This window comes from Synchiropus splendidus, chromosome 19 (assembly GCF_027744825.2).
Source record: "Synchiropus splendidus isolate RoL2022-P1 chromosome 19, RoL_Sspl_1.0, whole genome shotgun sequence".
Classification (NCBI taxonomy): domain Eukaryota; kingdom Metazoa; phylum Chordata; class Actinopteri; order Syngnathiformes; family Callionymidae; genus Synchiropus; species Synchiropus splendidus.
Window position 1 is genome coordinate 10,902,821 of NC_071352.1, and position 135,531 is coordinate 11,038,351.

At 41.4% G+C, this 135,531-nt stretch overlaps 3 protein-coding genes across 3 annotated transcripts; 2 read left to right on the forward strand and 1 right to left on the reverse strand.

Moving 5' to 3' along the window:
- Positions 1 to 31,281: 31,281 nt before the first annotated feature.
- Positions 31,282 to 43,794, reverse strand: usp31 (ubiquitin specific peptidase 31). Its single transcript, XM_053852417.1, has 17 exons — positions 43,518 to 43,794; positions 42,722 to 43,435; positions 41,828 to 41,962; positions 41,434 to 41,525; positions 41,273 to 41,365; positions 41,032 to 41,167; positions 40,146 to 40,293; positions 39,893 to 40,073; positions 39,705 to 39,816; positions 39,294 to 39,388; positions 38,594 to 38,671; positions 37,834 to 37,963; positions 37,342 to 37,461; positions 36,956 to 37,181; positions 36,726 to 36,884; positions 36,141 to 36,293; positions 31,282 to 35,152 (listed from the first exon to the last, which is right to left on the reverse strand). Exons 2-17 carry the CDS (start codon positions 43,241 to 43,243, stop codon positions 33,690 to 33,692), a joined length of 3,843 nt encoding a protein of 1,280 aa, XP_053708392.1. The 5' UTR covers positions 43,244 to 43,435; positions 43,518 to 43,794; the 3' UTR covers positions 31,282 to 33,689.
- A 2,538-nt stretch (positions 43,795 to 46,332) lies between these two features.
- Positions 46,333 to 79,424, forward strand: baiap3 (BAI1 associated protein 3). The gene is made up of 34 exons (XM_053851666.1): positions 46,333 to 46,506; positions 54,759 to 54,901; positions 60,294 to 60,381; positions 62,889 to 62,972; positions 63,117 to 63,224; positions 63,646 to 63,705; positions 64,230 to 64,296; positions 64,787 to 65,000; positions 65,152 to 65,196; positions 65,398 to 65,475; positions 66,291 to 66,396; positions 66,475 to 66,582; positions 66,659 to 66,751; positions 67,058 to 67,161; positions 67,254 to 67,371; positions 67,549 to 67,673; positions 69,450 to 69,540; positions 70,310 to 70,366; positions 70,438 to 70,535; positions 70,616 to 70,667; positions 70,749 to 70,900; positions 71,027 to 71,150; positions 72,095 to 72,235; positions 72,303 to 72,398; positions 72,645 to 72,860; positions 74,246 to 74,314; positions 74,383 to 74,462; positions 76,228 to 76,336; positions 76,503 to 76,574; positions 76,649 to 76,732; positions 76,905 to 77,025; positions 78,713 to 78,836; positions 78,894 to 79,099; positions 79,255 to 79,424. Exons 2-34 carry the CDS (start codon positions 54,768 to 54,770, stop codon positions 79,356 to 79,358), a joined length of 3,528 nt encoding a protein of 1,175 aa, XP_053707641.1. The 5' UTR covers positions 46,333 to 46,506; positions 54,759 to 54,767; the 3' UTR covers positions 79,359 to 79,424.
- Positions 79,425 to 122,184: 42,760 nt separating this feature from the next.
- Positions 122,185 to 131,290, forward strand: gpr146 (G protein-coupled receptor 146). Its single transcript, XM_053852851.1, has 2 exons — positions 122,185 to 122,487; positions 128,088 to 131,290. The coding sequence occupies exon 2, from the start codon at positions 128,124 to 128,126 to the stop codon at positions 129,072 to 129,074; it is 951 nt and encodes a 316-aa protein (XP_053708826.1). The 5' UTR covers positions 122,185 to 122,487; positions 128,088 to 128,123; the 3' UTR covers positions 129,075 to 131,290.
- The last annotated feature ends 4,241 nt before the right edge of the window (positions 131,291 to 135,531 follow it).

Here is a 135,531-nt window from a genome sequence, read left to right on the forward strand (position 1 = left end):
AATAACAGAGCAAATCCCTGTAAAAACAATGAACTAGTGTCCGTAATGGAAACACCATCACGCAAAAAAAAGTCAAACTGAAAACGATCACCAGATACAGATGCAGTTGTCCAAGTATTAGCCACCTGAATTGTCCTATGTAATATAAAAGTGCCTTTATTGTATTTATTTTGCTTTTAAAGCTCACTTCTCAAGTGACTTTGAGTTTTGAAAGAGCCGACGAAGGTGTACAAAACAGGATCAGGGCGAGAAACTTCGACATGACCAGACTGCAGAGCAGCATATTTTGCCATCTGCAGAGAGCCGAACATTGGTCACAAATTAAAAAAAAAGAAAGTCTCAGGTGGAAATACAAGATCTGCTGCGACGAAACAGTGTAATTGCGGCGAGCTCTCGGCCGCATCAATAAGTGCTGTGAAAAGGCTTTTTCCACCTCTCCTCATTTGGGCTGGTCTGTTGAACATTTGCCGCTTGCCTTACCTTCAGAAAGGTCAAGTGTAGAGCGGCACTCCAGGCGCACGTTCACCTAATTAAAGAGCAGCGGTGGTAGATGCCCACCAACTCCTGGGACGGTGCGGCGCTGGTCTTCCTCCGGGGTGCGGAGATGTTGTTTCTCATGCAAATGAGACATGGATTTGCATAACACTGTCCTCATGCAAATCATGAAATAACTCTGAAATCATTGTGTTTCAAATGAAAAAAAATCAGCGGCAGTGACTGCGAACGTGAATAAGGTGCATATTCCCAAGGTTTCTTTTTTTTAGATACACAAAATGCAGTCACAGAAGACACATCATAGCCCCGGACAAGGACACTGTTAAAGGATTTCATGTCTGCTTTTTTTTGTGGGTCGCTGCTTCTATGTCATAAATTTGGAGTCAATATTATCATGAGCCAAAAGTATCCAGTAAAATTTCAAAGATTAAGTTTGTAGACTTCGACTCGCCTTCTCCTCCTGATGACACCTGGCACCACAAACAGGAAAAGTGATCTTGACTATTTCATTTTATTATGTTTTGGATTTTTAACAAAATTTTAAACAAAATTAAAAATGGTGTAAGATAAATATTTAGATATTTAAACCCACTTACCAGATATAAACAGACATGAGTCGGACTGGTCACATTGCCTGTTACCAGTTACGCTTTTTACACTATTTACTTTTCCTCCGACCAAGTGAAATAAAAAAGAAATTTACAAACACAGAAATGCTTAACTAAGTAGATGAATAAATGAATGAATAAATGTGGAACTAAAATAATAAATATATTCATAAATAAATTTTAAAAAATGCAAAAAATAGTAACGCAATAACAATAATAATAATGACATATTCATTTATTTATGATTTTACGCTTACTTCTTATGTTTAAATCGAAAACAGTGAATAAATAAAAAATGATGTGGGGTTGGGGTGATTTTTAATGTTCTGTCGTGTTTATTAAAACAAGGATGGAGCATATGCAGTGCAAATGTACATGAACTCTTATGTGACAGACTCTGAATGTGCGCTTCTGTGCAGTTTGGCTGTGACAAAGTCATAAACCAAGTCACGCTCTGTCCCAGACTCGCCTCATCCCTGTCCCAGCTCCAGCCCACAACAGGACATCAAACCCTGGAGTGAGCGCTCCAGCACCTCCCCTGTGACACTCTACCACGGTCCAGTGTGGAGACAGGAAAGGTTTTACACCTCAACATAAAGAAAAAAACAGTAAATGTAGCTAACGGGACACGTCTGCATACAGAGGCTGCGTTATACACAATAACAAAGCGCGTCGTGGGTCAGCTGATCGGTCCGCGCACGTTATGTTTTTTCTGGCTTATTTCAGGGGCGTTCGAGTTCTGGATTTTCGTTCGAAATCCGAAGCAAAAAAAACAGGCACCACTGTATATGTATATAGAGGGGTCTGTCATTGAAATAAAAATAAAGACTGAATTTGTGTTCAAAGTTCAAGATCCAGTCACACTGACTTATCACTTCAAGATCCCGTTTCATACGTTCTCTTGAGTAGTTACAAGGATTAAAGGATTGACGTCAGCTGCAGCAGTGAGTTGCCGTTGAAACCAAGTCAACTGGATGCCAACAAGAGAAGTACCGAGCTCAGCACAAATGACGCAGCTATTCATGTTTGCCTTCCTTTCTCGAATAAGGACGCTCATAAAGACTGCATTAACAAGCTATTCCCCACATAACAGAAGCATAAAGCTGCTGTGATGACATCAGCGGTGGGAAGCAGGCTGATGAAAGTCTTCACTGACCACTAATGTGCAGGCATTTGGGGACAAATCACAGTCACTCAGATTCCAATAACACAAAGGAAATGGATTTAAAGAGTGAGATTGTCACTGAGGAAGAGATCTGGTCTGAGATGATGGTGAAATTTTGTTTGAAATTCACATTTTTTTGTCACAAATACCTGAAATGTGACAATGTGATGAGTAAGAAAAAGCCCTGAGTTTGGAGGGAAGAGTCAGCAAAGGACCCTTTGTCCCACTCCACCGAGGTACTCAGCAGTTCCGAATGGATTTTGAACGATTCATTCAGCATCTCAGCTCAATGTACTGAACAAGATATGTTGTCAACAAACTTGTGTCATAGAAAGCCTTGCTGCCTCAGAGGAAGCTCCTCCATTGCCAAGCATATGAGGCAGGAAACGAATGACTTGCAGGCTTCCAAGTCCACACACCTTTCACATGCACGCTCCCCCTGCAGAGCTTGAAATGCAGTTCATTGGCATGCGGCGCAATTCTGAACTTGAAGCCAACTTCAGGGAGGTGAGTAGAAAAGCAGAGAGTTGCTCTTCCATGTTTCCTGTGCTACCCAGCATGTTCCCTCTTTGGACGCACATATTTGTCGGAACAGCTCTTCCTCACATGAGCTTTAGTAAAAGGAAGTCCAAACCTACTGCTGACCACCTTGGAGCCATGTTGCAGGTCTCAGCGCATCCTCAGATCCTTCCTTCTAGAAGGTAGTGTACTGTTCTGTTGTGAGTTTTGGAAGATGTGCTGAGTGCAAAAAAATGAGTGAGTGGTAAATGTAGCCATCAGGGGACTCTTGCCGAACAGGGTTTTGGGGTCCGCCCATCAACATCTACCATAACTGTACATCTCATCATTTGACTTGGTTATCCAGGGAGAGGCAGTAGGGTGATAGTGGAAGTAGGGTACACCACGCAGAGTCATTGACTCAGGATGTTTCAGCAAAATGCCATAAAACAAGGATGGAGCATATGAAGTGCAAAAGTACATTAACTCTTGTGTGAGATACATTCGCTGCGCAGCAGTATGTAAAAGATTGTTGCCTCAAGTTATATATATAGAGGTGTCTGTCATGTACAATGTTCAAGATCCAGCCAGATCCCGTTTCATACGTTCTCTTGAGTTGATACAAGGGTTGCAAATATGAAAAGCTGCAGCATTGAGTTTCTGTTTAAACAAACTGGATGCCGACAAGAGAAGCACCAAGCTAAGCACTACCCCTTGGCTGTCCTTGAAACACCTCGAAAGGGAGGTACACACAGAGCATCCTCATGAAATCCCCAAACCACCTCGTCTGGCACCATCCAACTCTACTCCAAGTCTCTCCCGAGTGACGGAACTCCTCATCCGATCACCAAGGGAGACGCCTGCCAACCATCGAAGAAAACTCAGTTCAGCTACTAGTATTCAAGATCTCATTCTTTCCATCATGACCGAAGATCATGACCATGTAGCAACGGCTGGAATTCCGACTCAGGTACGAGTTGCATATTTAAGTGGCATTTCATGAGGCCTCAGCGCTCCAGAGTCACAAAGAAAAGTAAAACACAACAGAAGGATTTTGAACTGAAAATATTCAAATAAAGATGTAAAACACGGGACAAAAGGACAAAAAACTGGAAGCAAAACACTTGTGAAAGTCAAATCAAAGTGTCCACTCCAGACACTTGACCACTCCGGATCCTCCAGATGGGCCCAAGTACCACTCTCCCATAAAACAGAACTCACGTCAGTGTCACACTATTTTGTGCTGCGCGACAATGTCAAGTTTTTCATTTTTCATTCCTGTCTGACTTGTAATTCTTGCCTGCACGTGTTTCATTTTCTGAACATGAGTGAATGTGTGGTCTTCGCTTGCCTGTTTCATTGGACACATTTGCCTCTCTGTTCCTTCACTCTCTCCTGCTTCACCTCCATCTTCCCCTCACTTACCCTAAACTTTTATTGTCGCCTGTTGCACTAGATTCTGAACCAGCCTCCTCCTCGCTACTGCTTCCCACAACTCAGGTAGTTACTGTCTAAATTCTTAAACAACCATCTTCACTTGCTTTTCTATATTTAATGTAATGTAATCCAATTTCATTTCAATAATAGGGATAAAAAAAAGCTACATTTTACCCTTGTTTGTTTTTTAAAATAGCTGAATTTCTTCACATCCCCCTGTCCTTGTTTTAATTTTAATAAATATATTCCTTTTGCTTCTGTCCCATTTATTTATCGTTTCATTTTTATTTTTTTACACATTAATTCGTATTTGTATTCTTGTATATTTATATATTTATTTATTTATTTATCCCCAAAAGAAACTTTCAGTTAAAGTTCAGGCAACTTGTGAGACAGATCACGTTGCAGCCTCCCAGAATGAGGGTTTCTGGTTCAAAACCCAAACCTAGTGAGGTTAATTGAGGGCTCCAAACTATCTGCAGGTTCATGAGCGTGAGAATGGTTGTTAGCTCCAGACTACTGAGGTAAGAGTCAGCAAACGGATAGCTGGAACTCTCTGTTGCGTTCAGTAATTTCCGTGGTGGCAGAGATCACTCGATCTTCAGAGATCAGCCAGTGTGTCCGCCTCTGACACGCCGGGGGAATCGCGAGGTTATCCGGCAGACTGCTCATTCTACTGTGGGAACATCTCCCTCTCTCTGCTGCCCACGGTGTCACTCCGTGTCCAGAGACAAAGCGCCCTTGGCAACGTTTGTGACAGTTTTATCAATGTTGTTCAACATGTGCCGAAGGAGCTGCAGAGACACTTCGCATTCTGTCCGTCGCGCCATCACACTGCCTCAGAGCAAAATGGACTTGGATGGTGGTTTGAGTAGAATAAATCAAGAAACGCAATACATGTATCGTTCAAAACAAACTTTTTCTTTCTTTAAAGGGAGGCGTTGACACATGGGCGTTTCGATGGAGCCACAAACATTGTCTCTCCCATGTAGCATTCAAGGCCGGAAGTGTGGAACGTACATCGCACAGCACCAGGAGACATGAGGACTTTCTAACCGTGCCGTCAAAAAGCCGCCGTGACTGAAACACACAGCCGTTTGAGGGACTTCAAATAGCGACAAATATGGACAGAATGGCTTATCTAACCTCAACCTCCGTCTTGCTTTGTCAGGATGTGTCGCGGAAGACGGAACATGTGCTTCAATTGAAAGCCCAATGCGTCAACATGCAACGCAGAAGGCTGCCTTCGGCGTCAGTATAGGACGCAAAGGTCCACTTTCCACTTTTGTCCACGTTGCATGCACAGTTGAGGCACATGTTCCACCTTCCCAGGCATAGCATGATGTCATAGGCAGCGTGTTGCGCAAACAAAACGCAAACCCTTTGGAACGTCAATGGGAGGAGAAACATTTAGAGGTTAGAGTGTGTTTCGTTTTTCAATATAGAAATAAAGATTCAAACTATCTGTCTGTTGATCTCCACTCTCCCATCACTCCTGAACTCCTCTACCCACAGGAGGACCTCACCTAAAACCAGGACAAGACGCCCCACCCCTCCCAAATACACCAGCTAGCCACTAAACAAAAGAATAAATCCAAAACATGAACTCAGAGCAGAAACAATATGACTCATCATGACACAAGTATGTCAGTCTCAGACATGTCCATCAACCAAACTTCTCCCTTTCAGCTCAATTTTTCTTTCCTGCTGTTTGATCGTCGAACTTGAGACAGTGAAACACACTGGGAGGTTTTGATTCCACAACAGTACTGGGCTTTTTTTTTTCCCCCTCCGTCTTAAAATTATTCAGATGCAGATCTGAGAACAAAATAGGAATGTGAGACTCATTGAATATTTATGTGTCACACGAACAGGCTCGATGGAACAATCAGTAGTCTGCTCAAAGTGTCACCCGCCTCGCGCAAGCTGCTCATTTAAACATTTCACACATCTGATTGCACAAGTGGTGCGACATCCACCGTTTAAGATGAATCTACATGTTTTAGTGTTGTGCACCTTCAGAGGTTAAGGGTGCCGAAAGAAGGATCTGACAACGGACCGGAAAATGCTTGGTGATACTGGACAAATGAATATGAATGTGATATTTTACTGTTTAAAATAGCATCACTGTTAGTGTTAGTTCCTCAGTGGTCGCTCCGCTTGTTTTCTTAGTTACCTGGCCTGTTGAGTCGGCTCCTTATCTGGGAAGAATTTACTCTACTTTAGTGGAAATCGGAAAATTATGGTCGAACAAAAAGTATCTGCAAAACTGAAATGGATGTAGAACGTTTTGTCGGGAGTTGCTTGTTTCAACTGGCAACTACTTGGCTGATCGGTTGGAACGAAAGTCTGCACCACCGTGGCCCTTGGATGACTGGATGGCTCACCCCTGATCTAGATCCATGAGTCTTCATCTGAGGGACTGTGCTGTGTACTCTGTGGTGTGAGTGTGGCCCACTTTTTCCACAACCATATTTAATATACTTAGCGGTAAACAAACCAAAACCTTGTGAAATGACATGAAACCATGTGATCATCGCATAGATATTTATTTGTCATCACAAAGTCCAACCAGCAGCAGAACCAGGTGCAAGTCACATTTATCAAATTTACTAAAGAAAAAAAATAGAAAAAATACATTTGCATATGCAAACTGTAGAGAAAATTGGAAAAACTGAATGAAATTCTGAATAAAAGAAATATAATAAAACCATGTCTAAACATCATAAAATAAAAAAATATATATGTTATTTAAGCTCCACAGAAGACAGAAGTGTAAATGAAAGTATCACCAAACAACAGCTTTTACTGTTGCGGCTTTCTTTATTATTTTTCATTTTTAAGAACTTCTCCATTGTTGTGAACTGTCTCAGATTTGCAGCTGTCAAGTCAATTCAGTGACGCACTACTGCCACCGTATGTGGCTAATGTATTAAACTGAGTGTCTCGCGACCTTCATGGTCCAAAGGTGTAAAACAAAGAAACTTTTAGTGGCCCTCTAAGAGCCCAACGATAGTCCCCAGCCCTATGGTTAAAAATCTCTGGTTTAATGGACCTAATTGTGATCAAAGATATTTTAAATGCAAAAAGGGAAATGTAATTATATGAATAAAATAAACATAGGTCTTGATCTGGAAAAGCATTATTTTGGCGGAATAAATAACTAAATAAAATAATAATAATAATACACTGAAAGATCAAACAAAGCCATCTTTTTGGCTCTTATTAAAAGCAAAATAAAAAAAATGTTTTGTTTTTGTTTCTTTAAATGAGGCGTTTAAATTTTTTTCCCAACAATTGTTGCGATACCTTTTTCAACAATCACTGCAGCCATGTGTGCACAATTACGGCTAGACATTGCTCATGATGACAGTGATAACTGCATCAATAATTGCCTAAAAATAAAAAGCAAATTCCATAAATGTGTTTTGATATTTTTTTCCTCTCTGAAAGCTTTAATCGGTTCAGATAGCAATTGTTAATAAATGACAACGAAAACAAGTATGCAGTCACAAGTATGCAGTCACAAGTATGTGTCGAGCTTGATGATATAGATTCATAACACAAAGTGACAAGTTATTATTCACGCCTGCTGTCCCTGAGTTTCCACCGCGTGGCTTGAACAGCCAGTAGAAAAAGCAAAGCTAAAGCACTTTCACTAGTCCCATCATACTGGATATTATTTCATCACTAAACATATTTGCCCTTATGAGGCTGTATCTCTCCCGGCAGCTAATGGTCATAATAGAGCATAATGAAGCAGCAAAACACTCTGGAATCATATTAGATGAGATTTTAAACTCGTACAATTAACCTCCCCCTGGTTTATAAAGGCGGATGCAAATGGTCCTCAAACTGCTTTTATCGATAAATTTGAAAGAATTCATAACCTTAGATGTCGAGCCTCTCTCACAGTTTCATGCTGAAACCTCACTGAAGCCAATAATAGTGAACCGCTTTGAGCACCTCCGGTCTCCCAGGGGGTCACACACCTATATAAACACTGGAAATACTTTTCATATTTATTTTGACAAAGAACATTTTCCGCTCGGTTGTCCATTAATGCTGGTTAACCTCAGTGTCTGCAGGCTGCGTGTGCGCCTCAGCAATAATATCCTTATTAGCTGTAATGAACGGGTGAAATGGGAGCTGTGAGTTTCATTTACTCAGAAATATATGCACAACACCATGAGCTTTTATAAGTGAGTGGAAAAAGAACACAGCGGAACGATCCGCCCCAGAGGAGGCGGGTACTGTCAGGTAAATAATGGATGGATGCAGGATGTGAAGCCACCAACCACAAACTTCACCTCACTTCAGACTGACTTGCGTCGAAACCCTGAGGAGGAAGTATCCAAGTATTGTTTGGGGAAGTGAAGTTAGCTGCACTTTTGTTTTGATTTTCACTCATGCTTTGCCAAAACCATGGCAGGTCCGATTCCAAGTTTTGTTGGCACATTTAAACCGTCATGTGATCATTAGAAAGCATGCGGATGCTTTATGGATCGAGAAAAATGACCCAATGTGGCTCCCATTTTCAATCCCATGCCCCATTGTCCGCTCACTTATGAGGCTCCGCACCACGGCTTTCAAACAGCAACGTCATGACCACGTCTAAATATCTAATAACACTGAGCTCTAACTGAAGCCTCCCGACAAAACTGATGGTTACAAATTTAAAATCGTGAAAGGACTTTTACCTCGTCCGCTCCCAAGTCACTCACAAATCTTTTGAAACTATCTCACGAAGGAGCACATCAACTCTTCCGATGTTTAAATATTGGTCAGTGTTCATGGGATCCAGCATCATTTCAAAAGGCACTTGGATCTCAATGATATTCATGACGCAGTCTGTGTGTATTGCTAGCTAGCCAGGTAACAATGGTAAGCTAGTATGCTAAATTGTAAATATAAAAGTTTTGATCAGCCCTTGCAAAGCACATCAGTAACCAGAGTTCAAGACATCGCTGTGCAACGGCTTTAAGTTTCTAAAGCAGGGTGTAAAAACATAATGCTAGACTGCGACTTTAGAAAGTTTAAAGCCTCCACAATTGTACAACTGAAGAGGGTGTATATTATTATATTTTTCGTCCGTCGCCCTACACTTTGAACTTGTTGGAGGTTTTCCCATCCACTTATTTCATTGCTGCTACGCTAGCTTTGTGTTCTTGAAAGCTATTTGTCCTTGGCGTTAGACTGCAGCCACTGCAAAATTTAGTTGTTTGACTCCGACTGCAAGGTCAGGTTGAACGGCAAACTTCTGAATAACATTTACTTTCTCACCAAAGGAGGGAGATGATGTATAGCAAGTCCCTAAATCGGAAATCCATCATTGTGCTAAAGCAGAATCTAAAATGTTTGTCTGTGAGACTCCGAGGCGTCTCTGTCCTTGTGTTGACGGAGCATGTTTTTGGGAATAGAGGGAAACACCGTCAATTGAATTGATGTCTTTTCCTGAATGACAATTTGGTCAACCAACAGATAACAAAGAAGTTTTTGACGGTAAATGTATCACTTCAATACGCTCAACACAAAGGAAAAAAAACGTAACAGTCACACGTGTAAGTGGAGAATAGGATTCTAATGGCTGTCATGCACCAGTTCCGCTCAAATTTACAGCCTAAATTTTGTCTTTGCAGAGGTTCTTCTGTCCACTGTGTAAGTTTCAAACTGACATGTTTGCTCTTGGATATTTTGGGAAATGAATAATTGAAGTGGTGGATACAGGACCCCGAGAGCAGGTGGTGCCATAACTTTATTGACAATAACTTTGCAGCCGCAGTGAATAAACAAAAAATATTTCTCAGAATTTAGCTTGTTTTTTAGTTTCAAACCGATCGCTCGACTCTATCGCAGCATAATATTTCACTGCGTTTATGATCAATACAGCCAGAGATAAAACATTAAATCTTTTTTCAAGACACATCAAGGTGGTGTGCGTTTAAGAGCCCATCATTAATATGAAGACATGAATTCTGTATTGTGCTCAAGTTTCCTTTGAACCGACGTGTCCGAGTGAGCCGCCATCAAATCTCATATCCTTCACCGCGCATACGCCGCGGTGCGTTTGATGTCGAAAATAGCCTGCGGAGAGAAATCGCGTCTCTTTTTTTAAAACACTGACGGACTAGCTAATTGCTGACTGCGCGTACTTTGCTCAGCGCGCTAATCGTCGTCGCTCTCCGCGGTCTCGCTCATGATGAAAACATTTTAAGGCGCGAGGAACGTCCAAACGTCGCCGCCATCAGGTCGAGAAAGTTTAGGAGGAATCACGCTCTCTGTGACACCAAAAAAACTTCCCGAATATAATGACTGGCGCACGTGCACCACGTCGGTGGAACTCCTGCGAGCTGCACCGCTGACTGTCAGATGGTGAAAAGATAAAAATACTCCCGAGCCACTATTTCTAGATGGGAGGGAAGATCAGTAGACATCAAGAATAGAAGAAGGGGCCTATCTTATTTGGGTTGTCTGACATCAGATCAGCAATATCTGTGTTAGCTCTGATTTGACAAATGGGACTAGACTTGTGGAGTCAGTGGAGCCTGAAATAGTCTGAGGCTTGTTGTCGGGAAACTTTGTCTATGTGTTTTAAACCCGTAAACAGTCATTTGACCAGTTCAAAATAGATTTCAGGAGAGGGGATTTGACCAAAACATTCCTGGCGTTCATACGGTGATCATGTCTTGTCGAGGAAAGGGGACTTTTTTCTTTGCTTGTTGGTGCATTGTCGGCTCACAGATGTATGATTTAAAGAAGCTACTGAAGCTGGCCCCATGTACTGAATGTAATTCATGTGCTGGTGTGTTCAAGGTCAAGTTGAAAACTTTTTTCCAGAATAAATAACCCAGTGCCGATAATGACCAAAACTTTTACAAGTAATGTATTTCTAGGTTTGTAAAATACTTCTCCCGAAAGACTCCCACAGATTTTTTTTTCCCACGTTTTCCCAAGAAAATACTTCCATAATCTCAATATGGAACAATAACAGTCTTATGAACTTGTTTTTCAGTTCAGTTCTTCAATTTAAATGTTTAGCTTAAGGGTCTGACTGACTCACAACTGTTACCTGGTTTCCCAGTTGAATCTTCTGACTGAACTTCCCTTCTTTGACCTATCATATTGAAGGAGGCCAGAGTAGTATATGACCTTTAACTTCCTCCATTGGCTCATAAAGTGTCAATTTTTCTGGGCCTTCATCACCTCTGACCAATGGATGGGTTTCTGCCCATCTAGCCTACACTCAAACTGAAACATGATGACAACATCAAGTATTTTTAGAGCATGAAAACTGAAACCGCCGGGTAACACCAGTGCTGCCGAGCAAATTTGGATTCACACGTGGATTGTTATGATCTACTTTATTTTGTCGGTAATCCGCCTGTGTTCTCCCCTCTGCCTCCCTGAGCTGGACCTGTTAGTGGCACACACTTGGAACTGAGTCTAAAATCTAGACCACCTGCTCATATCCTCTGCTGTTCCAGTGTGCTGGATCGACTTCACTCCCATAAAAGTCACTTGGCCCATTCTTCTTTTCTTCTTGGTCCTTTTTCCACTTGGTGTGCGCTTCCTTGATGCTTGAGCTTTCAGTTCTGATCTGTTCTCTTCTCTTTCCTGTTTTATCTCCCTTTGTTCCCCTTGTTTTCTCAGCTGTGTCTGCGCGTTCCCACTACAAGGTTATTCTTTTCAGTTCCTTATTTCCTCTCAATTTCCCCTGTGAGTGTGTTTTTGACCACCACATTAAATTCTGTTCTGTTTTACTATAGTATTTCACCTCGACTGAGTGTCCGACCGTCGTGTGTATTTTGTGTTTCTCGACTATAGCACGCCACAAGCAAGCGACAGATGATTCTTTGTTCCTCCTGTGTGTCCTGAATCCTGTTTGCTCTCTGTTTTCAGACTTATACCTCGGTTTTGTTCGTGTTTGCTCCCAGTTTGGTGACGTGAACTAAAAAAAAAGGTTGTTTGTTTTTTTATTTATTAATGAATGAAATTTTGTTTCTTTAGAGCTCCTGTGTTTTGCTGTTGTTTGAATGAATTTGGTATATAACTGAATCAAATGATGGACCCATACATACATTTAAACAACAAACTATTGTTTATTTTGCATCAGTTTGACAATTGCACAATAAATCACGATGATGGCTATATTCAAGTTTTGATATCACCTTAGTGAAACTAAAGCTCTTTTAACGTCTTGAAAATATTTGTATAAGAATTCCAAGTCCATTCAGAGTAGTGGAAACCCTGGAACATTGTGTAGTGAAAAACCTCCCTGAACCAAAGCAAACAGATGCTTTTGTTTGCTTTGGTTCAGGGATTCCTCCATGTTTGTTGTTGTTGTTTTCATCCTAGCTGCCACGTGTCTTGTGCATCAGTGTGATCAGTGGACCAGGAACTCCTGCACTGACAAAGGGTCCATGTTGTCTGGAGAGCAAACAGTGGGATTAATATTTTTAAAATCTGACGGCCAACAGCAGATGACTATGAATCCCTTAACTGTAGTCATCAGGTAAAAAAATAACGGTTGGAACTCTTATGCCCGAAATCTTGGCTTCTCTCACCATAGACGACAACGTTCTGTCGCCGTCAACTGACTTTCTGCTTTAAAATTGACCTGTTTCCAACATTGACATGCAGTGTGGCAAACATCCGGAGAGAGCCGAGAAGCTTTTCAAATAACTGTGAGGATCATCTTCATATTCAGACGCGGGAGAAATCGCAGAGATGCAGGACAAGTTGAAAGATGTTGGCGAAGCTCAGAAATGTAGATGAAAGATGAAAGACAGAGGGGGCGATAGAGGATGACGACGGGAGGAGCGACAGATATAGCTGGTTAGGTGAGGAAGCTAATATGAACCACATAAGCCCACCGATGCAAATACGCGCAATTACTGTATCTGCCGAACTATTTGATATTCTACTCACGTCGCTGAAATCTTCAGCTGCAACCGGCGCCTCTGTTCTAAGCCGGAGAATGAGGGATCAGCTTAATAATCATTGTTGTACCGTCAACAGTTCTGTGCGTCGCCAGAAAACGTGGCCTAAATGTGCCACTTAGTGAGGAGCTGATTCCTAATTCAAACAGCAGTCTCAGCCAGAAAACATTTACAAACACTATTTGTCTCATTAGTCAGCTGGAGAAGGCGGACTATTACAGCACTTGACAGCGTGTACGTCGTGTTCTTCTACATTTTTAAGCATTACAATTTAAAGAAAATTCATGTTGGACATAAGTAACCGTTCAATGACAGTTCAACTTTCTATAGTGTGGTTTAAAACCTGTTATCAAAATGGAATATAAATGGTTTGAAAACCAAATCATTGAAATATATCTGAATACAACAGTGGGAGCGTTACAGCCTCAGTGTATATCAGCGAGAAAGCAGACTTTTTGTTTCTAAGAACTGAAAAAAAATCATCAGAAGTTATCATGGGACACAGTCTTTATATTTGTTCTTGCGTTCTTCTCAGCGTTGTTAATCTATTCAGTGTCACTCATGATTCAAGGCAATAAACAGGATACAATCGAGACATTGTCCTTTGATAGTTAGGTATTTACTTGCACAGAAATTTGTTTACTAGCATCGTACACAGGGTTTTGTCGTTGGAAGTGAACGCTTATGCTTGTATTGAGCTTTTTCAAGACACTTTTTGACATCAAATTCTTCAGTTTGCTGGTGTCATCTTTGAAGCCCAGTAGACGTGATGTGTTGAAGAGGTTTCATGAAACAGTGTTATAATAATTTTGAGAGCCCATTACATTATATTGTAATGGTTGTTCAAAGCCAAAGATTGTTAAGCAGTCAGTGCCATCTAGTGGCCTCTGAAAAGACGAACATTGTTTCATGAAACTTTGTTCACCGATCATTACCCTGCCGTTATTCAAACATCAATCGTTTTAAAAAAAAAAAAGTGTGCTGCCTGCTTTCTGAGCTCTGAAAATGGCAACACTGTTTCATGAAGCTTCATCAGCCCACCGCCAAGTGTCACAGGATTGTCAGTTGAAGAGGAGCTTGAATTCCTTTCAGCGTTTTTGACGATTTTCTTTTTACTTTAAATAAGAGAAATGATATCAACTTAGGACCGAGAACTTCCTCACATGACCATTGCAAAGGCTTTTTTGTCGCGATATATAGCTATGTAGGGATCTGGTGTTGATTGAAATGGCGCTACGAACAAAATGAAATATTGTATAAACTTATATTAACTTGCTTACATGTTTTGAAACATGAAACCCTGTGCTCCTTTTTCAGGCCACTAGATGGCGCTCTCTGCTTTAAAAATCTTTGCACAACCATTTCATTGAAACCTCCCCTCATTTTAAACCCAGGTACCCACCGACAAATTTCTGAAACTGAGGACGCTGTTTCACGAAGCCTCATCAGCCCATCCCTACTACTTTTGTAATAATGACTTTTCTTTCATAATACTCGATCAGTTAATATTATGAAGTGTGTGCAAGAGAAATTTTACATGAGAAATGTTTTCGTCCCAGCTTTCTGGGGGTCACTCTGTCCTGCGGCCGTGAAGCTTATGTTTATGTACCACAACAAAAAGCAGGAATTATTGATGAATCTGAGTGTTGCCTTGTCTGTGATTTATGGAAGCCCATTTCTGCCAGGTAAAAAAAAAAAACACTGGGAGAAAACCAGGCAATTTTTTTTTTTTGCTTGGTGATTTTTATTTTATTTATTTTTTTGCTTGGTGATTTTTTTTTTTCTTTTTTTGCTTGGTGATTTTTTTTTCTTTTTTTGCTTGGTGATTTCTTTTCTCCCACATTGCAAGAATTGACTTCAAGTGGTGGTTAAAAAAAAAAAGAATGCATTTAGGTACTATGGGGAAAAACTTACTCCCTATGAGTAAAACATTAATTACTGTCACTTATGTATATTGTTATTAGTGTCAAATTACTCCAAACATTTGTGTGATTAACGAAATAATGTATGTCGTTTTCACCTGAAATCCAGTGAATTGCAACCAGAAAACACAAACAAGACTATGACAAGAAATGCACATTTTCGTGAACGCATCGCAGATGCACCCAGCGCTGCTGTTGTCAACAGTTACGGTGATACGGACCACTTAAGTTGAACTGAATACCTAAGGTGGATAAAAATGCTTCATGTTAACATGTCTGGGGAATGAAACACCTTGTCTCTACTCCAGGCGACATAGCATCAAGGTTTGCGCCCAAGGAACTCGGCACTTGAAGCCCATTCTCACAATGTGGGAGAAAAAAAATCAGTAAAGCAAAAAAAAAAAAAAAATTCTCCAAGCAAAAAAATAAAAAAAATAAATAAAAATCACCAAGCAAAATAAAAAAATTCACCAAGCAAAAAAAAACATCTTCTGCTTGGTTTTCTCCCAGTGTTTTTTTGTTGTTGTTTTTTTTACCTGGCGGAAATGGGCTTCCAAAGTGAATAACTCTCTATCTTCAAGAAGAAAGGAAAAAAACAGCCCATGGTTTGAGATGACAAGGTCTACTTGAATGAATTAGGCTCCGGCGACAGCAACTCTAAATCATCCCTACAGCCTCTTCAGCTCGGCTTGATGGCAAGCGATTGTCTTTAATTCGCTCCTCTGTGTTAACAGACCGGAGTTCAGGTCCGAACTGACAGCGGAGTAATCTATGAAGTTTCCATTTAGCACAGTCCAGTGCCACCTCCGTCCTCCAAATTAAGATTAATTACTGTGCCGACCAATGTGCTGAAATAGGAAATTATAAGCTCCCTGGAACACGGCTTTATAGATGCTCTGTCTCAGTTAGTGGAGCAGTTTTCAGATTGCTTTCATATATTTCAAGGCAGAGCAAAGCAAGCATGAGATTTACTGCTGTGCGGGCTTCTGAGGGGAGAACAAGAACTTGATTCTTTGATGTTCCAAGATACTTTCTTCAGAAAATGTATGTAATCTTGTGAGGCAACTTTGCTGAAAGTCAAAATCAGGCATTAAAAAAACATTTTTATTATATAAATAAATATAATAAAAAATATTATATATATATATATATATATTTTTTTTTTTTTTTTACAAGAAAATATGGCTAAACATAAGCAACAAAAGTCACTTTATTCACTGCAAATATCAGAAAGCTCAACAATAAGGAGTGAAAACAAAATGGGTGAAAGGTCTGAAGCTAGAAATTAACATGGAATACTGTTGGTTAAATTTAGAAAAATTTCAAATATGTCTGGTCTTTTGTCAAAATTAGTCACAAGGTTGCTGTGGGTTGATCAGAGAATAATATTGATCATCTTTAAACATGTTTCAATTTGCATGGAGATGCATAGATGGACTGAATATGATATGGAGTAATGTGTGTCCCTTATTAAAATATGTTTTTTCCTCACCAAAATAATTCTCAACTTCTCATTTCTTTTTCCAAAAACTATTGGTAACCCTAAATAAAGTATGTGAGATACAGTGAGAGCAGGAGTACTCATGAATTCAACTTGTGTGTTCATTTTTCCATGACCTAATATGGTTTCCTGTTGCTTGTGTCTTTGTATCCTGCCCGACATCTAGTGTATAATCATGGTCAAATATGATCCTGGTCTGTGCATATACCATCATATTCTTTGCCATTGTCCTGCCCTCTATTCATGCAAATCTCTCCTCATTATCAACCAAAATATCTTGCTCTTAAGGTGTCAAATATCGTTCATTTCCGCTGGACTTCAGTATCTTAGAAGTCAGCAAAGGTCACCACGGTGATAAGGGTTACATTTTACGACACTTGGCTGTAATATACATAATTCCTCCTCCACCACACCTGGCACAATGCAGTCTGAATTGTACTGTACTCCCGGCAACCTCCAAACCCAGACTGGTCCATCAGATTGCCAGATGAAAAAGCATGATTCACCACTCCAGAGAAGGTGTCTCCACTGCTCTAGAGTCCAGTGGTGGCTGCTTTACACCACTGCATCCGCCGCTTTGCATTGCACTTGGTGATCGGTCATGGAAACCCATTCCATGAAGCTCTCTGCGAAATGTACTTGGGCTCATCTGAAGGCCACATGAAGTTTGGAGCTCAGCCTCCCTGACCTCTCCCTGTCAGTTGACATGGCCGACCACTTGGTAGCTGCCTTGCTTGTTCCCAAACTCTTCCACGTTCTTATAATAAACCTGACAATGACTGTGGAATATTTAGGAGCGAGGAAATTTCATGGCTGGATTTATTGCATAGGTGGCAACCTATGACAGTTCCATGCTGGAATTCACCGAGCTCCTGGTAGCAACCAGCGAAGAAACCATACAGTAAGTCTGGAAGTCGCAACTACAGTGTGTCTTTAATAATGGTTAGTGTGTCACTTCAATTTTAAGGTCTCCAGCTGGGAACACGACAAGCGGATTCATGCTGTGTTGCACACGGCAGAGTGGCGGCAAAAAAAAGTGGAAAAAGGGAAAGAGCCATTTGGTATGTTGTGTAAGAACAGAGAGCCAATCTGCGCCGCGCCTTGTATCCACGGTGTTCACTTCTCCGGGGCAGTATGTACCGGCAACCTGCCGCTAAACATTTTCTCAAGAACTCTGTCACACATGCCAGAGTCTGATACAATGTTAATGGATTCCGTTGTGAAGAAGAGGAAGCTGAGACACATTTGCCAAAACTCTGTCCTGTTATACACCATGTGAATTATCATTCTCCAAACTGAAGCACCACCATCAATGCCACGGGCACAAAAGACTCCGACAAGTCTTTAAAAGCACATCTAATTCAGCAAACCCTTGATAAACGCTGAGGCTCATACGGTCTATCGGACGATAAGACAACGCTCTATTTGCAGTATAGGCGATAGTAACTTAATATGCGGTGCAACAATTCGCTTCAGATGGACGTGGTGCAGTTCAGACTGTGCCCAAGTGAATGATGGAAGTGTGGAACTGTTATCAAAGTTCAGGGTGCAGCTGTTGGTTTTGATGAAAGAAGTCAGTGGCCCAAAGACGGAAGAGCAAATAAAAATGATCTTCAGCCTGCTGCTGGCATCACACAGCCTCCAAACTTTGACTACTCCTTTGCTCCACGGCCAATAATAATTGATTTACCTTCTGTTTTTTTTTGTTTTTTTTTTACAAAAAAAAAAAAATAAAATGTTTATATATATATATATATATATATATATATATATATAAACTCGGTTCATCAGCTACTATAAAGAAAGTGAACATCAAACTAAAAACAAATTTGTGGAGCAACTTCAGTCTGCAGGAATTGAGAAATTTAAAAAATACATAAGAATATGTGTTGCCTATTCTAAAGTGTAACTCAGCTCTTAAAAACCTGATTCAAAGAAGAGTGATCTAAGATATCTTGCACCAAACATTTCTGATGAATCCAATGAGAATATAATCCAGAGGAGCGAAAATATAGTGATCTTCATCACCTCAAAATGTCGATAGATTGATGTTCAAAGAAGATCAAGGAAGACAGAGAGGAGGATGATACAAGGACACCAGGAAGATTGCGCACTCCCATCTTATCCAGCGCACGGATGTTTCTCAGCCTTGGGCTCTTTTCTGTACTGAGCTGACCCAACTAGCAGAGACGGTTTACAAGCCGGACACAGATGAACTCTCCTCAGAACTCCTGTGGGAGATCCTTTAGAGCCCTTATGTGAAGAAATAAGGCTAGATACTGACCTATGAGATGACAGTGAAGCTTCAGTAGGAGGTGGCTTATGAAACACGATCTTCATGAACGTTATTAAATCGCGAATAGTTATTAGTGGCTGTTATCTTTACCGAGGTAAATTGTACAAACCTTCACACACAAACTACGTGAGGTTTCTTTAAATGTTAGTACTGCTAAAGGTAGTGATGGTTTCTTTAAACAGTGTCTTAATCTGAAGAGGCCTTTCGATGGCACTGTCTGCTGTGTAGTGAAGTGACGGGCAGATGAGGCTTCATGAAACAGTGTCCTCACTTTGAGCTGAGGAGGTGGCGCTCTTGATTTAAAGATGATATGGGGTTTCATTAAAACTGTTGTTCAAAGTCAAAGTTTATACACTGTACAGTGGTACCTCGGTTTTCGAACGCCTTGGACTTCGAACGAATCGGAATTCAATCAAAATTTTCAAGATTTTTTTGCTTCGGATTTAGAACGAAAATCCAGAACTCAAACTCCCGCGGAAAAGCCGGAAAAAACATAAGGTGCGCGGACCGATCAGCTGACCCACGACGCGCTTTGTTATTGTGTATAACGCAGCGTCTGTATGCAGACGTGTCCCGTTAGCTACATTTACTGACTGTTTTTTCTTCATATTGAGGTGTAAAACCTTTCCTGTCTCCGCACTGGACCGTGGGAGAGTGTCACAGGGGAGGTGTTCTTTAGTTCCAGTGAAAGGAACTTTGAATGCTTCAGGATACTGAAACATTTTGGACAATTCCATCCTCCCAACACTGTGGGAACAGTGTGGAGCAGCCCCTTTCTCTTCCAACATCACTGTGCTCCAGTGCACAAAGCAAAGGTCTATAAAGTCATGGCTGACAGAGTCTGGTGAGGATGAACTTGACTGGTCTGCACAGAGTCCTGACCTGAACCTGATAGAACACCTTTGGGATGAATTAGAGACTCAGAGCCAGACCTTCTCCACCAACATCAGTGTGTGGCCTCACCAATACTCTTTTGGAAGAATGGTCCAAATTCCTATAAACACTCTCCTTAACCTTGTGGACCACCTTCCCAGAAGAGTTGCACCTGTAATAGCTGCCGACATCATAGTGAACCCTATGGGTTGGGACTGGGATGACACTTAAGTTCATATGTGAGTCAAGGCAGGTGAGCAAATACTTTTGGTGATGCAGTATACAGTATATATCAGACAGGTGTCTAGGTGGCACTGACGATTTACACACTTTTTCATGAAACCTCATCCACCCAGAACTAGGAAAAACCTTCCAGAACATTTTGAACACAACAGCTACTAAATTCTTCTATAATTCACAAAAGAAAGTGAACATCAAACTAAAAAGAAATTTGTGGAGCAACTTCAGTCTGCAGGAATCGAGAAAATAAATCACTATATGATGAGGCTTCTGTAGATACGCTGCTTGGGACGTTGATGAAGGCATTGCAAGGAAATTTTATTTACTTGGCTTTCTGATTTATAAGTTGGAAGAAAAAAAAAAGTTTCTAAAAGTCTGGCACCACAAGCCGCCGTCATAAATCTCAACGTTTTCCCGAGGTCATCCCTGAATGACACTGTTGAAAGTTGGTGAAATTACCAGATATGAGTATCAATCACCTGACAGTAAATGATCCAGGGGAGGAAAAATGAAAGCATTCTGCTTCTGTCTAAGACCAGATAAGGCTCTTCAAACCAGCCTCGTCCTTCACCCGAATGTCAGGCTAGACCCGAGACAAAAGCACACCATGATTAAATTCTCGCCTTCAGCCACAGAATCTCTCCACGCTCCGGGACAACGTGAGGTCATCGCATTCATATGCCTGGAGTATCTCTGCAGCTTCATGTTTTTCCTTTTTTTCCCTCCAGTTTCTCCCAAAATACAAAAAAAAAGATGATGTCCAAAGACCAGAAATGGAAGAAAGAGATCTGTTGCTGAAGAATGAAGGAGGGCGACTGTAATCTTTTACAGACTTTCTGGAGGATCAAAAGCAATGAGCTGCTGACTGTTTAATAAACTGCAAGCTTACACAGCAGTATGTTCCTAACTGTGATTCATTACTGTCACTGGATCCTCTATGAAAATTAAAGAGGTGCCTGAGGAGAATGCGAGATTCCAGACACATTAAATCGCCGTAAATTGCCTCTGCGTTGCGTACAAAAGTCTATTTTTGGTTTGAATTTATCGCTGTTCCTTTACACAAACCATTACTACACTATCAAATCTGTTTGTGTTGTACCATCTGAGCAAGGCCCCACTGTCCCTGCATCGGTGACTACAAATGAATTTTTGAGAGTAGGCGCACCAACGCGTTTTTGTCTTAAGTGACTGACGTCCTTTCCAGAGTGTCCCCCAGCACAGCAATGAACGAGGTTTGCATGTGCTGCTGCTCCACCGGCCGAATAATATGAGGAGTCAGGTGCCGAAAAACATGAATTAATGGAGGTGTTGCAGAGCTTCTCTCCTTTCAAAGATAACTGTCGACAATTATTACTTACTTAAACTTGAAAACAATTTCAGAAGTTCCCGTACGTCGGCCAGCTACATTGTAAATGAGAGGATAAACTGCTAAATTCCCTCACTTGGGATTTAAAAAGTTCTTGAATTCGTCTCTTTGTAGATGGAAAAAGTGGCTCTGGTGTCAATATTCTGTTCTGTCACCATTCCACACTACTTTTGAAGATTTTTTTCATTTATTAGAATGGGCTTTGCTACCTCTTCTTTGTGTCTCCGTGTGTTGTAGAAGCAGCGCCCCCTCTACTGCCATCTTCTGTCCAGCTGTCATTATAGTTATAGGTATTTGAAATACAAAATATATTGATAAAATCTTCTTCTTTTTCTTTGGGCGTCCCCCTTCAGGGGTGGCCACAGCAGATCATGTTCCTCCATCTCTCCCTGTCTTCTGCTTCCTCTTCTCTCAAACCTACAAACCTCATGTCCTCCTTCACCACCTCCATCAATCTCCTCTTTGGCCTTCCTCTCCACCTTCTGCCTGGCAGTTCCAACCTCAACATCTTCTTCTTCTCCTCCTCCTTCATCGTCTCCTCCTCCTCCTTCTTCTTCTCCTCCTCCTCCTCCTTCTCATCCTCCTCCCCCTTCTCCTCCTCCTCCTCCTTCTCCTTCTCCTTCTCCTCCTCCTCCTCCTTCTCCTTCTCCTTCTCCTCCTCCTCCTCTTTCTTCTTCTCCTTCTTCTCCTCCTCCTTCTTCTTGGCCACAGCGGATCATCCTCCTCCATCTCACCCTGTCCTCTGCTTCCTCTTCTCTCAAACCTACAAACCTCATGTCCTCCTTCACCACCTCCATCAATCTCCTCTTTGGCCTTCCTCTCCACCTTCTGCCTGGCAGTTCCAACCTCAACATCTTCTTCTTCTCCTTCTCCACCTTCTTCTTCTCCTCCTCCTCCTTCTTCTCCTTCTACTTCTTCTTGGCCTCCTCCATCTCACCCTGTCCTCTGCTTCCTCTTCCCTCAAACCTACAAACCTCATGTCCTCCTTCACCACATCCAATATATTATATTTATCAATAAAATATTATCAAATGTGTGGCAAAAATCCGAAAAATAATAGTAATTTAGGATGGGAGTGAGAGCCTTTTTCACTTTTTACTACCCTCTGTTTAGGTTCAAGCAGAAATAAATGCCAGTAACTGCAGCATTTCTTTGCTTTCCAAGACCAATAAAACATACTGTACATTCATTCTGGCGTCCAGCAAACCGTCAAATGTGACTCAATCATATACAGTGTGATTTTGTTAACAGCTGTTCTGTTTGCGACGTCAGGTACCCAACAATATCCTGTTGAAAGACACCGCCTTTCCCACCAGTTGATAACCTAATGATATAGCCAGATGATACGATATATCTGTAAAATGTCATAAATATCTGAAAAAAATGTCTATAAAATGTCACTCTGCTGTTAAGCAAACAAGCCGTCGTGTTTATATAGATGTTTCAGTGAGCTAATACACTAAGCTCCACAATGTTAGAGAGTTGTCAGAGGAGCAGTGTTGTCCATCACTTCCTCCACATGGTCTTGTCCTCGTTGAGCTCATGGAGATGAGATCAGAAAAGAGTGAGGTCATTCCAGATTGGTCACCTCTTTCTTCACCGAAAGAACAGTGTGTTACTAACCTCAGTGTTCAAGGGAAATCATGCCCTTAGGAGGAACAGTCTGGAATGCCTTTTCATGTCTCAAGCGTTCATGTGGCGTGAGAGGCCGAACTTCAGATGTAGATGTGCGAGTGATGTGTTAATGGTGAGCCCGGTAGGTGGCGCTCTTGGTTTCAAATTGGTGCAAGGTTTCACTGAAATGGTTGTACAAAGCCAAAGATTACGCGGCAGAGAGTGCCATCTAGTGGGGGTTTCCGTTGCGATTCGGCAGCGCCCCAAAATCTTGAATTGTCTCGTGATGTTTATGATTTTCAGAGAGAACATTTCTGGGATGAGGATCAGCAACTGTACAAATAAAAGTAGGGAAACCCATGAGTAGGATCTTCTAGTCATACTTGACTATGAATGTAAGGACACTGCTTCATGAAGCTTCACCAAAACGTTCCACTACTTAGGGTCATAGCGCAGTGGCGCAACTGCTTCCCTGACAGAAGACCACTAAATAAAACCAGGATTTTTTTTGGCTTGGTGTTGTGCTCCATGAGCCTGAATTTCGATTGAAGTCATGTGGATGTTTGATCCAGAATTATAAAAGGTTCTGTTATGTCCATTATGTCATCGATTTCCAGAGCAAACTTTCTGGGATGAGGATCAGGAATGATCTAAGAATGGACAATGAGGTGACATATGCGCAGGTTTATTGAAGATATGTATCACAACCATGGAGAAAAATGCCTGTGGATCGAAGCATATTTAACAGGACATTGCCTGAAATTCTCACCAGAATATCTTGTGTACTAGATCCTTCCTATAATTCCTGAGAATAGAGCAGATATATAATTCATTCTTCTGGGTTCATTGTTATTCTCATCGGTGAAACTGAGTCCAGGGAGTGTGAAAGGATCTCTTCTCGCTGTTAACTAGCACAGCTGAGAGGACCCTTTTTTTTCTCTCTCTTAACTTGTCATGAACGTGACACCAGGCCATTAGGTGACTGGCCGACTTGACTTGGCGGCTGAAATCTAAATTTGTGCCTCAGTGTAATGGGATTGTGTTGTTCTCATTAGGTTTTCAAGGATGTGCTGAAGACTCCTGACAACACACACAAGGACGTTGAAGAACAAGGGAGGCAGTTCGCTTCTGTTTTTGTCCACCGTGATGCAACCAAGATCCACCAGAGATGGTTATGTAACAGTGGACCAATGCGCTCGTCCTCCTCTGAGGACACACTGCTGTACACGGGATGTCTGTCTGTGTAGGCGTTGTGATTGGTTAAGGTTTCATGAAACAGTGTCCTAGTTTTTAAAGGCCACAAGAGGGAACTGTCTGCTGAATAATCTTTGGCTTTGAACAACCTGTCATGGTTTGCTTTTATTTTGGTCTCTGTAACTTCTGTTTTGTGTTTCCCTTCTTCCTGGTTAATGGCACATGGCTGGAGTTAGCGATCTTGTCAGCGTCAAGAGCTTAAAAACACCTGGACTCCAGCAACGTGTCCCATATCGACTCCATTTGTATCCCTGGTAAATTGGCTCTCCTCGCTTGCTCTCGTTCCGACGTCCATTTATACGTTCGTTGACTTATCTTTCTAAAACCCTGGTGCTCTGAGTTTTGTATTTTGCCTCTTGACTATGCCTTTTGACGATGTCCATGTTGCTTCCAGGTTTCTCTTTGTTGTTGTTTTTTTCTTGCTCGTGCGTTCTTTTTGACGGCCACTATACAAGTAACATCCGACTTACGACCGGGATCGGTTCTGACTGACCTGGACATAAGTGGAATGCCATTCAAAATAGCTGACGCGAGGGTTATAGGTACTACTATAGTGGTAGATGGCTGTGTGAGAGTGAGATGCTGGGATACTGTGCTGCCGTAACCGTCGTACGCATTGTTGAGCAGCTATGTGCTGCGGTGCCAGACATTGAATAAAAAAAATATATATAAGCATCTGCTGGCCGTGGTCGTGAGTACAGGTGGAGGTCAGGTCGTAAGTCAAATGTTACTTGTAGTAAGTTAGTGTTTTACTATTCATTGTGTTTGTTTCCTCTATGTACAGACTCTGCTTGCATTCGTTCTCCCGGTTCAGTGACGTCTTTTGTTGGACTTTATTCCTTTGCGGACTCATCCTGGTTCGGTGACGTTTTGTTTATTTCTCCTGGTTTGGCGACGCCTTTGGTTGTACGTTTGTATTATTGGAATTAAATTATTGTATTCGACCGACTATCTTCCTCCTGTGACTCTTCCGTTACTGCACTTGGGTCACGCTCCACGTCTCGAACACAACACAGCCATTTTTACACCAACAGTGCCACCAACTGGACTCTAAACGTAGTTTCATGAAGCCTCAAAAAGCTTACTTGCTAGTCGTGATGAAGCCTCATGAAGCGCTGTTCTCATTTTCAGATCCCACTGGCTCTAAAATCCTTGCCTTTCACCTCACATAATTTTCACCCGAGACTGCCACCTACTGACCACAGAAAATGATTTTATAGATTTAATTTATTCATAATTAGTGCACCACAGTTAAACCATATGGTTTATTCTCATATAGTACTTCTCCACCTTGAACTCTCAAGTAGATGCAGACACCAAGTAGTTTTCAAAAACATACTTTACCTCCTTTGTTCTCATCTGTTCATGTTTTTCACATGAGCCTTCCAAATCATAATAGATACATTAGCGCTGATATTCATCTCAGTGTAAATCACTATCACATCCCTCTCACAATGTCATCTCCATCAAGAGGAAGCAGAAATAAAAGCGCATGATTAAGTATAGCGTTTCCACATTTGACAGTTAATAAAAAAAAAAAAAAAAAAATTCTGAGAGAAGCATTGGAGCGTTCCCCGAAGCCCGGGGACGTGTAAGTGCAGCGCAAGAAAATTCCCCCTTAAATAAATAATGCCGGGACAGCTTATTGGGGCATCTGGTTTGATATTATAAGCCTCGCTCATGAAAGCATGTAGAGTGATGAAGAGGATTCATGAGACTATGGATCCTTTTTCCTTCTGCACACAATAATAAAACCCAGAGAGTCGAGTGAAGTTTTGAACGATGTGAAAAAACGTAAAGACAGTCTTGCGTCGCCTGCGACAGCTGACTTTCTTTGCTTGTTTGACCATTGTTTTTTATCAAACCTGAACTTGTTATCAAATATTCCACTAGATTTCTCAATTCAATTCAGTTTCATGTTTTGGCTGTACAAAATTGTCGATTTTTAACTATAGTGGAGGCATATTATAAGCGCAAATATAGTTGCACACTGGCGTCTCTGGGTCCATCGGATCCTTCAGAGACGTCTCTCCCTCAGCATTGATGATAAGAAAAATCTGGGCTCTGACTGGTTACAGCGATTTGTTTCCAGAGATCCGATGTATCTACTTTAGCAGGGTTTCTTCTTATTGAAACTGTGGCGAAGACCCCACTAAAAAAATGCAACGGAATGGAAGGGAACATAGCCTGTCAAGAAGCAGCTGTGCTCACATCTCTTCATACTTTCACATGTCCGGCCGCAACTTTGGTTCCACGAGCAGCGGACTTCAGTCACTATGATGTTTCTTTCTGGATTTTTCTCTGAAGTAAATGTGTTATCTGTTTGTTTCGATCTTTCCACTTCATTTAAATATGTTCGGTCACGTGAAATTCCATCTTTAAAAAGAGAATTTTTTGTCTGAAGCGGTGGCAACTCTCATTTAAGCCGCTAGCTTATATATATATCGCAAATCCTGGTCAGAGATCAATGTCTGAAAATCTCTTGAAACATACCAAAGTTGCGATCGTGTCGGCCCGAATATGTAGCAACCCCACCCCCATATCTTGTTGCAACAATTTGTTGCATATAATCGCACCTCTACAGTACTTTGACTTTGTGTAAAATAGGTTTGCCATTCGATGGGAGAGTACTGTAACAAGTCGCAGAAGAAGAACTATTCAAGGAGAGCCTTGCTATTTTACTCGACTTTCCTCAAGCTGGATTCGTACCAAGGACCGTCTTGCAAAGTTGCTCACCTTTTATTCAACTTCCGTCACTAAGATTTGATCGGGAGCTGCTTAGGTAGCTTTTAGGGAGGGCTGGCCCTGCTTCTGCGTTACTTCAGTCACCAAGAAAAATCTATACATCTCAACGTAAACTTGGATCATTTACATAGCGAGTGTGTTCAGCATCATAGCGGTGCCGCCTCTGTGTGCACATCTATATTAAAATCAACTCAACGTTTGGTTGGCTCTGATCAAGATCAGGAAGAGCCAGGATTCTTCCAATCTGGGCGTATTTGCTTTGTCTGAAAGCAGCAGATAAAGATAGAGGGAGGAAATGACAGCAGCGAACAATAAGAATTCAATAAGGACAAACCAGAAAACGGTTCTGGTTTGTCCCTCAGCCTTAACTGGAGCCGATGGCGCCAGTAGTTCGAAGTGCAAGGCACAAACGCTGGGATGAAAGAGGGACTGCAGCCAGGAGGACCACACATACACACGCCGCACCGCCCGACACACCACCTTCTCCTCGCTCTATTGGTGCCTTGGATCACTGGGAAAAGATCTCCAGTATCAATCTCCGAGCTGTCAGACACAGCGACCCACCGGACCCCCGACAGAAATCAAACACTGCCTCCTCTCCGTGGAGAAAATCTGCTGCTGTCTTGTCCTGTTTGAAACATTAGCCCGTGAGCTTTGATTGAGTGGTCTTGAGGAGTGGTGCAAAGAAGCAGGACTTTCAAGGAGATAAAATGAAATATCGGGGTACTGCGTAAAAGCTTGAGGTGAGTCACTTAAAAAAAGTGAGTTTTTGTACCCTGAGGGTGAAATAAAAAATCAGAAATAGGCATCAGATTAAAATGAAAAAGAAAAAAAAATCCAGTGATGATAATAATTACTGTATATAACCTATACAATATCGTATATTACATAATAATAATAATGATGATCATATAGTATTAAAATAAATACCTACATTCACAAAGCTTCAAGGTCAGCACAGGGCGCTTTCAGTCTAGAAAGGTTCCGACATTGAAAACGAAACATTTAAAAAACTTAAAATAGTTCCTCAAAGCCAGACTTTATGGTACAGAGAACACTTTCTTATGAAGCTTCTTCAACACATCGCTGAAGAGTCTTGAGAACTGATTTGGGGTGCGAGGAGGCGGGGCTCCCTAAGAAGGTTGCAGGTCCATCACAGCTACTTCAGATAGAAATTAAGGGTGGGATTCGATTAAAAAAATAATTTTAAAAGAATTTGTGATGAATAAATCTCAATTCATCGCAGTTTAATGGTATACGAATATTTGCCACAAGAAGCCACATTTTTCAATTTGAATGAATTTGGTATATATCTGAATCAAATGATGGATCCATTCATACATTTAAACAACAAAATATTGTTTATTTTGCATCAGTTTGACAATAGCACAATAAATCACGATGGTGGCTCTATTCAAGTTTTTATATCACCTTATTTAAACTAAAGCTCTTTTAATGTCTTGAAAATATTTGTATAAGAATTTCTATTTTATAAGAATTTCAAGTCCATTCAGAGTAGTAGAAACCCTGGAACATTGTGTAGTGAAAAACCTCCCCGAACCAAAGCAAACAGACGCTTTAGTTTGCTTTTGTTCAGCGATTCCTCCATGTTTGTTGTTGTTGTTATCATCCTAGCTGTGACATGTCTCACTGTGATCAGTGGACCAGGAACCTGAGCACTCACAAAGGTTCTGCGTTGTCAGGAGAGCAAACTGTTAAGTTAAATTAAATCAAATTAAAACAATTAAATGCCAAAATATTTTCAAAGCACCCACCCACCACTAATAGACATGTATCGGGATTTTCAGGGACAAGAGATGGCGCCATCACCATGAGTTTTGGTGTGATAGAATAAGGATGTTTCATGACAGTGTCCTACTTTTCAGAGCTCAGTAGGTGGCGCTCTTGGTGTAAAAATGAGTGGTATCATTGACCTAGTTTCATTCACCTGTTTCATGAAACCTCATCAGCACATTTTACTATTCAAGCGACACATTCATGACGCTTCATGAATCATTTTCATTTTAACTTTGAGAAATAGGAAACAATCTGGAGAATTGTTTTTCTTTTCATTTTTGAGAACAAAGGGACAGATAATAAAAAAAAAACATCCCGTCATCCACGATCGACTCATTCCGTCACCTTGTTTACCCATGTGATAAGCAATTTATTTGAGTGCTAACCATCCTATTATCTGTTTTTACTTACAGGCAGGTTCATGTTAGTGACCTTTAGCTGGGCTGCCACTTGCATATTATTCTGAGGGTCTCACCACACCGCTCGCTGCGCTCCGTCTCTGTCTTCCCCCGGAGCTCATCCTGAATCCCAACCTCCTTTTCCTGCCTCGGAAAAATCGATGCTCATCGATTTTCCTGCGCTCTCAGGGGTGGAGTCAAAAGAGGGGGACAAAGGAGATAAAGCCACTAGTGAATTGCAAAAGTAACTCCACTGCGCCGTGGCGGACGAGTGTCTTTGTGTGTGAGCGGTTTGATTCCCAGTTGGAGCTCTGGGGCTTCACCAGACAAGTTGGGAAAGCTAAAGGAAACGCATAGTTACTGCTAATGGCAACAACTCTTCCGCACTACATCCACAATACAAAGAAAAAAACAGCATCCACAGAAAGCCTTCAATATTTAATGTGTAAAGTGTGTTGCTGCTTTTTTTTTTGCAATGTGCTGCAATATGATGAGAGCTACTGCAACCACCTCTTCCCACTTCATTTCTTTTATGTCTCTGGTAGTTTTTTACTTACGGTCGGACGACAACTGTTTCAAAGGCAGCCAGAGATACTTTTTTAAAATACTGACTGTTGTTTTGTTTATGTATTTCTTTATCTAACAAGTCTGTCATTGCAGTTTAAGGTAGTTTCTCTTTTGTTATAGTTTATTTCTAAACTGATCTAAAAAAAAATTTATTTAATTTAAAAAAATAAAGCATATTAATATTTTTTTTTTGCTTAATGATTTCTTAATAGGTCCATGAACAATTTTACTAAGCAGACGCAAGGCAGAGCATCATCACTGACACTTCAATCAAATAAAATTCACATTTTGAGAAAAAACATGTGTAATCCCTAAACTAAAAATGTCTTAATTTCTTAAAATAAAATGAACATGGAATTCACTTCGTCCAAATAAAATTCGAAGTGCGTCAGTGTCTTCATATTTGTTAGAGTAAAGCTCCCTCAAGTGGAGGAGAGTAGAACTGCGAACAGCTTTTCGAGTATTTCAAAATGTTTAATGACATTTTGCTTGGATGAGCCAACACAGTATATACACATTTGTCATGGAGATTTAAAAAAAAAAGTGCATACATGGCTTAAAAAAAAGGAGAAATAAATTAACATTTAAGACTGAAACAGGTGAATGTACTCACTTGGAAAAGGAGGATGTCAGACAATAAAAATAGAAAATGGATCTGAGGAAGACGAAAGTGATGAAAGTTGTCAATATACATTTAAAAAAAAAACAGAAATATATTACAAAAAAGCTATAACCGACGACGACATGCTACACATATATGCGCTGTAGTGTTCCGGAAGATCACTTGAATTTCATTTCAAAACAACATTCGTTTTGAATCAAACTGAAAAGAAAAGAACCAAACTTTGCGTGTAGTGTAAATACTTATATAAAAATAATAACAATAAATAAAAGTTCAGAGAGTGGTGTTTTGTTCGCGGTCAAATTCAGCATGTTGTTTGAACCAAACACGGCAAACGTTCAGTGACTTGGCTTAACAGTCATGTCACAACTCCACACTCTCTTATGACCTAAAAACTTTTTACGTTTTTCAGCTCCAGAGATCTGATCCAGTCTTGGAAAAAAAAAAATCTGTCGCTGATGAACAACATTTAAGCAAAGCGACTACAAAACCAGTTAACCGAGCAGTTTACAATCTTTACCGAGATATAAAACGAAATGCATCATTTAAGTTTATTGCATTCTGTTGCAGATGTCGACAGCCTTGGCCCAGTGGAAAGGATTCAAAGCCAACGGTTGGCTCGTGAATTCCAAGGGGGAATTCTTCCCCTTTGGCCAAGGCTGCACGCGAGTTGCCTTGAGAACATTTCACATACATGACGTCACAGCTGGTGTACAGTAAACGTGTAAATTAAGACCCAGTCTACCCACATGGTAGAAGCACCAGAAAACATCAGTGGAAATGAAGACAGTTTCAAAAGTAACAATACTGGCGTTAGATCTGTGAGTTTCTAAACATTATATATATATATATATATATATATATATATATATATATATATATATATATATATATATATATATATATATATATATATATATATATATATATATATATATATCTCAGCATCGCTCCAATATATAGGCTGTGGAATATTCCGGAACATGCTCTGCATCAGAAACTATACAGCAGCAGACTCTTGCATAGATGAGAAAAAACACATGCCTAAGCGGTTTCATGCAATACTGCATTCCTGTAACATTTTTTTTTTTTTTTAAACCTGTACATTTGCAGGGGGGGAAAAAAAAAAAAAAAAAAGAGTTTTCTCATACTTTACATTTATTATGACATCGTGCTTCTGTTTAGTACATGAACTTGGACCTTTCATTGCTACACAGTCATTGACTTAACATTTGCTGATCTACATAAGCAGGAAAAATACACACCAGAACTTTCAAATCGCCAATAAGAAGGAGCTTCATTGCAACGTTGAGAGCAGTAGTGCTGAATGAGATCCCTGAGTTTGGTGGGATGACACAGTTTACAGGTTTGGGAGACAGTGTCATGACACTCAGGTGTGTTTGCATTTATTTTTTTTTAATTCATTCATGAGAAAACCGTCCCTAAGATCTGTCCAGGTCGTCGCAATGTTTATATATATCAAACAAAATAATGAGAAACTATACAATACAGACTTAATAACATGCAATTGTTTGGTAAATGTGTTCCATTTGTGTGAGCTGGAAGGAATGCATCGTCATGTGTCGCTTTATGTGTGGAACTTAAGTCACAAGAATTCAAAACCAGTGTATTTTTCCTGCGAATGAGACCAGCGACAGAACCACTAATGTTTTAGGAGAAAATATGAATCAAAAATGCCATGTATTTTCTGTAAATAACATTTGTCTTTTATGTATTAACCTCACAGTCCTTCGATTGCAGCATTTAGCAACAATATTCGGTGTGTGTTTACAGTATATATATATATATATATATATATATATATATATATATGTAGTAATGTAGTTTGACTGGAAGGTGATGGCTCATAACTGACTTAAAAGAAGATTTAAAAACTCGAAATGAGGTACCAGTTTGTGCCGTAAAGTGAGATCAAAAAACAGCACCATGTTCGGATCACAAGGTCTTTTCAGAAACAGCTATATATCTATTCATCCAAGATGCTACTATGTGGTGTGTGTGTGTGTATATATTTATATATGTATATTTCTTTGTCCTAAGGGGAGCCAGCTATTTTATCTAAACTGTACAAAGTGCGAACAACAACATTCCTACTCAGCGATGCTACAGTAGTCGACTACCATGTTGCCAAAGGCCATTATTTGTTTGATTGAAAGGCGCTTTTAAGATCATTTTCTCCTCACATGATCGTTCAATAAACTTTCTGAAAAGACTCATCATACATTTATATTTGATTAATAAAGGTTTTCAATATGAAGGGAAGAAAATACTCTGATAAATCTGCAGTATAAAATAAAGATCAGGAATCTCTGCTGACATGCAATGAATCTCAAAGCATCTCTCTATTGTTCATTACAAAGTAATTAAAAAAATCAGCAAATGAATGTTAGAAAGTGCCTCACACATCTTCAAAGGATGACTTATTACATGGGGGTTTAAATTACTTTTTGTATTCAGTTAAAAACACTGTTTACATGAATTTTAAGAGACTTGATATGAAAGCGTGAAGCACAATTCTTAGCAAGGAATGAATTCATGACTCTACTGGGAGGAATTGAAACTTGAAAAATATGAAGCTGAGCCACCAACAGTAGGATATGTATTTTTCAAATTCATTTTCTGAAACTACACAACAGATGGCTACTTTTCCTCTCATAGACTTTGCACCAATTATTTACTCAGTTGAATACGAGGTTAGAAATCCAGGCAGTTTTGTGTCCTCAGATTTATGAGGACGTGTTGATGCAGTAGTTAAATCCTCCAGATGCCTTATCCCCCGTCTAAATAAACGTGTGAGGTTGCGTATTCAAAGTCATCTGAACAAACTGTGCTTCTTTTTGTATGAAAGTCGTGTTGATGGTAGCCTTAGACAAGCACCCCACTTATTCTGGGTCAGATTGCACATGTAGAAGAGATGGCAAAAGGCTGTAACAGGTACGAGTAGAATCTGATAACTGAGAAACATTACTCTGAAGATATGTAATGAGTGTTTGCATTTACATTTTAAGTATTGACCTCAAAAATCCTCCTCCCTCAACCAACAGTCAGATATTATTATCTAAAGCAAAAATGCCTTTTGCAACGTATTGCATTAAAGTAAACATGAGTTTTAAAAAATACAAAATCATAACAATATAACAGACACCCTGTGATTTATGCTGTTGTATCCGGTAACTTTCGTCTTTTACTGACCCCTGGAGGTCATTCAGGGATAGCACTGGCAGTTCATTTCCAGCGCAGCATCAGCCCCCCAACCAGCACAAATAAAGACGTTGCTCACCAAAAATTAGGCACAAAGAAAATAGCTGCATTTTCCAGACCCCAGAAACGCTCACTGAGGCCTGTGTGTTGTACGTGCAGGAGATTGCATGCTCGAAGACAGTTTCCGGGAGGACGACATCCTCTCGAGAGGCTTCATCCCATTTGGGGGAGACTTGAGACTCACTTCGGAAGTGGAAGACTTGGACTTGCCGACATGTAACAGAGAGCGACTGAGCGAGATGGATGCTTTGGAAGACTCCTTTCCCACAGGCTTGGTGTCCCCCCCATGAGTCTCAGCGGTGACGTGTGGTGACGCTGTATCGTCTGCGTTATCCCCGCTCAAGTCTTTGGCTTGTCCGTTTTGTTTGCATGTCCTCTCGGAAGCTTTTTTGAAAAGCAAAGTGCTCTTGCCTAAATCAGCCGACCGGCGGCTCTCTCTCTGCCGCAGTGCGCTTTTGAAGAAGGACAGGCCTTTCTCCTCTGACTTGCTGCAGCGCTGCAAGTCTCTGGTGGAGACGCTGGGCGACCGCAGGCTTGTGACGGAAGAGCTGCTGCTTGAACTTCTGATCGACTTCCTCTCCAGCCGGTTGGTTTCTCCCAGCTTGGGAATGGAAGAGCGGGATATGGAATTTGCTCTGAGATTGTTGACCAGAGGGCTAGTGTGCATAGAATCTCTGCTGCAGCTCCTTTCTACAAGACGCTTCCGACTGTTCAGGTTTTTCTCTGCAACGTTCGAAGTCTTGTTCGGAGTTGCGCATGGCGACGCCGTGGACTGAGGTGTCGTACGGACACTCGGCTTGCGTTGTGGGGTTCCCTCGGAAGCTTTCTCTTTTGTCTTGGAAGGCGTCCCGCAGGGAGTTGAAGAGCTCTTTTTAGCACTGACACTCTTCTCTTTAGTGTTGCTCACCTTTTTGCCTTTCACTGGAGTGCTGGGCTCAGGGGGCTTGTGGGTCGCACACAAACGTTTCTTGGATGTTTTCTCGGGTTCAGCTTTCAATGGCTTCGGTGAGTTTGTGTTTTCCGCTTTCGATCCGAATCCTCCGATGCTGCTTTTCCGTTTCTGCTCTTTGGAAGGAGTGACTTGTGTTGGAAGACTGTTTTGGTCCACAGCTGATATCTGGTTGTTGTTTTCGGTCGGCTCACTCTTGGGGTTCTTCTTGTCCACAGGAGTGGGGGCTCTGCAGTACGTCATATCCACAAAGCGTTTATTGTTATCCATTTCATTATAGTTGCTGTCCAACATGGACACAGGGGTTCTGCTGCCAAAGTAGCGCTCATGGCGACTGTAGCTGCCAAAGCAGGAGGTGGAGACTTTGTCGTCGCAGGCCTCGCCGATCCGCTCCAGAGGAGGGGAACACCGCGAGTCCAGGGAGAATCGAGACGGCGAGTTCGATCGCATCTGAAGTTTCGCCGAAAGAGACCAAGACGGTTTGACCCCGCTGTCGCTCAAGGCTAGAGGGCTGGCAATGGAAGACCTGGAGGATAAACTCTGGCGCTGGATGCTTCTCACGAAAGGACGTACAGAAAATCCACCTTGGAAAACGAAACAAATTGGATGAAAAATGCAAAATATTTAATAAAACATTGCCGGAAAAAGGTCTTAATAAGAAGCTGGTTAACGTGATAGAGAAAAATGGAGAAAATGAAAATGTTTTTTGAATAATAATTAAAATGAATAAATAAATAAAACTTTTAAGAATTATTGTAATTAAATGAAAACGTATAAATCTACCTGAATGTGGAGGGAAATGTTTTTCATCCGACTCCAAAAATAAAATGTGTTAAAAAAATAAACACATAAACACACAAAAATATTTTCAAAGTTCAGTTCGGATCATGCTTAAAAAAAGGATATTTTTCCAAGGGTGTCACCTCAATCCTGGCCTAATTTCAGGTGCTTGATACCAGGATGGCCTACGCCTCACAGAGGTCTACTGCCTCAATGCCCCCTCTATGTTTCATTGTTTCTCCACCAAATAAAGTTTCGTAGTATCAGAGCAATATTTGAAGCCATTTTACTCTCACGCTGTACCCTTAAAAATCAACCACAAATAAAAAGAGGGAAAAAAGCTGCACTCATTTAATAGGAAATAACATATACTCACTAAATAACTATATTTATGTGGCTTCATTCTCTGGAATGTTGCTGATGCAGCAGTAAGCAAGAACAGCTTTAGCGCTGGCACAAGTACTGACCACAAACACCAGCCCAGGCCACATTTCTTTCCTGTCTCCAAATGCTGCAGGGGAGACACAGTGACTCACTATCTCACGTCAAGTGACAGAAAGGTTTAAACTTAAATCCATACATAAAACTCCTGATATAATTGGAACCAAAAAAGGACAGATTGTAATATGGTATAAAAGGTTGCTGTGAAATGCAGGTTTGTGCATGTACGGAGGAACACACCACCACATATGAGATCTCAAGCATTCATGCTAAACTCCGTAGGAGTTACTAAGTTAAAATTCTAAACTAAGTTAGAATTTAGATCTAGAAACAGCAAACAAAGAAACTCACCATCGTCTTCATTCCTCTCTGCAGAAAACTCCACAGACTCAGCCAGTGAAGCCAATGAGGTTCGCCTGGACGAGGCCCCGGAGGCGAGGCTGGCAGGCCGACTCCCTGGCAGCCGATTGATCCAGTGGTCACATAAGGAGGAACTTGTCGATCCTTTAATGCGGACAAGCCAATAGTTAGAACAAAACTAGAAAGCTTGTCTCTTCATAAACATGGCAAAACTGTCAAATTCAATGCATATTTTGGTGAGGTTGTTGTTTAAAGTCAAAGATGATCCAGAAAACAATGGACAATGTCACCTAGTGGCCTCTGAAAATCTGTACAGTTTCATGAAACCTTGTCAGCCAACCACTAGTATTCAAGTACTGTCCTCACTTGGACCCTGACCGAATGAATTCCAAGTCCATTGAATACATCAAAAAAAGAAAATCTTAATCCTAATTTGCAGTAAAATAAAAATAAATACACACAACTAATCTGAGATTGAACAGTACAAGAGATGGGTACAAACTGTATTTACAATTTTGAGAAGGTCCTAAGCTGAAGTCAGAAAAAATACCATCTGATAGAGCAAACAAGACAAACCTGCAACGGAGCTGTTAGCTGACCAGGAGGGAATTGCCGTCCTTCGCTGGTAGAAGAGAATATAGGCTGTTTGCTGACACACATCATCGTCGGCTACGGCCGTAACCTCGCTGTCGTCGAAGCAGTACCACTGACCATCAACGGAGTTCTTGCAGTACGCTGCAAACACAGATAAAAGTAGACAATAAATAAAAACACAAATGCACTCACTAACTCGCTGGCGTACTTACCAGTGTAGTGGCCTCCGTGCATGTTGCCATGGTGGTTGCACACAGCGTACAGGTCGTACAGGTAATCATCGGGGTTCCTTCCTAAGCCATAGGGTCGCCGCCACGGTGACCAATGGGAAGGCAAACTCCAGCTGCTCTGGCTTCTCTTGACCACATGAGGCGCCATATCCATGCCCATCAGAGGGAACCGCACCATGTTCTGCATTTTCACCCGCCGGTCTCCTTCCTGAATAAATAAATATTCTAGTGTCAAAACGGTGCACATATTGAATAATCGTACACAAATATTTATTTAACAAATATATATTAGGAGATATATGAAAAAATAACTTATTATTAGTGTATTGCTATTTATAATGGAAGAGCTTGTTGGAACATTTACACACCTGTCTGAACCTCTTCAGGTGCAGAATGAGAACATCAGGCAGAGTCCAGAGGCTGAGCTTAATGCGGCCTTGTTGCAGCTGCTTGCAGTGAGGACAGCGCCAAGCGTCATCAGGAGCGAGCTGAACGGCACAAAGACCAGGCATTGGAGATGAAGGACACGGGGCTACCACAATCCTGAGAAAACATTCTTCACACACTCTCTCTCTCTCTCCTTGCTGCTGTTCTTCTCCACAGTAGCGGCGAGTTACTCTGACCACAATGAGTATCTTAGTCCAGGCTGCGCACTCCAAACTTAGCATTAGCATACGTAAAAACCACAAGCAGCAGAAGGCTTGGAACTCAAGAAGAACGATAATAAATCTTCAGGGAGGAGACTGATGTGAGGCTGCACTTAAAAGCCAACATACGCCAAAGCAAATACCAGATTTTTTATTTGGTTTTTTTTATGTCAAGGACCAGGCAGTCACAGCAAAAGTGTCTTCACTAGTTACCTGCTCCTCCTTGGTGTACAGCTGAAAGCACTGAGCGAGTGTGCAGGCTTGTGGGTGGTGATGTTGTTCTCGGTGAAGATAGACGCTTTCCGCATCAGGAATGTATTCCTCCTCAGTGTGTCCAAACAGACTAAAGAATGCACAAGTTAAGAGTTACACTTATCAGTTTTAAATCACCTTCAAAACTAAATGAAAATGTCTATTTTCAAAGCCCAACATTCCAAATGTTTTTTTCATTTGTTATGCTGTCTCCTTATGAATAAATGTAATAATAGTATGAATAAATATAATAATAGAATAAACTTAAGCCACTTCTGAGGTTTCTTCAGCTCTACACAGTAAAATTAAGTGGCAAGTTTGGAGTCATGAACGTCATCCTGTCCCTCTGATTCACTTAACACAAACATGAGTATTTCTTCAAAGCTGGATTGAAAACAATTCTTGGAACCTTTGCACGCCCTAGAAATGTCGAAGAAACACAGATTCATGGAACCAACCATTCACGTGTCTCTCATCAACATTGTCAAAGTAAATACCTCAGGAATAATGTTAAAGGATTGCCGCACAGAAGGCATAACACTTAAACAAATATCTGGCAGCGGGTGCCAAGGCAAGGGCGTTACGAGACTAATTTCCATTTTGTAATGTTGTCTCAACTTGTCATACCCTTTATACAATCTAACGGCATTTTTTGTTTGCATAGGAGAATTTAAATCGAAAAACTGCAAAACCATAAACAGAAAATAAGAATGAGACTCACTAGTCCTTGGTCTCCTTGTCCCACTCCACAACAATCTTCACATGTGGGGGTCCTCCCTGTCCACAAGACTTGTATGCTCTGTAATGAACGACAACATGAGGCAGGAGAATTTAGGATGCTTCACTTAACTCATGCAGATATGCGGTTTCATCTTCATGCCTGTTAACACCCAAAATAATTTCAGAGCAGGAATCTCAAGTAGGTGCTTAGAGAAAAACTGTTGACAATAAAATACATCACGTGATGATTGACGCACCAGCGAGGACTCAAAGACAGATTAAGCGCTTCACCATATTCTCGTGTGATGCCTTTGTAGGAGTATGAAGTCAGATAAAAGCAAACCCACGGCTCAATGACAAATTGCCCGACTGACAAAAACTAAATTGACTTCACAGTTGCAACACAGATGTTACTTGTTTGACTAGTTTAAGAGATGAGGTCATGTAGGTAAGAAGTCAAACATGCTGAACTGGCATGCTAACAGTCCCATCGTGTTGAAACACGTCAAAAAAAATAAATAAATCAGGGAGAGGAAAACTGCAGGGGGTTGGACAGAAACAACAACCGGTGAGATCGAGGTAACACCATCAGCCTTAAACAATGACTAATACTACAGGAAATTACATATTGCTTATTCATGCATGAACAATGTGTCACTTTCTTGTAGTAGTAGTATAGACTTCCTTAAATGTGGACTGACCTTTCCACAGTCGGGTGACACAGAGGTCGTTCATCTTGAGGGAGGAGGTAGGTGATACCGACAACGCCGACCACGCGGAGACTGAATGGTCCCACCTATGAATAACACAGTCACAGATACAGTAGCTCGAAAAACTTTTCGGGCCGTTCATGTCAATACATTTTGATAAACTTCTACGTTTTCTTTTTATATATATAGATTTTTTTTTAAATCATGTATTCTGATTTTTTTCTTTTCATAACCCTACTCCTAGTCCTCCACAGGTCCTATATTTTTGGAAAACTACTGCATATTTAATATATAAATATGTTTCCCTATAATACAATAATAAAGTTTTTAAAGCAATTTGTTCCCAAAAATATTTTATTTAAATGAAATTCACCTCACATTTTCAACATGTTTTTCTCTTACCTGAATGTAAACACCGGGTCTCAAAAGGTGTCGCATCTTCTCCAGAATCTCTTTCTGTAGGGCATCCCAGGTCACAATGCGATCCATGTACAGCACAAAAGGCAGGCCGAACCTGAAATACCAACATTAGGGTTTCATTTTGTACAGCAATAATTATATTTGATGATCATTAAACTACTCTGCAGCACCTCTTTCCTTGATGTCCCGTACAGGCTCTGTTACAAATCAGGAGAATCATTTTCTCTGGTCCTTGGTTTTTATTAGGGGAACCCGTGACAGGTGTCATGGCACCCTGCATGAAAGATGGCGTCCTGTTGATTTCCGTTGAATATTTGAAGTTGTTGTGATTCAGGTTTGCCAGCAGACTTCCTGTGAAAGGTACAAAGACGAGTATTTTTACCTGCTGTGGATCTTAAATCGAATGAATGAAGTATGAGTCACCTCTCTTTGTGCGTATGTTCTCTAGTTTAAAGGTCTCTGGCGTCTCAAAGGCAAATATGGAATCGCTCTCCTGGATGATGTCAAGATCATCGTCATCGTCGCAAAAGGATCGATGAAAACCATCATAGTACATCTCGGTCAAGACGAACTGAAACAGACAGACAGGCATTATTAATTACAGACCCAACAAAGCCACTATTAAATTCAAATATTCTGTTTAAGTTCTGGTTAAATTTGAATAATCTCTCCACTGAAAGTGTTTTTTATATTTTCCATTCCAAAGTAAAGGTTGAGACACCGTGGGGAATTATGCAAACACTCTTCCTCTGCATGATGAAATGTTAAGCAATCGAAGCAGAGTGATATGTTGTTATTACCAACACCCTCCCCAACAAACTGCATTATCAATGCAGAAATGTGTCAATTATGATCATTATTTTAGCATAAAACATTCACAATTAAGTTCTTTCTATTCATTTCATGCAGCAAGCCGAATGTTTCAGTGAAACATCGGGGTGCTTTTAATTGAGAAAACGCTTCGCACTGAAGCAGAAACAATTTCTGCACACAGAACAAATAACTCCTATTTTTATTGATGACACTCCAGGTTTCAGTTCAAACAGCAGGGCTGTGCCCTTTCAATTGTTTGTCATTGTGCGATCACAGCCATTCATGCTGCTGAAAGGATGGGACATCCTGCAGTGTGGACAAAACAGTCAAAACAAGATGGACTTGTCTTTTATATTCTGCCCATTTTAAGCATAAACACAACATGGCAGCAGTAATACTAATATGTGATCCTTATGTAACAAATGACGTTTTGCGGAACAGCAAACGTCCCATTGTGTATGACATGACCCAGAGCAGTATGAGACAAGAATAGCACCTGGTCCATTGGTATCTTGGTCTCACGTGACACAGCATCTCGGAGCCGGTACACAGTGCTGTTGAGAGGCACAGCAACGCCGATCCTCATACAGTGCGAGTACTTCCCTTGGTAGACTACCGTAACATAAAGAGGCCTGACAAAACAAACGCATTTCTTAATGACTATAAACATCAACTGCAGTCTGCTTTGTTGTTTATCCACAAGAAGAAGAGTTAAACTTAGTCAGAGAAATACCCACCGTGTGTGTGGCAAAGGGATGGGTAAGGAAATGCAGAGGAAAGGGTCAAACGTATTGCTCTGTTTTTGGCAATGAGGGCAGGTGAGAGAAGACCTGTTGGTTAAGACAAACATATTTGAGCAAATCAGAATTATAACACCTTATAGTTCAAACAAGCCTACCTGTACTGAGCTTGAAACAATTCTTGCACAAAGGAACCAGCAGAGAGAGGAGACGGTCCTTCCACACTTTGATCCTCCTCTTCAATGGGTGGCTAAAAACAGATGAATAATATAACTTCCACACATAACCCCATCCTAACTGATGTATAGAATTCATAACTCGGAATGGTTCTCCCACCTCAAGTCACCGTATGACCCCATTCGGCCATTCACACACAATCACTCAAGACAATGACAGCAATGGGTTGAATCCATCCACAGAGGTTAAGTATCTTGTTCAAGGACACTTTGTGCTAGTCACGTTTTGTGCAGCTTCATCAGCTTCGAATGACCATCAGGCAGCTGTATTCAGTAACAATACTAAACGCACACACAAGAAATCCTTAAAACCCACCTTTATAGCAGGCCTGCTGGTGGGGTTGACAGTGTTTAGGTCCTCATGCACACGGTCCAACAGCCAGAGCAGAAACTCTTGAGCATCGTGTTGAGCGTTTCCTTTAAATTGAGTCGCGCTCTTGGACACCGCATTCTTTCAAGGAAACAAATTAATTCCGATGAGTAAATTCATAAAATTCCAAAAGAACTCACATAGCCCAAAGTAAAATCAAGCAAATCAAATAAGCAAAGTGTTTTTGTTTGTTTTTGGTGTTGACGAAAATAGGAAAAATAAAATAGATACAGAGTTGATTGATATTTGTCCATGTACTTTGGCAAAGAGAACTGTAGCAAACAACATTCTGCCATAGAAGCATGCTACAATCCCAAACAAAATGTATTTTATATTTTGTTTGAGTCCACTCTTTCAGTAGAAGAGCTCGCTATGTATATTTATCAAGGGGATCGGTGATTAATCAGAATGTGAGGTCAGTTTCCATCTTAAAAGTTAACAAGTACAAAGTACAAAGTACAAAAATTGTACTCTTTTACTTTGTCGTAAAATACAAACATTCAACTGGTTCAAACAAATGATCTGCTATCTGCATTTTCCAGATTAACTGATGACCTTTATAATAGAAAAAAAATGGTGACAGCATTGTGTGATCTCGTGTTCAGAGAACTTCAATTAATATTGAATTTAATGCTGAGATCTACTTAAGTGTGGCAAGTTCAATGACTTGGCAGACTGGGTTTTTGGTGGGACTTGAGTTTAACACTTGATTTGTTTTCGTTTGACATATGTAGTTAAAAAGAACAATGATTCTGCAATGTTTATATCACAATAAATGCAACCAAACCAAACAATAATTAAAAGTGAATCACACAGCAGATACATGATGAACAAGCCTACCTTGAAGTCCCTGCTGTGTTGGGGGGTATATTCAAACGTCCACAGGGCCCTCACAAGCCCTGAAAGTTGTTCTGTGACTTCCCCTTTGGCCATGGGACCTTTCCTCTGCAGATGAACTCCATTGGTCTTTGGCTTTTCCCCATTCTGTTCTTCATCTTTATAATGCTCCAAAACCAAATACTCTGCGAAAAGTTCAGTGTTGCTGAGGCACTGAAGGATCGCATTCATAAAGCAGGTGTTCCCATGGTTTTTGAGCCCCGACACTCCAGGCACTCTGTCCCCGCATAGGAAACCCCCAAGGTCCCCATCGTCCATAGCCAGGTCCTTTCCAGACTTATACGTTGAGAAGCCTCCATCGTCTTTATCGTCTTCAACTTGAACCTCTGATCCGAAATGTGACAGAGCTGTCAAAGTCCGCAGGATTTTACCCATAAAGCTGCCCACAGATCGAACCGAGCCTCGACGAAACAGCTTCTTGCTGAAGCTGGATTTTTTGTCCTTGGTTGCGGCTTTGCACGACATGGTTCCCCCCTGTCCCAAACTCAGACAGACGTCAAGTCCATAACGATCGGTGCCTTGTTGTGCTCCACCATAGGTGCGGCAGCCTCAACTAGTAATTACATCTTCACTCGAGCGGCGTTCACCGAAGGGCAAACACGGCACTGACGGTACTATTCACTCATCGACAAACGTCAACATGTCGGTCGCCGTCTGCTGTGAAAACGTAAAACACAATGAGGACCTCACCAAATGCACGTAGTAGTTCATGTTAGCAACTTGCTCAATAGTTGGTTACCTTTTCTTTGCTGTCCCGCAGCGATGAATCAACATCGGCTGCTTTAGCTGCTGCTAGCGCTAGCTACAATAACAACAACCACAAAAACGGTCCCGGTCCGGTTCTGTCGCAATGTCCAACCCCAGCAGACGTATGAGGCATGCCATGACTTTGGATGTGTCGTATTTAAAGTAGCGAGCACCAACGCAATTCAGTCAATTGTATATTTTTTTGTCATTATAAGAGGCACGTCGAGGCTAAGATATCACATTTAGCAGTCTACTTCTTCTTCCTCTTGATCGTGTTGGCAGCAAATGATAACAGCACTAGAGACAGCAGTGACACCCACTGGCTAGAAAAAGTATCGCACTACAGGGTTCTGAATGGGAATGTCAAGCTCCTGTTACTGGTCTGGGATTCGCCTCCAAAACAGTTGTCCCCTCAACACTGGTTTTGTTAGCAATTTATCTGACACCATAATAGGTGACTTGGAATTATAACATAATTTAACTGGACAATATATTGAGATTAGGTTCTGGAGTGAAATTAATGTGGATATTTCATGCATGCAGTTTATTAATTATTGTGCATATCTTTACTCTCAACCGTCTTTTAAATATATTATAATTGTGACAATAAAGTATCTAATGTAATAATGTATAGATTTGATTAGATCTTCAGTATTTATATAATCTATCTAAGAGCAGTCATTGGTGATGTAAGAATGGATGGTACACATACACGACTAAAATACAAATTATTTTGTTATTACATTATAACTTATGTCAACCTTGAAAAAAAAAGCTTTAAAAAAATTAAAGCACATTAAATCAAGAATTGAGTGTGCAGTTATGAAGCTGAAGGTTTGTTGTGGCATAAAAGTGAAGGAAGTGTTTTTTTGTTTTTTGTTTTATGTTTGTTTTGATCATGATGTGATGTGATGTGATTTCATACTGGTACGTTTTTGTTTTGTTCCGGGGAGTACGTGATCACAAAACAAGTGCATTCTCTCCTTCCACTGCTAGATGGCTCTGCATACATTTTAAAGCGATTTTATTTCTTAACCTGACCAATAAAGAATAATAAAACGGATAGCAAAATAGCAATGAGGTGTCAGGAGATAATTCAGCTCAATTGGAAAATAAATATCCATTCAAGACTGAACGAAATTTAGAATCCGATGGCGATGATAATGAAACATTTCTCATATCTTATAATAAATTGACTTGTTCTCCAGCAGACACCGAAGCAGTAGGAGGCAAACAGGGAGCGTCTGTGATAATGTGTCCATGGAAACAAGGCACGAGGTCACATGTATCTTTTCTCCATGCAATGGGGCTAAAAAAAAATCCTATTGAAAAGTAGAATATTTAAGAATGGGTTATTGACGTCTTCCATTGAACATTATAGTTTTAAAAAGTGTAATTATACTTTAATGACGTACTTTTTTAAAAGTTTACAGTAGAAACAAATTGCATTTCAATTCTTTCTTTTTTTTTTTTTTTTTTTTTTTTTTTTTGAAGTTCCAGTTACCATGCTTTTATTCCACAACACAACCCTCTAATATTCAATTTCAACAATGCAAACCTGCCAATCATTTCCACAAAACGCTTCATATCTGCCTCTATTGCACAAAGCCGTGCGTGAAAAATGTCTTTTTGTGCTTCGTGAGAGTCACCTCTTCCCTGCCACCGTATAATTAGTGCTCCTGCGCCTATTTAAAGCCATTGTGCGCACGCTCTTCCTTTCCATATGTGAGAATTGGCATGTGAGAAAGTCCCTGATGTCTCTAATACACGCTCATGAGCGGCGCTTCATCTACTCAGACCTATTTTCATATGATGGTCATAATCAAAACAGAATGCCAAATAACCCTACATGTTCTCAACATTTTATTATACTCTATGAACACATCTTTGTGACGTTCCACCATAAAAATAATAAAGTTATGATCTTCTTCATCTTGTATTTGGATCATTTCTTCCACTGAAAAATGGATATTAAGTTCAGTCCATGCAGAGAGACGCACTCTAAAAGTAACCACTTGGTTCCAGGAAAAGGACCATGTCCATATCGCTTTGCATATACGAGTGTGTGTGTCATAATTGGACTGGAGGGAGGCAAATTAAAAGTGCATTTAATGAGGAAGAGCGCTGGATCCCGTTCTCCTGGCAGGAAATTTCTCGGCGACATCCCTCAGCAACAGTCAAATGATGCGTTCAGGAGCATCCGGTAATTGTGGGATTTTCTCGCCATCCTTCCAAGTTTGCGGTTAAACAGGCGGTTAGTTTGCGTTATAAATTGCGCAGGACGATTGAAAATTCCTCATTTATTGACCGAATATTTCCTTTGTGTGATCGAATGAGTAAGAAGTAGCCTCTCAAAGAACCAGTGTTGGTTGACTGAAAAAATAAATTATACAAACCTAATTTGGCATTTTATGTAATATTGATTGATGAAATACAAGAACATATTTGTGTATTTGGTGTAGCATTCATTTTGTTAGTCAAACTGATTTACTTTCAGCCGGCTCTACACTTATACAAGTGGGAAAAAGCATATTAAGGGCGAAAAATTACTCTTGATGCAAGCGATGCAGGTTTTAATTTAGACATAATTTCTGGCCGTCTGCTAAAATAAACGCATGTTGAAAAGATTAGGAAAAAGCACGCAAATAAATAATTTAAAATGAATAACAAATACGTTTAGGTACCGAATCAAGCGCTTCAACAGATCACTGGTTTGTCCTACAATAATTGCGGCCAGTGAAGTAACCGCCTCGCTTCCTTTGACCATATTTAGAAGCTGCATCAGAAAAAAACGTAAGCTCGTGAAGCATTTGGGAGAGTAAAATGAGATTTTGGCTTTCGTCTTTCAAAAGTAAAACCACCCAAACGACGTCTTCTGTCAAGTTCAGCGTTCGCCACTCCGCTCTGAGCTTCGTCTGTCGCGAACTCTTGACACACGCAGCTGCAAAACCTCGAACACTGGAAACTGTCAGCGGATACAGGTGAGCTTGATTTATGATGCCTTTTATTTAAGTTCAGTTTCCTGTTTTAACATAAGTGATGCGTTTTGCTGCTCCTAAAGTCGTGTGTTGGGAAACTGCTGTTGGTGGCACCTGTTGAATCAAATGGTTTTTGATCAGATTGCATTACACAGATGTAACTTTTGTTTTATTTACGTACATATATGATAATACTCTGCCCTTAAAATGCAAATACATCAGCTATAAAATGGCGTCTTCTTGCACCTATTTATCGAAAGGCTGGTGAAAGTATTTTTTTTTTCTGTTTGTATAATAGGAGCTGGATATTTTGAATGCTTGAAGAGGGGATAAACACAAATGTCAAGTCAATCCTTGGCACTTGACAGCAGCTCAAAATATATACTAGTAACTAACGGTACATTTGATCAGATCCTCCATCAGTAGCTCAACTTTTTCTTCTGTATGAAGCAGGTGTTATTATCTATAAGTACATCATCCGAGTTCTGCCAGTTAATTCCTCCACTTTTCTTGAAAGGTCCCAGCTCCACTTGACACATATAACCCAGAGTCCATTAGTCATTATTAAATCATTAACGCTTCATATTATACAGCAGATCCAAGTACATTACTCCTGTGACTGACTCTAAAATCGGGAGGTCAGACAGCGTGTGTTCACTGCTTAAATTACAATGTTTTTTTTTTCTATTTTTCCTTCATAATATATGTGATCTGTTGTTCTGTTTATTACATATGAGCAGATTCAGGGCATCGCTTAAAAAAAAAGAAAAAGACAGCCTGTATTCTGTGTTTTTGTGTGATTTACATGGTGAAAAGCCCAGTTTGTGTTGCCGTTGTACTTTTAGCACCAAGTGTTGTGAGTGCTGTGTCTCGGCTGAGACACAGACGCCCTTTACAAAAGCTCACAACAGTCAATTCTTGGCATTTTTTTCCCCCCAAGCAATCAATTTCCAAGTCAAACGGCTTGTCATGTGCCTTGACTACAACACTCGATGAGCTTTTGGGAATAGAATTTTCAGACCGCAGCCTGGTGTGTTATAGATTATGTGTTATCTTCAGGTGCATACCATTCTTTTCAGAAGTGCAGAGATGTATGACCGCAGCTAACAATTACTTCAGAGAATCAATTGCCTCATTTAGAAGTAAATAATGTGGTGGAAAATATTATAGCAACTTGTGACTTTTGGACACCTACGTTTTTGGTCGTGACCAAATGGCAAAATTAATGAAAAGGTTTGCTGGGTGACTGGAATATGAAATGAAGTTATCGGCAAGAGACTTTAAGTAAAACGACTGTTGAGGTGGAGGAAGTGTCCGATACGTGTCAATAGCGGGGTATTCTGGGCTGCTGGGGAGAGTCCACTGGAGAGGAGGGGACGAGATGTCAGTTAACAATCCACTTTGTGAAGAAGACAATAGAGTAGTCACAACTGTGATACATTTGAATCTAAAATCAAGTTATAACTTCAGCTCCTACTCTCGTACTACATCCACCCACCAACTCAACTGTGGTGGATTGAGCTTTTCCTCTAAAATGTCGAGTGCCTCTTGAAGATACTTAACACTAACAGTGTCTTGGAAGCCATGACAGGATCCTTGGAAGCTTCTTTGAATCGGTGGATGGGTAGTTGGAGCGGAAAACATTTTCTCTGGCTATCGATTAACCTCGTAACTGTGTGATGACTCACACTGCTTTCCAATGTGACGTCTGGCTTAAATATAAGAGGCGTCAAAAGGGAGTAACATGAAGGGATATTTTTTGTGTATTTTTATGTTCATTTAGAAGAAAAAGTGTGGTTATGGTGACTGCAGCTGAAGAGGAAAGGCTACACATTCCATAGTTCTAGTCTTTCCATTAGGGAAATCACTACTTGAGATTGGACTCAAAATAAGTCATGTTGTGGTGATACCTTTTAACAATCATAATATTAATGTGCAAATTTAATTTAAGGGTTTACATTTTTCAAATCCTGATTAAATGAAGCGTTTAGCTATAGGTGGTCTATAGGACGTCTACATAAAGGTCACCTGCTGGTTACTTCACAGTTAGATGTGACGTTCTTTTCTCAGTTTAGACTCCAGTCATCGATGCTGTAGCAAGTGCTGGACTGTGTTTCAGTGTCTGTCATCATGAGATAAAGCAAGAATTTTCTTGTTTTCTAATTTTTTGAGTTGATCCAAAGGCTCATTAATATTTTGTGCATCCAGAAGTTAAATTTATTTGTATGTTTTTTCGATTACCCTACAGTCACAACTTAAACCTCTGGTGCTTAGCAATATTTTACATTTTTAATGATTAATTTTTGTCTTAATTCTACCCTAAATTCCGGAAAATAGAGTGCACTGGAATATTAGCTGCACCCACTACATTTAAGAAAGAACATAGATATTGTTCATTCATAATCCACACAGGTCTAAAGGCAGCGGGTGCAGTGGTGCTGTCTGCACCGTAGAGAGGTCAGTGCATGAGGATCACTTCTAAACTAGTTTTGAAAACGGAGTTCAGAATCAAGACTGACTCATGAAACAAACTCAGCAATGATCCGAACTTGAATCATGAATTCCTCAAATCTTTCATTGAGCTGGTTGCTCATTTGCTGCTTCTCGTCTCCGGTCCTCCCGGAGCTCAGCTCTGTTGGTGGAGCTGCAGACATGCGGCGATAACAGCGCATTTTGCGTGATTGAAGGTAGATAAAGTCCCTGTGATTTCATTGGTTCGTTGTTACGAGGCTCAATATTTTGGCAGCATGACAGTCTTTAGCTTGTAAAAATCCATATATTAGCCGCATCATTGTATAAGCAGCAGGAATCAGACTGCGAGACAAAAAGTTGCGGCTTACAGTACAGAAATTACAGTCTGTCAAATGATTCAGAAAACTTCCTTTTTTATCTTCAGCTTCCATTTTCTTCCTTTTGTTCCATTAATGCACCCCCAGCCTCCTGAGACTTGAGGTAGGGGGCGCCATGCATAAGTTACAAACAAGTAAATAAAACAATGTTTGGGATGGCATTATATTGCAAAGACATCTCTGATGACTTATTATATTTGTAATTACAGAACAGTGATGTGCTTCCTGCCAAATACACGACTGTTGCTGCTCTAATCAGGTGAAACGTCATGGCTGACAGTTTAGTATGTGCTTCTCTGTGAGGTTTTGTGGCCGTCGTTGCCAGCGCTTGTGGTGAGTCAGAGCATCAGCCCGGATGAGTTTAATTTAACGGCTTGTCATCCAGGAAAACAGAATGAAAGTGCTACTAACGCTGACATTTTGCCTTTAAAGCGCTTCAGATTTCCATCACCATGATCAATGTGGCTTCCTAAATCAATATTTTGCTTGATTAAAACTAATAATCCCCACTTTGTTTTATCCCAGAACACCACCAAGTTAAATTTTCCTTGTCGCACCATCAGCGTTCATGGAAGATTTTGCTGAAAATCGCCCCTTTTGAAAATCGACCTCTTTGGCAGAGGTAACAATTTACCATCTGTCTTGCAGTAACGCGTGTCAAAATGCTTTTTTATCTTTGCTTTGGTCTGACACAAATATTTACTTAAACTGTTCCGGCTGCATAAGCTGTGACAGGTTTGTGAGAATATGGTGTTGGATGTTCAATCTAGACTCGAGATTCAAACTTCTTCTGTGCTGTGAAACAGACATTAGTTGGCTTCCCTTCCACTGAGTGCTGTTTTATGTTGAGGTAGACGCACCATACCATCAAAGGCTTTTTCAGCTCCTCAAGGATTCCATTTACCTGTATTTACCCGCTCCTTTTTTTTCTGGCTGTTACCATAGAGACACTCCTTCTCGATCAGCATGGGCCTTTGGCTGCCGGGCTCATTGGCTCTCACAGGAGAGAGACACTGATGAGCAAGAGTTTTCTCTGGCACGACTGCAGCACCAATGTTGAGGAAAGGCATTTACTTGGCTTTGATAGTGATTCCCTGGCAGCCGGTGCCCTGCCAGCAGCACCACTGTGACCCATTTTGTTTCTTCGGGTTGATTGCTGAGACACGGTGCTGAGACATCAAGTTGGGAGAGATCCACTAGAGTAATTGAATTGAGTTCACCTGGGAAAAAAGCTGTCAACACAGTCCACATATAAGTGGGTACGTGTGTTGTGGAGGTGATGTGAGTCGACGAAGATTGAAGGGAATAAGAGTCAAATGATATTTTTACAGCTGTATGCCTTCATGTAGAGAGTGTGGCACTGTGGGATACTATATACCCAGTGGAGCAATGTGCGTAAAACAATTTGTCATCACTCAAGGCTGACGTTCATGACACTATCATGTGCATGACTGCAGGATTCCAACAGTTCACTGTAAACCGTGACATCTGTCTTTCCCCCATTGCATTTCTAATGATATTCTGGAGATAGTGATAGGTAAAGGAGGTATCATGAAATACTATTGTAGGGTTGATGAAACGGCGTCCTTATTTTTGGAGGCCACTTTTGGATTAGAAATGAAGTGAGGTTTCATTGAATTAGTTCAATGTTCATTTTAGTTCACTGGTCATGAAACCTCATCTACTCTGGTTGGGGGAAATATTGGCCATTTTAATTTTTTTTTCTTTGTTTTTTTGTTTCTTTATTTGATACAAATTGTGTTGTGAGTTTTGTATTGTGTATTCTCACTAATATATAGTGTATTGTGAGTTTATTTATATATATATATATATATATATATATATATATATATATATATATATATATATATATATATATATATAATCATTTCTTTATTTTTCCTTCCAGTCATGTTCAGTTTTCAGTATTATAGGCTCCATTTTGCCAAGATATTCAAATATATATTATATTTTTCCTCAGTCATCTTGAGTTTGTTTTTGTAACTTACTATTATAGGTTCTATTTTGGTAAGATATTTCATGGGCTTACAATTTTGGAGTTTCAAATCTTGACTTAATATCATACTGATCTTTTTTAAATTGCCTTTTTTTAAAACATGCTACCTATTCCTTTGACTTAACACGTTGAGGACTGGATTAGTACCATTAGCTCATGAGGCTATTTTAAGGGACAAAACTCAAGGTTTTTTGCATTAGAATTGTCACTGAAAATGATAAAATTATCCTTGTGGATGCAGGGAAATCAGGGCGTTACAAATTCAAATACATATTGGAGCCTTTCTAAACGTCTCGCACAACCGCCTCACATTAAAGCAGCTATAGTATTTGACTGATTATGAAAGACATCACATTGAGAAAATCTCATTGTGTCAAAGTGACTGTCGACACCTCGCTATTATTCCTTCATGACTGTGACACTTGACAGCAGAGAATCAACAGCTGTCAGATGCAGCTGGAACTAAAGAGCGAGACTCAAGACTGATGGTTAGATTCTGACATTCATAACATTCGAAGCTATCCATTTTTCAGTGGGCTGTTGTGGTGGGCTGTGTTGGTAAAAGCTGAACTTCAGGGAAAACTGAAGGCAAAGTCAGGATTATTACCACCGCCAAGAAGCGTTTGCGTTTTCAATGGTGTTGCTTTGTCTGTGTTCAAAGTAATTTGAAAAGTTATGGGCTGAAATAGGATGAAGTACGAATGATTTGATTTTGGGAGTGATCATCTTTTTCAGCCATCAATTCAGGCATTCAGTGTACATGATCTACACACCAGTTCAAGTTCGATTCCCAGTCAGGGAATTCAGTTTTAGTTAGTTAGTTCTAGTTCTTAAGATTTTGTTTTAGTCTTCGTTTTTTTTTTTGTTTTGTTTTTTATAGCCAGGTTGTTGTCTGTTTTGGATTGTAAAAACTGAAAAAAAAGAAACACAAGGAAACTAGCAATGGAAAATCCATTAATTGAAGTCACTTCTGTATTATTATTATTATTATTATTTTTTCTGTACAGAAGCTTTTTCTTGTTCAATGCCAAATAATGCAAACAGGCATATAACCAGTCATTGGAAAATTAATTCTTGTCAACAAACAAAGTTGATACTTCAAAAGTGGATTGTCTGCTGGGCAGACTGAACTTTGAGGATAAAGTTGTGATGACTGTGTTATGGTTCAAGACCCGCGACGGGACCCAAATGCAGTGGTGAAAGAGTCATAGGAGGCTGGAGCGGGTTAAATCCAACGATTTAATGAGTAATACGCAACTATATAACAAAAAGCGTCACCGAACCGGGAGAAAAAAACAGAAAATAAATAGAAAGTTTATCGAAACCGGGAAGAGTCCACAACAGAATGAGTCCGAACGAAAAGCATCATCGAACCGGGAGAAAGAACGCAAGTAGAGTCTGTAACCGTATGAGAACACACACAATGAGTAATAAAACCTAGTAAACTATCAAGGTCATCACAAGTCAGAGATAACAGAAAGAAAACCAAGAAGCCAGGCAGAGCAGGGAGAACAAAGCAAATCTAAATACAAAAACTCAGCGCACCAGGGTTTAGAAAGGTGAACAGAAGATAAGATAGAATGTAGCATGAACGGAGCAAATTACCAGTAGGAGCAAAGGAGTCGATCTGCACACGTTGCTGGAGTCCAAGTGTTTTTAAGCATGGAAGATTAGGGGTTGAGTGGCTCCAGACAAACAGGAAGGAAGGACAGAGAAAACAAAACGGGAATCAAGGGAACAAAATCAAAAAGCCAAATCATGACAGACTGCAGTAATAAGCTTTTTGGAAAGCTTACATGCTCAAACCAATTGTGAACTAGACTCAATTTTTCTAGATTTGGAATGGGTTTCGGTGGAAGTCATTATGTACTCATTAGATAATAATATACTAGGTCTCTCTGTCAAAGAGTCGTTCCTGTAACCTTTTATGTAATTGCTATTAAAGTTTGTTCGCATATCCGTCCATAATCTTTTCTGTTATTATAGCGCAGTCTTTTGAAGGTCTGACATTATTAGCAATCTTTTTATCACTATAATGGCAGTAGATAGAACGTTGTTTTGTGTGCTTGTGTGATCTTTTGTGTCACCACTGTTGCTACAGTGGACAGCATAGAAAGCGCTGCTGTGTATAATGCTCTTCTTGTTCTTTTGTTGTTTAAACTTTGTAATGTAATATGTTCTTTCTGGCACATCAGCCAAGTAGAAGGAGGTGGAAACGGGGTGAATTGTGTGATGGCCGCCAGACTGACAGGCGGTGAGTGCAGTAATGAAATTTGTTGATGAGGTGTGCGACAGTTGAGACAGCTGTCTTCCGAGGTCACCCGTGTCCATGACAACATGGATCCCCCTTGACTCTAATTTTTGCAGCCTGAAAATGCTCAATCACCTGAATGTGTTCCTGTTTATGTTGAATATTGGACTGTCCTGTGTCTTCCTGATTTACTTGTGCGGTTCATATAGACTCAACACATAGAACCAAAACCAAAGAAAAACTTTCACAGTGTGACTTAAAAATGTTAACATTTCAGCAAAATTTTGAATTTACAGGATTTGTCACTGTCTGATGTGGAGAGAGCTACAGTGCTAGCTCCTTTTTTTTTGTCCCAAGTGTGTTGTATGAGTGAGTTACTGCCACCTGCTTCCCTATATAGCTTATTACTATCAATGATATTTTAAATGCTAAGTTGTGAAATTATCATGTAATGCAATAATACTGGCGGCGTAGTGGGTATGTTTTTCCTTAGTATATATATTTTTTAAAGTTGTGAGGGGGATTGTAGGTCCCCGAGCCAGACAAGTTGACCACTGATGTATCCAACAGCAGATAAATTACAGCTACCTTCCACCTTCTTCTGCCGCTTATCCGGGATCGGGTCGCAGAGGCAGCATTCGGAGCAGGGAAACCCAAACTTCCCGGTCCGCACAAACCTCCTCCAGCTCTTCCCGGGGGATCCCGAGGCGTTCCCAGGCCAGACCGGAGACATAATCTCTCCAGCGAGTCCTGGGTCTTCCCCGGGGTCTCTTCCCGGTAGGACATGCCCGGAACACCTCCCCAGATGCCCGAGCCACCTCAACTGCATCCTCTGGATGTGGAGGAGCAGCAGCTCCACCCCGAGCTCCTCCCGGATGACCGAACTCCTCACCCTATCTCTAAGGGTGTGCCCAGCCACCCTGCGGAGGAAACTCATCTCAGCTGCTTGTGTCCGCGATCTCATCCTTTCGGTCATGACCCAAAGCTCGTGACCATAGCATACAGCTACAGTAATAACAAATAAAAATAAGCTCTTCTTCCACCCTCTGATTTGGTGAACATGTTGCGGGTGTCACTAAGAACAAACAAAGATGAGTTCTTCGCTGTCATGCTTCAGCTTCTGTCCTGTTTGTTTCAGTGAGAAACCATGACAACACTTCTGGACTTGAAGAGTAGCGTGCTGCGGCAGGTTCAGAGAAGTCAGTCACTGAGGAGCAGGAGGGAGCCCACACCCAACCCTGGCAGCCCCCTCACGCATTGTCCGGAACCCCTGCCTCGCAGGTGAGACACCGATGCTTAAACTGAAACTGAATCCCACAAGGACTCCAATACAAGTCAATACTCATCTCTGTTTCAGAAAAATTACTGTTACATGATGCAGTCAGCAGCTACGTAATATGCCGGCATACTCATGGCATATGTTTAATTTCCAAGTAATAATACATTTTAAAGGTGTTATTTCTATTTTGCAAAGACTTGGATGGAGAACTGCACTCCATTTGATGCACCATTGGGGGTGGCAAGAAAGTGGGAATCGTTAACACCTCAATTTCCCTAGAAGTGTGATTCATCGCTCAATTGGATGTGAAGCAGAGGTCAACTGCTCTCAGAGCTATGAACCAACTGAGAAAAACTGTGTGGCTCTCTCTGAGCTCTGTTTTTTTTTCATCTGAAATAATAAGTGCCACAGCTCCTAACTGCTGTTCTTCACTGTTTGAGCAAGTCGGAGCGTAGCGTGGATGAAGTGACTTGGTTGGAAGGTAAGAGATATAGCTGTGCCTTCATGGAAGCTCTCCTCCATCTACCCAGCCATCATCTTTCATCTGTAAAAGGTCGAGTGAAGAGTGAGTGCTGACATGGCCAGTCTCTTGTTAGGATAATCGCCTCTAGAAAATTGAGTGGGTCCTGACTGGATGTGAACAGCGCTATCATGGAGTTAAGCCTGTTCGGAGCTGGTATATATGTGTGATGCCAGCTGTCCAAGGCCAACTTTGACAGTGACTAAAGAAACAAGTGATTTTTATTTCATATTAAAAATTGACATTAAATAATGAATACAATTCATACCATTCTTCTGTCAGAATTGAGTTGCCAGGAAGTCCTTGTGGATTCTTGCGCCTACAATTACAATGGAAAACGCTATCTCATGACGTGGCACTTGCAAATGTTACTCAGAACATAGTTGAACCGTTTGGAAATGGAAAACCCCTTGTCCCCCACCAGTTTTGTGTGTACCATGTGTTAGAAGTAGAGGATAATGCTTATGTTCCCGACTGAGGTTTTTCTTCAGAAGAGCTGTTTTTCAGTCCAAACTCTTGCATGTCACCTTTTCCTCATTTCCTGAGCTCCTGCTCCGTGATGCCACAGTCTTCACGCAGAGCTCTCAAAACCGAGAGCTCATCATTAGAAGTGCCTTCATTATCTATTCAGGCTACCACTGACCTGCCTGCTCTCTCATTTTAATTAACAATTTGAGAATGACACAGGTCAGATTTGGGCCACCGCATCCTCAGTCATCATCAGGACATTTTTGGAGACAAACCAGTACTGAAAGATCACAGTTGTTCACCTCCCTGCTCTGCTTAAGAATTCAGCTCTGTCAAGTATTCGCACTGTCACTTCCCTTTACACCAGCTGTTAACTGTCTCCTGGTCTGGACACCACTGCTGCAGGGACAGAACACGCTTTTTCATATGGCCTTTTATTGTTTGGAGGTTTCACTTTCATTTTTTTAAAGCTTTGCTTCTCGGGGACTTGACTGTTGAGCTCATTGTTATTAACATATTTCCCTCACTCTCATTTTAAATCAATTAATACTGGGGAAAATGCCTGAGGGACCTCTGCTAGCCTAATGATGAGGCTTGGGAGGCCAGTCTGCAGTGCAAAAATACCACTGCTTTCGCCAGTAGTCACCATTTTATTCATATTTGAATACATTTATTTTCATGTGTCTGTTTTTCTTTGGTGAGAGTTTGGTGAAGATTTATGATTTGGACAATCAGCAGGCCATTGTTATGTTCCTCTTTTGTATCTGTATTTTTTTGTGTGTGTTCAGGTTAACCTGAAGCAAGTGGAGCTATATCACTGGGAGAAAAAAAAAACAGAACAGCTTGTGGATGTTCATGTTTTTCAATTTAATTCTTGACGCAGCTTTCTCCAGTCCAACCTTACCTCGACATTTATTAAAATGCAGTGGAGGCCTCAATTAAAAATTGACTCCACAAGAGGGATTTAGTTTTGGTGAGCACAAAAAGTCATTGTTAAACTGCAGGTCAGTTGTCTATTTTAAAAACAGCTATTTGAAACTTTTCCCACACCGAGGATCTGCTGATAAAATTCCCCCAACTAAAAGCAATTAATGGATTGGCCTGAAAGTGGTTTTCACTTTGAAAAAGAGCACATCAATTTTCCTTTAGTCTGTTCAGTGTGATCACTGTTAAATACAGCCTCTGACAGTCAGCATGCTGATGTTAAAGCTGACTGAACTTTATGAGGTATGAAAATAGGATTAATCACAATGAAATAATTCTAGACATTTTTAGGCAAATCAAATCTCTAGATTTTACACATGCTCTGTCCACGTTTCCAAGACCACTTGAGGAGGAGTAGTTGAGAAATGCTCCTGCTATAATTGTAGCTATGAGTGTTTAATGTAATTGGGTGAGGTGGCAGTGCCATGTTGTTGACAAAGAAAATGTGTAACTTCAGGAACTCAATGTTGCAACCAGCAATTTTGCTATTATTGAATTCCACTGCAGGCTTTTCACTGTGTACTACCTGAAGTCTCAACTAGGTGTAATGAATAAACCATCAAGTCCAGCCAGCCCTCATGTATAGATGCAAATCTACTGACCTTTGCGGTGAGAAGAAAATCTGGATTATGCAGTCTCACTTTTTTGACAGGTCTTTCATATTCATCATACCCACAAGACTTTTCTTTGGCGGTGTTTCTCCTGCTTAATCAGCTGTGTCATTTGAGCACAACACACTGTTGTGTACTGAACAGGATCAATGTCGTAGAGATGTGTTGTGAGAAGAGCTGCAGGCTGGTGTGACGTACTGACAACCGTGAGCAATCTGATTAAAGCAACGTCTTATTTTATGAGAGCTCATCAGACGTCAGGTTTTCTTCCACGCTCCGGGTGACCATGATACCTTCATGGTTATTTATGGCGCCTCACGCCGTCGTCACGCACACGTGGGAGGTAACAGTCGTATTTATGTTACTTAGTGTGGTTCAATGTTGCCAAAGGAAATACAAAACAAGCGTTTGAATAAATTGAAAAATAAAGTGGTGATGATGTCGCAAAAATAGAACCAGTTCCCTAGCAACGTCAAATGTTGCGTATATGTGTGTGTTAAAAATAGGGAAGAGGATATTAGCGCCAGTGTGATATCATAAGTGATATCAGGACTTATTATCCAGGGAAATTATCTCATGCCGTAGCAAAAACAAAGTTTTCATTGAACGTCAAATCAGATGTGAATTTCTTATTTTGACGCAAATCAGACCAGTGCAAGCAGAATTAAGCGGTCCAAAATGATGAATGAATTTGACATGTATTCTTCGTTCATTAGACATTATTTTCCATCTTATCTGTCTGTGTTAAACCTGCTGATCCAGATCTAAAAGACATTTTGAGTTCAGTATTTAAATGAATTTGAATTGGTGTTCTACAACTGGTACTTCCGAACTGCATATGGTGTTTGTCGTGGTTGTCCAGTGACCAATGCGCTTTACACTCGGTCGCCCAGTCATGCACTCAGTCATACACTGTCGGTAGCTGGTTGCACCATCTTAAGCAACAAGTACACCCAGGGGTCAAGTGTCAGGCACACAATGACACATATATCAAACAAGCTGCCTCTCAGTCTGACCATCTGCGATCATCTGAGCTGCAGTATGTTGCCTTCAAGATAGCACATTGGCTACCAGTACCGCCTACAAGATAACAGGTCACCCCAACATCAGTGTGTCACACTCATGGTGCCTTTCTTCAATGATCAGGTGTTGGCTTAATATGGAGCAACGGCATTTACACTACTTGGAGCACTATGCAACTGATGTTATCTTGGATCTCAAAAAGATTTATTTAGTTTCCCCTATTGCAGCTGGTGGGAGACACATATGTCCAAGACAAGACAAGTCAAAGAGGGCTGTAGTGACAAGCTATCAGGAAGTAGGGTGATCAACAGCTTAATAACATTTATCCTGTAACATGAAAAATAGAAACGCTAATAGATAATATATAAATTAATAATAAATAATAAATGCATTAATAATCTAAAGTAATATTAAATATAATAAAAACAAAAGGAAGTCAAATGATGTTTTCACTGTCAAGTAAATAACTAAGTAAATGTATATTTTCACAGCTTCTGAGAACCTGGGTTCATATTTTGATGTTTTTCAAACCGCAGTGGTGGAGTTGACTGTAATTTCTTCAACGTTTCACGTTGGCAGACTGAAGGCCACTGCTTTGGCTAATAACAAAAAAACCCAACATTAACATGCACACCACTGGCCAGACTAACTTCAATAAGGTGAGTGTTGAACGGGGGCAAGTCAAGGGAATTCAACCTGTACACTTGGGTGCTGAAATCTCCTCGCTGCCCCCACTGTAGTATCTAGTAGTTTTGCTTCCGGACACGACATTTGACTGTCACTACCTCTCACTATTTTTGACAACCTTTGGAGGGTTTTCTTTGCTTTTCTTTTATTGTGTCAGAAACCACAGTTTGTGTTTCTTTTAATGTTTATGAAATATCCATATAGTGGACTTTAAATATTTATACTCAGTATTGACACTCAGTGAAGTATCGCAACATTTTAGTGTGTCAGTATTTTATCAAAGCCTTATTTTTATCTGAGATATAGGATATATTTTTTGGAAGTACATGCTCATTCTAAAGTTAAGCATGGAGTGATATCGCGAGTCTGGCTCTCTCAGCATGGCTGCCATTAGTCTTCATCAATACCTCGGGGGTTTGCCATCTGCTCCCCCACCACGAAGAAAGTCAGTGGGTGCTAGGATAGGCTGCCACACGCCTGCTGTGATGCGATGACGCTAATAAAGGAGCGTGACTCTGTCTCTGTGGACGACTCTTCTGCATAATATGACAGCAACGGTGGAGAGGCGAGAAGGAGACGATGGCTGGAGGGCGGGGGAGGCTGATCCCGACAGCTCTGCCTGGCCCTGTGATCTCCATCCAGTCTGCAAGGAGATTGGGGGAATGAAGAGGGATGTGAAGGGAGGGTGAGGTGGCGGTGGGATTCCCAAGGTGTTAAACTCACTCCCCCCTCCCCTGTTGTGAATCAATCACCATGACAACTGGGGCTAGTGGAAGTTCAGGGTTTCACTCGCACCTGGAGGAAGCCGAAAACATAGTTTTTCATTTGTGCTCACAGCCAGCTTCATCACGCTAGATTAACAGAGAGACATTAATGAAGCCCCAAGACTGATTCATCTTCAATAAAACATTCACAAGGAAAGATTTCATTATCTCTGCTGGCAGACCAGCGCCGAGTAAAAACAGGAGGCAATGTGAGTTCCCGATTCTGGAACAGAACACTGGTGATTTGATATATTTGAACTTTTCTGACCATTTCTTGCGAGCACACAGTCCAAGTTTTTAATTAGAAGTCGCCAAACGGCTCCGTCTCTCTTGGCAGGATCTCAGAGGAGAGCATGGAGTTCTTCGATCGTATGAACACCATTCTGCAGAAGCAGGAGAACATGCTGCGGGCCGCCCAGGCTGAGGTAACCTCCACCCAAACTTTCACCTTGCCGTCTGTTCCCCTCTGCCGTAACAAGTAGTCCTCGACGCTGTCAGTCATCTCCTCGACGTGACGTCTTTGGACAGAAGGGCCGGCAGGAGTAGGGTGCTCAGCTGTCAGCGGTTCTGTTCATCTGCCCCGCTGTCGCTGAAAAAGCACCACTGATGCTGATGAACATCTCTTCAGTGTTTTCTGTCTCACTCCTCCACTAATTGTTTTCATCATCATCAAAGCATCACTCGAGCTGGTCGCGTCATTCCACCACCTCCTCCTTCACCTTCAGCTCACGTTCTTGCTGCACAAAATTATTCTTCAAACCTACACCACATTTTATAATTTGTCTTCTCTCTGCAAGTTGTTCTTGACTGAGGGTTGTGGTGAGAAAGGTCTTGACAGGATGCAGTGCGAGGAACAATGCTTCAAACTCACGTGCGTGACCAAATGTAAATGTGATCTCCCAGCTGAGAAACACCAGAAACTCGCTGTCAAAATCTCTCGGGTTCTGGTTATTTTTACTCCCAGCTGGAAAGAAAACTCCACAATTACCATGCATCATCTGTTAGAGTGGCAGAGACAGTCATGTATAAACATATGTGGAATGTGCTCAAGTATTTTATAGGGATGCAATTTACGTCTTTTTCTAGTTGACTAATCCCCAACTAGCTAAACCTGGGGTCCCTAACATGCGGCCCGCTGGCCATTTACAACCCTTAGTATGCAGTTTTGCGGCCTGCCACTGCATGTCCAATTTAAGGCTGGCAGTGGCCCCCACAGGGCACCACCTTCTTAGTGAATTCCAGTGAATAACATGTAGGCTTTACTTGGAAGCACCTTTATGCAAAGTGCAAAACCATCAACGCTGTCATTATTACCACTGATTATAACAAATTGACCAGATAACATCCGTACAGAGAGATGAATAATCATACAAACAGACAATTTCAGTCCTGCAATGCATGATGGGACACCACAAAACTACAAATGTGGGATGGATTTGTGGTCTTCTGTAAAGGAACCTATTCTATAGATCTTCAAGAGACCCACATCGACATAAAGTGGAATTACCAAGGAGGATTCTTTTAACTATAACTTTAACTTGTTGTATGTTATGTTTGTTTAATGTTGCCTCTGACTTTCATCTTTAACGTGTCAGTTGTGAAACGTTATGGGTCGCTCTTGTTGACTTGTGCATGTGCAGAAAGGTGATAATGTTAAGACTTGTCCACGGATTTAGTCGACTACATCGACTAGTTGTTGCAGCCCTAGCATTTTTAAGTTAAAGATTCAAGATAAAATTCTGGCGGACGCAACTCAAAATTTTCAAAACGGATTGGAACCTCTGGCCCACTTGATGTGAAACTAGAAAGTGAATTATTCCCACACTATCAAGTAGAGTCATGCCGAGCACTGAAATAAACTTCTAAGGTGATCCAAAGAATGCCATTCACCAGGTAATTGTTTGGTGTTGCTTTTAAATCTTCACAAGCTGAACACTTTTCTATTGTGTCCGCACAAAGATTGAAGCCCTCGTCGCAGCCTGTCCTCCTGTAAGGCTGTAAAATTGCAGCATCAATAGGAAAAAAATGCTTTATTTTGTAAAGAAATTCAGTTTAAGGAATGCTGCATACCTTTCATGAAATCAGTTGTTGATGTGGTGGGTTTTAGGTGGGCATTTGAAGTGCCGCAGCATCGTAGATCTGTTGAGGAATATATTGTCCAGTTAAAAAAGAAAAACAGCGCCTGATAGATGTGTGTTACCTCTCTATATTATTTTCCACTCATAACATGGCACTATGCTTTGTTGAGTTCCTTCCACCTTAAACCAAAATATAGCCCTCCTCCCCCTCCTATATGCTGAAATGACTGCTTTTTTAACCAGCCTGCCCCAAGGAGACTAACTAAGAGACCAAGACGTCATGTCATGGGTCTTCCCCTGGGCCCTCCCCTCAGTTGCCTATGCCCGGAAGACCCACCTCAGGAAGAGTCCAAGAAGACAGCTCAACATTCCCTTCTTGTCTTTACAAAGAAAGTGAAGTTGAAACTCACACACTCAATGGATGCAAAAATTGTAGCTCTGTCAAATCATGGATCCCCCGCAAATTCAACAAATGTCTGCTTCATTTCTTCCCAAACATCTTGGATCTTCATTGCATCAACTAATAAAAAAATAAATAAAATCAAAGGATAAATATTGAATAATTTGGAACATAGACCAAATGGACTCTACGCACATAAACATTTCTTCATTACATTCACTTTTATTTATTGTCCAGTTTTGGTACATTATTGATTACACTTCGCCTTTTGTGTAAGATATGTTCTTTATCTGGGTCATTTATTACACGCTAACAACTGCTTGTGTGCTCAGTGTCACATGTAGTGTCTAATAAGCATTTTCATTATTCCACATTTCGAATATCATAATTATATGAATAGTTTGCAGTTCCATCCGAAGCTATGAAAGAAAAATGGATTGACTTTTCCCCACAGTGTCAAAGAGGAGCTTGCACAGTGCCGCCACCTCAAGAACATGTGGATCAAGCCTTCATCACCGACAGAAGCAGCAGAACCGAGGTGTGCTCTTGATGTTATTTCAGCTGGGATTTCATGTTTGAAGTCACTTTAATATCACAGCTTTCTTGTATGCAGCGCACCAGAAGAAAATGAGTTTTTGTTCTGGGCCACTTTTTTTATGGAGTGCCGTTTGCTTTCTTGCAGCTGGACCTTCTTTATGAGGAGGCTGTTTACACGGTGGTCAACAGAGTGGGAGTTCCTTCCCCAGAACATGTGAATAGTGACGAAGAGCTTTTCAGTTACCTTCTGAAGGTATGTGTCGCCTTTTTAATCCCATGATTTTTTTTTAAGGCGAACAAAGATGTACAAATGTGAGGTCTCTCGCTGTCTCTGGGCGCCGTTAAATATGAGTCCCGTGTGTTCACTGAGCAGATGCTCTGGGCTCAGACCCGATTAAACATCAAAGCCCGGTCACACTGTGCTCCGGCATTCTGCTGTGATATTGCATCCATTCATAGGTGATGTTAAGGATTGTGGCCTCTTTTGTGTCAGCGGCTGCAACTTTTTATTCCAAAGCAAAATGTGCCCACACAGTGAGAGACGACTGCACACAAAGATGATAAATGCATTTCAATAGGCCTTTCTGCCGCTCGTTTTTTTTTTCTTTTCTATCATTGCTGATATTTTAAGCTCCCATAATGGCCTCAAGAATTTATATTTTCTTGCTTTGAAGGTGTTTGATATGGGCGAGGAGGAGCACGAAATCATCCTCCAAAAAGTTCAGGAGTCTAAGGTGAGTGCATCATCCGGGTTTTTTCAGAAGCTTTTTTTAAGGGGCCCTATAATGCTTTTCTATGTTTAATGCCAGACAGAGTTGGGCCCACATGCGGCCCTTTGCTTGTATTCATGCGGTCCTCATGAGGTCACAACAAAACTTAAAAAGGCATTCCTAGGTATTGAATTCCTAGCTATTAAAAGATAGTATAGTGCTTACATGTCTTACATTTACATTTTTTTGATAGTTTGTTACCAATATATATATATATGTATATATATATATATATATTTTTTTTTTTTATATATATATATATGTATACCACTTCCAATATTTATGATTTGTTTTCAATTACAGTTTTGTTTTGACGTAAAACTACTAAAATAGCATGTGACATTACTGAAGAAAAAAATAATACAGCCCTTTTAAGTTAAATAGTTTAAGTTGAGTTACAACTTTGTGATTATATTGGCATGGCATGTTGTGATGTGAATAACATTCAAAGCCTTTTTTTATTATTGGATGAATGTGTGTTTTTATAGCGAGCCAATTTTTCCTTGAGAGTTTCTGTGTTGAAAGCGAAGAGCCTAATGGCCAAGGACGCTAATGGTAAGGCATTTTCAATTCTACATGCTTCATGAATAATAAGACTGATTAGTTAAATATATCTGATCTTTAAAAGCATTTAAGTACCACTCACTTAGATAGTCAAGTATGTGACCTTCAGAAGACATCATTGGTTGTTGTATTGTCATAAAAATGTTTTCTGTAGTTGATAGCTTGCTCTTTGAAATATGATGTCAATGAACAAATTGTAATTCAATCGGCATATGAGGTGGCAAAATGTTAATGTGCTGCCTCGTATGAATGACCTAGGTGGGTTATCTTATGGTCACAAAGCTCAGGAGTTGAGCAGCACTGGATGCAGCGGAGGCGCGTTTGTCCGATTATTTGGGAGCTTTGTATTGATGATGATGATATTCTTCTGCCTTAGTATGAATCTGTATCGCATCTTGATTTCTTGTTTTCTTAACTTTTATTTCCTGAAAATAGATAGTATTAGTGAGTTAAGATTTTTTTTCTCTGTGGGGCCAAACAGGTTACAGCGACCCCTACTGCATGCTGGGTATCCTGGTGGGCCAGAGCCCTCGGGATTTGGAGGAAAAGAAAGAGAGAAAGTTTAGCTTCAGGAAGAGGAAGGACAAACTGGAGAAGCGCTCCAGCACTAAAGAGGCTTTACCTGCAAAGAGCATTCAGGTGACGGAGGTGAAACCGGAGACGCTCAACCCCATTTGGGACGAGCACTTTGTCTTGTAAGTAGCACACATGGATCTTCATTTCAATATCGCTGAGCAATGTGAATGTGTCATGATTCTGCATGTGTGTTTGTGTGTGGCACCTCCTCCATATTTACTGTTGCTCATTGGAAATGGACTAATGAGTCGTCCTTCTGTCACCCAACAGTGAAATCGATGACGTTCACAGCGACCTGTTGCATTTGGATATATGGTGAGATCAAGTCTGACTTTGACAGCAAACTCTTATGGTGCTGCAGGAAATCAGACAGGTTTCAGTCAATACAATGATTATTAGCATGCAATGCCAGGCTTTCTAAGCTAACAAGCAGTGCATTTGAAAACACTGTTGTGGCTTTCGTGCTCATCATTCTCGACAGCCTGCTCAATAATGTCAATGACACCTCACCCGCAGGGATCATGACGACGATGTCTCGGTGGCAGAAGCCTGCAAAAAACTCAATGAAGTCAGCGGACTCCGAGGAATGGGAAGGTAGAGTGATCATGAGACCTAAGGACGACTGACATGTTCCTTGTTTAAGTGATGTGCGGAAATGTTTTTTTCTATTTTTTTTAAATGAGCAGTGTTGCACATGAGGGGGATGAATGGGATGTCACTCTATAAAGATCTATCTATTTGTCCATCCATCCCGACTACTACTTTTCTCAACAAAAAAAAAAGTATAAACTTCCCCAGATAGTTTTCGATCATCATTAGTCATCATTCAAGTACGTCCTCAGAAGTTTGCTGCGCTGAAGCGAAGCAGAGATAAGCAAGAAAAGATTTAGTGATTGACCTAGTGGACCCCGACAGCGTTTATGCACCTCTGGAAAATCGTTTTTTCGCAGTACTGTTTTTTTATAATTTAACTGAGGTCAACATGGGATATTATGATTATTATTTTTTTTTTTTTTCAAGTAGGTGTCAGTCTGGTGACATGGTGTTTCGGAAGAAGTTAGTTCGTTAGTTACTTTTTTCTCTTTCCTCTCCTCTTCTTCTCTTTATTTTTAATCATATTTTAACTTTAAATTTTCAACTTTTCACACATCCTTAAAAATACTTGTTTGAATTGATTTCACATTAACTTCATAGCAACACTCACAAGCTATTTGTGGATTGGGGAATGAGGGAATTCTAAATAACTTTATTTTTAATGTTTTAAATGCTCAATTGAAACGTCATTCATTCGAGTCACCAGAGATCACAATCCATGTTTCTATAGTGACCCCATTGATGCACACGTTCCTTTCATTGAGAGCATCTTATCATCTTCTGATGATCTGAGAGTTTTCCTTTCAAACTGTCAGGTATTTCAAGCAGATTGCCAAGTCAGTGCGTGCGAACGGATCGTCTTCCTCATGCTCAGACGAGAATGTTGATGACTTTCTTGGATGCATCAACATTCCTTTGAATGTGAGTCTTCAAACACTTTCTGATGCTCGACTCGTGAAATCATGAGGTTTTCATTGGGGATTTCTCTGAGTCTGGCAGGAGATCCCAGTTGTCGGCTACGATACCTGGTTCAAACTGGAGCCACGATCCAGCGCCTCAAAAGTCCAAGGCGAGTGTCACCTGATTCTGAAACTGTTTACCCATCAGGTCAGTGGCCAGTCCGGTCTTTACGCTTGCATTTCGCGAGTGATGTGTGTGACTGCAGCATCTTCTTTGATCACAGAGAGACACGGCTTTCTCAAAGAAAGAATCCAACACTGCCATTCACAAGAAACTGCTGTGTCAGATCGTGGAGTATGAGCATGCGCACGTTAAGGTGAAGTTTACCTTAAGTTTTATAATTAAAAAATGTAACTATAAAATATGAAAATTTTCAGATACATAACATTTCACAAATCAACATAGCAGTGCAACCTCAATCAAGTTAGTTGTGCGGCGGCCATCTTGACTGCCAATGAATCACGTTCTTATTATGCATGGTGCATATTGTCCTATCCTATGCTTCTCCATAATGCACTGCAACAGTAGAAACAAATGTGTGTTTTCAGAGAGTGTCTGCTGTTTAAGTTTTGCTTTGATTTACTTTCATTATCAATAAAGACAAATGTGATTCTAATAATAGAGGGAGCCTTATAACTGGAACGGGCAAGTGAGCCCCCCAGCATGGACGGTTCTGACCCACCACGCTGTGCAAACAGATCTGTCACCTCTTCAGCAGGCCATTATGTGAGTGTTGAACGTGAAATAGAATTGACCGAATATGAGCATTACCACATTATCATCATGTAAAAGGCCAATGTTTTTATGTTCGCGCGCAGCCGCTGGCAGTGCTACAGCAGCCATCATCGAACGCAGAGAGTGTGCTACTCCCTGCTGCTGCGCCTCCTGAGGACCATCGATGCAGAGTGGGACCCTCCCGCTGTGAGAGGAGACCTGGTAGGTCTCACTCACCTTCCTCTGGAAAGATAGAAAGCAGAAACATGTCGTCATCAAGGAGCGATCACCTCATTAGCTCAGCTCTTCACTGACATTCATGAAGGTTTTTGGTCCAACCAAAAATGTCTCACAGCGTGAGTACTTGAAGCGGTAACTGAGGGCCCTTCCTGTGTCCAGGAGAGGCAGCTGTCAGACAGCTTCAGGCTGTACTCTGAGCACTGTCTGTGCCTGATGAAGAACATGCGGCAGGTTTTCCCCTGCACCAGCGCTGCAGCCATTACGCGCTACGAGCTCATGCTGAGGTAAAGTCACACCCCCATCACATCGCATCAAGCAGTGACCGGTGTCATCAACAACATGCTTGACCTTTCACCAGAACAGCCAGATGTAACAATACAAATGATCACTCATTTCCAAAAGTGGTGAACTGAACATGATTTTGTTGTACGTGAGCTACAACAAAAAAATCAAGCTCAGCTGTTGTTTTTAAATGAAAGAAAACACATTTTGCTGAGACATTCGAACTATCATAATCTGCATCCATTCCTGAACATACGAGAAGTCTCACGGAGTGATCGGTGCCACCCGTGTTCAGACTGTGTTTGCGCTGGCTCACACACTCATGCAAAGCTAATACAGCCATTGGTTCTTATTTCTAAGCATCTCATGAGGCATGTGGGACAATTCTGCTTGCCAGTGCTTGAGTGAGAGTGTCAGGTCACACATGAATTGTATGATGCCATTCTGCCATTCGCAACAGTGTTACGATTCTGGATTATTCAGAAAATATATATGTTCTGTTGTAGTTGTTCTCGACAAGAACACAACAAACTCACAACGTGGAATCATCTAACATCTAATCTAACTTTCACAGACATTATGGGGGGCTGGTGCTCAATCCAGAAAACAGGGCACAGGTCGCCAAAAAGATGTTACATTTTTTCTTTGAGGGAGCAGTAGATCAGAGGGACAGCACATGTCAGGTGTTTAGGAGACAAAGTCAGAGAGGCTAGATGGAGATGGTTTGGACATGCAGAGAGGAGAGAGAGCCAGTACATTGGTAGGAAGATGTTGAGGTTGGAACTGCCAGGCAGAAGGTGGAGAGGAAGGCCAAAGAGGGGATTTATGGAGGTGGTGAAGGAGGACATGAGGTTTGTAGGTTTGAGAGAAGAGGAAGCAGAGGACAGGGGGAGATGGAGGAGGAGGATCTGCTGTGTCCACCCCTGAAGGGAGAAGCTGAAAGAAAAAGAAGGACTTTCGTACTCAATCTAGAGCAGATACGCTGCTCTCAAAATCTGCCATTCGAGTTTAATATAATATAGACATCAAAAAAGACAAGCAAAAGATGGAGTGACTCAGATGTATTCTCTTTTCTTCCGGGAGATACTGACTGAAATGTGATTGCTTTAGGATTAAAATTAGACAGTAATTAACCTTGTAGGTGTGTGAGTATGAATATTTACAAGCTTCCTTGAAAGTGATCGAGCTGGCATTCCTGGCCCCTAATATCTGTTAATTGCAGTGCTATTAATAGCTGCTGCAGCATGTATCAAAAGCTATGGAATAATCTTTATCTTCAATGTGATTCATACAGTATTACTTAAGGCAGTTTACTGTGAGTCTGTGTTGTATTTGTTTTCAAAAAGTCAGAATGAAACAGGTTGAAAGTGCTTCTTTCTCTGAGCTGACATTTCTGCAGCTCACAAGCTGCGGCTCCAACAGCAAATCTATATGCAAATTATTAATTAAGGAAGTGTCTGCCTCATTTTCTGGACAGGGATAGCTGGTGCACATGGGCAGAAGAGTTGAAACGTATTCCAGCGGCATGATTTAGAAGAAGCATACGTTGCCTTCTTTAAGACACAGCGGTGTTAGGACAACAGGATGTTCTGATGTATAGTGATGGTCTTGGAGCACACATTTATGCGACACATTGTTCGTGTGTGTCCTGCTGACACACTCTTTGTCGTTTCTTATTCACCGTGTCTTTAAAACAAGATGTTGGGTTCACAATATGACACGACTGGCCTGTGAGCAGTTGTGTACTGTATCATAATTATCTTGTCTCTGTGTACCAGGGGGATTGGCTACATGCAGAACATGCGGGCGTTTAAAACTGTATGTCCTCTCCGAAATGAACTGCATCTGGACATTGTTACTGCGCTTAAGGTAAAATGGCACTGTTAAAATGTAACCTTAATATGGATTTTGATTGACTAGTTATTGGGAGTAGCGTGTACGGTAGCAGCATATTTCAAAACATTTCATGGGGGAAAAAATTCAGAAGTGTGTTTTGATTATTTGATAGTAAGTAAGTAAGTAAGATGCTTCACTGGACATGACTTCTCAGTGTAAGATCAGGTCGTAAAGAAGGAATTGGAAATAGAGATTTGAACAGAAATTCTTCTTCATTCTTCTTCGCTCTCTCTATAACCTTATTATGGCACTCCATAATAATATATTATATATTTGACTTTGTTATTCTCGATGGAAATACAGATTTAGAACTCAGTCATCATAAATGTTTTGCTAAAAAAAAAAAAAAAGACGAGAAAAATCAGAGGGATCGAGGGCATGTAACACAAAATACAGTATCCCAAGACTGACCCTTGAGGTACGCCACAGGTATCATCGATTGGTAAAAATTTTTTTGTTTAGACTTGATGAAAATAGCATTGCAGGTTTCTATGTAATGATAGCAACAGTTTTCAGTTATAACAATAAAAGTAAGTGAGAGAATTGTCTTCATTTAAGACTGTTATCTGTTACAAAAATGTGTTTCTAATGTCAAGTGATGTTGCAGTCTTTAATTTTCCACTTGATCCAAACTGTGTTATATTTAACTGCTCTTTAATAAACTACTAATGTTTATGTTTTTGTCCTGCTGATATTGAATTCCTCACTATACGCACTGTTAAAAGCATGTTATTCTCAACAGAAAGGTACAGCAGAGTGGTATGAGAGCCTAATTGCACGACATAAGCCAGAGGACGGAGTACGTATTAAGAGCAATTTTGTCTTCCTCCTGTTGTTGGTGTCTATTTTAAGATGTTTTTCATTCTGTAGACACTGGAGGAGCAGCTGAGGAAGCTGGTCTTAATAGTCGATGCAGTGTGTGGGGATGTACAAAGAGGCCAGAATGTCTACAACAAACTCTTCTACAGGTTAAATGTGTTTTCAACTAGATTTCTTGGGCGTTTTTTGTGAAATGTTTAATGTTAAATCTCCTCTTGTGTTGTTACAGTGCAGTGAAAGTAGATTATTTCAGCATATTGTACAGACAACTGGAGAAACTGGTGCGTTATTAAACCCTGGGTTTCAGTGAGTTATCATGAGAGCCGTTTTAATTTCAAGTGCTGCTGTTTGTGTGGCCCCAGGTTGCCGATGACGTCAACGTAGCGATGGAGCGAGTTTGTGGAACTTTGGAGCAGGAAAGTTCCAGACTAACTCAGGCCATGGGAGAAGCCATCTTTGAACTCTTCATATCCCTGAAAATCCTCAAAGGCTTCCGCGACTTTCTCCCTCTCAAGTTGGTCATCAGCTAAAATAACTGCTCATAAAATCACACTATGCTCTGAGTTCCTCCTTTAAAATGTCAGGGAAAGTTCAAACCCGGCTCAGGCTTTTATTAAAAGGAGTATATTGTGTGTTGCAGGGATGCTAAAATGCTGGCGCTGACAGGCTTTCACAACTGGTTCAAGTCCTCTATCCACAAGTATCTGCAGATAGTTCATGACAGATCATGTGACAGGATGTGTAAAGCTGTGGAGACTGACAAGGTAGGTGGCTGCTGATCTCAAATATTTCTATGATGTATCATAAGAAACTGCTTCGACTTACCAGTTTATTCTTTGTGTAGATCGACTTCATCAGTATTTATCATTTCATACAGCTCACTTGGGTTCATGTTGGGTTATTTTATGGTTGTGGAATGAAAGGAACAGACATTTTTATTGGTAAAGTATCCTTCAAAACAAGCATTCCTGATCCAGATCACAGCCTGAAAAATCTGTCCGTAACGTTATTTTAGACACAGACAAATTGACAAACCAACACTCCCCTTGGTAGAGCTTTCTTATTTACCTTTTTATCATTCAGTTTTCCGCCTATTAATAAGTGTAATGTCAGTCGTTTTTTAACTACAAGTAATTGTACTGAGCAAGTGAGCAGCAAAATGGTCTCTCTTCTGGTGTCTGTTGCTGCATGGTTCTGAGTGAGACAAAAACATGAAACTACACTGGCATTCTAGCTTAAAAAATAACTTTCAAATTTGTTTTCTATCATAATAGTGACTTTAATTTAACAACATTTGATGACATCTTCAAGTAACACTGCAGATAAAGTGCACAAGGATTGAAATGATGATTTTTTTTTCTTTATTTAGCCTGTAAGCTTTGTAACTGAGGCGTTCAAATGTAGCTATTAGTGGTTACAGACATAGCTTCCTTCCCCTTATAAGTTTTGTATCTGCTCACAGTCTTTCAGTGTGACACTTCCTGGTTCATAACAGATAACAGATAACAGGTCACAGCCTCTTTGAGTACTCCTGATTCATGCATCATCGACTGAGTGGATTACATGCTCTACTGAACTGTTTGATGCGGTGTAGTTTTACCTCTTAAAGTACATGCAGGAATTGCAAAAAATATCAAATGCGTCTCGAATCCGTTCCTTTCAAATGTTCACAAAGTGTCCTTGTCCTATGTTCATCTGTATTTTATAGCTTGAGCCAGTCCCGAGTGCCAAACACAGCTCCTCAGCAGTGGAGGTGACCACATGTTTCAGCCAGGTGCGAGAGATCTGGCAGCAGCTGGCCTGGCCAGACTCGGCGGGGGCTTTTATTTTTGTCACACGGTTGACCGATGTAAGTGCTTCAGTAAGTACTCCTGGCTCCAAAGGTGCGCTATTTGAGGTTTTTCTTTCTCTGTCAGAATTTCTGCAGCGAAGCCGTCTGCTACTCAGAGATGCTAACGCGCAAGATTGAGAGGGTCCAGCTGGGTCGGGACCACAAGAGCTTCATAGTGCAGGTAATGCCTGGAGCAGGACAAAGCAGAGAAGGGCACTCTCTCTGTGCAAGTCTACAAAAATTTCCTCTGGAATCGCTCAACGCTCAGCTGGAGATCACTTCTCCTCAAGCACAGCTTCTAGTCTCGTCATTTACACCAGCACTCCATTCCTCCACTTCTCTGTAGCCCTGCTTCTTCTCCGTCTTCCTTTCTCCACCTCTGTCCTCTGTCTCTCCTCTTCTGCTGCTCCTCCTTGCTATCCGCTAGCTCTGCATCGCACTCAATGACGCAGAACACGTGCGCGTCTTCCTGAGTCACCTGCCCCGCGACCTGGACTGGTCAGGCGTGGAGCGGGCCATGGAGGAGTCATGCGGCGTGGAGGGGAAAGATCAGGTGTACAAGGCTCTAAATGGACAGCTTTTCAACATGGACCAGGACCTGCAGAGGGAAGCCAAGCGCCTGATCACAGTCCTCACTGACAAGGTGCGTCACAGAGGAACGGCATCTTTTCTTGTTGATGTGTAGTCTATTCATTTGGCGCTAGCTGGACTAGTTACACTATAAAAGCACTCCTCTGCTAGTGAAGAATCCTTCAGAGAACTAAAACTTAATCCCCTGGGGAGAGCACCAAATCCTCGCCCTTAGACCACCAGGGAGTATGGAGACTTTGGAAGTGTGTATGTCTTGTGCCTGAATTGAAAATTGAAAAATGATCCAAATCACCCCCAAAATTTAGTCATTTGTTCCTTGTTGTCATTTCACGTTTCCTTGAGATTCCATCCAGATCCCTCCATAACTTGTCAAGTTATTTTGAACACATCTAAAAATTGGAATAAAAAGTCAGTATCAAACGTGGAGTTTGATCAGGTTCAACTTGTTAGCTGTTAGCTTAATTGGCCTTCTTGTTAAGTCTTGAACTTAGCTGTCAGTATATGCGTGTTTGTGTTTTGATCCAGTTGTTGAAAATATTTCATCTGAATTGCCTTTGTTGTTTTCAACTTTTGGAAGTCAACAAGCATCCTTCAGGCGAAACTGACAAGGCTGAAAAACTGCAGCTCGTCTGGATAATGCAATAGATGTGATGGTCTTTTTATGATCATGTCACTTTCGAGTTGCGAAATAGCACATTAATGAAGATAAAAATACATCTCAAACTGTCTTTCAAATAGTCTCCTGATCATTTATGTGCAGATGGGGTAATACATTATTTAAAAAAGAAAGAGCAGCACATTGTGATGAGTCTGTTATGCTGCATAAATTGTTGGCGGTGGAATTATGATCTTGTGAGTTCACAAATTGTTGAGCTATTTTCTCACATTTTTAAGGCAGAAGCAGGTACATTTTGGGTTCCTGGGATGATACATTTTGTACTGAAATGTTCTCTAGTACTGATATGATTTTAGAAAAATAGTTTGGAGTTGCTTTTAAAGTCTCAAATTTTATCAAGGGTAGGCTTTCTATGCCTAATGCACTGCAAGAAGTGTCTATTCCGTGACTGATTTCAAGCACGTTCATCTAGATTTTGGCTTTTATGAACTTGTTCCCAGGACATATATGTAGTAAATGAATAATAATGTGTGTTCTTTCTTTCGTCATCAACCTGATTTATTCCAAGAAGTGTAGCATGTAATGTAACCTCTCATTGGAAGCCTTTCAGTTTCACATTAAAAAATGTAGCCGCTCAAACAGAACTGAGATGTTTTTTCGACAGCCAGACACTAATAGTTTGGGCCTGATCCTCATTTATGTTGAAATGAAGTCTGCCGCGGTGAGAGATGAAAAGTGAATTGTGAGGAAATCAATCAGTGAGCCTCAACTTTGAAACCATCTGAGCACACTCTTCTGTTTCGCACATCATCTCTCCGCAGATGCAACCGGAGCTTCGACGCTACATCCAGCACATCAGCCTCTCTCCTGACTCCATCAACAACGATGACGTGCGTTGCGGCGCTTTCATGTTCTTCTCTCTTCGCTCCTCTTGTGTAACGTCTAACCTTTTCTCCAGGCTGCCGCGCCTCTCATGAAGTACTTACAAGACACGATGGCCATCCTCACTGAACAACTTGTGAAGGAGAATCTCACGAGGTAATTACCCGCTATTCCACTGTAAATGTGACACTGTTGGACTGGAACATAATTACGGCAGGTACTCTGGCATGTTTTTCCAACACACACACACACACATTCGGTACCTCGGCACATGCCACACTGATGATAAAAGTGAGGATCTGAGCAAGTAGTTTTACTTGTTGTTATTGTGAAGGGGTGTACTGTAGGCTGGAGTGTAAAACTGTAGTGTAGCAATAAAAATATTCTTATATCATCAAGATTCCATACAGGGTGACTGTGTTCAGTCAACATACCTAGAGCACTTGAGGCTTTTGATTTGGCTGTAAATACCAACCGTGCTCTCATCTGCACGAAGATTTAGTTGGTTGTCATAGCAACAATCGTTAAACCACAATCAATCTGTGTGATATTTGAGCCTCAACAATCATCCATGTCCCTCAGAACACGCTGCGTCCATTTACAATCAGCCCAAAGTAACGGCAAGAGGTTCAAACAAGAGCTCCGTACCCAACTGCCTTTTCAGCTTGAATTCATTTCCAGAAGATAGATGGATCAGACAGGAGGAGTTAAAGCACCTGATCTATTAGTCTTGCTGGCGTGGAAGTGGTCTTCATTAAGAAGACGCTCTGCCGGTATAACCAGACAAAGAAAGCCAAAAAGCAAAGAAAAAATACCTGGTGGTTATCGACAACGTGATGTAACAGAATGTCTTTTTTCAAATATATCAATGTGGCGTGAGGGAGAAATGAACTGACGTATTTCTGGCAACCTATTCCCCAATTCTTGAAGGAAAATCTGGCAACACAAATCTCCAATTTCAGAGTTGGCAGTGGACTAGTGGAAATGATTTTGACTTTCCGACCCATGTATCACCCGTTTCTTCATAATTTAATAATTTCTTTGTTGTCCATGGTGTCAAAGTATGATACGCTGGTTTTGACCGCCGTCTTGGCAACGCTGCGGTTCAGCTCCAATGTCTGCATACAAGTTTTTGGTTCTTTAAAAGTGTTTGGTAAGCGAGTATAGAATTGCTGTTTGCAATGAATGAACTATTTAGAGCTTTCTGTTTGGTGATCAGCCTATTACATGATGGGAAATTGTGTTGTTATTTGTTTTATTATTATTATCTGAAAAGCAAACTGAAACATTAAAATAATGCCAAAAATATCCGTCATCTGCTGTAAACACTAACTTTCTTTGATATGAAAATGAAATGTATGTAAATATGTTCTTGACTATTTATGCAACTTCTTTAAAAATAGTAAAAAAAACTGATACATTTAAAATTGTATTCAGAAATGGTGTGCATCCGCTGGTGCTTGGGTCTTGACCCTGAGGTGTTCAAGGCATTTCCAGCTCAAAAGACCCAGATCACAGGGGAAGGTTATGCGTCGTGTTTGTCCTCATAATGCCACTCAATTCTCCCAGATGTGCCAGAGGAGGCTTCTGAGGTCACAGCCTCCACAACTAGATCACTATGGATGGGCTGTGCAATTATATACTGTATATTAAGGAGCTACTGCTTTGGTCTGTCTCAAATTTTGGTGGTGAGCCAGATTATTAACTGCATCCAGGAAGGTTCTGAAGGATTCATCGATGACTTGTGCAGCTTATGCAGTGAACACTGTTGAAAACGCAACAGTTGAATGTAGTATATTTTAAAGCAATCTGAAAAGACCGAAATAGTTTCTCATGGCAGTGTCAATCCAATAATGTTTGCGTACTTATTATGATTCAGTTGAACTTTTGGTAACAGAATATGTCATTCTCACGCTGACAGAGTTCTGCAGAGCATGTGGGAGCTGCTGCTACGCATGATCCTGGATGCAGTGACAGACAATCGCGGCGTTCAGGTGGAGTTCTACAACCGCTTTCAGTACACAGTGGAGGTGAGCGGCTGTCACTCAAATGAAATGAGAATGAGAAATGTGTTCAGCAGCTGCAGACACATTTAATTAGCTTTAGCGCAGACCGTGTGAACAAAAATATCTTTCTTGACATCAATGTGGTGAAGTTTAACCAGTTGAAACAGCAGAGATTCATATGTTGTTGTAGACTTTGTTGCAGTTCTTCCACGCGAAAGGAAATGGCCTTTTAGTAGAAGATATGAAAAGTGGGGACTATAAGGTATTTAGAATCTTCTTAGTTGGATTCCAAGTTGGAGGCATTGTTAAAGGTGGGTCTTTTTTTTTTTGCGTCAGGGGCTGGATGAGGAGCTCCGGCTGAACAAGTGCTCATCTTTTGAGCTAATCGAACAGTACTACCTGGAGAAGATTTCCCATCAGGTTTGTTCGTCTGTCTGACAGCTGATTACCTTCAATTGGACTGAGTAGTATTGATCCAGTCGTCTGTTATCCCACCTCAAATTGAACATCTTTCATCGGCGAGTGACTGCTGCCATTTATAGACGGACGTGTGAGGTAATGACTTTTTTTTTTTTTTTTTTCCTCGGGTCAGAAAACACTCAAACACACGCGCTTTGGCCGGATCAGTGTGAAGTGTTACTATGACGCTCCAGAGCAGAGGTTGACGGTGGAGATACTGCACGCCGCCGACATCATCGCACTGGACGCCAATGGTAAAACCATCGCTATTTGTAGTCTGGTTGTCATGACTGTCTGTGGGATCAGAACCAGTTTCTGGAATGTTGCAGGCTGACAGAACACTCGGGAGATTGAGGGTAGATTTAACAAGGTTTATTCACAATTACGCAAGAACACAAAAGACGAACAGGAACACTAGAACGGAAATACACTCAAGGGCAGGGGAAAAACCTGATACAGAAAAGAGGTGGATTATAATCAGGGCTAACTAACAGGGACAACGCAAACGCACTCGGAGATTAACTCACAAGGCCCAAATAACAGAAAGCACTTGGTGGTGGTTCTACACACACACACTCACACAGAAGGAATAACTATGACGAGAGGAAAAACCGAGGGTGAGTTAAACAAAGCACTCACAATCTAATGGAGAGAAGCGAGAAAGCAGAAATCGGAGCGAAGAGAACCAACGAAGGAGGCGGCAGAAATATAAAACGGGAGCACGAGAGAACGGAGGCTCGAGAGAGAGTTTACTGTGAGGACGCGAAGCAACCATCTGACAGCACAGACTGGAGCCCAGGTGTTGATGTCAGTGCAGTCTGATCAGCGGAATGGGACCCAGCTGCGCTGCTGTGAAGAGACGAGACACCGGAACACAGGAAATAACAAAATAAAAGCAAAAGAGAACGGAAACATGACACTGGTAGTTCATAGAAATCAGATGACAAACATGTCATTGTGAATTGGATGCAGCTGTAGTCATAAAAAACAAGAGGAGCGCACGCTGCAATGACCTGGCAGAGAGCAACACCAATTTAGAGAGGTCATTATGTTGCAGAAACATTCGCCGGGACTGGGATCTTGACCCGGATGAAACTAAGCCTAATGACTGTAGCTGCTGCTGCATCGAATTGTGTCCCTCATGTTGAATTTTATTCACCAAAATGTCCATGTAAACAGAGGAATTGAAAGCCGCTGTCTAAGGAGAACGGGACACGATGAGCCCTTCACAGTGTGAAAGGCTCGCGGGGAGCATGTCAGTCAGGATTAGAGCTCTACAGTTTGCTGATGGCACAGCCACTAAATGTTCATTTGATTGTGTTTCATTGATCTGTTTGTTGACATTGATACGAATGTCGAGAACTGACATTAAAACTCTGTTTAATTCAGCCGTAACTTTCTAAGCTATTCCACAGTATTGATATTTGAGCCTGTATTTTATGGCCGTTCCAAAACAGTTTTTCCACCATTGTACTTATCGAGGTTATGATATATAAATTTATGTGCGCCACAGTACAGAACAAAACCGTTATTATCAGAGTGGAAAATGAAAATAAACCTACTTAAGCGTGAAAAAAATAACCCTGGCTTTTAACAAAAATGTAACTTAAGATTGATTTATATATTTTTAAATAGGAACCAGCACTTAACATCTCAATTGGCGACTTATTGATCAAGAGAGAAGCAGCGTGCAAACAATAACCAACGTTATAGATTAGTCAACTCCATTAGCTTCAGCTGAGGAAACATTATTGATTATGATGTGGAAGTACCAAAGTATGCTTGGAAAACCAGGGTGCTCTTCTAACTGTGAAGTATGAAATTGCAGTCTTGACCACCACATTAAGATGATGCTACAGACCATGTTACGTGACAAGAGGAAGAACTGAGAGAAGCGTTTCAGAGAAACAATAAATCACATTAAGGTCCGAACTTGTGCAGGTTTAAGTGACCCGTTTGTCATCGTGGAGCTCTGTCCTCACCACCTCTTCCCTCTGGCCAAGAGTCAACGCACACAAGTGAAGCTGAAAACGTTGCACCCGGTGTTCGATGAGCTTTTTTATTTGTGAGTGAACCATCTATTGCTCTGGGATGCATGTTTAGGTACTAAAATTGTGTGTAGCCATGTGAGTCCTGAACAGTACCGACACAGATTTGCTTGTCTGAACTTCATCGTCATGGACTACGACTGGCTGTCCACCAACGACTTCGCCGGGGAGGCCGTCGCTCCGCTCAGCGACTTCTGCTGGCCCGGAAGACCGAACGCTACGGCGGCTGGGAAGAGCGTCCAGCCGTTCATCCTCCACCTCTCTCGCAGCAAACCCAGCGGTACAGTTCCCCTCAAATTTAATACTGACATTTCCAGAGGGGGGGAGGTCTGGTTTTTCCAATTACTTCTCCAATTCAGCGTGAAAAGCCTTTCAATCTTAAGATCCCTGTGTCAGGTGTTGGCCGCGCTCTCATCTGTTTGCTCTCGCCACCAGAGAAGCCAATCATGAGGATGCTGGACGCCCGTGTCGGGGACAGAGAGGCTCAGGAGTTTGTCCGCAGGCTGAAGGAGATCGAGAAGTCGATGGAGGAGGAGTGAGGGGTCGCCAGCCACGGTTGCTGTTTCCTCGCCACCTGTCGTGTGCTTCTTGTACCGGTACAATGTTTACACACCTTACAGTTGGGGGGGGGGGGAGGTGGGGCTCTCAATGATATTCAGTGTTACTGTTTGATCAGTCAGTTATCATGATGTACTGGGGACAATGAAGATTTCAAAGAGCATATATCTGAGCTTTTCAATTCCCTTCAAGTAACTAGAAAACCGAAAGGTAAAACCTGACAGATAGCAGCATCAGTAAGCAGTGACAACATCTTAGTTATTGTGAATGTTTAACATTGTCTCTAAAGAAACAGTTTCAAAGCTACACCTGATGCAACATGGACACAACTGTGTACTAATCTAATGAGTGAACTCGTGTTTCTACATCAGCAGGAGAGTTCTGCCAACCTCAATCTTTTATTGATGATATTCCTTTGAGGCCGCCGATAGCTTAAATGAAGTGAATTCTCCTGCTTCATTCTCACAGATATATTTTTTAAATATTGCAGTTTGTCGATAAAAATAGTTGGACATGGATAAGGGCTATTTCTTGAGCAGTCGTGACCCTACTGTAGCTGTTAGAAAAGCACGGCGTGCTCCTGCCAAGCAGCTCATTTCACGGCACATAGCATTTATCAGGTCAAAAAAACAGCTTCCATGATGGGAGACTACAAAAATGAAGTTACCTACCAGGATTTGAACGTTTTATAGTTCGTTGTGGCCTGAATGAACTGTCAAATGAACAAGAACACTTTGTCGACAAGTAGATACATTTTTATAATTGGATTGAATCCTGTGTCTTAAAAGCTGCGAGAGGCACAGCATGTTGGAGAAGCCATGCAATGAGTAACGGAACCAGAATCTTCCTGAATCCACCTGAAGCTAGAGAACACCACTAAATCTCTTTACTGTTGGTCAGTGTCGAACCTATCAAAACCAACACTAGTGAAATACTATCCTCTTGGCGGAGTTAATTTTGGCTAAAGTAGCTTAGCATTGAATAGTAGCAAAAATGTGATACCTTTGAATTACAAAACTAAAACTCAAAACGCAACCAATTGAAAGTGTTGAAGGTATTAAAGTACTGTGAAAGTAGCATGAAAGGCACAGATACTGGCAAAACTAATTTTCGCAAAGAAGCTAAAGGCTTTTGTTTTGGCGTACCGAGAGGTGCTATGCCGCCCTCTACGTCGCTGTTTTGTTTCCTTGCTTTTATGGCTTGTTATTTTTTTCCACAAAATCTCCTCTGAGTAGTCGCCATCTTTGTTTAGTTGCAGCAGCAGGATGAAGTTATCGCGGCTCAGAATATCCTTTGAATCTTCCATGTCCCTCATACACAGTTATAGTGATCCAACCAAACGACAAGAAAAATAATAAAAACATCCTGTCACTGTGCAGCCCGTCTCACCTCCACATATATTTTAGGATTTAATGGGTAGTTAATCCTAAATGTCAGTAGTCTATTTTTTGTATTGAAGTTATTGTACTGGTTTGATATGATAGTTTATTTTGTGGCCGTAGAGAGTGGCAGTCTATACCTCAGATTGAGACGTGGAACACATCACACTGTGGCTTTCAGAGCAAGCTGTACGCATCATGACCAAACCGTGACGCCATGAAGGAAGTGGCTCTTTTCACAGAAGCACCTTTATCACCGAGCAAAGTGTTAGTGGGAGCTGCAGTATTGACGCAGAAACACTGTCTGAATCACGTTTCTACACACAGAAGGGCAAACATCCAACCAGATTATGCAGTCAGACGGCAGTGACTGCATCGCAGTATCATAGCAGCGCTTGTTCACCGAACTAAGAGCATTCCAGTATTGAGTTTGATCACATGAGTTGCGTCGTATATTTAGGACCTACGAGGCATAAGTGAGCAGCAGTGTTTAGAGGAATTGTTTTGCTTGATGGAGCTCAGAATGTTGTGTGGAAAATCTTTGTTTAAAAAGATGTTTGGTGAACTAGTGAAAACTGTATCACACAGGAACTCGCGTGGTGTTTTCTTTTTTCTTTGAGTTGCATGAAACAAAACATTTCACTGCAGTTCTTTGATCCTTCACATTGTTTAGTATGATACTTGACATGAGCTGAATCATGGCTGCCAGTTGGAGACATTTCAGGGAGCTGTGCTCATCTGTGAGTCTGTTTTTGGCTCAGTGTTTTGTCACATAAGACTTGCCGTTTATTCTTAATGTGTTATTGATTCACAACAATGTAATGGAGGGAGATCCTTACTTCATGCAGGGATGAGTATTTCATATTCTGCACTGTATGGATCATCCTTCTGACCAGTAGACAATGTTTAATATTCATTGATTTGCTTAGCTTCACGTTGTTTTTGTTAATCGTCACAAAATAATAATAATTTACATAAATATTTTTAGCTAAATATTTATTTCTTATTTGACAAGATGAAAAGAAGGCCATTGCTCTTTCTTTGATTTTTTTAATACTATTTTTGGAGCGTTAGTGTCATGATTTTATTCACAAAAATCTAACGTGACAAGGCACAGTTGGGTCCATTTCACATCCGCAGTGGTCAAGAAAGGTCACTCTGAGTATAGCTGTATTCTAATGGTTCTTATTTGTTCAATATGGTGGGTTATCATTGTGTTTCTGCTCTGTGTTATAAACTTTATTTATTGGAATATTGGAGTATCCCTCCATCCATCCATGCTCTTTCGCTTATCCATTACCGGGTCGGGGGGCAGCAGCTTTAGAAGGCCACACCAAAAGCTCTTCTCCCAGCTGGCCCTGCCTGGAACACCTCCAAAGGGAGGCGTCCAGGGGGCATCCTCAAGAGATGCCCGAGCCACCTCAGCTGACTCCTCTCAATGCAGAGAAGCAACAGCTCTACTCTGAGTCTCTCCTGAGTGACAGAACTTTTCACCCTCTCTCTAAGGGAGACGCCCGCCGCCCATCGGAGAGACGCTTGTTTCCTGGATCTCATTCTTTCAGTCATGACCATATGTAAGGGTTGGGACCAAGATTGATCGGTAAATAGAGTGTTTTTCCTTTTGGCTCAGCTCTATCTTACACACAACAGTGTGGTAGAGCGACTGCAACACCCCTGCTTCACCAATTTGCCTGAACAATCTCCTACTTCTTTACCTCCCCACTCAAGAACAAGACCTCAACATACTTAAACTTCTCCACTTGAGGCAATTGAACTCATTCCTTACCTGTAGAGAGCAGTCCACCCGTTTCCGGTTGAGAACCATGGCTTCAGACTTGCTGATCCTCATGCCAGCCGCTTCACACTCAGTTGCAAACTGATCCAGCGAGAGTTGAAGGTCGCACAGTGATGAACTGGATCCACCAAACCACAAGCCCTCCCCACTATTGGAGAATTTCTACATAATTTTTTGTCTTTTCATTTGCTTAGTGACTTTATTGGTGCAGTGTATTTCAACTCTATGGTACATTTCCCAATTTCTGATTAAAATAAAAATCAAAATTTGACTGTTTTAAATAATAATAAATTTATTATTATTATTATTATTACACATTCATTTTCTCACTCTCCCACCAGACCTTAGACCTTCTGGTACCAATGCTGTCATTGGCACGGGGTGAGGTTTCATCTTCGCCGTATGAGGCAATAAAAGACGGATGTGCGAGGAAACGTAACACAACTTCATACAAGCGTGTCCCAAAGCTGCTCCTGGTTGCCTGGCAACAGGTTATGTTTTTGCTCTTTGGGCTTATTTTAGCTGGCTTGTCTAACAGAGACCGGAACGGACAGTTAGCTCTCACCTCCCTGTTCACTCTTGAAAGGGCTCGCCGTCTGTTTTGGCTCCTTTTTTGAGATGATGTTGACAGATGCTGAACCTGCCTGCACTTTGGCCTCCAGTCAGAGGGAACCACCGTTTTACACACTGATGTGCCTGGTTAGTGAAAGCAGGTCATGATGAGAGAAGAGAGGAGACACTCATCGTCCACTCCATTTATGAAGTCCATGATGTGGTTTGATCCATCTCTGCATCCGAGTCTCAACCTAGCTGAGGTTGCTGGCTCAGTCTTTTAGCCATTGCAAATGAAACCTCACACCATGAATATTGGGACACTATTGGGACGTTTCATGAAACCTCATCAACCCATTGCTGCTTTTGCGTCTCGGACTAAAGGTCCATCCTGTCATCACCTCCAGCACATGGCAGTGAAGTTTCTTCACCTTCACATCGATAAGTTTTCCTCCCACATCCCCTTCTTTTCTGGTTCAATTTTGCATCCAGACTACTTCTTCCTTTTGAAGCAGTATCAGAGATAATGTACACCTAGTTTCGCCAGCTGCTGCTGAAGCACCAAAAAAGGGGCCAGTGATGGGAGCGAGGTGACAAGAACCCAACCGCCTCTTGCTCTCCGCCAGCTCCTCTGCCCGGGTCAGTCAGGGAAGCGTTCCCTCCTCAGGTGCACCAACAAGCTGCCCATGACCCGCTCGTCTGCTCTCCGAGTAATTCCAAAGAAATCAATGTGTCTTAGTTGCCATGGCGACGTCGCTGAGACAGCAGATGCTCCTGTTTGTTTGTGTGTTTGTTTGTGAACTCCGCGAGCTGTTGGACATTGTCGTCCCCCGACAGTGTCCATCAGGAACTGAAGTGACTCCATCTGGCAGCCGACAGACACCTACAGCATTAGTAGTGAAGACTGACAGGTTTAAGGAGTAAATGAAAAAGCTATATATATATATATATATATATATATATATATATATATATATATACACACACACACACAGAATAATTCTCTATGTATTTTAAAATGAGAGAAAATGTATTTTAAAAGTTGAATTTTTAAACATATATATGAATACATTTCAATATATTTAGAACGAAATAATTTCTGAACACACAGATGAGGTCCAGAAACGTCAAAAACCTGTTGAAATGGATGGGATTTATGAGGAAATATTTTAGACTGAAACTGGTGGATTGTGAAAGAGACCACACACGCGCATTCTTTGTTTGTGGCCAAGGAAGCGGAACATATTATACGTGAATGTAGTCCTTTTGATAGCACACCTTTACTGAAGAGACTTATTTTGGGGGTTTGGGAAGGAAAAGTGTAGCATGAAAAACTTATCGCACCAAACTTCTTGTGTCACCGACGACGTTTTGAGCATGATGTGACTTCATCGTAGATGTCAGTGCTTTCTATTAGCCGTGGAGCTGTGACAACACCGAAACATATCTGCCCTGGAGGACCTTGTCACCGTTTGTCTGACTGCGTTATTGTACTACAGCCCAATGGAGAAACAGGTTCAAGTTTCAGAGGAGGTACTTAAATGAAACACATTTATGAGGATCCGACTGTGATCATTTTTCAGGTTTGAAGCACGTCAGACTGTGACAAACTGGTTCTGTGACTCTTGGATGCATTTTGAAGTGTTAACATTAGGAAGTCGAATTTGATTTGTGGTATCGAAGGGGGCACAGGTGAGCTGGATCTTCGGAGGCCGAGCACATTGACTTTGTTATTGTTGAAGTGATTTATTTGTCTTTGAACTGTAAATGCCTGTGTTGCTGTTTCTTGGATTCGACCTTAGAAAGATGTCTGTGGCCTTGAATAAAGATGATATCAACACTTCTGCTCTCTTTTTCAATTGTTATTTATGATTCAATTTTTAATAATTCTGGGAACACAACAATTCAGGGCATGTGAATTTCTGGCGCCTGTTTTTGGGGTTTTAGCTTAACAGACTGACAAAGGACGGAGACAGAAGACGAGGTTGGTTGCCGGGGATTCGGAGGAGGTGAAGCAAAAAGACAACCCAATATGAGGTTCCCAAGAAATGTTTGCAGGCCAAGAGTGAGAGAATAATGGGAATTGATGGAGGTGAGTTAGTCTGATGGATTTCTCTTGTCTTTATATTTCATAAAACATTACATTTCATTCTTGACATTGTATTATACAACACTGCTGTTATTGCTATTTGTATTAACTAATCATTACGATCAGCAAAATTATTTCTTTTATTACTGTCATTATGGTTATTATTGGTGGTATTACTACGTAATACATACTAGTGATGGACCGATGAGCTTTCATGAAACATGAGTCCAGTAGATGGCAACGTCTGCCGCATTATCCGTTTCAACGAAAGCTCACATAATTTTCAAACCAAGAGCACCGCCTACTCTGAAAATAAGGACACTGTTTCATGAAGCCTCATGAACACAACACTAATGTATTTTGTATGTACAAGTAACATCCGATTGATGACCGGGATCGGTTCCGACCAACCGGTCATAAGTCTGATTGGACGCAAGGATGGAATGCCATTCAAAATGCCGACCCCAGGGTTATAGGTTCTACTGTATAGGAGACACGATGTCAATCTGTTGCTTTTTTAAGCAACTTTTTCCATTGAAAACTATTATATACCAAGCTGTTTACAGACGTAACTGTCGTACATGATGCCAGCTGGCTGCCATAACTAGCATACGCGTTGCCAGGCTGCTACATGCTGCGGTGCCAGACATTGAATAAAAAAAAAAAAATAAGCATCTGCTGGCCGTGGTCATAAGTACGGGTGGATACAAGTCGAGCAGGTGGTAAGTCGGATGTTCTATTTGTTATATTTGTATTGTATTTGAAAATGCTAAATATATACTATGTAATGTAGTATTTCTCTGAGAATAAAAAGAAAATTTAAATTAAATTGTAGTTCCAACACTGAAGCATTTAGAAATTCAGGTTTTGATTTGTGCGAGTCACCACTCGTGTCAAACAAGCGTGCCGATCCTCATCCCTGCTCTTCCACACTCATCCACACTCATCATTGTCCAGAAATAAACCTTCCGTCAGGCAGACTTTTCAGAGTGACCTTCCTCTGGTCGCCATTATTTCACTGCCCTTGACTCTCCGGTGTGTGACCTCTCCACAGCAGAGACCTGGCCATCTTAAAAAAAAAAAAAAAAAAAAAAAAAAACGTCCTCCCTCCACGAAGAAAAAGGAGTGTTTATTATGTTCTGTGAGAGATCAGAAGGGCACAAGACACAGCGCGGCACGGTCACGCTGCTTTCCACGCTTCTAAAAGGGCTGATCCCAAATTAGATTAGCTGGAGGACACAAGTAAGTGCCAGCAGGACACCAGAGTTCCGTCGATGCAGGTTGAATTAGAGCAGTATTGAATGGTGTGCGGGCGCAGGTGTATCATCATATGTGGACGTCTTTGCCCTGAGGTCGGTGTTCAGTCACTTCAGTCGGAGGAGTTGTGCCCTCAGCTGGAGCCTTCACAGCCATCAGTCTGGCGTCAACATGAATATGAACACATGAAGTCCTCGCCTGGTCACTGCACTTCACATTATCTTTAAGAAAGTAAAATGGCTGTTTTTATGCTTCTTTCTTATAATATTGAGATTTTTTTTTTTTTTACTACTTTTCTTTTTTTTAAAACTTCTCAATTTCAGATATGTTTTCGGAATTCCAGCCAATTGAAAGACTTCAGAAATTGGAAACATACTTTTCTTTTTCCTCTTGTTGCTCCGTATATATAACCCCCGTTTTTTGTTTTTGTGCTATTCATAACCGGTTCAACTCTAAATATATCTTGTTTAAGTTGTTGATTTCAGGAGAAATTATTGCTATATTAATTTCAAATAATTGTACTTTTCTTGTCCATAAATAGGAAAAGATTTTTTTAACCACAATATATCCCTTTATTTGCATGTTTTGTTCATACTTGTCATTTATAGTTCAATAAACTGAGTATAGAGTGAAATAATACTTACTCATGAAGAATATTTTCTACATAAATACCTATTTTATACTTTTAAACTTTTACTATCCATTACAAGTTCAGCTCTAAATGTAACTAATTTCACTCATTGATATTTTTTTCAAGATAATTTCCAGTCCCTAATAAATAAAAAATAAAACTGGAAGAGAAGTAAATGCATCATCATTTTCACATGTTTTGTAATATAATATTTATTGTTACGTTACGTTACGTTACGTTACGTTACGTTACGTTACGTTGCGTTACGTTACGTTACGTTACGTTACGTTACGTTGCGTTGCGTTGTGTTGCGTTATGTTACGTTACGTTACGTCCATGTTTTTCAATTGTCCTTTTTATCTTTTTTTAAGTGAAGGTTGGTGACTATGGTCAAAAAGTCGAACTTCCTATTCATGTATCGCAACTAAGGCAGCCTCTCCACCTGCCCATCTTCGTCTCATCATGACCGTGTCAAGTGGCCCGACACTCGCGTATTAAAACCAAGTTAAAAAAAAGGAAAATATGCCTTCGAGAGATCATTTTTTTCTCATGTATTGACAGCGAATAAACGTGAAGTGACCCGTGTGGGAGTGCGACCTCTGACCAGTTCATCGCAGACAACTACTTCTGCTCCCACATAAGTATCGTTTAGAGCAGACGTGGGCAAACTACGGCCCGGGGGCCACATGTGGCCCGTTAAACGTTTCAATCCGGCCTGCCGAACTTGAAAAAAATAAATGAATAAACATTGTTAATGTTTTATTTTCCATACCATTCTGATGTTTTCCCACTACATGCCGCACTGTCGATTGGCTTGGTTGAGGTGAAGCGTTGGCCTATCACCGTATTTTACGCGCAATAAGCCGCACCGGAATATAAGCAAGGAGTAAAGGAGGAAAATTGATTCTGTTCATAACAGCAAAGGCCAGCAAACGTCTGCTTGGGGGCGAGTTTTTACAAGAATATATGGTGGAGACAGCCGGTATTTTGTGCCAAATTTGAGAAAATCAATTTAGCACGATGGACAGTGACTCGCCGTGTGAAACAAATAGATGAAGGTATCACCAGTAGCTTAAAAAAGACAGAGTCATTCACATTGAACTCTTTAGCACCGGATGAAAGCAACGACGTCACTGCTCAGCTCCTCATTTTTATCCGAGGTGTCAACGACACTTTAGAAATAATGGAGGAGTTTTTGACAATGGAGTCCCTGATAGGACCAACACGGGTAGAGGACTTGTTTGACCAGGTGTCGGCTGTCATCGAAAATGCGAAGCTTCCTTGGAGTAAGCTTGTCAACACCACCATCCCAAGATGTGTATTTCTTCTCCAATGAGGTGGGGTTACCAAAGCACTCCATCCAGCTGCTCCTGGACCGAGACACCACTGAGCTGCTACGGGATTCTAAACGGCAACAGCAGAGAGAGAAAGTGGGGAAGACCTCACACAGAGACCCAAGAGGTCGACCGGAGCCAGACATCCTCTTCTTCCATGCTTCAACATAGAACGTTCTGACAAAATGATGGGTCACAATTTACACCCTTAGATCAACCAGACCAGATGACGTCACGCTCAACTCAAATAATCGGAAACTTGAGTCCATAATAAGATGAGTTCCTACTTTTAATTCAGCTAAACGCCACTAGGTGTCCTCGTTTTTCCATGAATCAACTCGGCTGATTTGTCCTCCAGCAAACGGAGAAGCGTCGGTGTTTATTACGCCAAGTGCAACAGGTCAGGGGTCAAAGCGCCGGCGGAGTGAGATGTTACATGATGAGAACTCCTCCTGGAGTGTTCTTCAAGTCTGGCAGCAGGGGAGGAAGATGGGAGTGTGCAGCTGGTGTTGATCCCCAGGAATGTTGGCTGGCAGCCGCCGCCGCTGCCGCTGCTGCTGCTGGTTCTGGCAGATACATTGAACAGTGCTGTGATCCGTCCGTGTCTTATCTCCCCACAAACAACCTTAATCCTCCGCACAAAAATGTTCCTCTGCTCCCCTCCCTCCCTGATGTCATAAGATGGGAGCGATTGCACACCTGTGGATATGAGACTGACAGGCTTTGTCATGAAACTCAACCAGCTCAGAACTGCGGTGAGCAGCACGTGTCTGATGAAAAGGGTTTTATTAATGGTCTCACCAGGGGAAAGCGCTGTAATCCAGTGAGATCCCAGTCACTTCAGTGACTGCTGCTACTGAAAACGTACTTTCTCAACTCAGAATTCAAACATCACCTGGCGCTTAGGAACAAAAGACGGCAAACAGTCTCATCTAGTCTCATCTAAAACACACTTGTAGCCTTAATTCCAGTTGACTTTTTGTGTGTGTGAGCACATGCTTGCCTGCAGCATCTTCATATTTGGAGTGGTAGTTTGTTTTGACGTCCTGCTTCTTGCCATCAACTCAAAGGTCAATTAGATGGATTTTGGCGAGGAATTCTATCATGACTCCGCCTCCTTACGTCTTTTGTATAACTGTCATTATGGTTATTATTGGTAGTATTACTATGTAATTCATACTAGTGATGGATCGATGATGTTTCATGAAACGGTGAGTCCAGTAGATGGCAACGTCTGCCGCATTATCCGTTTCAACGAAAGCTCACATATAGTTTTCAAACCAAGAGCACCACCTACTCTGAAAATAAGGACACTGTTTCAAGAAGCCTCGTGAACCCAACACTAATGTATTTTGTATGTACAAGTAACATCCGACCATCACAACTGCCAGGTTTTTGAGACAGAAGCCAACTCCACTCTCCAGATCCGCCTCTCCTCTGCCAGAACTGACATCTACATGCGTTTCGTGGATGATCCTGTGCATGTTTACCTTGTTCTCTACTGAGAGCTCACCTTTTTCCGTTGTCTTCTCAATGAGTTTATCCCCTTCAGCTGACTCTTCATCTTTAATTCGGCTTTTAAAGAAGAGGAACTCAACCCTTGCTGAGTAAAATAATGTTTCATATAGATGGGCAAACATGTTCGTCTTCATTTTCAGAGCCAAGAGACAGACCTTTATGGTGAAATAACCTTGAACTCTGACAAACTTTTTAATCTCCCACCACCTCACTGATGGAATAAATGATAAATTATTAATACATTATTTAAGATGTATTATTAAAGCGTGAAGCTTGTGTTAGACGGTTGTTTTGGTGGATATATATATATATATATATATATATATATATATATATATATATATATTATTGAATCAAATGATGGATCAATACATACATTTAAACAACCAAATATTGTTTATTTTGCATCAGTTTTATAATAGCACAGTAAATCACAATGGTGGCTATATTCAAATTTTGATATCACCTTATTTAAACTAAAGCTCTTTCAATGTCTTGAAAATATTTGTATAAGAATTCCAAGTCCATTCAGAGTAGTGGAAACCCTGGAACATTGTGTAGTGAAAAACCTCCCTGAACCAAAGCAAACAGATGCTTTTGTTTGCTTTTGTTCAGGATTCCTCCATGTTTGTTGTTGTTGTTATCATCCTAGCTGCCACGTGTCTTGTGCGACAGTGTGATCAGTGGACCAGGAACTTGTGAACTTACAAAGGTTCCCAGTTTCTGGAGAGCAAACTTTACAGTGTATATATATATATATATATATCATTTCATTTCAATTGTGAGTCTTCAGTAGATTATTGTTTGAAGCTAGCAGCAGCTAGCATTATGTAGCAATGAAGGAGATGAAATGAAACCAAACTCAGCCAAGGAGTAGCAGACATGTGTTCCATATCTGCCGTCAGCATTCCATTACTGCGCTCTTTGAGCCCAAACCCCGAGTTTTCTTGATATTGATTTTCCATTATGATAGATCTGATGCGAGCTCTGAGGAATGCGAGCCATGATTATTTCCATCCTCGGTTACAGGTTTCCCCTCGCACCATTTCACAAGATTAAACCCGCAGCAGTGCACGATAAATCTCTCCGACGCAGCCAGGCAACAAAATGGCTTTCCCCAGACTTAAGGGCATAAACACCTGTTGTGCGCAGGTGCATCCTTTTTCTGCCACGTCAGCAACAATTAGCCGGCTCTGAAGTCGACAGAATATCACAAGGCAGGCGGAGCGAGAGCTTTGTGGCTGCAGGGGCTTCGTGGGGGGGAGTCAGCTGAGATAGCATTAGACAGCTTGACTCCGAGGAATGCGAGAGGTACAGTGTTTGGGCCGAGTCCAGCGACTGTTCTCAGGATTAGAACTGAACGGATCACAAAGTCAACTGATCTGGGAGCTGCCAGGGAACAACTCGGACTCTATTCCCGCTCTCCACCATGAGCACTTTCATGTGTGTGTTTTTTCGGAATCACGCACGATAAAAAAAAAAATCTCACCATCGCTCGGCTCTGGAGGCCATATTGGGTTTGTTTGTTAATTTAAGTGCACAATAAAAATTTTTTTTTTTAAAAGGAGGGGAACTCCGCCCCCCTGCTGAGAGAGTTCAGTCCACCATCCTCTGGCAAGTGTATCACACACACCACATTCATGATTCATATTGATAACAATGATGTCCCTATCCGGTACCAGTCCCGCGTGGCTTTCCTGGTTCGGCATTGGTTTCTTGTCCAAAACGTTAACCCAAAACCTTTGTCGTATTAGACTCACATTCATTTCATCCTCTTGACACCACCAAGAACAAGCCACGATGATCCAGCCAGGACCCTCACCGCTGGTGTCCACAGCAGGTGCTACTGTCTATGATCACATGCTTCCATATGTTGTTTGCTGTGCTATTGCTGTTCACCAATACACCAGAGTCGTAAGTTTACGACAATGACAAACTCTGACTGTGGAAAAAGCATTGATAATGTACCTGTTGCACAACAGAGGAAGAGGTGGTGGTCGGTGAGGCTGTCGCAACTGGCGGATGGAGAATTTCCACCATTGCTACGTCTTCTCTGTGTCTCATTCGAGCTATGTAGCGGTTGTAACAACAACACTGCCCCAGCGTTTTCTGGTGGTACTGCTCTGTTTGGTCTGAAAGCATAAGATTTATGGAAAGGTGCAGAATTACGGACGGAATGAATGCAGTCATTATCTGTACGTAACATTGAGCATAAATGGGCCTTAACGGGAGCCGTAAACCTCCCAATCTAAAGGCACTTTTGTGTTGCGTGTCGTCCCAGAGGGCGAATCTGAACTTCACCAGTTCATATGATTCCCCTCCCACGTGATGTTGGTTTGGGATTTGGATGCGTTTCACTCAACATGCCACTGTATGACACATTTGGGATGCTATATATACCAAGTGACACACTCAGAGGGAAAGGAGCGCCAACCTTACCCTGCGAAAATTCAAAGTAAATTATGCTAATACAACACAACTGGCTCCATGCACAGCATGTGAAAGGATTCATACAAAATAATACAAACTGAACAAATACCTCGACGAACTAAACAACCTAGATTTTCAATCTGAAATACCGGATATGAAAGATGAACAAACAATACAACAAAACAAAATAAAAAGAGCCATGTAAAATAATGGTCACAGTTAGAGACGGGACTTAAATCTATGGGCGTAAGAGCCTTGCGTGCCTGGCAACCTAGACTCCAGTTCAACTTCACTCAAGTCTCTCATGCCGTCACTTGTATTGAGCTCCCTTTTCGTCTCCACGAAAACAACATTTGGTGCTGGTTCCATAAACAAACTCATCAGACCGGTGATGCGCACACACATGTAAATCTTGGCCTCCTGCCTTCAGCCTCTGCATGCTCTCTCATCCAAATGTCTCCGGGGCATCTTCATGACGGCAAACTTCTGGGTAATTCGCGGCGAACAGACTGGATCATCTGAGCAGATCTGGTGCAAACACAGCAGCCTGTTCTTTATGGGCTCATCATATACCGAGCACATGAGCGGCATCTGATTTCCTCCTGTTGCGTCCACTGCTGCTTCAAAGGGTCGAGAAGAGGATCACGATGACAAAGAACACGCAGTGGAAAAATGGCGACCGCAGAGTTTGATGTTGCTTTTGGGCTGACATGAAAACAAAATGCTTCTCTTTGTTCATTGAAGGCCTCAGGAAGGCGACATTACTGTGGCGCACATTGTCCACATCAATCTATGTTTAACCGCTTAGATCAGAGAGAGTTTTCCCCCCCAAACATAGCAAATCGCAAAGGTACCTCAAAGCACCGCCCAGGAGATAAAAGACTAAAGTCAGGACAAAGTTTTTTTCAAGACTGAAGCTTTAATTTCCGATAAACTTTTGCAATTCGGGTGGCAGGACTTCTCCGAATGACCATTTTCTTTCGCGTTTTGTGGCCATTTTTTGCATGCGCACACTGTTCACAGTTTTTCTCTTATTTCACTTACCTCCACCAAAAAGGCTTTGTATTTCTGTATGTCCACTTGGAAAAACTGCTGAAAAGGCTTGTAACATTGGGTTAAAGCAGCGCTTCTCCATTATTTTCTCAATTATTTATTTTGTCTATAAATGTTTTATCAGTACACATAACATTGTATCCTTGTAAACATTAAAGAAAAGAAAATGGAAAGTAACATAGATCAACTTTCAATGAAGAATAACATTATTTTTGTCTGTAACACAAAACACTTAAAGTACATCAATTTCATGAGAAGAAGGACTGGGTTAAGTTATTTATCTTTGCAATGCTGCTCATCTTTTCCTGTCTTTTGACAGGAAAAACCTTAACAAAGGAAAGTCTGTATGTGTCAACTTCGCTGCTAAAAATGTGTCTTGAACTGAACCTCAGCTGCCACTGAAAGTCGACCCGATCTGCACCACTCCGAGTGTTCAGTCAAGCGCCGCACAGCAACTTGTCATTAAAATTTAATGTGCGGCAAAATTGAAACCGTTCCAAAAAAAAAAAAAAAAAAAAAGCAGCAGTTAATCTGGAAATAACTTTTAATGACTGTTTAAGGTTAATAAACTCTAAAGCAGTGGCGCATGAAATACTTTATGATGCCATTAGGATTTATGACGTTGCTCATGTCCTGCATGATTCACATCTTCTATTGATTTGCTTGGAACCATTCAAAGTGATTTGTCAACACAGCGACAAGCATCTGAGGCGTTGCGAGTGTGATGGCAGTGAGAGGGCGCCGGAGAGTTTCCAAGACGTCGCAGATGGGGAGCCAAAGAAGAATTGAATATGGTTCTAGTTTCCACCACTCGGCTTCATTCGTGAACCACTCGAGTCAAACCAAGAAAAAGACGTTCTGCAACAACCAGTAGATTTAAAGGTCCTCATGGTTCCACTCGAGCTTATGAGAAATAAATGGTTCTTCAATAGTCACGAGTGAGAGCAGAGGTGGCAGACGCCACCTTTAACACGTCAAAACTGCAATAAAAAAATGTACTTTTTTTCATCATCCATTACTTAATGTCACTTTTAGGTTTTTTCCCTTTTATATTTTTTTTATTCAAATTATTTTAATGATCAATAGCCGTTTTAACAGTGTCTTTGTGCCGCAAAATATAAAATATACATTAAAAAAAACCTTGTACTTTACATCATTCTTACCCATAGTTCTGTATCATCGACAAATATCTTACATTGAGAGTCTAAAAGATAAAATGTCAATGATAAAAAATAAATTATTTAAATCCCCATATTTGAAGCTTATAATGGCATGGCGTCAATAGACTTTTTATTTCATTACTTTTTTTTTAAATCCAAGCACAAAAAATCCAGTGACAAATCTTTTTCTATGATACACTTATTATTCAGCTCTTTGTTGGTAATTTCATAGATTTAAAAATGAACACAGAATACTAAAGAGAAATAATGGAGCGACAGAAATGCAATCTTGTTCTACAATTCCTTATTCTTTTATATTTATACATTTCTTTTTTCTTTCCCAAATTTAAAAAGCTGGAGAGTGCAGATGGATAATAATATATCAATTTCAAGAGAGAAAAGGGGAAATAAAATACCTTATTATACATAACCAAAATAATAAAATAGCAAACTAATAATAACAGTATAATAGCTTTAAATATATAGTGAAACTGAGGCGGCTGTTTTGAACCATTATTATTTTGAAGTCTAGAACAAATGGAACAGATTTCCCTGTGAGGTCTAAAATTCAATTCACTATTTAACTGAATAAAGAGCCGCATGTTCCCTTAGGAAGCTTCCATTGATCTTGGTAAGAGCAAGATAAACTGGCTGACTGCTTAATGGCGCTGCCTTTTATTTTCTTCTTTGCTGGGGTGAACCTGGCGCTCTTTTTGGCAGCGAAGATGTGCTCCCTCATGTCCCCCTTTCCCAGGACCCCCTCAGAAATTACACACTGAGGGTCTGAATGTCATAAAAGGCACATCTGACGCTGTGAAATGAAAATGCGACGGGTGATCCGGCTGCATTAACGATGACATTCTGACCAAAGCTGTTTAGTCCTCTTGCTCAGTGTCACCGCTGCCCTTTTCAAAAGCAATAAACAACAAAGCCTGAGCGGGGATTCTTCAAAGTCTGCCACCCAAAGTCGGTATTAATTGAATCGGAAGCACCACCGCCTTCTCCGTGTAGCCTTCTCCGCGTTTCTCCCCTCGCCGGCTGAAATAATCTCAAATTCATTTCCTATTTCTGCTCTCCACAAGCATCAGAGGGGTCAAGTGGTCAGTGGCCAAGTGTTCACAAGTCCCCCTTTGACGTCTTTGACGGTCACTAACTAACAAAGACAACAGTATCCATGACCACCGGCCTTCAAAGGGCCAGAATGTGGCCCAGTAGCTGGGGATGAAAATTGTGCAGTTCACCTGGGGGTCAGCAGACTTTTCACACTCGTCATCAGGAGACAGGTACAGTACGTGTTTGAGACCCTGTTATTTGTACGAGAAATATGAGGCGCCACTGACGCGCTCTAGTTCCACTCTTGATTCTATCAGCTCAGAGGTCATTTGTTCGCTGGCAGACATCCATGAACCATTACTGTATTTCTCTCCCCCAGGAACGTTCTATTGTGCGGCTGTCAAATGCACCGCACAATGCATATGTTTGTCATGTGCTGGAGGAGAACGGCGGATTGTGGATGAAGTCCTTGCTCCAGTGCATTATGTGGGAGGTTAAGTCAGAAGGGAGAGACCCCTCTGTCAATCCTCTGACACTCCAAGGGTTGTGGGAATGAAGAAACACTCCCTGAGGGTAGCGCAGAGAGCATCTGCGGTCGCGGCTGCTCCCACCAGAGCGTCACAATAACAGTTGGGAACAGACAGATGTATTTTAAAATACAATTGCCAGACTGATTCTCACAGATTTGGAGCAAATATATATCAGAATACAGTTGCTTTTAAGATTCAAAACAAATGGTTTTCCGACGTTGTAGCCAACCACAAAACTTTCGCTGTAACTATGATTTCTTTAATCCTCCACCCACTTCCACAACCTTCCCCTGACGGCTGTTTAACACTTCCTCCTGCTTTCTGCTCAGCAGTGGTGGGCTGGTGCTGAGAGGTGGGGTGGGAACTTTCATGTTGTGTTTGCTCAGGACACGAGCAGCTGTTAAAATGTTATTCTACCATCCTGTTCAAGCACTCAGCGTTTCACAACTTCCTCAGCTGTCCCGTGTTTTGAGTCACCTGTGATCCCCAAAGCGACAAGTCCCTTGTGGTTTTTCAGAACTTTATTCATTTAATTTTGACTTTTTTTTCCATTGCGTTTTCATCCTCTTTTACGGACAATTTCCTCACAAACACGTCTGTTGAGAATGTCCCTGACTTTCTGGACTTGAGATGTAATGGGTTGATAAGGTTTCATGATACGGTGTCCTTATTTTCAGAGCTCACAAGGGGGTGTTCTTTATTTAAATATGACGCGAGGGTTTATTGAAATAGTTGTTCAAAGCCAACGATAACACGGCAGCTAATGGAAAATGAGAACACTGTTTCACGAAGCTTCGTCTACCCATGACTCATTACTACACCACTGGTTTGTTCAAAAGAACTTGAAAAGTTAAGGACGGATTTGGATGGAATTTTCAGGAAATATGTGAAATGGGACAAGGAACAAATGGTTACATTTTGGGAGTGGTCCGGATCACCGTCTGCATCCAGGATTCTGGGAACATTTTGATTGCGTTGGAGCTGCTTGGCGGATGTTAGCGCTCCCAGAGTGCTTTTCTAGCTTTAAATAAATCGGCCTCCAAGTCTAAAGCTAATAGACTACGTTCATGAACTCAAAATGAAATGACAAGATCGGACAAAACACAAACTTTGGGACTTGACTGGGAAAATCTCACAACAGAGATTGGTGTTAATCTCACCAGATATGTATTCTTGAACCTGTGACAGTATTTAAAACTTTCTTTCATGTTTTTTTTTTTTTTTACTATTTGAATAAAAATAAAAAACAAAAAAATAGTGTGGATCAACAAGCGGCTCTTTCTAACTTGCGTGTGAAAAGGCGGTGGCAATGACAGTGGCGATTCACTTCAAAACAAACCATCAGTTGTGTAACTTTCCCCGATCCTTGACACCTATCCAGGCTGCGGTCAAAATTCCACTTGCAGCCGCACTCGCTCGGTCAAAGCCTGGTGGATGTGGTCGGTGTGTCCGTGGACCACCATGGCGGCTGCCAGCCCCAGCAGTCTCCTCTCATCAGCTAATAAACTCTGCGGCTATTGTGTGTTCACGCGGTGTGTTTGAATCCGGCTCTTCACTCGGACCTGCGGAACACCCCCCACTCTGATGGATCCAGAGGCTTAAGATGGCTAAATTCCGGGTGTAACAAGCGGAGCATTCAGTGAAAAAGTTAAACTTACATGCCAAACAAATTGTCTCCCGCTGTTTGGCGTGAAAAGGCTGCCCACAACAAAAGGAAGTTATCGGAGAGTGGACAAAACATATGAGCTATTGTCGCACAATTTGACATGAAATGAAGCTTTCCTTGCAGCAACCGCAGGAGAGCCGCCTCCGCCCTCCTCGTGTATGCAATTTGGCTCTCTGACAGGGCAGCGTGAGGCCAGCGCACGAGAGGGTGAGGACGCCTCCTCTGGTTCCAATCATAGCTTGTTTGGCTTGCACCATCAGCTGAGGGCCCGGCCCCGGCAGGGCGAACTGGATCCAGATGCCTGCAGCATGGAAACACCATCAGGACGGGCTTCAGCCAACATGGCTGACGTCCAGACTCACGCAGAACATTGTTCTTTATCCGTGCTGTGTTTTGTGGCTCTTTGACTTACAGGCTTTTCAGACTAAAGCGAGCGAACTTCACAAATACTGTGGCACAAAAGGAAAACAGATGGAGAAACAGCAGGATTACACAGAGACTCAACTTGACTTTGATGTTTGAATTCTGAAAGGCTCAACCATTGAGTCACTGAGTGTTTGTTTACGTCCTCCTCTTCATCGAATATTGAAGTTAAACCTGCCAGTGTGCGAGCGATGTCCCCAGCCTCTCCACTGAAGGAGAACCATTGCTGGAGAGCAAGAAATGAGGAAAAGCAACAGGCAGCTTGTCTAAAATAAAACGTACAGTTTCAGAACAAGAGATCATTTGTGGACACACAATGGCACATACTTACATACATTAAACTCGGGTTCAGTTTCGTGGGTGTTCCACGACCTTGAATTAATGGGAGTTGAAAGCCCCTGGAGCTATGGGAAAGATAAACTGAGCATTCCAGCGTCATGTTCCCATCTGAGACTCCTGCTTTCACACGGACAGCGTTGTGTCGCGCTGGATAATACATCACAGTTTACATTCACACAGTAACACACCTGATAGATTCTCCAGCAGGTTCGTGAAGGTCTTTTTTGAGAGTTATTGTGAGGGTTAAAACTGCAATGACAAGTCCCTGAGATGGGGCAAAATGAAATGTGGGTTGTTTTTTGAGTCAATCCCGACACTCACTCACTTAAACTGCGACTTTTATCCACCGCCATCAAGATGAGTCACCGCTTTCTCTCAGCACCTTCCCTTGTGAAACACACTAACTTGGAGTTCTTCTTCAAAACGTCCTCAGGGGATTCGGGAAACAATGAGGGCTTCTCTTCCTGAACATCATGGGGATTAGATCCCAGGACTGTATGTTTAAGGATCAAAACGGTGGAAGTGTGACTTTCTTACAATGGAAAATGTGGGACTTTTCTGTGGGGAGTCTAAGAAAGGCTTGTATGGTGTTCGGTAATAAACAGAAACTAGATTGGGGTTGTTGCTTCTTTGCTCCCGTTTTGAAATAAAAGACATTCAATTTCAGCGACAAAAATGGAAGAGACAGCCAAGAGACATGATCTGTCTCGCTCCCCCTGGGTTCACCCCAGGGGCTCCTCCCAGTCTTATCTGCTGGAACATCTCATATTGCTCAAGTTGTTGCATGTTAAAGCTATATTTACTTCAGCAGTGTCATCATAATGTTGACACATCAGCTGCATTAGAGGTTGAACTTTGTGAGCTAACTTTGCCGTGGCCTTGGAATTGTCAGCATTTTGGCAAAAAGATCTCCAAGATTTCACTCTTTGGAGCAAAAAAAAAAGCATTTCTGAACTGTCATGCACAACAGATATGGTGTTTATTATTTAAATTTTCAGGGTTAGTCTACAGATTTTGGTCTAGCACCTGAAACCAATGTTCTATTTTGTGATACGGTACATTAAAAACCAAAGGAGCTCCTTTGAAGGTGAAAAGGATAACAGCATCCTTGTGTGTGAAACCTGAGGAATGCACCGAGGGGTGCTTCAAGCCTTATCTGATTCCCTAAAACTGTGAGTCCGAGACAAGACCTCTGTTCTTCTTCTATGTTCTGGGTGTGAAGGAAATGCAGCTGATGCAAGAAGGACTGAGTAATAACACTCTCTTGGTTGATTGCTCCTGCCTAAAGGCCTGAATGTGTAGGCAATAAACACAGAGTCTGTGACCTCACAATACTTGACCCCACCTTGGATACATAAATAATGTGCACAGGAAGAGCACACGGATGGAAAACAAGGCGAAAATATATGTTTATGTCTCACAAATCACGCAAAAGTAGACCTCCCGTAAAAAACCTCCAGACAAGGGAGGCCACCTCCACTCCGCCTCAAACCTCCCACAAAGCCCATAAACACGGCGGCTGGCGGGTGAAGAGACATGGCGGACATGTCGAAGAAAGAGGACAGATATTTGAGAGCTTTATAGACTGGAGGTCGGCTTAGCTGATAAGAGGCCGCTCCAAAATAGAGCACTCAACACAATTGAAAGTAGGAGGGCTTTTGCTGGGGGGCCCCAGAGTGGGGCGGTTAAAAGCCCCACAGTGTAGTGGAGCACAGAGGGAGGCACATGGTGACACTAAGAAAATAGAACGTAGCATTGTATTTCACCAGGAAATTAAACCGCCTTCTCAAAGGGAAACCCGTGATTTAAAATGATGACTCAGCAATCCATCAACTCGTGTTATTAGTTTGTTTTGCATTCGCAGTGAAACCCCTTGAGCAAATACGCCTCCCTGACTTTAAGTTACAGCGTGTGTGTTTGAAAACTATTACCTGTAAAGCTCCTTAAATGTTCGTCCAAACCCTTTTGTTATTTTTGGCCCGAGACAATGGGGGACACCAACAGCTGCAACAACACAATGACGGACTCCACATCACTGACACAACCTCCCTCAAAGGTGGTGTTTGGGCGAGTAAAACCAGCTTTTATGATGTTGCCATGAACCAACAAGATCAGCCGAGGAATCTTGTTTGGGCTCCGTTTTCTGACCAAGCTCACTGCTCTTGGTTCATAGACGTTAACACGTGATTCCTTTCACATTCACGCTGCTCTCAGTCAAACAATTCACAGTCATAACTTTGTGGTGGACGCTGAGTTATAAATTCCTCTCAAACCCAACTGCTCTTCATGTGAATGGTCCGACCGAGCAGAGCCTGGTGCCAAAAACCTTTTGTGACGATGAAATAGCACCACATTTATAAAGACAAGAACAGTCCCAGTTCCATTATTAACGTTGTCACTTTCCGATTTCATTCATTCCACCTCCCTTTTTATGTTCAGTAGGAGTTCAAACTGGCTGTTTATATTGACCTGCGCTTGGTATGGGGATCACTTTCCACATCATTAGCTTTAAAGTAATGTCAACAAAAGAAATAGTTCTGAGGTAATGGTGTCTGTTTAATGGCGTAAACTGTTCCGGGTCTTTAAAGCGTCCACACATCAATTAGTTCTGTTTGCAAAACAAAAATCAATCGGTCACCTGGTTCACTGTCTGAAAACATTTCAGAGTAGCAACAAAACCATCCAGCATGTGAGCTCTGGCTGTAACCACGGCCAAGAAAAGCTCGCTCAAACCCTCACACTGTCTATTAAACTGGAGAGTCTTTTTCATCACCTTTTTGTTGTGTCTTCTTGATCTGGTTCTGCAACCTCGGCAGGGTTTGAAGGCTCAGATGGAGTCATCATTTTTCCAAAACTAAAATCCGATTGGATGAAATAATCTCCAACTGCACAGGCTTCTTAAACCCAACTTAAATGAATGTTTTCAACTGTTTCAGAAGTGTATAATATCCAGAATCAGCTTTATTGTCAAGGTCAGTGAGGATTCCACCAACCAGGAAAATGCTTTAGAACACATTGCAATAATGAACAAAACATAATAATGATAACAATAATAATCATAATAATAATAATAATAAGAAGAAGAAGAAGAAGAACAACAACAACAACAACAATAATAATAATAATAATAATAATGACCACAAAATAGAAAGGAATAAAGATAAACAATAACTATTCACAAATTCAACAGTCTTCGTCGGTGCCTTCTTTCTTTGGAAAATTCTTTAGAACACATTGCAATAATGAACAAAACATAATAATAATGATAACAATAATAATAATAATAATAATAATAATAATAAGAAGAAGAACAACAACAACAACAACAATAATAATAATAATAACAATAATAATAATAATAATAATATAATAATAATAATAATAATAATAATAATAATAATAATAATAATAATAATAATAATAGAAAGGAATAAAGATAAACAATAACTATTCACAAATTCAACAGTCTTCATCGGTGCCTTCTTTCTTTGGAAAATGCTTTAGAACACATTGCAATAATGAACAAAACATAATAATGATAACAATAAGAAGAAGAAGAAGATGAAGAAGAAGAACAACAACAACAACAACAACAATAATAATAATAATAATACTAATGACCACAAAATAGAAAGGAATAAAGAAATTTATTATTACAAATATACAAATATATTACAAATTCAACAGTCTTCCAGGCAAGCCTTCGTCGGTGCCTTCTTTCTTTTAAAAAAATTACTGCTCACGTTCTTAAACTAATAAAATACCATGGAATTGTTTATGAATAAAGATATTCATCTCAAAAAGAACATTTAACATGGCTGGAGGTAAGACAACAGAGATAAGGTCTCGTAAAGCATAAAGTCAGTCGGAGCATCCCACTGGTTTTTCTTTTCCCGCCTCCCTGTATCACCTGCCTGTATCCAACTATCGGAATTATTTGCCATCAGTTGTTATTTTTGTTCAAATTTCATGGTCTCCTTGATGCTTATAGAGCCAAGGTAACATCCAGTCACTAGCCCAGCTCTGCAGCAGGAGAGGCAGGGGACACCCAAAACAAGTCAAGCTCCGAGGGCGCTTGAGTCACACATTACCCGTGATTTAGGACTGTGATAGGAAACACCAACGCAGAGCACGCAGAGGAAGGACACACTCAACGTAACCATGATGCCCACTCCAGTGTCACCATCATTCCTCCTGTAGGCTACTATCAAGTACATCTTGTAATGACTATATTTATCTGGGTAAAATGTCTCTCATTAACTGGTGTTTTGCATTCGCTGTCGATAAAAAAGAAGCTGTCTCGCCTGTCCTTTTTTTCTAGGAACATTGATTTAAATGTGAACTTGTCTGGAGCCAAACGATTTTTGACATGAGTGTGACTTGCTTCTCTTCAGGGCTGTTTTACAGTCATGAGGGATGAGCTTAACAGGATGCAGTGGCGTGGGCGAGCAGAGCGCATGAGACGGGTTATACAATAAATTTACCGTCCAATTCAGCCAAAAAACTTGTGGTCGCAATATTCTATATGATCACCTCAGTGTTCCATTTAATGCATTTTTATTTATTTGTTTATATAGTTTAAAGTGAGAGAGACAACTGTGTCATGAGGCCAATTGAAAGGAAACCATGCACTTATGTCTGGCAGCAATGCCACAACAAAGATGCCCTCTGGTTTCATCTCAAGACTTTTATGTGGTCCGATAATATCATTCAGGCAGGGGAATCTAATAAGTGAATAATCTCATAACTGTTTGAAATAAAACTGCAGTCCTTCCAAAATAGGATGAAAAACACGGACGTAGTTCAGACATTAGATCCAGTGACGTGAAAGAAAAACCACCTGGTTGTGTTTAACAGGTTAAAATGTGACCGTCGTGCTATTTCGGAGCCTTCAGGTGAGCCGTACAAATATAGTTTTTAAACACGTAAGCCGATTTTTCTCAGTGAGTCAAGAGTGCACAGGCAAGATTATGTTTGCTGCCATATGTCAAAGAAACGTGTGTAGCATCTGCTGCACACTTCTCAAAACAAACTGACAACCATGGTTACAACGCAGCAGCTTCACAAACTCCTCCAAACACAGACCAGTTGCTTTTAATAGACTAGATTTCCACTTTCACTGCTCATTTAGGGAAAGATTTGAAACGCATCAAAGTTTTACAACAAGTCGGGGCAGGTGTTGAAGCCACAGTGGCGTCATGCACCTCATAGAATCTGGAATTAAGCCTTTCATTTAGAGCTTCTTTGAGTGGGGCAGCTTTTAACCTTCCCACTGCAGTGAGAGATTTGGCTGCTTCACCTTATAATTTGCATTGAACTGAGATCAACGGACATCGCGTGGGTGTAGTGTGATATTCTCCAGCTCTCCACGACAGAAAGTTCTGAGCAACGTTCATGCAGGAATGTGGATTACTGAAACACAACGCCTGTATTGTTGTACTTTAGGTAATGGTTATTGATGATCGAACCTCTCTCTGGAGAAGTACGTCATCCTGCTGCTACACAATGCTCTTTTCTTTTTCATTGTGTCTGAATTCTCTTCAGTTAAAATGGCACGTTTCTTGTTCGATGAAAGAGTACTGTCTCTGTCTCAGATTCTGAGCCACAAAAGACAGTAGTGTCTTGACCTAAGATGCAAGAATATGCTAAAAAATAGTGCTCTATTACGGAACCGTCAGTTTAAGAATGGAAATGGTTCATGCGTTTTTCGACGTTTTGGCTTCAAAGCTCTTGTTTTTTATCATGTGTGGACTCTATTATCGGACTGGCTGGGTGCTACCTGTGGACTGGCTATTGGAAAGATTTGCCTTTGTGTTATCATGTATTCATATAATATAATCCACGCTCTCTGGATGTGTTGTGCCTTTTTTGGTTTGTTTCAATTTGTATGAATGTTTTAGAGCAGGGTTCTGAACCTTTTTGACCTCGGGGCCCACCTTTCGCAGAACAAATGGGCCCCGGGGCCCATTCAATATAACTGATTCAAAACTCTTGATTTCATTTGTGATCATATATCAATAACCATATTTAATCTACTTGCACATAAACAAACCAAAACCTTGTGAAATGACATGAAACCATGTGATCATCACAAAGATATTTTTTTGTCATCGAAAAGTCCAACCAGCAGCAGAACCAGGTTCTAGTCATAATCGAATAAAAGAGTCAATACTACAAAAAAAAGGGGAAAATATACACTTGATGCAAACTGTAAAAACTGAATGAAATTCAGAATAAGATAAATATAATAAAATCATGTCTAAATATCATTAAATAAAAATAATATATTTTATTTAAACACCAAAGTAGATAGAAGTGAAGTGTAAATAAAAGTATCGCCATAACAACAGTTTTTACTGTTGAAGAGAGCAGCATCACTTTCTTTATCATTGTTGAACTTCTCCACAGTTTGGTAACTATCTCAGATTTGCAGCTGTCAAGTCAATTCAGTGACTCACTACTGCCACCATATGTGGCTAATGTATTAAAACTGAGCGTCTCTCGGCCCTCGTGGCCCAAAGGTGTCAAACAAAGAACCTTTTCGCGGCCCTCTCGGAGGTGCTCGCGACCCAACCATGGTTAAGAATCACTGTTTTAGAGGGTTAAAATAGACAATATGAGAGTTACTGTACTTCTATTCATAAAGAAAAACAACTGTGCTTGGATTAAGTTACAATCCTGAGTTATAATTTCTGTATTTTTTCTGTATGATATATTTTTTGTCTGCTCAAAACTTCAGGGATCCACCAGGAAAACCCCAAACTTTCCAGCTCCATCTCCATCTGCTGAGCCCAAAAACGCTTTCCATCTTAATCTCACCTAATCTAATCTAATGAAACCCATCAACTGCAGCATCACTTCAATTGGTAAAGATTCACCAAACCTTCTATTTACTTTGGACTACAGCAGCGATATTTGGCCTCATCCGGACTTGATAATCACCCTCCTCACTGGTGAACCATGTGGTCCCGCTCTATGATTCTACCAACGGCTGACTCCACACTGGCTACCAGTTGGTACACCACAAGGTTCAGAAAGATAAATCTCTGTGGTTTTTTTCCGCCTGATCCAGTGGTGACGCCGGGACATGAGCAAGACGACCACAACAAAATGATAAAGCGCATTTTTTCATCAGAAAACATGTGGCTGTCATGTGTGCTTTCTCTAAAGAACATCTCCTCAAATCCTGTCGCGGCATCAACAGCAAGATGTCGGCGTGACAAATGTTTCGGTTGGAGTAGTGGAGAAGAGTGACGCGGCTGGATTGTTTTACTTTTCCTGGCCGTGAGCGAGTGTGACGTATTTTTACGTGCTCTTGCATGGAAAACACATCTGCCCCAGCTCCCCTGCCAATGGGTGACATTGTTAGGAAAAACATTTGTTAGATAAGTTAGCATTCTTGGACAGCAGCGGGTGAACTATGTCATCGCCAGTAGACCAACAAATTCACATCAAGACGGAAATAAAGACATTAAACTGAAGAGAAAATATCTATATATAAATATCCTCCAATCGCATGAATGTGTGGAAACTACACCCCCATTCATACCCCAAAGCAGCCACCTGGTTTTTCTACTAAACCAGTAACCAGCATCACCAGTCAGTGATGCTGGTTAGTTAGTAGTAGTTAGTAGTAGTAGTAGTAGTTAGTTAGTTTGTGAGGTAGACAGGTGTTTTCTGTATGAGTCATGCATCACATGAAGGTCTTAAAATTGTCTTGTCCTGGATGCAAGTTGCGCACAGGTGAGGATATCGACAACAAGTGTGGATTTGCAGCTGCTTTGTTGTTGGTTTTGAATATGTAAAGACATTTAAATCCTCCTAAGCAAATGGGACTTTACTCCTTACTCCTGTTGTTGTTGGGACAAAAAGGTAAATGTGCTCTGGTTTGAGTCATTGGTTCCACTTTTAAAATGGTCACAAAGTAGCAGAGAAGGAAGCGGCTCAGTTTCGCTTTTATCAGATGCGGCGACACAGAAGTCTCACAAGAATTGAGGGGAGGCTTATGTGAAGTGAAGGAAAGACATGAGGAGGGAGGGGAGGACGGAGGGTCTGGGAGCCATTCGCTTCTCAAGGTATTCATTTCACCATGATGCCGAAGCTATAATTCAAAGTCAATCTTGTTTCTTTACTTAACTGAAGCGAAGTAAGAACCTTTCCCTGCCCATCCTTTTTTTATTTTCCAACTCTTCTTCTGCTAAAGGTTTCCAGACATGAACATTTCATTTGACCTATTTACCACACAGCAGTGATCCCACAACAGCAAGCTCAGGAGGATATCAGAAGAAGAAAATAAATATATTAAAATTAAATGAACATACATCAACAAAAATATGAAAGACATTTCTATAAATACGTCCATGTTTAGCATTTGTCCAGGGTATTTTCATGCATTAACCATAGCAAGATTTGCCTCAGGCCACAGCTCAAACGCAGGAACTAGAGAGACTCTTTGGTAAGAAATCTCAATATTGATCGAATAAACCTTGCAACAACATCAGGAATGAAGCAAGCATGTCACAAAATACAGAAGCACTGTGGTACATTCGCTAAGCTCACATTAACCATTTCAGACAAGAAGAAAATTGCTATCGAAGCTCAGACCAGTGGTTCTGAGAGGGGCACAGTTGCTATGGCAACAGGAGCAGAGTTTGTCTCAGTTCTGGGCCAGCAGGATCATCTGTCTGTCTGTCTGTCTGTCTGTCTGACTGACTGTCTGCCGGTCTGTCTGTCTGTCTGTCTGTCTGTCTGACTGTCTGTCTGCCTGTCTGTCTGTCTGTCTGTATGCCTGTCTGTCTGTCTATCTGTCTGTCTGTCTGTCTGTCTGTCTGTCTGTCTGACTGTCTGTCTGCCGGTCTGTCTGTCTGTCTGTCTGTCTGTCTGTCTGTCTATCTGTCTGTCTGTCAGTCTGTCTGTCTGTCTGTCTGTCTGACTGTCTGTCTGTCTGTCTGCCTGTCTGCCTGTCTGTCTGACTGTCTGTCTGTCTATCTGACTGTCTGTCTGTCTGTCTGTCTGTCTGTCTGTCTGTCTGTCTGTCTGCCGGTCTGTCTGTCTGTCTGTCTGTCTGTCTGTCTGTCTGTCCGACTGTCTGCCAGTCTGCCTGTCTGTCTGTCATTCTGACTGTCTGCCGGTCTGCCTGTCTGTCTGACTGTCTGCCGGTCTGTCTGTCTGTCTGTCTGTTTGTCTGCCTGTCTGCCTGTCTGACTGTCTGTCTGACTGTCTGCCTGTCTGCCTGTCTGTCTGACTGTCTGTCTGTCTATCTGACTGTCTGTCTGTCTGACTGCCTGTCTGTCTGTCTGTCTGTCTGTCTGTCTGTCTGTCTGACTGTCTGTCGGTCTGTCTGTCTGTCTGTCTGTCTGCCTGTCTGCCTGTCTGACTGTCTGTCTGACTGTCTGCCGGTCTGCCTGTCTGCCTGTCTGTCTGCCTGTCTGCCTGTCTGACTGTCTGTCTGCCTGTCTGTCTGACTGTCTGTCTGTCTATCTGACTGTCTGTCTGTCTGACTGCCTGTCTGTCTGTCTGTCTGCCTGTCTGTCTGTCTGTCTGTCTGTCTGTCTGTCTGCCTGTCTATCTGTCTGTCTGTCTGTCTGTCTGCTGGTCGGCCTGTCTGTCTATGTATCTATCTATCTATCTATCTATCTATCTTTGTCTTAAATGAAATCCTGTGAACTGGATCACACTATCGACCTCAAAACGTACTTTTCAGAGTTCAGTGACTCGCTCTCAAGTGATCAATAATTTCACAACAAAGCAGATAAACGTTTGACTGATTCACAGTCGACTTCTGCCAAGAAATTTCAGAGGCCCACCTAGACTATCCAACTTCCTGGAATAGTAGAAAAGATCCGGTTTACCGAGAGCCTTTCAGCCCGCTGTTGTTTCATCTATGCCTCAGTAGGACTCCAAAGGACCTTTTGACGCCGGGCTTTCCTCTAGACACCCGGATAGTGTCCGGAGTGTAACCCAACCACCCCAGAGGTCACGTGCGTCTATCACCTTCAAGACATACGTCTTGTTTATCGCCCATAAAATCATTGAAATTTCCTCTCCTGCTGCCCTCAGTTCTCTTGTGTAAACATCCACACCAAAACTGTTCTCCACACTCTCAGGCTGACCTTGTTCACGGCCAGTCGCTCAAACAAGTAGATCACGTCTCATAAACCTTGAGAACCATGTGCTCTTTGTTCTCTGTTCAAAGCGTTCTGGGCCCATGTAGCCGTCTCTTCTCTTCCAATATCTTTCTGAAGAAAAAGCTCCTTGCTTCAGGCATCCAACAAACGCATCACGCAACATGTTTGATCTGATTCATGAGTCCATTCATTTCATGAAACAACCCCAATTTTTACGGTTCAGCTTGTTGGGGGCAATTTGTCATTCGTTGTTTGCATAATAGTTGTCACTGTCAGATTAATGTATTTTTGCAACAGCAAAGGTGCATGACAATTATAACTAAGGGCTACAGTTAGTGTCTACTACAGTCAGTTACATAGTATTAGCTGGATGTTGTGGCATGGCAGGTGAGGATTTACATCTCATTTTCCCCACAAGCGACTCGAACTGTGGCACCTCTTGTGTTAAATCTGGGGTGTTTTTCACCGCGCTCAAACATGGCAGAGATAAATGGTGAGTCTATTGTGTGTGTGTGTGTGTTTAAGCTTATCTGTTCTAGTGAGGACCAAACACCTGCTTGTGGGGCTCTTAAGTCTTCATGAGGGCCATTTGCCGGACCCCACAAGGTTAGGCCTGAATTTGAGGATATGTGTGTGTGTGTGACTTTATCTGTTCTTGTGAGGAACAATTCTTAGAAGCACAACTCCTTGTGGGGACATTTGACTTAGTTAGGTGGCCTCTTGGCTGCTCCTAACAAGGTTAAGCCCAAATTTTTGTATGAACATTTCTGAAAAAAAAACCCAAAAAACTAGGTCATTATAATGGAGTTTCATTTTGGTTTAGAGTACGGGTTAAAGTTGACCATTTCTTTTGTATGGTTTTTGTTCAAACACAGCATGCAAAGATGCTAAAATACATCAACTATCTGAGGCAGTGCTAAGGTTGTACACAGAATAGCAGGGATTCTGGTTTGGGGTGCACTGTGGGTCAGTACATATAAGACATTCAAGACATGCTATGAAGTTAAAAAAGAAATATTGCATGTTATCAAGGGGCCAAAGGTGAGGTGAACAGTACAAAAGTAATGCTTGAACACGTTCATTTTGATCTGATTCAATTATATATTTCTTGAAAATAATCCATCAAAATAGCATTGATTATCAATAACACAGACGCTTTCTTTGCAATACTGAAAAATCCATGATAACATATGACAGAGGTGAAATTTAAGTAAAAAATAAACTTCAGGATAGAGACATAAAGATTATTCTGGGCACTTCATGCAGCCACCATTCAGTTGTGAAAAATGAAAGGCGATAATAAATATATTTTTCTTTGAATTGAGAAAGACATTTGTGTTTTTGCGCAGATCTACACAATTCTTGCTGAAGGTGTGTTCTCTCTGAGTACTTTTCCAGTCTGGACTAAACCAGTCTTCTATCAGGAAACTTATAAAACTACAAATGAGGCAGTGAAATATCAGAACCGGGCTCATCCTCAGAGATGAGAAATCTGGAATTGTCACCCTTTCTGAGCCACGAGGAAACACCACAACTCATAATTGCGAATTACTGCCAGCAATCTCTTGCTGCTTCACACCATATTAATTTCAAAGTAGTCGGACTTCTAAGTTGTCCGTTTTTAACATGATAATCTCAGCACTTGAAAGAGAAGTTGGAAAGGAAAGTTGCACTTCACCATTTAAGGAAGGAAAATAATGGCTGCACACTGAATTTGTGCCTTGTATTTTCTATAACAAGCGTGAGAACTTGACCTTCATATTGCTGTAGAATGATGCGTGGAGCTGAAAAACATCAGCTGACTGGAGGTTCACTGGCTGACACTCCGATCTACTGTATGCTTCGCCTCCTTTTCCAGACTAAACACATCCATTCTGCAGATAGAGCAACGTACAGCACATAGCTGAGACAATCATGGAATGTACAGTGCACGCACACACACACACACACGCACACAGGCTGTAGTAGGTGGTGGACCACAGGGTGTAGGCAGACAGCCAGCAAGTCAAATTGAGGCGTGGAGTAACCGCTCTGAAATGAATGCTTTAGAGGACAGCCAAACCACGACATCAAACACACACAGGGAGAGAGAAAGAAGAGAGACACTAAATCCAAACAGTCGCTATGGAAGAAAGACTCCTCGAAAAAAAAAAAAGGGCTTTTTTTTTCCTGACCACTTTGTGCTCCAATTTATTTGGAAAAGTGTTTGGGGAGAATTGGGTGGAGAAAGAAATGTGGCATCAAAAACAAATGAAATGGCTCCGCAGAAACAGCGGTGGCATGCAACAGGATGCCTTCAGGGATGCTGAATCCAAATTACTGGGGACATTTGCTCACCAGCTCAAGAGCAAAATCAAAAACAAGCCGGGTTTCCTGAGGTGAGTGGAGACGCAGTCATCAGCGGGAGATTCAGAGCAGAGCCACAGCTTCTCAACAATATAGCAGAGGTTGCTTCGGCGATTTACATGCATGCAACAAGGAATAAAAAGCTTGGAAAACCCTTTCTTTGTTGCTCAAATTCAAACTCCTCTGCAGGTCTTTCAGCCAAAACATGTACGGCGTGACATTTTCCAGCGGCTCTTTGTCTGCTGGAGTTGTTTTCTGTAAATAGAAACTGTCAACGGCCAACGGCGGTGGCTATGGCGACTTGTAATATGATCACCCCGCAGAGCTGACAGAGAGACAACCAGGCAGCTTCACCTGCGCGGACAGGCATAGAGTTGCTTCTCAGAGGGCTAACAAATACTTCCCCGGTTGGTTTCGGTTGCTGGAACACAAAGTGATGGTGGAGTTTTACCAGGGTTTGCATGTGCCGAAGTTAACACTCATTTTCTGTTGCCTGGATCTAAAAAATCCTGCTCAACTGCGAAATAAAAAACATATATTATATTGTTTTATTGATTCATAGAATATTGGGGGGGAAATATAAAAATGTTTTAAAACTAAACTATTAAATTCTTTATATTATCCATGGTATTATGATCAACATAATGTAGGTGGGAAGAAATGCATCGCTTTTTTTTTTAGCTGCAAGCACCAAAAATGGCAGCAAATATACATCTAAAAGTCGTTGATATTATTGACCCACAGCTCTCTCCTTGCTTGGCAAAAAACACAACCCCAAACAAGAGTTTGCTGAATTCCAGAGCAGTTTAGCTGCAACACTTTTATTGGTTTCATTGCAATAAATTCAGTGGAATAAGTCTTCAAAACATCACGATTGTGACAATCCATTAACTGTTGGATTTAAATCAATTTAATCTCGCCTCGCTCCCCCATGACCTACTCAAAGCACTAAATAGTTCAGTTTAAAAAATGAACCGGCATTAACATCCCTTTTGTTTTCTCGACCTTACGTGTTTAAACTAGATCACAAAGAGCATTAAATTATCATAAAGCGGAAATTCTTTTTTTTAATTCCATGGAAAGTGTTGATAAAAATCTTTGAGTTTCCACCTAGTTCACAATGGCCCAACCTCATGTTGCCTCCCTTATTGTCCAGCAGTGGATTTGCGATGAAAGCGCATGAGCATTTGGAGTCTGGGCTAAGATGTTATCGGGGGTGCTGATCCTCTCCTAAGGCGTCCCACAAGGTAATGCAGTGCAGTGAACACCCACCCAAAAATTCCAGCTCAAATCGGGGTTTAGTGTCAAAACTTTTTTCTAGAGTCTCCACCTCATGCACACAGCCGATATTTCATTTCAATAAAACAACACAAATCTGAAAATAATTCAGCTGGAATAGCGGTAACTCAGTAAAATATTTTGAGCAGCTGTCTAGTTTCCCTTTCATCCGTTACTCACTGGCTGCTCTTTGAGGTTATTTTTTTTTTACATACAATGAGTATGGGGTGTGAAAAATCAATAATCCATAGACAGAAAGAGGTGAAACTCTGCGTGTTCGTATGAATACATTTTTCTGCTAATAATTTAACTGACAACGGAACAGGTTCAAAAATCTGGTTAGCGCAAATGATGCACAGCAATGTGGCGCCATATAGTGTCACATGAAGCAGATATCAATGACTGCTATCAATTCATTAGGTGTGAAAGCTATTTCAAAGGAAACCCAACGGACTATGTGTCAGCATTCTTACAGTACTATGGAGCGGCAGAACAAAAACGAAATCATGTTTGAAAGGTTTCACGCCGCTTTAGAAATGTCCCAGTTCCTGCGGTGTGCACTTGCAGAGCTCCCTGAACTGTGAGGTCAGTGGGAGGGAAAGGTGTTTCAACATCAGAGCCAAAGCCGGAGACAGAGAGCATTATGAAACACACAAACACACAGCTGTGTGTGGACAGCCTCCCACTGTTCCTGCCGATCCACCACAACAACCCTCTAATCCCTATTAGAACTTCTCAGAAGGACCCAGACGGTCCTTCCAGTGGCGCTGCTGCATCTGGCGGACCCAAACAGCGGAATAATCTTGGCTTACACCCTGCAGCAGAATGGGGTCGGGGGCCCTTGAAGCGGGTAATCGTGGGGCCCTGAGCAGATCTGGTGCTGCATGGCCACTCTTCTTAGTCCCATTATCAGAAACCATGACAGCTTTCAAAGATAAGGCGTCTCGTCGGTGCTTTAACGTATAGGATAAAACAGGAAACAACCACAACGCAAAAAGTACAAAAATTGAGCCGAGGCAGGCGCGAAATACAGCGACAGCCATCATAAATACATAACTAGATTACGTCCAAGAGGATTTGCATGGCCTCCCCAAAACCGCGCCGACAAAAGAAAACAGCTTAACTGGACCGCAGAGTTTACTTTGAGTTAACCCACATACTTTTGGCGGTCGCGCTCCACTTCAGAATTTTTATTGCCACATTCGTCGGACATTGAAAATCACACCTTGTGGTGTTTTGTTTATAGGACTTTCTAGACATGAAAACTGCCAGCAATATTTCAAGTAACCATTCAAGCCTTCATGTACATCGTATGTTTACTTGCTATAACCACGAATCTTGAAGCACCTCACTCAAACTTGAAATCTGATCGACAGGTCTCAAGTCCTAACAGGCCATGACTCTTATTCAACATCAGCTCCTGCTGGGAACCAGCTATAGCTGAACATAGTTGAGCATATACAGGCAGCATCATTACGACTGGGCTGCCAGGAAAAAGCACTCAGCTATAAAAAAAGTTATTTCAAGTCCAGATATTCATGTATTTATTTTGTCTGTATTATACAAGACTCAACCATGGGAAAAGAGGGGAATTTAAAACAGCTAATTTATATTTATATCGGCTAAAAAAGTGACATTTCCCTGGCATTTATCTCCAAAGTTGTCAATGCAACTTCAAGAAATGGGACGTGGTGTTGCATAGTTTCAACTGTATCCAGTTCAAAGACTTGAATCCCGATCAGGTGCAACAAAATCATGCTGTTCTCAGCAGACGTCACTGGAGAACCCTCTCCTCCTCTGAGAGCCTTCGAGCATCATCAAGCGCTCCTATCCGATGACACAACAAGACCAGAACATTCAAGCTCTCCACCCAAAATGTGCAGCTGACATAACACTGGTATTGACTTTCGCTGCAGACTACGCACGGGAGAACCCCTGTCTCCTGGATCCTATTTGAATCCTGAACTTTATGCGCTCGGATTCTTCTTAGATGACAAAAAGCAACAGAGGCGTTTCCCTGGAGGGACCAAGAAAATCGAAGGAACGTGCCATGAAACTACTGTTGAAGCCGACGTCGGAGGTGGATGTTATTGAAAAGGATACTTTACACGGCTGACCTGAGGTCAGTGATCATTCCTTGACTCAGGATAAACCTGCGTGGAAACAGCTGCCTGTGTGTTTTTTCCCCTTCACCTCATGGGGACCTACCTCAGTTGCTCGGCATCCCCTTTCTCAGACACACCTACACCGAGGACATCAAGTATCAGTTTCACGTATGTTAGGAATGTTACTCAGCTATGCAGGCCTCTCTGCAGCCATGTACTGCAGGACATCATTGACATGTCATGAATGCCATGCCCAGGTCAGCCGAGGTGTATCCAAGAACGTAAACACGAGTGTTGGAGCACAGTACTACAGACAGAAAACAGAAAACTACACTCATATTCCAAGCTATGGACCAAGCATATCTGTTTTTAAGCAATATTACAGGATTACTATCTACTCTACTGTTCCCCACTGACTCCACCTCATGACAGAAAAAAAAAAAACTCTCCTACATCTGCTTCCCAAACCTCCATCACATTTACTTCCATCTGGTCTTGGAAGTTTCCAGATGAGTTGTGAAGTAATGTGTCCTTGCTGGAAGCTGTGGCCAAACAATGAGACTTAAACATTGTGGTCTTGTTTTAGCAAGTCATATACAGCTGTTGCAGACCATTTCAAATGATTTGGTGGCTCACATTTGGTCCCCAGGCCTAGAGTTTGACGGATGTGCTTCAGCTGCTACTCGTTCACGCCACATGTAAATGTGGGTTGAAGCTTTGCTTGGGCTTGTAGTTTCAGCTGATGTTTCTTGCATCAAACACTAGTAAAATATGAACCTCAGCGACAATTCGCAGATTTTACGAAGAGATTTTAAGAAGATTTCAAGAAGAAAATGGAAGAGAAGCTGTTCAGCACCATCTTGGCTGGGTACAAAACTTGTTTAGCCTTAACATCCAGAGTAAATAAAGAGCAACACTTCTACCTCTCCGATCCACCATATTCACTTTTCCACTTTTTGTAATGTGCCGATGCGAGGGGGAGGTCACTTCAGTCACTTGGGTGCAAGTAACATGTCGTCCTGTCAAACACAGTAACATTTGTCTCCACATGTTCCACCATACCTCCACTCTCTTCTTCACCGCTCAACCAAAAAGAAAGCTAGGCAGCGGACAAAAAGAAGAAATGCTACTCAACTAAGTTGATTCTCCAGAGCCATGCATCTGGGATGTATTACTGCACCAGGTTGCATTATGTAAATCCTTCAGAACTGAAACAGTGGATAAGAAGGAGCATACGGGGGCAAGAAAGCACAAGCCATAAATGTAACTCTGTCGAATGAGGAGGGACTTGCTTCAATCTTCAGGCACTCAACTTCAAAGCTGAAACAAAATATGGACTTTCATTTTGAGTTTTCCAAAATTTAACAAAAAGGAGGTAGGAGAGATGAAGATGCTTAGGTTCTCGCTGGGAGTGAGCAGGATGGATCGGATCAGAGGGACAGCACATGTGCTCAGGTGTTTAGGAGACAAAGTCAGAGAGGCTAGATGGAGATGGTTTGGACATGTACAGAGGGGAGAGAGCCAGTACATTGGTAGATGAAGATGTTGAGGTTGGAACTGCCAGGCAGAAGGTGGAGAGGAAGGACAAAGAGAAGATTGATGGAGGTGGTGAAGGAGGACATGAAGGTTTGTAGGTTTGAGAGAAGAGGAAGCAGAGGACAGGGAGAGATGGAGGAGGATGATCCACTGTGGCCGAGAAGAAGGAGGAGGAGAAGAAGGAGAAGAAGAAGGAGGAGGAGGAGAAGAAGGAGGAGGAGAAGAAGAAGGAGGAGGAGGAGAAGAAGAAGGAGGAGAAGAAGGAGAAGAAGGAGGAGGAGGAGGAGAAGGAGAAGAAGGAGGAGGAGGAGAAGAAGATGTTGAGGTTGGAACTGCCAGGCAGAAGGTGGAGAGGAAGGCCAAAGAGGAGATTGATGGAGGTGGTGAAGGAGGACATGAGGTTTGTAGGTTTGAGAGAAGAGGAAGCAGAGGACAGGGTGAGATGGAGGAAGATGATCCGCTGTGGCCACCCCTGAAGGGAGAAGCTGAAAGAAAAAAAAAATTGAGTTTTCCAACCTCTGTCATGTGTTGTAAAAAAGTCTTTAACAAAAATATTAAACTGTCTGTTTTGTTTATGATAATGGGCAAAAAGTTTTAATAAAAAAAAGTTTTAATTCTTTTTGCATTTTCTTTAACCTACTCACTGACACCATGTGACAATAAAAACTGAGAAAAATGTCATCAAACATCAGTTTATCCTGGATCCCAAATGTTTTGTGTTATGAAAAATAAGGCACAGCTGTTTTAATTTGACTTTTTTGCATTCTTATTTGTAGTATATTTTGGTGGTTATATAGCGAACAGATTGGTTTGTTATTAAAATATATCCACAAATATCAACTCAATATTTCGTGATCCAATTCAAAAATCCATCGCCAGTATTTTCTATGTATTTTTGCTTCAAATGACAATATTTTCAAGCCGACAATGAGACAATGGTGAATGCTACAAAATGTGTGCACAAACACAAGTCACCGCAGGGGAGGATTTCTTTCCTCTGACAAGACGACAGGGCTCAGCAGTGCGACGGCACATTTACGGCTGGTTAACAAAAACAAAAGCCAGCTCACGCTGATGTTCCAAATTGTTAATATCGATCCCATGGTGTTCAATCTGTTGTTTTTGTTACATATAACTTAAATGGCGACTGTTATGACCATGAAAAGCAAGTGGCCGATTTGGAGGAGCCTTGAGTCTGAAAACAAGAAGAATCCTGAGCCACTGGACGCCAGCGCAGCATAATCTCCTCCAGACTTAATGAGCTTACTGTGCACTCTCAGGCCTCTCAGCTTAAAAGCATGTGCACGACATGCACTGTAATGCTGCGTTGCTCGCCTCCTTGTGTCTGTTTACATGGCATTTTTATGAGCCATAAACAGCCAGCGCCATTAGCTTCGACCTGCTTGAGTCAGGTGAAACTTCCTGGACCATCGACAGAGCTCTGTGGTCCTGACGCTGAAGACGACTTCATATTATAATCTGGTGAATATTTCAGATTGAAACTGTAATTTGCCACACATCTCATGTGAGTGACCATCTGGTGCTGAAGTAACAGCTGACAGGCATCCGCTCCGAATTGATACAAGCCATATGCTGCGGTGCCCGAGGACTTCTGGGGGCAAAGTAAGTGCAGACTCAGTGTTGAGAGAGACGTCCCGGAATAGGAACAGATTTCAACTCCTGATTGGGGATAAACAGCGATTTAGTCCTCTGACCCACAGTTCACTCCGACCTCCACGCTGAGACACACTTTCACTGTAGGCAGCCGCACAAACCAATGAGCTTCTGCTTTATCTAAAATCACAATGCATTCCATACATGCTGTTCATCATTCAGCATGGGCTGCTGCTTGTCCTCAATAGCTTTCCTTCTATAGAAGCCTTCAGCTCGAATCCCAGGCCAAATAGTTTCTAAATAACACTGTAAATCTAAAAAAAAAAATAAAAATAAATAATGGAACTATAAGCAATGCCATTGCTTTTTCTATTTTTTAACTGAGAAATGTACAGATAAGGAATAGATATTTTAGTCGGCTTGACTGAAGCTAACTTGGACCAACTTAAACATCAAGAGGAGGCAGCTATGCAGCTCTTCATTCCATTCCACCGTGCCTGGAATATTTCTTCTGGCAGGACACAAACGCTGCATGCTCCATAAAGCCTTCCTGATCCCAAATCTTTCACATCTTTTTCATTTTTACTGCCGGTGCAAAACTCCATCATTACTTGCTGAAGGGGCGCCAGGTCATTTCGTGTTCGGTTATCAAAACATCTGCAGGCTTGGTTTCTAACCCTGTGGGCCATCAGGGCTCCGGCCCATAACTTTTTTTTATTTTATTTTTATTGTTGTATCCTTTCTTCCCTGGGGTCCCGTGCAGGAAATTAAGGGATGGTGCTGTTAACTGTGGAGCTCTGGTTACGACCAGACATTGCCAGGGAACTGTGAAACAAACACTGACAAAGACACACTAAATACACACACACACACACTTGACGCAGTGAATTAAATCTGAAGAGGTGACGTGACCTCAGTACCAACCACTGACCAGGTAAATGATTCAGCATATAAGCAGTTTTGAAGATGAATAACATTTATAGTGTGCGCATAGTGTGTGTGTGAGAACTCACTCGTACTCTATCCTGTCTAGTTGTTGATCACCATTTTCAGCAAGCTTTTACTCATCTCTGTGAGACGCATACGATTTTAAAGTAGTAATCTCATTCAAATTATATGACAATGAAATACATTTTCTATTTATTTATATGTGTTTTGTAATTATGTATGTGTTTGACTGTGTAACACAATTTTATTTTTCATCTCTATTTACTTTGTATTATATATATTATGCATAAAATCATAAATAATTTGTCTATTTTTAAATATTTCATCTTTCATTTTTTAAAAAATCATTTAAAAATGTAGTATAAAATAAATATATATAATTTAAAAAATAAATAATATATATATTTAAATACATATATTTTTTTGTAATTTTTTAATCGCTTTTTATTTATTCATTTATTATTCCCCAGAAATAAAATTTTACTTACTGTTTAACTTTGGCTGTTGGCTGTCAACATAAGGAGGAGATGTGGATAATGGTGTGCTAAAGGAGGACGATCAAGATCGGAAAAGGTGGAGGAGGCTGACTTTCTGTGGCAACACCTGATGGGAAATGGATGAAGAAGAAGGTCTAAAATTGTGTTTTCAGAAAGTTATACTTTCGACAAACAACTTCCTTGCCAGTACATTTGACATATCATCTTGGCTTGAACCATCAAGTCGGGTTCCTGTGGGTGTAACAGAAATGTTGCATGAGAAACGTTCTTTATTTTAGAGCGGCGTTGATCAGTTATAAGGGAAAAAAGAGAATACGAAACAATTTTGGAAATTCAACGCTACAAAGAACATCGGTTTCTGACTTAGAAAAGACGTTGAATTGTTTCCAACTACATCTAGGCAAAATATTTCTTTTTAATGTCTGTAATATGATGGGATTTTTCTACTTTATAATAATACAATAGGTGCCAAAGTTGAATCTTTTCTCAAGTACATATACAGCTTGTCTTTGCAGTTTACATCGGTAGTTTAATAGAAACAGGTGCAAGGCTCTAAATGCACTGAGGGCACTGAGCATTTCAGAGAATGTGTAACTTGTTCAGGCAGGTTTAATGGCAAACAAGTGTGTTGATCAACAGAGCGATACATGCTTGCACAGACCCTCTCGACGTTTATGTTCCTCCACACAATCACGAGCATGTCTCTTGAACGTGTGACTGCTTCAATTTGAACTGCGGATGGACTGGAAGACCCTTCAGTGTGACCTCTGCCTCTTGCCCCAAGTAGTTCTGTTAGACTCCAGCCCCTTATGACCCCATGGTGTTTTATAATTTCCAAAATGTGGTAACTATTGGTCTGTTTCGCCACATTGCATAAAGATCAAGTCTAAGTTTCACCATGGTCACTTCAATGAAACCACTGAGACAAAAACTCTGTCACCAAGTGATGCAGTTCTGTAAGTAATAAGACAAAACCAACAAGAAACACACATGCTCTTGAGAGATGAGGGATTATCATGTGTTCGCCATTATGCGATGGGTGGTTCTCTCACTGAGTCATTACAGCATTCTATGACATAAATGTAAGAAAGCAATAATGTAACTGACCAGCGGGAGAGAGAGAAAGCTAAAGAATAGTCTCTCACAGATGTTCTCAGCGACATCAAACTCCCCGAACAGCCGTTCAGTGAAGATGAAGGATTTCACAATGCAGCCAAGGACACATTTTCTGTTTCATTTCAGCCCTCCACCGCCACATTAGGTCAAGTTTCAGGTGCGTGCATGAAAAATAGCATTTACCACACAAGATTTAGCATTTGTTTTAACAAGAAAATGATAAGAGAATGACCAAAAAACAAACTAGTTCCTGCCTTGAAGCGGGGATTTCCAAAACAAACACCATCTGCGTCATATTTGACTGCACATGCTTCGCTGAGCCCTTAAACACAGACTGTATCAGACCACAGTTAGGAACCACAATGTGTTCTAAGTTCAATACAGTCATGTTACACCATCACCAATAGAATATGTCAAAAATCAATGGCATAAAGCAGAATTTGTTACGTATAACCCAATGAAAGAAATATGCAAGGGTTAAAAAGAAAGGTGTGTTTAACATTAGAGGAAGCAGAGTGGGTGTGGGGTGTGTTCAGGCCCAGTCTGGTGGTGGGGTCAGGACTGCAGACTTCAAATCCTGGTGGGGCGGGCTCCACTTGCCCTCGCAATGACCCTGAATCTGGTACCTCACATCTGGTGTGTGCTCAATAGTGTACGTTTGTGTGTGCTTTTATGCCCATGCTTGGTTGGTTAGTGTCTCTTTGCTGTGCTTTAGGAATTTCACAGGGCAATAACAGCTCTCTGTCAACACGAATGTCACTTAAATTTAGTGATATATTTATTTGTGTGCTGTCAGCCGATTAAAATAAAATTAGTAATTAATCGCATGTTCATGTCCTATCTGCTAAAGGTCTCCTGATAAAGAATTTGAGTTCTAGGATATTAAAAAAATTGTAGTGCATGACTAATCAATTGAATACAGTAAGAAGAGAAGATTTGAAATCCATTTTTTTTTTTGGTGAATTGTGCTTCATAAATGAAATCCAATCCGAACCAGTTAGGCCAGGTGCATTATTAAAAAATGTAAAACAAATACAGCAATACAGTGAAATAAATAAAATAAAGTTGTCTTCAAAAATGTAAAACAAACAGCAATAAAGTTAAATAAATAAAATAAAGCTGTCTTCAAAAATGTAAATCAAACAGCAATACAGTTAAATAAATAAAATAAGGCTGTTTTGAAAAATGTAATACAAATACAGCGATTCAGTGAAATAAATAAAATTCTGAAATAAAATAAGGCTGTCTCAAATAGGCAATATAGCAATTCTCAATATAGCAATTCAAAAATGAATAATAGAAGTATAACATGCCTCTAAATGAGGCAAAATGAAGAACCGTTGATACTCATAATTAATTGCATTACATTTTTTTCATTTGATCATTTTTTGAGTTTGTATGACTGCATTTCAGGACAATTACACATATGTTCAAGTGAATCCACATTTATATGTTTATATATTTTTATATATATTTATATTATATTTTTTTATGTCCGTTATTTGTCATACGTGACTGATTTGTTTTCATTTCAGCTGCAGTCGCAATCATCAAGTGTCAGGAATCAGAATCAGAATCAGAATCAGAATTCAATTTATTGCCATGGTCAGTGGGGGGCCCACCAACTAGGAAAGTGTTTTAAAATAAAATAAAATTATTATATAATTATATATATATATATATATATATATATATATATATATATATATATATATATATATATATATATATATATATATATATATATATATATATATATATATATATATATAAATTATTATTATTATTATATTATGATAATATATAATATTATAATAATATTATTATTATTCGATTATAAAGTATCACTTTAACTTCAACTGAAGTCGAGAAAGTGAAAGCGTTATTAAACCCCAGAAACCCCGGAAGTGGCGAAGACACAACTGAGTGTGCCCAAAAACCCGCCCCTCGTCCTTTTGACCAATCAGAGGCGAGCAAATCCGTTCAAGGCTCGCGACCAGAGCGGAGCAGCGCTGAGCGCGGCGACTGTGGGGGAGGGTCACGTGTGTACACAGAGGAGGACGAGAGCGGACCCAGCAGTAGTAAAGTCTCCCCCGGACGGCCCCCCTTTCACAACAGCCCGCTCCGTAAAGTTGATAGGTGAAGCCTCTCCCTGCCGAAATGGACTAAAAACCAGTTCCTTTGGCGAGTTTTGGGGATTTACGTGCACTGAGACGGAGCCGCGGAGCGCGTTTGAACCCATCTGCTGGTCGAATGAGACGTCAGAGAAATGTTGCTGCATCCAGACCCGATGCCTCCGTAGGTTTGTCACCGAGCCAGAAGTGAGCGTCTCTGGTGAGTTTCCTCTCTCTGTTGCGTGTTGTGAACTTCACTTTGCTGTTTAGAGCGCGTATTAAAAAGCAAAGGCTTCATGTTCAGCGCGACTGAAGCGACCGAGACGGGAGCTGAGGGTGAAGTTTTGTAATAGCTGTAATGGTCTCGCTGTGACAGTTGTCCCCGCTTTGATCCGAGCAGTCAAGTGTGATGGAGAGACTTCTTTGTTTTGTTTTTTTTAAAGTCGCATTTGACTTGTCTTCAACTGTTAAACCTCCATCATTCAAAGAAAAAACAAAGTCGTGATATTGTTTAGTATAAACAGTGAGGCTCATCCACAAGTTATAAAGATGCAATGTTGCTACTTATTTAATGACGAAAAGTAGTGGAAATTCTTGACTTTTATGTGCCAACAAAACCTTAAAGTGAGTCATGATCACTTTATTAGTGCCTAATAAATCATAAAATTCTACTCATTTCCAGACGGATGACCCCTCACATCAACTTGGCTCCTGTGAAACCGGGTGTGACAAACTGCCTGTGGTCTGTTTAATCTTGTAGCTAAGCCAAGTGAAATGCTTCTTCAGATTTAGGCTCTGCACTTGTTGTCCTCAACTCCATCCATGTGACCAAAGGGGACATGGGCGTGTGTCCCGTGGCTTAATGGCAGTAAGCCTGCTTTGTGCTGACCATTGAACTCTGACTTTGTTGATGCCTGTGACAGTTCAACACGTTGCCTGGAAGACGGGCCCCGACCTGTGCTTGACACAGTTTTGTGACGTATCAACCAACTACTAAGACAGTTATATATATATATATATAAAATGAGTTACAAGTGAGGCTTAGGTTGTGGTTGCAAGCTGCTTTTACCGTCACACAATTTGCGTCATACTAAAGAGGAACTTTCCTGTTTGTACTGAAACCGCCGCAAAAGATTAGATATCTCAACACGGTTTGACCACTGGAACATATCGAGAGTAGGAAGCGTTTTTGAAGCGTCATAATCTACCGTAGATTGCCCCTTCTTTAGGTTGTCAACTCTCAATGAGTAACTATAGACAGTGTTCTGAAATGAAATATCTGCGGCGTCGGCTGACCTCTGACCCTGTAGCACTGTCACATTTGTAGATGTTAGTCACATAATCTCATTTTTTCTGACTGCGGTATTTCCTGCAGCGCTCCACTGCACACTGTCGTAGCAGACACCCGCGCACTGAATCATGTGACATCATTCAGTACTTTCTCAGAAGGGCCTGTAAATTCCAGTAAGGATATACTAGGGGTGTGGGCCCAGTATGTCACACTACTCCCATCAGCCTGCCAGTTCTGGCTGCGAAACGCTAAGACGTCACGAGAGGTCACCCGTACAAGATCATGTTTGGTGCGGCCAAAGTGCTGCAGCCCCATTCCCCAATGGGAATATTTGATTTAAATACTTCTGGCATGAGGGGCTGAAATAAGTTCAGGCTGGACTTGCCAGTCACGTGAAAGAGGAACCAAACCAAGGCTTCCTCATGTGCACAATACTACATTAACTCACATGCAGAAGTTTCCCACTGATGTTTAAATTAGGTTCCTGTTATGAGTTACTTACCTTTTACATATGTTTATTGATATGCCAACACTCTCGTGTCAAAAACAACCAAGGCTCCAACTACATTAAATAATTTCTTCATCAATTATTGATCAGTAATAAATATGATTTAAGTTTAAACAAGTTAGCATAGACTGCATGAAAAGATGCATGAAATAACTCACTGTCTGACATCAAATAAAAACAAAAACTTAAACAAGAAGCAGAAGCTTCTGATAAGGCAAAGCTGGCTTATCACTCTCTGACAAAGGTAAGTCAAAGAAATTCAGGAGGTTTTACCAGACTGAAACAAGTCTGGTTCACCAATGACTACAACCCAGATGCCTGAAAGTGCTCGGTTGGTCTGTTGAAACACTTATATGCAGGTGGAAACACCATGGGACGGTGCAGCCATCGTAACGCTCCGGAAGGAGACAGGCTCTACGTCCCAAAGGTGAATGTGCTTCAGTGCGAAATACGCTCTTCAGTCCAAGAGCAACAGTGAAAAGCCTTGTGATGACGCCGGCCAATGCATGTAACAACATAGATGGCATCACGTAAAGACGTTGAAACATTGAACACCTCAAGACTTCAACCAGGAAGTCAAAGTATTAACAACATGGCTTTTCATTCGCAGCCTAAAAAATTTTATTCACTCCGATTCTGTTGGGAGGAATGGGCCAAAATTCCTAGGAACAACTTGCTTGCGAAAGGACAGGTTTAACTCACGCAGTGCAGTACTTGAAAATACTAACAAATACAGTAAACATAAATGTATGTAATGTAAATGTGTATTATTTATGACATATGGAAGGTCATATCTATCCTTACTGCTGCTACGATTAATATAATAACTATAATGGAAGACAAAATACTGATATGGCGATATATCGTAGTACTTTATCTGCTTCTCTTCTCTGAAGATAGAATTTTTTTGTGGCTGTGTGTGAAAATAAGAATTCATATTTAGTCCCGGATGGAATTAAATGATTTCTTCTTCCTACTTTCAGTGACAGTGTTTGTATGGTAATGTTGCATTTAAGTATGTATAAACGTGACAGGTTGTTTTCAGTTAGTTTTGGCCAAATATGTATTTAAAATATTTTGAGTAATATTGTTGGATTTTTTAAAGTTAACTGTGTAGAATATTGCGATGTGATATATCGCGGTAATATCGTATCGTGATGTGAGGTTCTTGCCAATGCTGGTGTACAAGTGAGTTCTATTCCTGAGGCACATCTTAGTGCATCTTTTTCAATTCAAATTGTTGTTGTGGTAAGCGGAACGCGGAGGTGCCACTGTACGCGTGAGTTTTTGGATTGACTTGCATTTGATCTGAATTGGAGATTACTTGGCTCGTCCACCTCATTGGTTGAAAGTCAACTGTTGGTCAGTAATTACATACTAATCCACCACTTCTAAGGAGGAAATGGTTTATGCCACTCAGTCCACAGACGCAACAAAGTGAGCGGGGGCGGTAATGAAAGGGCAGCATGGAGGTTGGTGTATGGCAGGTGATAATGATGGAGTGCTCCCTTTAATCTGCTGCTTTTCTCCGACTCATTTTCATCTTAAGAAACTCAGGGTTTATGAAACCAAAGAAAAGAAACCAGGAGTCACATTTGTTTCTTACAGTAAAAGATAAGAGCTGTTTATATCTGGGTTAGTTTCAGGTAAATATGGCTGGAGTCGGAGGGCCTTGTTTACAAGAGAGCTGACCAGTACAGCCGCCTGGCCTGAAGCAGTTCTGGGTAAAGAGTAACTCTACACTTTGTTCCTACTGATCCTGTTTAGTACTCAACTCCCCAGCCTCTTCTCATTATGAATGTAGTAGAGGAGGCCTTGTCTCCCTCTCTGTGTGTGTTTATATGACTATGTGTGTTTCTATGTCTCTATGTCTGAGGCTTACGGCCAAAACAGCCTCTCTGTAGTAGACTTACGTAAGCCGAGGGTGGAATGTTTCCCTTTTACTGGCATCGTTTCACATCTTCCTGCAAACACAAGTGCTTTCCCGTATTTTGTTCTAGCGTGTTTTTCGGAGGAAATCCGGAACAGATAATTGCGCAAGCAAAATCATTACAGTTAGAGACACCCAGACAGAATTGAAGAAGAAAAGTGGATCCATATTTTTACTTGTGAATGAAAAGGTACGGACTGTGATGGCCTTTTCATGTGGGGGCAGTTATGTTCAGGATGTGGAGTGGCCATCTGGTAATCGTAAAGCCGGCCTCCTCCAGAGATCCTGTCCAAGTGTCCTTGACTGAGATATGGAACCATGTTTTCACTTGATCGGAGTTTTGGCTTCTAGTTTCATTGATGCATAAATGCTTATACGAATCCTTAAATGGGGAAAATCTGGAGGAGTAGTTTCCCTAATATCGCTCATGCTTACACATTGGTTTGAAAGACTGTTTTAGTCGTAATAAGATCAATACTTCATTCATAATAAAGAGGTCAGTCTCTCTCCACAAAATGTTTGTGTCTAATAGGGGATTATTGCTGGACCTTAAAAGCTTTGCTTGAATCAGGTTCGCTGTTAACGGACCGTGGCCCTACAAATTATCATTACAATGACAAAGAAAAAGAAAATCAAAACACCGATTTTCTTGACACCCCATTCCTGCAGAGCATCATGACAGAAAGTACTGTCATTCTGAAAGATAAGGCGACGTAAAATGTGTGTATGTAGGGGGCGACAAAAGGGTTGAGCTTATGTAGCTGTTTTTTCTTAAACATCCACCATATCATATGGAATCTCTTTTTTATATTATGCATCTCTTTGTGCTTTTTTAATCTACTTACTGGCGTCTTTATAAACCATTTGTATTTATAATGTGGCTTCTCTGGACGTGTACGTGTTCCCACAACCCTCGTACTAACCCCCTGTCAGGAATGCTTTTTATACAGGTAAATAATACAACAGAAGATTATACAAAGGGGTTAAAAACACATTAGTCATTTATGTATGACCCGTCGTACCCTGAGACTTGATCCCTCTTTGGCTTATTGGCCATGCACTAAACTCCGACCTCGCAGCTTAGTTGGCGGTGACCTTTGCACTAAAGCCTGCTTCACATTTCACTTTTTATAAATCCACTCTTCAGCAGGCCAGCCCTCTGTTCCTGTCAAGGAATAGGATGTGTGCACCTAAAGTCTCAGGCTGTTTGTTATCTGGCGGCTCGGCAATGTGAAAAGCACAGGCAGTACTGTCCACCCCACCCAGGTCCCCTTGCATGTGACTCTGTGAGAAAAGAACGCGTTTGCTGAGGTGTCAAACAAATGTACTTTTGTTTTCCACCAGCAGAACAACGCTCCGATTCTGTGTGTAAGAGTAGATAGGCTAGGTTCTGAGGCCAAGCTGGCAAACCAAACATATTGTGCCGTCGGTTTCCAGCCAGTCAGATGCACTGAAGTGAAATTAACAGTGTTACGCAGAGAATAATAGCCGAGCTGCAGTCTGTGTTTTTTTCGTGGCAAGGACCCTGTTGATTTTCTGACAGTACAGAGAGGAGAAACAGAAACACATGTGTACGGAGAAAAATAACTTCAAATTTATGAGCCATCTGTCACTGCTCCAAATTTCATTCCTAACTTGAAAAAGTAACAACAGACAGACTTGCTCTGGAGGCATTGTTTGAGAGAGGAAATCTGATTTTAAACAAAAAAAAATGTTCGCCAGGAGATAAACACTAAAAATAGAAGGCTGCGACTGGTTTGCACCACATTATCCTGCTTGATAGTTGACCGTCACCGGAAGACTGTTCCATTTAAAAATGAAGAAGCGAAATGGATGCAAACGTTGACTGCAAAAAGTAAAAAGTTTGTTTTGTGTTTCTTAAAATTGGAAAGGTTTGGCTTCAGGATTTACCTGTTGTATTTATCTCACAGTTGTATAATGTTCCAAAAAGTTATAAAATTTTGACAGAAACAACACCTCAGGTTGATGAAAATGGGGACTTATTATTTAGTTATGAAATATATCAATGTGGAATGAAAATATGATCTATTTTTTTCCCCGAATAAAATCCTTCCCTTCTTCTCCTTGCAGTCTCCTCATCTAGAGTGCCTGTGTGAGGTCCCAGACATGTGGATCTGCATGCTTTACAATGAGACGGACACCAGCGTGGACTTCCAGCTCTGCCAGGACTTCGGCCTCACCCTCTCGGTCTTCTCACTCATCTACCTCCTCGTCTTCTTCCCGTTGGGACTGGGCTACAACCTGGTGATCATCGTGGTCAACCTCTCCAACAAGGCGTCCATGACCATGCCGGACGTCTATTTTGTCAACATGGCCATCGCCGGTCTGGTGCTCAATCTGGTGGCGCCGGTGGAGCTGCTGAGCTCCACTTACACCCGCTGGCACGCATGGGAGTACAAGAACGAGGTCTTCATCAGCCTGCTCATTCTCTTCAACATCTCGTCGCTGGTGATCATGTACTCCACCACTCTGCTCAGTCTGGACTACTACATCGAGCGGGCGCTTCCTCGCACCTACATGTCCAGTGTGTACAACACCAAGCATGTATGTGGGTTCATATGGGGCGGCGCGGTGCTCACCAGCTTCTCCTCCCTGCTCTTCTACGTGTGCCACCACATCTCCACCAAGATGGCGGAGTGCTCCAAAATGCAGAACAAGGAAGCGGCGGACACCATCATGGTGCTCATCGGCTTCGTGGTTCCTGCCGTGGCCGTGCTTTACGCTTTCGTCCTCATATTACGAATAAGGAAGGAGTCGACGCCGCTGGATCAGGACTCGGCCCGTTTGGACCCTTCGATTCACAGGCTTCTGCTGGCCTCCGTCTGTGTACAGTTCGTACTGTGGACTCCGTACTACATGATCCTCCTGGTGCACACCATTGCCGGAGCCCCCGGGTACATCAACAACCCGTACTACTTGCCGACGTATTACTTCCTGAGGTGTGTGTCCAAAATGTTGGCGTTCTCCAGCAGTTTCGCAGTGCCACTCATGTACATTCGGATTAGCAAAAACTTCCCAAATAATCTTCAGCGGCTGCTTGCGAGGCTGAACTGCTGAGACTCTGCACTTAGGAACACTCAACAAGTGGCGGCTTGAGATCGCCCCCTGGGAGAGGGCTGACGCCACTCCCCTGTTTTGTTTTTTTTTTTCCACTTCCTGGCACTTGTCTCTCCCCTGCAGAGCCAGTATCTTGACGGGGCTCCATGCCGCCTCTGGACTGTGTTAAAAGCAGCATGGCAGACTGTGGAATTTCCTGTCACCTTCCAGAGCTTGATCTGATGCATCTGCAGCCAGAGGACAAACCACTAAGTGCTTCTTGCTACGAGCCGCTCCACCAGCGTTGTACTTCTCTCCAGTGTGGTGTGTCACACTGAAGAAACCCGATGCCAGTGCCGTGCATGGGGTTTCTCAGACGAGTGAATAATCTGCTGACAATGTGATTTATGTTCTCTCAAATCTTAGCTTAATTCATGCTACTAAACATGATTATCAAGCTGCAGCAGAAAAGTTAATCGAAGCCGAATCGATTGGCTACTGCAGAGATGTTTCGACACAGTTACAGGCAGTAAAATCTCTTGTACTTGAATCAGAAAAGAGCAGTTTTCCCATCCTTAAAGCAGATAAGCTACAGATGAAAACACAGTCGACAGCCTTATTTTCACCCATACTTCAGATGGAAGTCACGATGGCACAGATTCACTTTTCTAGAGCGCATATAGAGATTAGGGTGAAGAAGAAAATAAATAATAATCACTAATAAAAACAATGATAAATGGATGCCCTTTGTTTTTTTATGAGTTCAAGCAAAAACATGAACTGCTGAATCACAGATGAATCTTAAAGGTCACTGTTTGTTGACAGTTCAGGAGTGTTGCTGCACTACAATATCCAAAGGGTCAACACGAGAGTGGTGCCACTTGAAAGTCACGGAATATTCGGGTGCAGAGAGCAGCTCACTGATGTATATTTACGATTTCAGTCACCTAAAATGTGTGCACATTTATGGCAGATTTCACCAGAAACACCTTTCAAAAGATCTAGTTGTTTTGATGGCACAAATGGAAGAGTTGTTTTTGCTTTAACTCATGACAAATCCAAAGCTCTGTGTTGAGATATCAGTCGGGTATATGCTGTGGGCCTTTGCTCTCTAAGCAGCACTTTTTAAAGCTACTTCAGGGTCTAGATGAAACCAGTATACCTCATTACCCACAATCTAGTGCATTTAGTGCATTTATTTGGCCTCCATCACCTCATTCCAGTAGGTTAAGCTTCCATTTTGCATGACGGAGAGGGTCGTTGTTTGAGAGTATAGCTGCATGGTACTGACGCCGCTCGACTTTTCACTCCTGTTTGTTTTCCGCGGTTGCCATAGCGACGTCATGTGAAGCGGCTTGCTGAATTGGAAAACAGACATTTCAAGGATGAGGGTTCATGCTTCATGGTATATGACTCCGATTTCTGAGGAGACTTTTCATGGCTGTTTGGATTTCACGTCGCCGTTGGCAAGTCAAATATCGAGAGTCGAGCCACTACTGTGCTCAAGGTTGGAGGTATACTTGCTCGTAACAGTCAACCAGGTCACGCTTTCCGGGTGGTGTCTTTTTGTTTTGCAGTCTAAAATGTTTTTTTTTCCCTCTGTAACAGAGCCAACTTTCACCAAATTATTTTCTTCATCATCCGTGGAGATCATTCTCTCAACACCGTCTTTATAGGGTAACTAATAGTAGCTTCATTTGGACTCCCCTTTTCCATGCCAAGTCTGAGTCGTGCAACCTGGCAAAGCAGAATGTTAAAAAAAAAACTATTCCAGGAGTCGTGCCCCCATGTTGTCACACCACTAACTTTTTTTTTGGGGTCTCAAATTCAGAATGAGGGCCAAAACAGAGGTTTCGGGACCAAACAGGATTAAGTGTAAATCCAATTTAATAGCTGTTTAAGCTTCAACTGTTGCAGCGCATTATGGGACTTGTGTTTCCTGCATCAATACAATGCTCTTAATATCACTCGAATATTTCACTTGCAGTGCGAGTATTTCATGTTATTGGACAATATGATTTATGATGTGACTTGTAGCCACGAATTATGTACAGTACAATGCCAAGCTTTGTCAGCAGGATCCGCTCGAAACCATGCACAAAGGTCAAGATACAGTGGATTATTTTGTTATGAAGCAACTATATTTCCAGCCTCAGTCGGCCGCCGCAGCCATGAACCCTGTTAAAATGAGCGGAAACAACTGTTGTAATGCTTTTCGGATGCATTAAATCGATCTAACTGAGTGCGAGCCTTTGACTTGTTTTTATTATGCTGCCAAAAAAGGAAGTCCTTTATTCATTGTGTCTGAAATATCAACACCATGACTGCTTTAAATCCATATCGCTCACATACAGTCATGAGCGAACAGAATTGTGAGGTCACTCCCTATGGCTCTAAGCAGTCTGGTGAATTTAAAGGGAGAAATGGAAGCTTCGAAAAAGCATCTAGCTGGCGCGCTAACTTTGTTTGTGAGGCTTTTGTGGCGCACGCTAAAAGGTTGTTTTCTCCGCTAATGAAGTGTTTAAGCCGCAATATCGTTAAATCCAACCCGAGGCGTTCAAATATCATGAGGTCGCAGTGTGAGGACAGTTGCTGTGAGAACATGCTCCTCCAAAATAGCAGCTGTTGGATCCCAGCGTGACGTTGTTCTCCAGGAGAGCCATGTGAATGTCGTCTTGAAACAGAAAAAGATTCACGAATCCGACATCTGGAAATGATACGATGACAGAAGTGGATGAACATGGTTGTCATGGTTACCCCCCCCTTCTCCCCTCTGGAGCGCCACACTGGCATCTCTAGCTTCCACAAATGTCAGTGTCCTTCATCATGATGTGTTACTTCGGAACAATGAGCTAGTCACGCTCTAAAACCGGCCTCCTGTTTTCACGTCGACGGTTAAAAGCAACAGAGACGTGAATCCCAGCCACCGCTGGTGTGATTTTTATTTCCAGCTCAGATAACTATCCGCTGCCTGCGGCTTAGCGATGAACAAACAGAAGTCCAGGATCACGTTTTCATTGTTCGGCAGCAGCGGAGGGGTGATGAAGGTATACGCTAATTCATTGTCAATGTGAGGAAGCGGGGGAGGCCCTAATGAGCCTCTCCCACTATGGACGATACAGCAAGGTGATGGCCAGGACGATCGCCATGGTGATGATGATGAAGACTATACTAGTGATGAAGATGATGGTAACAATGGTAGCAGTGTTTGAGTGAATACAAGATGGCTGTGAGATGATGTTATTATATCTATGTTGTATGAAGATTTCAGTAGCTACAGGTCATGATATTGATGATGATGATGATGATGATGAAGAGCGTGAGCGCCATGATGAAGATTATATTCTAGTGAAGTTGACAGTGGCGCTGGTTTAATCATAAAGGCTGAGATGGTGTTGACTGTTATCATCACCTTCACCCATCTTAAACTGGAAAAAAAAACACTGAGACAGTGCATACCTCCGTCATGGAGCTCGTGTCACATGACTTAACAAAGAGGCAAGAGTTGAGGTTGGAACTGCCAGGCAGAAGGTGGAGAGGAAGGCCAAAGAGGAGATTGATGGAGGTGGTGAAGGAGGACATGAGGTTTGTAGGTTTGAGAGAAGAGGAAGCAGAGGACAGGGTGAGATGGAGGAGGAGGATCTGCTGTGGCCAAGAAGAAGGAGGAGAAGAAGAAGATGTTGAGGTTGGAACTGCCAGGCAGAAGGTGGAGAGGAAGGCCAAAGAGGAGATTCATGGAGGTGGTGAAGGAGGACATGAGGTTTGTAGGTTTGAGAGAAGAGGAAGCAGAGGACAGGGTGAGATGGAGGAACATGATCTGCTGAAGGGAGAGGCCGAAAGGAAAAAAAGAAGAAGCGATGTAGATGATGGAAACAATGGCAGCGGTGTTCAAGTGAGGGAAGGATGGCTGTTATAATATCCATCTAGTACAGAGATTTCAGTGGCTACAGGTGATGGCATGGGTCATGGGAATGATGGTGACATATCACTGATGATGATGAAGATCGTGAGCACCATGATGAAGAGTTATATCCTTGTGAATTTAATCATAAAGGCTGAGATGGTGTTGACTATCACCTATCACCCATCTTAAACTGGAAAAACACAGTGACAGCGCATACCTCCGTCATGGATCTCATGACTGAACAAAGAGACACGATTAAATCGATTAAACAACTTCCAGAATTCAAGAAAAGCGTTGTCTCATGTCAAAACTCAGTTCCCTGACCCAGGAGTGTACTATCCTCGAGACCTCATGAGATGTTTCCTCAGCAGCATTTTTACCATAAAAGCTTGTTTTGGAATGAATAAAACTACACATTTAGTCTCCGCTATCACATGAAAGCTGATTTATTTTAGTGAGTGCTTTGCATGCTGTGTTTTAAAAGGCTTTTTTTTTTTTTTTGTTTATTCTAGTTCTGAATGGAGCCATTTGAGTGGATACGTCCTTACATTACCAACATCTCCAGGATTTTTTAATGCATTCATCCCTTTTTATTTAGTTATTTTGTGAGTGAGATAAATAGCTGGACAGACTAATGTGTGGTCAAGAAGAGGTCGATCGATTGAAGCCAGCCTGAAAACAACTGTCAGATCATTTAGAATTGGTTCTTTTTGTAACAGTAGCAAACACCTCAGCGGCGACCTTGAATCCTCTAGTGTTGGTGGAAACACCCTTCTGAGACAGTGGGAATGAACCAAACAAACCAAAGCCTCAGCTGTGGTTTGTTTGCCTCTAAACTCTCGGCGCTACTCTGACACTCGCAACTTGCCGCTTTCTTTGTTTGTCTCCTCGTGAGCCAGAACAAAAGCACCACCACTTTCAGTCATGAAAGATCAGACCACCTATGTAGCCAGAACATTTGGCTTGTGGCTTTGGACGTTCACCAGATCTCACGCAGCTCAATGGCTGTCGGTTTCTGTGAGTCACGAAGAAGAGAGGAGCTAGAGACACCGCCGGGTCATTGTTCGAAACGTCGGATGGCCAACCTTGTACTTGGTTTCAAAAAATTCAGGCGTATTGAATTGACATATGCACATAACTTGAACCACTGCATGAAGAATAGAAATAACCCCTTCACAGTGAAGACTTCAGCATGTTTCAAAGCTGCCTCCCCCTTCTCTTCCTTCATAATCCATTTCTTTCTTTTCGTAAACAGCAATATCAGCTAAAAATCCTGAACTCTGAAGAGGGTCTCCTGGCCTCAGCTGGATGTTCCACTCACCAGGGCTGTGGTGGAGATGGGGGCCAGCAGCAAACTGTTTCGTAGAGGCAGCTGAGGATGTCGGACCCCCGACTCCTCCAGACCTCCCACTTTCACTCAACCACAAGTAGGGAACCGCCACAACCTCCCAAAAATAACACTTGGAATATTGTTCAAGCTCATTGGATTACAGCAACAGCAGTTTTTACACATCAAATGATTCTATAAAAAACATAAATAGCTCATTCATATTCACCCATAACTGTTTATCTTAGGGCGCCCTCAAGTGGATTTGGATTGCAAGTGCAAGTACTTAAACGTGTCAGTTACTGTCTCATGCAAAAAAGAAACGGCGGATGATCATCATGAAAGCGACTGCAGCATCAACTTTATTTACGATTTCAGAATCAGATTTATTGCCATGATCAGTGAAGATCCCACCAACCAGGAAAGTGCTTTGGAGCAGCGTGCAATAATAAACAAAAACTTAATAATAATAAAAGAAAATAAATAAAAATGAACACAAATAAACAATAATAATAGAAATAACTAATAAAAAAAAAATGTATAAACAACAAGGGCTATTCACGAATTCATCGGTGTGAGGGCCGAGAGGAAGAAGCTGTTACTGTGACGGGAGGTTCTGGTCTGCATCCACTCGGTTAGGCATCACATGTATGGGTGCTATACTGAAGCTTTTTGTTCTGCAGCAGCATTCCCAGCTGCCGTGGAAGCAGCAGTAGCGCTTGAGTAATTCTTCTTCTTCTCTTTATTTATATTGGATTCAATCTTGGGAGATTTCTTCCCTCCTCCTCCCCCAGTCCTGTCTTCCCTGCTTGTGTCCAGCTCCAGCACCTTTCCAATAGACTGACCCATCCATCTCCTGTTCCCCGCGTCTCTGTGAAGTCATGCACGGCGCATATTTGAGGGAGTTGAGATCTAAACAACACTGTTACCTCACACCTTCTAATGGAATTAGCACTTTTCTTCCCCACTCAAGTTTCTGTATCCTTCACATCATAAGAAAGAAATGATGCTGTTATTTATCAGTCAATATAACATATATATTTAATATAAATCTGTAAGTTTTGTCCTTCTTCGGAGACACAAATGAAAAGAAAGTTGGGCCTGGGACATTTGACATTGTCAACTTGACTTTGAGTTGAAATCCTATGCAGGTGTCTGGTGACGTGACATCATCATGACAACAGTGTACAAAAAGAACAACAGTTGAAATATCACATCGGAAAAGAACAGGTTTAAAATTCATTTAA

What these genes read in the sequence shown, in the direction of transcription:
- usp31 (XM_053852417.1), bottom strand. Translation starts at nt 43,243, where the DNA reads ATGTCGTGCAAAGCCGCAACCAAGGACAAAAAATCCAGCTTCAGCAAG. An exon ending in TGTCACCCGACTGTGGAAAG is followed by an intron (nt 38,672 to 39,293) that starts GTCAGTCCACAT and finishes CGTTCATTACAG; the next exon opens with AGCATACAAGTCTTGTGGAC. An exon ending in AGCTAACAGCTCCGTTGCAG is followed by an intron (nt 36,294 to 36,725) that starts GTTTGTCTTGTT and finishes TCCGCATTAAAG; the next exon opens with GATCGACAAGTTCCTCCTTA.
- baiap3 (XM_053851666.1), top strand. Translation starts at nt 54,768, where the DNA reads ATGACAACACTTCTGGACTTGAAGAGTAGCGTGCTGCGGCAGGTTCAG. An exon ending in ATGAGCATGCGCACGTTAAG is followed by an intron (nt 66,752 to 67,057) that starts GTGAAGTTTACC and finishes TTCTAATAATAG; the next exon opens with AGGGAGCCTTATAACTGGAA. An exon ending in TTCGATGAGCTTTTTTATTT is followed by an intron (nt 78,837 to 78,893) that starts GTGAGTGAACCA and finishes AATTGTGTGTAG; the next exon opens with CCATGTGAGTCCTGAACAGT.
- gpr146 (XM_053852851.1), top strand. Translation starts at nt 128,124, where the DNA reads ATGTGGATCTGCATGCTTTACAATGAGACGGACACCAGCGTGGACTTC.